This window comes from Mus caroli, unplaced genomic scaffold, assembly GCF_978045245.1.
Source record: "Mus caroli unplaced genomic scaffold, Mus_caroli_1 scaffold_7, whole genome shotgun sequence".
Lineage (NCBI taxonomy): Eukaryota > Metazoa > Chordata > Mammalia > Rodentia > Muridae > Mus > Mus caroli.
Genome location: NW_028227262.1, coordinates 90,914,668 through 91,034,611, shown reverse-complemented (window position 1 = coordinate 91,034,611; position 119,944 = coordinate 90,914,668). Strand labels below are relative to the sequence as shown.

The 119,944-nt window shown below is 40.3% G+C and overlaps 2 protein-coding genes and 1 non-coding gene across 6 annotated transcripts; all 3 read right to left on the bottom strand.

Annotated features, from left to right (window-relative positions):
• Positions 1 to 11,520: 11,520 nt before the first annotated feature.
• Vopp1 (VOPP1 WW domain binding protein) lies at positions 11,521 to 79,380 on the bottom strand. Of its 4 annotated transcripts, XM_085840580.1 has the most exons (6): positions 78,791 to 79,291; positions 62,216 to 62,372; positions 44,259 to 44,317; positions 28,778 to 28,855; positions 16,325 to 16,461; positions 11,521 to 13,916 (listed from the first exon to the last, which is right to left on the bottom strand). In XM_085840580.1, exons 5-6 carry the CDS (start codon positions 16,449 to 16,451, stop codon positions 13,726 to 13,728), a joined length of 318 nt encoding a protein of 105 aa, XP_085696706.1. In that variant the 5' UTR covers positions 16,452 to 16,461; positions 28,778 to 28,855; positions 44,259 to 44,317; positions 62,216 to 62,372; positions 78,791 to 79,291; the 3' UTR covers positions 11,521 to 13,725. The 4 variants fall into 4 exon arrangements, with proteins under 4 accessions (XP_085696706.1, XP_021020319.1, XP_085696705.1 ...); XM_021164660.3 differs by lacking the exon at positions 62,216 to 62,372 and having other exon boundaries at positions 78,791 to 79,380; XM_085840579.1 differs by lacking the exon at positions 44,259 to 44,317 and having other exon boundaries at positions 78,791 to 79,295.
• Positions 79,381 to 97,533: 18,153 nt separating this feature from the next.
• LOC110296829 (vomeronasal type-1 receptor 90-like) lies at positions 97,534 to 100,586 on the bottom strand. Its single transcript, XM_021165616.2, has 2 exons — positions 100,410 to 100,586; positions 97,534 to 98,909 (listed from the first exon to the last, which is right to left on the bottom strand). The coding sequence occupies exon 2, from the start codon at positions 98,880 to 98,882 to the stop codon at positions 98,004 to 98,006; it is 879 nt and encodes a 292-aa protein (XP_021021275.1). The 5' UTR covers positions 98,883 to 98,909; positions 100,410 to 100,586; the 3' UTR covers positions 97,534 to 98,003.
• Positions 100,587 to 108,263: 7,677 nt separating this feature from the next.
• Positions 108,264 to 108,392, bottom strand: LOC115031406 (small nucleolar RNA SNORA17). The gene has a single exon (XR_003837046.1). It is a non-coding gene; the product is annotated as a small nucleolar RNA SNORA17 (small nucleolar RNA).
• Positions 108,393 to 119,944: the final 11,552 nt, after the last annotated feature.

Below are 119,944 nucleotides of genomic sequence, written 5' to 3'. Positions count from 1 at the left end.
TTACTTTTTTATTGCTGTGGCAAATCAGCCAAGGATACAAGAAAACATGAAATTTGGGACTCATGGTTCCCTGGGGTTAGAGCCCATGACTATAGTGGCAGGGACAGCAGGTAGACATGCATGGTGCCTCCTGAGCCATAGGAAGAGAGACCTAAGTGGGTATGGTATGGGCTATTGGAACATCAAAGCCTACTGCCAATGACATTCCTCCTTTAACAAGGCCACACCTCCTAATCCTCCCCAAACGATTTTACCAACTGGGTACCTAATATTCTAATATATGAGCTTATAGGGGCCATTCTTATTGAAACCACAATGAGAAAGACTTGAAGAAATACCATGAGGATTATGTTACTGCTTGGGTCTGGGGTTGAGTCAAACACTGAAAGATCTTGTGGCATCTGCCTGTCTTCAAAAGCAAGGAGTAAGTGCTGTGGGGCCCTGGATGCTTCCACCTGAAATCAGCCAAGGATAAAAGAAAACATGAAATTGGGGATTCATGGTTCCAAGGGGTCCATGACCATAGTGGCAGGGACCATGGCAGCAGGCAGGCAGGCATGGTGCTCACCTGAAATGAAGTGACAGCAATTCAAGAGGAGCATTGCCTGGAGCTATGTTTGGAAGTGGGAAATCTAGAGAACTCTTTCCTCACAATGCATGTAACTTAATGCTATATGTCATCCATGTATGTATTTCATACATGTTAATGCTATATTTCATGTTCTCTAACACTTAGATGTTAGTCAGTTTCCCATCACTATGCAAAATACTCAAAAGAGACAATGTAAGAGAAAGAAAGTTTATTAACTCACAAGTTTCAGTGTGTGCTTGGATGATTCCACTGCCTATGATGAGGTGCCACAGACCCTCTGACTCCCTTTGTCTGTGTGGAACGAGTCTCTGGGGCAGGTGGGCAAGGTGTCAGTGGGTGATAGACAGACCAACTTGCGCGAGATTGTGTAGAATCTGAATGTATTTTCACAAAGTGAACACCAGTCTTGTATAGAAAATACAAGGGGTTAGAAGTCACAGCAGGCAAAGTACATTGAAGTTGCCTGACACAAAACAAAGGAATGACTTCAAAAGGATTTACAGGAACCAGGTAGATGTTTACAGTAAAGATAAAGCAGTCCTACCTAGGGTCAGCTTAGTGACAGGTAAGGATTTCACACTCTAGTGCTATACCTTTGATCCTTGTGAAGGCTAGCACCAGGGTGTTCTGCTCTTAGTAGGCCTCATGAATAATGCAACATCACAGCCCCCCCCCCCATTTCCTTTTAAGTATCTAGAAAATCTCCACTTGTCAGGAGAATCCACCAACTTGCTTCTAATATGCAATGTAGCCTGTACTGAAGATTTCTATCTCAGTGGGATTCCTTGGCTCTATTAAGGTATTCCCTAGTTTGGGTGAGATTTGCTACTGTCCTTAGTAAATATTTTGCAGACCAGCTCTGAGCTACTGGCTCCGTCTTTTGTAATGCTTAATTAGTTATTGAATAGGTAACTTCTTTACTGCATTCCTGCCAGATTCCAAGCTCATAGTTCCATACACCAGACTAATGCGGGAATAGGGTATGAGTATGTGGGTAAATGAGAACGCCAAAGCTCCAGGAGGTGAGTTTCTGTGAAACTCTTTTCCTCATAAGTGCTTACAGACTTTTTAGACTGTCAAGCAGACTTGACCAGACTGCGTAGCAATGAGGAGCATCATCATGGCACCAGGAGCATGTTACAGAGCAAAGTTGGAAGCCAGTAAGTGGAGGGGGCAAAGACAAGACACATCCTCCCACTAGATGCTACCACCTATTGTTTAAACCACTACCCAGCGGTCATTATTCATGAAATAATTAGGAAATGCATTGATGAGGTTGGAGCCCCCAGGATCTAATGAGTCCCTCAAAGTCCATAACATAAGGCCTCTGGAAATCATATTAGATTCAAAACATGACACCTCTTCTGTGACAGCTTCATCTTGCCAATCTGGGTTTGCTAAGCATTTGCAAGAAGATGGTGCCCTTAAGTACTGAGAGATCCACATAACAAAGGAACAAGAAAAAGGGGGGGGGCATAAGGGGGTTTCTTTACCTTTCTCTTTGGCAGTCATACATGGACTAAATCATTATACCGCATTATAAGTATGGTGATCCTATAATTCATTCAAAATTCCTATTCCTTACAATGCTACTTTATTATGGCTACAATGGTTCCCACATGTAAGCGGGCAGAACTTAAGAGTTGCAGGAACAGGAAGCAAAAATTTCCTAGTGAGTCACTAGGTTATAGTGAGTGGTTGATTTCCTGGACCTATAGATTGGAGAAACTGTACCACATATTGGAGGCTGATTGAAAGCATATACTGCCTTCTGAAGAACCCCGCCCCAGCCATATATGCTGCTGTCACCTAGTTGGTGCTATAACTGTGTCTTCAAAAGGCTATTCCATCTTTTTAATAGACCAGCTGCTTCAGAATGGTGGGGAACATAGCAAAACCAGTGGATGCCTTGGTTGTGGGCCCACTCTCTCACTTCTCTGTCTGTGAAATAAATTCCTTGGTTTGAAGAAATACTGTGTGGAATACCATGATGGTTACAGATTTGCCTTTCCTACATGTAACGCTTCCGCCAAAACCACCATATCTGTACATATGTAACCAGAGTAAGTTGACACATAAAACCAGGCAGTAAATTGTTGTCCTGTGTTGTGGAGATCCTTCAGCTTTGGAACAGCAGGACTGGCTCTTTTCAGAATCCCAACCATTGGCAGATGATATAGATGTTGAGGCAGGCTAATTCAGAGCCCTGGATCTGGGCTTGGGTGGTAGCTGAGCTTGTCAGCCCGTGGCTCTTCCTTATCTGCACCACCAGGGTGAGCTCTTCACCATTGCTTTGGCTAGGCCACTCAAGGCTACCATTGGAAGAATCCAGTGTTTGGTTGGTTGGTTTTTTGTTGTTGTTTGTTTGTTTGTTTTTGGTTTTTCGAGACAGGGTTTCTCTTTATAGCCCTGGCTGTCCTGGAACTCACTTTGTACACCAGGCTGGCCTTGAACTCAGAAATCCACCTGCCTCTGCCTCCTGAGTGCTGGGATTAAAGGCATGAGCCACCACGCCTAGGAGGAATCCAGTGTTAGCACTCCTGATCTTATGCACTTGGGGCGGCTCACTCACACCCAGCTTCCCAGAGTCAGCTTTACTATGTTGCCCAGTCAAGGTTCAGGGCCCACACTCCCAAGTACTGCAGCCTGTGAGTGGCTGGGCCAGTTTTCCTACTCTTGAACCCTCAGAGATGGCTCACCTGTGCCTTCACCATCAGGGTCAGCTTCACTGTATTTCCCAGGCAAGGCAAAGGGCCCACTCTCCCAAGACCTACAGCCAGAGAGGGAGCTGGGCTCGCTCCCCAACTCTCATGACTCCAGGGGTAGCTCTTCCTACTACTACAGGTGGTGAGTCGGGGAGGAAGAGGGCATCAGCGCTGCACTCACACCACCTCAGGCAGGTGAGTGGTGGGGCCAACTCTCCCATGCTCTTTCCTCCAGGACTGGATCAGCTATGCCCCTACAACCAAGGTGAGCTGTACTGTGCTGCCCAGGTAAGGAGCAGGATCAGTTCACCTGACTGCTGCAGCCAGTGAAGGGCAGAATCATCTGTCTTGTTCTCATGACTCCAGGGTCAGCTCTTCCCAACTGTTGTAAGTGGTGAGGGTCAAGTGGGGGCAAGGCATCACCCCTGTACCGATACATCATGGAAGACAAGTGACAGGGCCAGCTATCCTAATATACGCTACATACTCAAATATTGTGGTGGCTTCCAATGTAGGCTGGATGACATTCTCCACCCATGCTGCTTGGCATAGCAGTAAGAGGGTACCTATGGTTTGTCTGTGCCATGTGCTATGCAGCAGGCCTGTAGATTCCATAGAGATCTGAAGGTCTCTGTCTTCCCTCTCTTACACTGTGCTTCCTGGATTTGATTTTTATGAGTCCTAGGCATAAGACAGATTTGACTATTGAAGTGGTATGAATAGGGAGCTGCATTCAAGTTCCCACAGACTTCCCTACTCCCACCTCCTCCAAATTGTGATGCTGCTGCATTCGGGCTCCCACAGTCTTCCTAACTCCCACCTCCTCCACATTGTGATACTGCTGCATTCCAGCCTCTCTATGTCCATGCACCTCCCTAGTCCACTTCTTTTGGAGGATGTAGAGGTATCAGGAGGTCCAGTGTCCTAAGCCTCCCACATTACCAAATAGTCCTGATTGTTCAGTACCTCAACAGCAAACAATCCTGCGGATCCACCACCACCACCACCACCACCACCACCACCACCACCACCATACACACAAACACAGCGTGGCATTTTAGGACAGCTCTCTGGACTTTTAGACTCATACTCTAGTAGCCACCATCAGCATCTCTCATCCCTAGTACTTATACTCATTTGGCTCCTCTGTCCACATGGTTGCCATTCCTTGGAGAGCCACTTGTATTCACAGTAACACTATAATTGTTCACACTCTCCAGTTTCTATTACTGGCACAATGGGTTGGATCTCCACTGGCACCTTAATTTCAGCTTTTTCTTCTTTCCTTCCTTCTTTTTTCTTTTTTTCTTTTTTTAAGCTTCTAAAACACTGAGGGAAATTTTCTGTTGTTTATAAGCTGAATGTACTAGGAATTCAAGATAGGAGCAGTTTTGCAAAGAAATGCCTCTGCAATTAGATAGGAGGGCTGTTTAGACAGGACAACACCTTAGAGTAAAAACAGAGGGGTCTTGCCGCTAAGTGACAGAGAGGGCAGAATAAAGACTCCTGCCTTACTTATCTGGATCTCTATGAGTTCAAGACTAACCTGGTCTACAAAATTAGTTCCAGGAGAGCCAGTGCTGTTACTCAGTGAAACCCTGTCTTGAACCAAGAAAAAAAATTCAGAGCTACAGTAATGTGGACAGAGGGAGGAGGCAGGCTACCTAGCTATATCTTCTCTGGTGCTAGGAAAAACATCTGCAGGATGGTGATAAGGAAAGAGGCATGGGCTGGAAAGATGACTCAGCTATTAAAGGCTAGGCTCACAACAAAAAATATGAGGAACTGGGGTAACTCTCTCCAGGTCCATCAGGTTCTATTTTGAACATCATTTCCCCATTCATTCAGATGGCAATTATACTAGGCAGCTTTGCATTGCTGTAACAAATAGCATAGGAAACCAACGTTTGGCTCAGTATTCCAGGTTTCATCTCATGATGATGGGTTGATTTTATTGCTTGGGCCTGTGATGAGGAGCTAAATTATCCAAAGGTTCATAGTGGAACAGAGCTGTTCATCTCATGGCCAAGGATAAAAATAAGGTTCTTTGGGAGCTTAACTGGGAGGTTCCAATATCCACTTCAAAGATGTGCCCCGAACAGTCAGCTCTCCCATTAGGTTCTCCCTCTTCAAGTTTCTATCATCCTATATTTTAAACCAGGTGTGGCCCCAGCCTTTAACACATGGGCCTTGGGGGCCATGCACTTTAAATTCAAAGTATAGCAGAGAACTAGAGATTGTGCGAAAGCCATAAGAACCCTAAGCCACAAAGATTTTTAATAGAAGCATTGAGTACCTTAAAGTCACTTCTTAAAATCAGGTAACAGTTCCATAAGCCCGCCTCCCAGAACCATGCCTTATCACTCAATGTGCACTTGGTAAGAAGCCAGCTTCTGGTCCACCCGAGTACCTGGAGCATCTCCAGGTGGAGCCTGTTAATGCTCCCTCAGGTTTCTTCTTTCCTTCAGCATTCTGCCCCCTTCCTGTCCTACCTGTGTTCTCATCAGTCTCGTTTTATTTCAGAGATTATTCCACATTTTTGTTTTTGCCATCTTTTGTTTTGACAGCTGTGATAGATATTTTGAAGCTTATTGGAATTTGGAAAGCACAGATGAAAGTGAGCATTAGATTTCCCATCTTTGATTTGGAAACAACCATTTTCCTGGTAGAAGTTGGCCAGAAGGGGTCTTTCCTGCCTAACATAGATGTAATGCAAGCCAGTGAGCCTTTTCTGTCTTGTTTCCTGTCTACCTAAAGGGATTTGCGTGATGTCAGAATTTGCCAAATGTATCCTTGTAATACCCCTAATCAAATAAAACTAGGTAGTCATCAAAACAACTTGTCTTAGTCAGTGTTCTATTGCTGTGAAGAGACACAATGACCATGGCAACTCATAAAGAAAAATATTGTATTGATGGTTGCTTACAGTTTCAGAGGCTTAGTCCATTACTGTCATGATGGAAAACATGCTGCAGGTAGGCAGGTAGACATGGTGGTGGAGAGTGAGCTGAGACTTCTACATCCAGATTATCAGGCAGCAGGAAGAGAGTGAATCTTTAGTCCTGGTTTGAGCTTCTAAAACCATAAAGCCCACTCCCCCCCAGTGACACAGTTTCTCCAGCATAGCCATACATCCTAATCCATATCAAGTACCACTCCCTAATGACCAGGCATTTAAATATATGAGCCTGCAGGAGGCATTCTTATACAAACCACAAATTAAGGAGCCTGCAAGATGGGTAGCCAGGTAAGACATCTGCTGAAAATCTAAGTTCCTCTCCAAATTCCATGTCAAGATGCAAGGAATGAATCACAAAGTTGTCAGCTGACCTTCACATGTATGGGAGGCACACACAAACACATGCGAACAGACACTCAAATTTGAAAATTTAATACATCAAAAAACATGGCCAGTTACTCACTGCAGACTAAAAGACTTAAATAAAAAGGTTCTAAAGGTGAGTAGGACCTAGAACTCTTTTCAAGTAACTAACAGCACAGCACTAGCTATAATGTAAGGAAATAGGGCCACAAGCAGAATGCCAAGGAATAAGTTCTTGTTAAGGATAGAGGCAGATCCTTTCCAGATGAAGTGATATATTTTAGAAATTCCATATTGAATGATAGATCTGGGTGGTACTGAAAACCTTCAAAGTGCTTTTAATTACTATTATCTGTATACATGGCCAGACCTGACCTATGGGTTGAAGAATGGGCCTAGACAAATTATCTGGTAAAGCACTGCTACCAAGTCTGAACAGCCATGTCCCCAGATAGGTAGGTGCCATACATGCACTGGAGCAGCTGCAAGGAAACAGCGCCGCAAGAAGATGTAGCTGCAAGATGATAGCTAATTCAAGGGCAAGCTAAGGGCCAAGGCCCCAGGCACCTGGGGGATCTCAGGCCTGAAAGGAAGTATACAGTTTTATTTTTATATGGGTGGCTGGAAATCAGGTAGTATTATACTTAGAATTATGAATGTCTCTGTAAGACCACGTTGAGAAGCTTGTTAAGAGCCCCAAGTACTACTGGAAGGTAGTGGAGGCTGATTGAAGGGGAGCAACTTAGGTAACCGAGAACATATCCCTAAAAGAAATATTTGCAAAGAGCCTTTTTTATCATTGATGTAAATAAGGCCTCTTCTACCTGTGCTTCCTATATGACGCGCTTGCTGTTGGGCAACATATCCAAATGGCCATGGATTGAAATCTCTCAGTCTGTGAATTCAAATAAGTGCTTCTTCCTTCCCAGGCATTTTATCACAAAATACTTTACCAGTTATGGTGTTATGAATATAAATGGCTCTAATAGACCCATAGGGAGTGGCACTATATAAGGGTACTGGAGTAGGTGTGGCCTTTTGGAGAAGGTGTGTCACTAGGGGGTGGGCTTTGAAGTCTCAGCTTAAATCTGACCACTTTCACTTCTGTTACCTGCAGATCCAGATACAGAACTTTCAGCTCCCTCTCCAGCACCATGTTTGGCTGCAGGCTGTCATGCTTCCCATCATGACAATAGTGGACTGAACCTCTGGAACTGTAAGCCAGTTTCAGAAATGTTTTCTTTTATAAGAGTTGCCTTGGTCATGTTGTCTCTTCACAGCAATAGAAACCCTAAGTAAGACAGAAGTTGGTACCAGAAGTGGAGTATTAATATGATAGGCCTGACCATGCTTTTGTTTGGAGGAATGTGGACTTTAGGACTTTGGATTAGAAAAGCAGTTGAATGGTTTAAGTGCTGCTTAATGGGGCATACTAGTAGGAGCATGGAAGACAGCAGTGCTAAGGGTGATTTGAACTGTGGAGGCCAACTCAAGAGGATTTTACTATGTAGCCTAGAGATTTTTCTTGTGATACTTTGGTGAAGAATGAGAATGTTTTTTGTTTTTTTTTGTTGTTGTTGTTGTTTTTTTGCCCTTGTCCTAAAAGTCTTCCTGGGACTAACATGAAAGTTTTAGATTAAATCCATTGGCAGAGTTAATCTCAAAACAGCCTAGTATTGACTCTGTCTTGTGGTTATTAGTGTTTACTCTTATGAAGATCTATAATGAGAATGAGCAAGCTGAGTAATGAAAATATTAAATGCACAGGTCAAGGAGAAAAGGAGCACCAGGAGTGGAATGGAACTAAATTCCACATTCAAGGAAATAAACAGATTAAAGTAAAACCTGATGCTAAATGGAATAAAGGTAGTGGTGACCTAAGGGCAAGACCCCACTCAGATAAGCTTCCCACTTATGAAAAGGAATTAAAGCACAGATTAGGTCCAGGCTTGATGGTATGCACTTTTAATTCCAGCACTCAGGGGATAGAGACAAGTGTATCTCTGGGTTCAGTTGTCTACACAGCAAGTTCCAATACAACAAAGCTTAGGCAGCAAAAAAACCCATCAAAACCAGAAAGCTGGTAAAGCTGTATCTGAGTAAGAGGAACATGTTCTAGCTCCAGAAAGCAGAACTTGGCAGCTTTGGCCACATGGTTCTTCTATTCGTTAGAATCAAGAATAGAAGAAAGGGGTTATAGAATCCCCCTCTATGACTAATGAAAGCTGCTAAGTCAAGGTTTGTGTCAGGGGTGTACCTGCATGGAACACTAATGAGGCCACTGCATGAAGCTATGAAGGTGAAGCCTGGATTGCTTTGGAGACACCAAAATGTTGGAGATGCCAGAGCTGTGAGATACCTGCCAAGGGAGTTGCTAACAGTGACAGGAACCAGCTGAGAGATGGGGGGAAGGAGGGAGGGAGGGAGGGAGGGAGGGAGAGAGAGAGAGAGAGAGAGAGAGAGAGAGAGAGAGAGAGAGAGAGAGAGAGAGAGAGAGAGAGAATATGTTGTAGTCAACAGAGCTGAAAGGAGTTGGAGATCTTAAGAGTGTTTTGCCACCAGACATGGAGATGCAGGGTTAGAAGTTTACCCAGCTAGATTTCAGTCTTCCTTTGGTCCTGTATCTCCTCACTAGGCTTCCTTTTAGAATGGTATTGTATGTTGGAAGTATGTGATTTGTTTGTTTGGGTTTTTTGTTTTGTTTTGTTTTGTTTTCATTTTGATTGTACAGTGGTTACAGTTGAGAGATTGCAATGTTTCTCAGAATTAACTTTGGACTTTTAAATAAGGTTGAGATCATGATAGACTATGGGGACTTTTGAATTGAGCTAAATGCATTTTGCATTATGATATGGTTATAAGCCTATGGGAGCCAGGGAATGGAATGTGGTGGTTTGAATAAAAATGACCCCATTAGGCCCATGGAGAGTAGCACTATTAGGGAGCATGTCCTTGTTTCAGGAGGTACAGCTTTGTTGGAGGAGGTGTGTCACTAGGGGGTGGGCATGGAGGTCTCAGCTTAAGCCTGGCCAACGTCACTTTCACTTCTCCTGCCTGCAGATCCAGGTGTAGAATTTTCAGCTCCCTCCCCAGCATCATGTCTATCTGCAGGCTGCTATCATGAAGATAATGATTTAAACCTTGGAAATTGTGAGTCAGTTTCAGAAAAGAAATCTATTCCTTTGTAAGAGTTAATCATGGTGATGGTGTCTCTTCATAGCAATAGAAATCCTAGGTAGTGTCCTGAAGAAATAAGACTAGAACTGAGCCTAGAAGTAGTAAAAAGGGTAGAAGAGAAAACATAAATACATTAAAACTTACATACAGATTATTTCCTTAGTCTGTCAGCAATTGTCAGTGTTGTAAATTGTACCACAGAAACTGTCATAGAATGTAAACTGCTATTAAAAAATCATTTTAACATTCCCAAGAGTTACAGAATTCAAGTGGTGAATTTATGGTGTTCACACTACTTTTTTTCTCAAAATTTTTTTGTGTGTTTTAAATTATTCATGATACAATATCTCAATGGCATTTTGCTATGGTCCAGGTTTGAGGAACCCTACTTAACTGAAGTATCTAGAAGCTGGAATTTTGTTTTATTTTTCATAGATACACATCTACGGTGTCTGTCTGTCTATCTGCAACAGAATCCTAGTGTATTACTCAAATAAATCCTGTGCTCCTGGGTTCCAGTGATCCTCCGAGCCTTAGCCTCCTGAGGAATGAGATAGCAACTGTGTACAACCACACACAGATTTTTATTACCACATGCAGCTTCACTTATACAGAGTTTAAGACTATTTCACATTCGTGCATTGTTTTGAGGCTGTGCTTTTAACCTGAGTAAGTTTTTAACATGAAAGGGGCCATTGTGTGTTGTACCTTATTGATAACTATATATAAATACTGTAAATAGACCTTTGAAAAATCCATGTAACGCCATGTATTGAGCAGATATACTTGTCAGATGGGCTATTTTGTAATAAGAACTAAATAAAGTTCTTTAATAAAAGGCCCAGCCCCAGAGTTCAAGAGTAAAGAGATGGGAAGACCACATAGTTTTTGTTGTTGTTGTTTGTTTGTTTTGTTTTGTTTCTGTTTTTGTTGTTCTCCTGGAATCACCAATCTTTAGATGTGTCCTTGGGCAGAAGGGCTGTGATAACCCTCAAGTTTCTCTTCCCCATTCCCCCAATAGGACAAAGTAATTTGTAAACTTGTCTAGTATTAGCTTGTGCCTCTCAGATTGTTCAATGAAAATAACATGGTCTGGCTATAGCCCTGAAATAAATACTCCAAATGTGGGTCTACAAACAGAGAAGGGGCCAGGCTTCTAAGACAAGTATTTTAAGAAGTGAGAATATAAAACTTTGTTATTTAGTAATTCACCAAAATGCAGCTTACCCACAAAGCAAAATTGCACACTAGAGCAGGATACTTGCTGTCCTGGGATGAGAGAGCTGTTCTCTAATCTAGCCTGTCTTGAACTTCTGCATTCATAGAGTCTTTTGGGTTAGGTCCCTAACCAGTTGATATCACTTGTGAATACCACCACATTAAGTTCTAGAATGGGACTTTACAGTGAGGGCCAATAACTGTAGAACAGAGCCATATTTCCTGCCCCAATATGAGCATCCCCTGTGAGGTAAGTAACTCTGCTTCTCTACTTGCTTTGGACAACTTTTTTCTATCTGGTTTTTAGAAACATGTCATTTGATCAAGAGGAACATATGTTCCTCAGGAACATTTAACTTCCAGCTCTGTAGGAGGGGAGCATCATCTACTCTACCATGCCTCCCATGTGAATTCGTGATAAATTGTGCATAATTTCTCATTAGCAACTTAATCTCCACTCCTTTCCCACTCCCCAGTCCCACTCCCACAAAAAAAATCACAGCATATGACTAAATTCACTTTTATTTTTTTTAAATACATAGGAAACAGGACTCTATCAAAAGAGAACAAGAAATATGAGCCAAGTGTTGCCAAGAAAGAGCATGCACAAATCTGCTTCAGGTCTGTGCCCAAGCCCTGGCTCTACAGGACCTCAGCACACAGAAGTAGAGCTGCTGGAAGGGGTGAGCCTTACTCACCAAACACAAGAAAACAAGGATGCTGGGAAATATCCCCAGAAGTGCAATTTCCATAGGCATTTTCAGTGTTTACGTCAGAAGGAATTCCAATGTGGGCTCAATGGCAAACAAAATTTACCTTACACAGACATTGGAGTATAAAATTGCTGAGCCCTAGCAATTGTTCAGTTTCTTAAAAGGATTTGCTATCAAAAAGATAAGATTTAGTTATGGACACTGAATGCCTTGATCAGCCGTTCCCTGATGCAATCCCAGGGGCAGCTCTGACTGTGCTTCTTGATTTTAAAAAGGAACAGAGGAAATTGAAGTTAAAGCCACAAGTGATAGAAGAGAGAAGAAATGTTTGGACCATGTAGTCGTCTTGATTGTAAACAGCAGACATTGTGCTTTGTTGTCTTATGTAAAACAAGGACCCAAGCATGGAGGGGTACTGGATCCAGTGACAGGAATCCAGAGACATAAGGGTGCTCAATGATGGGTGGCAGCATCTGCATCCACAAACTGTCTTTAAAGGTATCCATTCCTTCCCTGCGGTTTCCTATGAAACTGTCTACCAGTCGCTATGCTTTCAGTCCTTAAACTAAGCCCACACAGCTACTGTCGATTCCTGAACCTCTACCTCATATAAATACCCCAATGGAGAATGACACCATGCCTCCTGGTCTTGTAGGTGGTAAAGAATACTCAATGTCCACTCAAGAAACACTTTTGGATGCCTGATCCAACAAGTAACAGTTTATCAAATGGCTCTGATTTTCTCATTTACAATGTCAGCCCCCTTCCTTGCAGCCCCACTCCCCACCATACTACATATAAATAATCTAGACATCTTAGCTATACTTCCTTCCTCTTAGTACACAAGGTCTCAACCTGGGTTTAAATACACATCAACGTGACTAACTATGCAAGGGAAAAGAACTCCATACTGTTAACTCCAGCCACTACTTGTAAATCTATGGATGAGCTCTGATTCTCACCTGGGAAACGGCATCTCTAACTACACTTCTTTCTCTACTTTTGATTATGTCATCTGTGCAACTAAGTAGTTTTCACAGTTCTATCCACAAACGTCCCCTCTTCTGAGGCCAGCACATTTCTGCTGGGATCACATACAACCCTAGCTCTAACTCAGCAATGCTGGTCTTGCTTTGCTGAGTTTCTTTGGCTGTCCTCTTTCTCTCCAAGGGTCAATGTAACTACCTGGCCTAAAGTGCCCCTCAGCTCTATAGTGCCCATAAAACCCATCACCAGAACTACCTAAGAAAAGGGTGTTGGAGCCCACCCCCCCGCAGAGTTCACTCTCCCCATCTGATCTCAAAGGACACACCCTCACTTCAATACATGCACTAAAAGAAAAGCCAGACCATGATTCATAAAATGCAATGTCTCCATTTAGAGAATTTACCATAACTTAAAGATTTCCCCTCTCTAATGGCCTTTATTTAACTATAGGTGTCCAACCGAGGTCTGGTTCTGACCCTCATTTTTAAGTGGAAGCAAATATGTACTTGGGTCTTTCCTATTCCTGCAGAGGAAAGCCTATTTTCAAAATGTGTGTGGAGGCCAAAGAGCATCAACAACACAGCCCCACAGCTTCTTTTAGGAGAATGGGCTGGGACGGTGGATAGTGTCTCTTCGAACTTCACTGCCAACTACTGCATCATGTGAGTCTTATCTCAGCCTGACCACTTTATCTGCCCCCTAACACACAGGTTATCTCTTCCTTTCCCCTTAGCCTCTCTCCCGAGGATCTACCCTGGTCACCCTAGGAATATCAACCCTCAGGGACTGTTGCCACACTCTCTCAGAGAGCACAGACTACATCAGAAACAGAAGCAACAGAGGAGACAGTGTGGATTCAAATGTCCTCCACAAAAGACTTGAAAGAGAGCTGGGCTTGCTTTGAGAATATCCAAGTTTTCCCTTGGACCACCCTATCAGCAAGTATCAGTGAGGATGGGGAGGAAAACAAAAGGGCCTGTCCATCCTCTTTGCCTTTGATGTAGCATCTTGCTACTTGTCCTTCACCACCTGTTCATAGGGGGGTGGAGGCGTGTTGCAGTAGGAAGGAGGGGGTGGGTAAGTTGTGCCTCCGTGGGGTGAATTGGGCTGAACCTGGAAAGCCATAGCCATGGTATTGCCAACAGGATTCATCCCAGGTCCTCCAGGGTCGGTGTAATATGGCGGTCCCATTTGCTGTGCTCCTGAAAGACAGATATCCAAGCGCTGAGTGCAAAAGAGAGACACCCATCATCTGGCACATCTCAATACAACCAGGCCCTCCTGCCCCATCATTCACTGCATTGTGTCTATTAGAAACAGAACATTTCCTGAGACAGTAAACACCTAAATTTGGCAACGAGCAAGAGAAACATACATGGCTGTGCCCTCAGGAGGTACAATTCCTCTGGAGAGAGATATTGCTAAAATGTCGTATCAGTCTTCAGAGTACAATAAAGTACAGGAGAAGGAGAGAATGGTGGGTTATTCTACGGAGACACAGGTACCCATCACAGATTCCGAGAGAGGAAAAAAACAAGGTAGCTAAATTTGGTAGAGCTGACTCTTGGGCCAGATTCATCATAGTCCCATTACACTTTGAACACAATTTGCCGGAAATTCACTATATCTTAAGTTAAGGTCTCCATTCCTGCATCATTTTATGAAGGCGGAGTATTTGTCATCCAGGGTGGCCAAAGGTCTCAGGCAGGTAGGTAACTTCCACGAGCCCAAGTGGGTAAACTTGGTAGTTTCCTGAGATATGTTTGCTTCTTCTGTGGCAGAAGGAAGTGGCTATTATATACTCTTAGCTTTCTGCTCTTGAGGACCACAGGAGGAGGAAAAGGGACCCCACTGCCTATGACAGGTGAGCATATGGAAGGGTGTTGTCTTTGTACTGGAGATATAGCTTGGACTGTGTTTGTAATGTCCCACAGTATGGCTACTCAAGTTAACAGTGAGTACCAGTTCATGGATTTTGTAGGAACTGGCAAGCTGGAGATATCTTAAAATTTTACAAACTGTTTGAACATGGAGATGCATTTAGAATACTTAAAAAGCAGAACAGATGACATATGGGCAAGTTATATCTACCAAGAACGTTCTTCTTTAGTAGAGAAACTTGACAGCTACCAGACTTCAACATGCTAGTGGTTAGCAGCTGAAGGCTCCCACCAGACAGACAACAAGGTAGGGATAGGGACAGCGGTTCTCAGGAGGTGCACAGTCCAGACCTCTCCCCAGTTCTGTTGATTTAGCTGGGAGTTCTGGTGCTAAGGCTCTGACCGAGTCAGCTGCTCAGGCTCCCAGGAAGGACAACTGAAAGCAGACGAATCCAGTTCTGATTGAGGCAGAGACGCAAACTCAGGGAAGTAAAAACAGAAGATGTCACTGCAGGTATGAAACTCTCGGAGACAAGGCTGGCAAGTTAGGCAGACGCATACATGGCTCCCTGGAAATCAAAAGCACCTCAGAGCTACAGCCAACTGCATCACAAATAATATGGTTAAGAACAAAAGCTCCTAAGGAAACCTCTGTGCAGGACAAATCTGCAGAGCAGGATGACAAGCACAGATTGAAGCTGGGAAAATAAAGGTCCAGGGAGGTAAAACACAGAGGGAAACTGAACAGTGACTTCCAGGTACATGGAAGTGTTGATGCAAAAACCACAGCTCTCATCTCAAAGGGAGTGAAGCCTAATCTGAGGGACCATAGCCAGGGAAGATGTGTGAAAAGGACAGTGATTCATCCTAAATCTCACAGACTTCAGGCATCCCAGTCAGTATCTTTTTTTTTTTTTTTTTTATTCTCAGAACTTTTACCAAACTCTCCTTACTTGTTATTTGGTATCTATTCCCAATAAACCCCAGGCTTTCAATTGAAAACATGTGGTGGGACAGCTTCACAAGGAGCTTTACCCATGAGCCTCAGCCTCCATGGCGTCTTTACCTGTGCCTTCCCATTAGCACAAAGCCCTGCTCAGCCCATGGGATGGTCCCAGGACTATGATGCTAGATCATTCTCCTCAGCGCCAATCAGCAGCATCTTTTCAGTGTGGCCACACCAGTGATAGCACACATGGATGCTGGTTCAAACAGCACTGAAAGCTCCTTCTCACGCCAGACTATAAATTGCTATCATCTCTTGCCCAAGGGAATGAAAATTCATTCTCTAAAATCTTCTGCCTTTCCTTCTTTGTTAGTAAGTATGGCTTGCAAGATGGGTTGGTGCATCCCTTAAATCCAAGCACTGGGCAGGCTGGGGTAGGAAGGTCTGAAGTCTCAAGAAAGCCTGGACCACACACTGAGTTTAAAGGTCAGCCTGGGCTATACTGTAAAATCCTTTCTCTAAAAGTTGAGGGAACCAAGAAGAAAGAAGAACAGCTAGGGCAGGGCCCCAGCAAGTACATCAGTAACAAAATAAGAACACCAGATGATACACACACAATATATTGCATTGCGACCAGCAGGAACAAACAATCAAGTTACACATCAGAACTTAAATGATCAAATAGCCTGATTTATCTCTTCTAGCACACTCTGGGGCATAAGTGATGTCTGAAGAGGTCACACAGAGGTCACAAGGAGGACAGACAACGATGAGACTGACTGACCTGGAGCAGGATTTGGTGGTTGCCTGGTATAGGACACATTGAATGTGGGCTCCTCAATGAGTGGTGGTGGATACATGCGCCGGCGAATGAAGAAACCAGCACCACAGCAGAACAGCACACCCATCATCAGCAGGAACCTGCAAAGAACACAGACATGTGTCAGAGTTCAAGACATAGGCTGAAGGCAGGCTAGAGAACTGTGACAAAAATGCCTGAGGATTCTCCAGGGGCCCGGAACACCACTCCCCAATGGCAAAGCACAGAGATCCAGAAATCTGTGAGAAGCCTCCAGTCATGAGGACATGCAACTAACTTTGGGTGTCTCTTGATTGTTTCACCTTGGGACCCTTTTCTTGTGGACAACAGCAGTGAGATACTCATCCTGCAAAACTCTGAGGTATTTCCAGAATAGAAGCTATTAAAACTGAGAGGCTTGAAAAAATAAAAAAAATCTGTATCACAGCGGCTATAGGTGATTGGTTTCAAACACAACATTTTAGTCTAAACAGAAGACATTGCCAAATCTAGTCTCTGTTACTGTTTCAACATTTCCAATGCTTCACTTCAAAGCCACATAAATCTACATTTATCCTTCCTAACACATTTCTACATTATGAAGTGAACATTTAATAATTAAAAAAAGCATCTAGAGCACTTGCTTAATCACTAGGGAAATATAGGGAGATAGAGGAACACAGTCATCAAAATAGAAGAATACTAAGGAAACTCCAGGCTGTAACATTGTAGTTTACTCTCCATATTTTGACCATAATGCCTATCAGGCAAAGGAAGTGTGTGCTTTACAGATAAGACATTGGTCTAAACCATCTAAGATTCTCTAGTAGATAATCACTAAAGGCCACTTCCAGGCAATACTGATAAATTCTTCTTCAGCTCTGGCCCATGTAACTTTCTAGAACTCCACACAACATGCCCATACTCTGGGTCTTGACACAGCAGGGTTGGTCATAGCTAATGACATCAGACAATATATTAAAAAAAGTTGAAGACAAGAATATAAGATGGACCTTTGAGAATAGTAATATGACTATGGAGAAGGCCAATAGTCAGTCAATAAGCACTTACCAGATAATCTTGGAATACTGAGCAGGAATTTAAAACAGACACAGGCAGAGATGACTCAGGAAAGGGCTGAAATTATAGTCTTTGTGTTCTTTCAGTTTATTATTTATTTGACAAGTAACTGTTCGGCACCTTTGATGTCCACAACCCCACCGGGAGTAAAGTAGGTATGTTGTTTGGTTTTTACCAATTTGACACGAATCCATTTTTTGGGAAGAGGAAATATTAATTGAGAAAACGTGTCCATCAGATTCTCTATAGGTAAATCTACAGGGTCTTTTCTTGATTGCTTGATGTGGGAGGGACAAGTGAAGGATGGGCAGTGCCGCCCCTGGGCAGTTGGACCTGGGCTATATAAAGAAGCAGGCAGAGAAAGCCATGAGGATCCAGCCAGTAGTAAACAGTGTCCCTTCATGGCATCTACTTCAGCTCCAGCCCTGACCTCCTTCAGTGATGGAGTATGGCCTGAGAGTTGTAAGATGAAATAAATCCCTTCCTTTCTCCCCAGGCTGCTTTAAGTCACAGTGTTTTATCCCAGAAGTAGAAATCCTAAGACAGTAGGTAAGGCCCTTCCCCATACCTCAGTGAACTGCAGTTTTAATAGAAGAGGTGAAAACTGAATGGCAAATGTATACAACTCTTTATTCATAACAAATGATAAGAAAAATGAAGACTGGAAGAATAGACCTGTGTGATATATTACGTGTACCAAAATTCATCATTTTACTTTAAGTGTATAAGTCACTGCACTGGGAGATTTACACTAAGATATCAATTGTAGATAAGAATGAACAAATAAGTCTAGTGGTGGTAGCAATCTCAGCACTTAGGAGGCAAAGGCAGGTGGATCTCTGAGTTCGAGATCTGTTCCACAGAGTGAGTACCAGGACAGTATTATAGAGAAACCCTGTCTCAAAAAGCTCCCCCCTCAAATAAAGAACAAGTATTCTCTTTCAGCTATATTTGAGCTAGGTTCTAAAAGACAGGAAGAGGAAGAATAGGAAGTCTTGTGAGAAGAATGACACAGGTGAAGAGACCTAGAGAACAGCAAGCTCAGTGAAGACATGCCAGAGTTAGCTCTGGCCAGACTCAGGAAATGGGTTCAGAGGTCTGGAGAAGTCAAGAAACTCATCAGGAAGAATGTAGGAATCACAAAGGGTTCTCTCTCTCTCTCTCTCTCTCTCTCTCTCTCTCTCTCTTCCCCTCCCTCCCCGTCCTCTCTCTGTGTCTATCTGTCTCTCTGTGTGTGTCTGTCTATCTGTCTGTGTGTCTGTCTGTCTCTGTCTTCCCCCCACTCTCCCTTTCCACTCTTTCCCCATCTTTACAAGTACAGTCCTATATCCTCGGCCCATTTTACCTTTTTTTACTTTCAGGTAGAGTCTAATTACCTTACTCAAGCTGACATGAATGCATTCTGTATTCCAAGCAGGTTTTGAACATAGAACTCAACTGCCTTAGCCTCCTAGGGAGCTGAGACTACAGGTCAGTGCCACCAGGCCCAGCTGGACTTGCCTCTTAAAGCTGATTATCTTGCCTTCAGTGTTAAGTCCCACAATACATATCTGTGTACTTTGGGAAACGTGTAGAGAGGTGGGATAATGCATTGATTTACTTTCTCAGTTGATGCTGCTGGTCACCCTAACAGGCCTGGCTCTCTGGTCTTCACCATGAGAAAAGGCTAAGATGCTGGTTACCCTGCCAGATGGACCTTTTATCTCCTAGATGAAAATCGACACTGTACCTTACACTTCAGAAGCAAGCATAGGACAGAGTCACTTGGCAGGAGGTCAACTTGTGGCTTTGGTATCGCACAGTAACAGATCTGTTCCTTATTGAAAAATTAGCCTCAGGACTTACTCCTAAAAGGGGAGCCGACAAAAGGCCAGGAAAATGAATTGCATGTTGCCTGGGCAAGAGTTGTGGCAATTAATGAGAAAGTCATTTTTAAAGGATTCTGACCCATATGCAGGTCACACACTGCAGTCTCTTCTGTTGTGCAGCATAGATGGCAAGGTTTCCAAGGACTGACTGGGAGAAGTTGTTTTCATTTTGTAAATGAAGTCAGAAGTAATCCAGTTTCTTTACATTAGTTTGCCTTTTCAATTCCTCTTTTAATGGGGGAAGTTCTCCATTCTGCAATGTCCTGGTGACTGGCAGCAATGACACAAGACCCTGTGGCCTGGATCCATTCCAGGAGAGGTATGGGAACCTCTTCCTTTCCATTTGGCAACGTGTGCTTCACAATGTTAATGAAGGGTACAAACAGCCACAGTTCCAAAATGTGACAACTTATTTCAAGCCTTCCCCAACAGAGCTGCTCTGTCTGGCCCCAGTGGGAGAGGATCCTCCTAACCTTGTAGAGACTTGATGCCCCAGGCTGGGGAGATACCTGGCAGGGGGACACCCTCTCAAAAGATAGGGGGAGGGAGAAGGGGGAAAATATGTGAGGGGGACCGGGAGGGGAGGCAGCGTTTGGACTGTAAATAAAAACAAGTCAAACAAACAAACTCTCAGCTTAAGATATTACAGGTGGCAGGGCCTCGTAAATGCATTCTCTTCCAAACCACAATACTGGAGCCTAGCACAATCAGAAACTTCATCCAGCAACTGATAGGAACAGATACAGAGACTCACTGCCAAAGATCAGACAGTGCCAGAGGAACCCCAGAGAAGAGGGAGAGAAAGGTTTATAGGAGCCAGAGGGGTCAAGGACACCATAAGAACAAGGCCCACTCAATCAACTAAGCAGAGCTCATAGGGACTCACAGAGACTGAACCAAGAAACAAGGTGGACCTTTTCTTTGTGGGGCTCCCAACAGTGGGAGCAGAACCTGTCTCTGACTCTTCTGCCTGCTTTTGGGACCCTTTTCCTCCTACTGGGTTGCCTTGTCCAGCCTTAATACAAGGGGTAGTGCCAAGTCTTACTGTAACTTGTTATGCCATGTTTGGTTGATGTCCCTGGGTGGCCTGTTCTTATCTGAAGGGAAACGGAGGAGGTGTAGGCCTGAGAGAGAAGGGCAAGGACTAGGTGGGGAGGAGGGAGGGGAAACTGCAGTTGGGATGTGATATATGAGAAAAGAATTAAGAAATTAATTGATTAGAAGAAGAGGAGGAAGAGGAAGAAAAAGAAGGAGAAGAGGAGGAGGTGGAGGAAGGGAGGAAGAGGAAGAGGAAGAAGAGGGTGATAAGGAGGAGGAGGAGGAGGAAGGGGAGGAGTAAACATACCATTGACTTTTGTCTCACTCAGCCCCAGACCTCTTCCGCATGAAATGCTTATTACTTCATATTCTGGGGACACCTCACTTCAAAGACCAACTCAAAAACTTTGAAGCATTTTCTGAAATTAAGGGTATCAGAAGCTTTGTGCAGGGCTGGAGAGAGAGCTCAGCAGGTAAGAGCATTGACTGCTCTCCGAGAGGACACCAGGTTCAATTTCTAGCACCCACATGGCAGTTCACAATTGTCTATAACTCCAGGATCTGTAACTTCTCACACAGACATACATACAGGAAAAACACCAATGCATATAAAACAAGAATAAATAACTAAAAAATGTTTTGTGCAGTCTTGTTACTGAAGGGTTAATGGCCTAAAAGCCTCAGATGGACTGAGAAACTCCAGACAGTTAAAGTTAACTTTTCTGATAACACCTGTGGCCTGTTGGGATCCAGGAAGCTCCTGATAAGGAGATCAGCATAGAAGCACCCGCTGGTATCCGCCACTCTGAGGCTGCAGGGCAACTGACCTGATCAAGTAATCTATATCCCCAAAGTTCCTCTTTCTTGCCCTATACACCCATAGCTCCCTGTGCCGTGTGCACAGTCTCCACCCTTCAGTTGTTCTGATTAAAAGGTCAGTTTTGCTTCCAGAGATGCCTGTCTGCTCTTTCTGCATCCACGCCGTGTCCACCAATCTCAATCTAATAGTTCCTGTCTACTGAAAGCTGTCCCTTTCAGGAATGTGGTTGCCACTGAAGCCTTTCTACAGAAGCCCAGGAATCTTAACCACTGAATGTTTACAGAGAGAAGAAATGTATGGGTCAGCCAAGAGCGCTTGCTTATATTTTGACTAGGGCACTTCAGAGTCCATTTCTAGGCATTCTGGCTATATCTTCAGTTGTAACTTGTGCCATAATTGAAGCTCTGATAACCTAATCAACTCTTTGGCAGTTGGCGCTCTGGCCTTGTAAGAGCAAAGTTGTGGGACTCACAAATGCTTCAGTCTGTGTGAGATACTGCCAAACACCATGCATAGCCTCACAGTTACCCCACCACTAGCAGGTGCCCTAGCCCAGAAATCAAAAGCACATAGATCCCTGTAAGATCTCTCTCTTAGCAGGGCGTGGTGGAGCACGCCTTTAATCCCAGCACTCGGGAGGCAGAGGCAGGTAGAGTTCTGTGTTCGAGGCCAGCCTGGTCTACAGAGTGAGTTCCAGGACAGCCAGGGCTATACAGAGAAATCCTGTCTCAAAAAACCAAAAAAAAAAAAAAAAAAAAAGAAAGAAAAAACCTCTCTCTCTCTCATTTCTCAACACCCATTCTGTCAAGTTTAACCATTTTTAGAGACATTCCCAATAACCCTAATATACTGCATCTAATGCTGCAGACCAACCCAGCATACCCATGACTCCTCCCAGGATTAGGGTTCTTTGCACTGTAGTCCTGCCTCTTCCATTGAGCCTCAGAAAGAAGATTCCTAAATGAGGGCATGCCTTGAATCCAGGCCATAGGCTGAAGTGTCCTTTGCTGTGTTTCCCTTTTTGTTTTGAGATAAACAAATTCTTACATTTGGAAGTTTGGACAGAAAAGTTCATCTTCTCTTCCAGAGTTGTACTCAACTTCATTTTAAGTTGGTGTTTTCCCAGTACACAGTGCTGGGCCCCATAAAGACAATCTCTTTCAGTTATATCCTGTGTGTGGAACACCTTCATACCCCACTGCTTGCTGTCCTGCCCTCCCCTCCCTATCCCACTTATCTCTTTCCTGTAGTCTTCTTTCACACTGTGTACGGAAATGGTTTTATGTGTCTATAAGTAAATCTAGGAAACAACTGAAAGAACACATGTAATGCTTGTCACAGCCTGGCTTGTTTTGCTGAACGTCTTGATCTTGTGAATGAGAATTCCAATGAAGAAGCTGTGTCTGTGAGATCAACTAGAACTGCAATGATGTGGAGAGGCCGGAATGTTGCAGGTACAGAAGCTAATGACTTGGACTAGCTTTAGTGTCTAAATAGGTGTTGGAAACCCTTTTGGAATGTATTAAATTTATTGGATTCCTACCTTCTACCAACCCAAAAGCTAAGAATGTCATCAGACAGCATCTGCAACCCACAGAAACGCTTCTCCTCTCTCTCTGATGTACCCACCAATGCATTTTAAAATTGTTAGGATTCATGACTTTCTTCTGTAAAACAACAAAACTGCATGAAACTGTTTCCCTTCTCCCTTGTGGATCAGGAGAGAACCTGTAAAGTACATCCAGAGGGTTCACCCGAGACCACTGGAGAGCCTCCCTCAAGCCCCCTTTTAAAATGATCTCATTGAAAGTGGAGCACAGATCTTCTGAGGCTCTCTGTCTAAACCCGTGTTCTCAGTTCTTGGAAACTGTGCATGCACTCCAAGGATAGCACTTCCTGATGTTGGCTGAGCCCTCTGGCGTGTACACTTGGGTCTCTCACGTTCCGTTGTGCTAAGTTTCCTTTTTTCCTTAAATTAGTATTGATGTGTCATCATCCACTTTACAGTATGGTTGCTCTTCCTTAGTTCAGTATACGTTCTACCAATTTTAGCAGCCTATGCATGGGTATTGTGAAATAGGTTAAGACAGGTCAGGTTGTCTCTTGAGAGCCACGTTTGTCTGTAAACAAATGTCCTCTCATTTCTCTTGATAAAGTTCCTCACAACGTCACAATGGCCCCCCTTCCCTGGTAAGAAAGGGTTGTGGTACATAAAAACAGTTTAGTTCCTCTAAAGCAGTAGTTCTTAACCTTTGGATCATGACATCTTTGGTTGAGCAACCCTTTCACAGGGGTCAGATATCAGATATCCTGCTTATCTGATATTTATACTATGACTCATAACAGTAGAAAAATTACAGTTATGAAATAGCCACAAAAATAATTTTATGGTTGGAGGTAACTACAACATAAGGAACTTATTGAAGGGTCGCAGCATTTGGAAGGTTGAGAATCACTGCTCTTGAGGAATGGCCTTGTGTGATGTTTTACAAGATCAATGGTTACACCATAAAGACCCTCTAGCCTACACTAGGTGTGATATGACTGAAGCCTTTTTTCCTTTTGACTTAAAATACAAACAAACAAGCTCTAATCTCCTTTGTCTCTGCACGAAAAATCTCAGGTTTAAGTCTACTATTGGTCAGCTGGCTAGAGGACTCACTATGTTCTCAACTTAATAAAGCATGATGATATGTAACGTTTTCACATGAAATATTTCATTGGAGGCTCCAGTGAGATCTCCCAGACCAACAGAGGACTCTGCCTTCCTGGCTAAGAAGAAGTTTCAGGTGAGGAGCCTCCTGCAAACAATACAGGACTACTGAAACCAAAAAAGTCTAAAATGACTTCAGCGTTGCCAGACAAAATGGATGAATCCTTCTAAAACCCCTAGGAGGTAAGTCTGTGTACTGAACTCAGGTCTCTTTAGAAAGTTTGGGCCTCACATAGGGCTCTTAGAGAAGCTCTCTCAGGGAGGAGAAGGACTTTGAGGATCCTGTTTGGGAACGATGGGTAGGCCTCTTGGGAGCACTCTTAGAGTTGAGGAAGACATGATGCTTTGAGAAGGCTTAAGGCTTGTGAAGAAAACTCATGATGAGGCTCCTTCTCTTGTCCTCCTGTGCCAAGTTGGGATAACAACGGGAGAGGGCTCATTTTTCTGATTCTGCCTCTCAATTCATAACAGTAGAAAATTATTGTTATGAAGTAGCAACAAAAATAATTTTATGGCTGGGCGGGTGAGTAACCACAACATGAAGAACATGAGGAAAGATCCAGTTTTGGTTTGGGTTTTAGTCTGGATGAAGGACCAGCTGACTGTATTAATTTTGTGACAATGTGCACTCAAAGTGACCACAGGTACAAGATCCTTTTTTTAGTGTGGGAATGCCCAGCCCTTAGCTATGTGGCTCAGGAGAGAGGCTGGAGGTAGGATCTACACTAGGTCCCAATGCCTGCATTTCTACTTTGTCTTTAAACCTGCTTCCCCTATCTGAGAGGGGACATTTTTCCTGTTTTGAGAACTCCTTTGCCTTGTGCCTGTGGTCTGCCTTTGCTTTTGTCCCACAAAGCCTCAATACTTTTGCTTTTACTTCTCAGTTTTATAAACATAGACACCTGGGGTTGGAGGACACAACATGATGCCAACATTTTTTGAGTACTGTTGTCTGGTTTTCATAGTTTTCTGTTTAATGATCTCTAGTTTACCATGCTAACATCATTCTGCAGCTTTATAAAAAAAAAAAAAACCAAAACACCTTATTAAGCTTTTTATACTGTTAGCCTTCTTCTTCAGGCATACACAAATTGGTTAAGGATTTGGGTTAATCCATGATTATCCCAGAAAGCAGACATGCATGCCAAGTAGATGAGAGGTTTATATCCTGATCCAAAGACAGAGAGAAATACTTGGCCTGGCCTGGGCTTTTGAAATCTCATAGTCAACCCCTACTTCTTCCAACAAGGCCACACCTCCTAATCCTGCCCAAACAGTTTCTACCAATTGGGACTCAATCATTTAAATATATAAGCCTATGGGGGCCATTCTCATTCAAAGTATCACAAAAACTTTTCTTAAAATTTCTCAATAATACTGTGCCTGCTTAACCAACGATGGGCTTGTTAAATATTAGTATTCCTTTATGAAAGGAGGAGATAGGCAAGGTCATTAGATTCTCATCTGCGTATTTGGTCACTCTTCCTAGCTGATTGTATGTAATCAGGACATAACTGCATGAGACCTCAAAGATTTTGGGAGAAAAAACTAAGAATAGGAAAGATGCCCACCTATGTAACAGTGAAAATGCTGCTCTCTCTCTCTCTCTCTCTCTCTCTCTCTCTCTCTCTCTCTCTCTCCATCTTATAAAGATCTCAATAAAAACAGACATTGCCTAACACTCCCTCATAGAGAAAATTTCCTACAGCAAGTGTTAAATTTATTTGTTACTGTTGTATCTCATAGTATTTAATTTTTTTAATCAGAAAGCTTTATATATATCAAGGATAAGTTGTCTAAATGTGATTTCATATGTTTAGTTTTTTAAATGCTTGCTCCTTTCTTAATTTTTGTTTTCAATTTTTTTCTCCCATTCAAAGTCAGGTGTATCTTTAAAGCTCTTGCTGAAATGTAAATTTTCTTCCTCTCAGGAACTGTAAGACCATTGGAGGGAAGGGGGGAACAATTAAAAAAACTGTAAAATTTTAATTGGAAATATTTCTCAAAACTTACAACAAAAAATGATAGTTAACAGTCTGCAAAGTTAAGCAAATCTTAATTTGCTACAGTATGTCATGTGTATACCTTGAATTCAACTCTTGTTTAGAGAAATAAAATTAAAAAAAAAAGGAATGAAATGTCTTATAAAATATGAGGCTATGTTTTTGGTTTAAAAAAGTTTAAAATAAACTTTGGATCAAGAATTGATTTTTGTGATAAAATAAAAGAATGATAGGACTTAAGGATAATGTATGTTTGATGATTAAGATTCCTGTGTTTTTAATAGTCTATTCGTGTTAACAAAAAATTAAAGATGTATGTCTAACCATTGAATACCTCTGTTAAGCTTTAGCTATTTGGAGAAATTGAGCATATAGGATGCCGGGCATGGGAGTGAAGGAGGAAGATGATGATCCATCATGCCATGAAGACAGGAAAGATGCTGTGCCTGAGAAGGCGGGGAACAGAGAGGTAACCGCCACGTAGGACCTGGGGAAGAGTGGTCCCAGTGTAGCTAAGATAGAATATAGATTTTACTAAGTAGTAACTTGGGAATATCAGAGGGAGGCAGATCAGCCATGTGCAGGTTAGGAAGTGGCCCAGCCATCGAGCTGTTTAAGGCATATAAAAATACAAAGGCTCTGTGTGTGTGTGTGTGTGTGTGTGTGTGTGTATTTATTTCATTAGGGAACCAAGAACATTGAGGTAGGCAGTGAAGAAAGTGCTGCCACTGCCACTGGGATCAATTTGATTAGATTTAATGAGGTACTGCTACACAGAGGTACTCAATATCTCCAGAGCTGACATACCTTGGTTTTCAGTTCTCCTATTAGCTAAAATCTTCAGGGCTAAGAAGTAATTACCCAACTGTGTAGGAAGTCCCCAAGAAAGTGTTAGATAATAGAAGATAGAGCCTGTGCCACAGAGTTGGTCAGCAAGGCAGTTGAGCTATGGTCACTCATCCAAACACTAAGTTGCAGATGCCTTGGGTGGGTGAGAAGACCTGGACTGTGAAAGTCCCTCCAGACAGCCTCTCTGGGTCACCTCCTAGAGGTGACAGTTACAGCTTCTTCAGTACTGTTACCACTGGAAGCCAGTAAGTCTCCACATGGCAGAGGCTTGAAAACTTCAACAAAGGTCACTATGGCCTCTTTGCACTTTAGACTCATGGAACGATTAATCATAATACTTCCTACAGGACTAGCTACAATGGCTCCCTAGGACCGGAGTCTGACACACAATTTTACTGCTATATGTTGTCTAATAGTCAGACTCTGTTTAAATTAGTTGCTAAGCTTTGTCAAACAATACATACTTTGAGTTAAATTAATGTTTTTAAGGGTTGAGAGGTGGAGAATGAAACAGCTTAAGAAAAGTCAGGTTGTCCTGATCCCTCCCCACCCCCTACTCCTTCCACACACCCCCAACACCTCCTTCCCTTGGGAGCCACATTTGTCTTCTCTCTCCTCTTGGTAAAGTGCTCTACAGCACCAGAAGGACCCTCCTTCCCTGTTGAGGAAGGTTTCTGATATGTAAAACAACAACAACAAACCCAAAAAAAAACAACCAACCAACCAACCTGGAGGAAAGGCCTTGTGTAATGTTCCACAAGATCAAAAGTCACACTGTAAAGACCCTCTGCTCTATACCAGGAAGGATGTGATTGCAGCCTTTTGACTTTGAAAACCCTGAGCTTATGCTTGGTCAGCTGGTTACAGCACTCACTAAGCTCTCAACTGGATTAATAAAGTATGGTGCTGTGTAACTTTCTCACATGGATTATTTCAGGTTCTATGCCATCTTCTGCTAGGCAGAGGCTTTTTCTCTAGCAGCTATGAGAAAAGGAGAAAGGCAGAACACCAACACTCTTTACTTGGGGGAAGTATTCCCAGGCATGGCTACCTGTGCCCAAGGGAGGCCTAGTTATGGCCCAAGTGAGCAGATGATGCCCAGATGCTAAATGCCCAAGCCTGATCAAGGAGCTGCTGGTGGTACAGGATCTATGCTATAAAGAAAAAAATCTGTTGGAAACACTTGCCATCCCTGTTGACTTCCTTATTCACAGTTGTCAAGAGAAAGAGGCAAACCCTTAGAACAACTCACATGGCTGCTTGTTAATTTCCAGAAACATTATAAGTATCAGTATCAGTACAGTCAGAATTTTAAAGTCATGAAGAGTGTGATGATGATGTAATCCTTAGCTGCATGTACTGGAGGACATGATCACTACAAGCAAGCCAAGGAGATGAGCTTAAGAAATGCTCAGTGAATTTTACAGAAATCCCCTCTCCAGCACCATGCTATGCCTGGCATGTGAAATGCCTCTTAGCTACAAGAGTACAACTTATTCCCAGAGACTTTCTGGAGTCTCTCTGTGAACCAAGACTTGCACAAGGCTACTCTCTAAGTGACAGTTTGCCTCCCACCCTTCTCTCCAGGTGTGATCTGATAGATGTATGTTCTCTAGAGTTCTGTGAGGAGCCTGGGGAGGTGTGAGGATGCCCCTGGTGTGATCTGATAGATGTTGTATGTTCTCTAGGGTTCTGTGAGGAGCCTGGGGAGGTGTGAGGATGTTCCTGGTGTGATCTGATAGATGTTATATGGTCTCTCCAGTTCTGTAAGAAGCCTGGGGAGGTGTGAGGATGCCCCTGGTATGATCTGATAGATGTTGTATGTTCTCTCGAGCTCTGTGAGGAGCCTGGGGAGGTGCGAGCATGCAGGGTGACTGTCTTGAAAGCTAAGGCACAGTAGACACAGATGTGGGAAGATTTTTAGGTAGCAGAAACTGTCATAAATCTCAGTCCGCTGACTCTGATTCCTCAAGACAATCAGCTCCAACATCATCTTAAAAACTGGCTAAAAAGCTGCTCAAGGCCGATGCTGGAACTTTCCAAGATCAAGCAAAAATTGTAACCTACCAAAAATACCACAGTCTCTGTATGGAGAGGGCCCGCACACAGCACCTGGAGCCACAGCAGTCTTCATAGGAACGGCATCTGCAGGAGAGAAGACACAATTTTGGGATAAAGCGGGTAGATTTTCTCATCACGGTGTTCCATCCAGAATCATTATAAGCATAAACATTCTTAGAAAAATCAAAATGGATTCCTTTTGGAGAGGCTCCAGGACCTGGAAAAGCATCAAATCTACCAGATCTGTGCTCCAAGGAAGCTCTTCAACAGACGGGTAATAGCTGACTTTAACCCAGGAACATGGGAAAGGTGGGCCTGCCTCGATATGCCTCACAAGTTATGCACAAGTCACAGGTTACAGAGTGGAGTTAACTGAGTAGGTCTGGGCACTTACTAGCTATGTGATTTCTGTTATTAAACCCTATCAGCCTCAGCTTCTTTAATAGCAAAATAGAACGATGGGAACCCTTCAAGTGAATTTAGAGTCTCATCTTTACATAAAGACTATGTCTGCTCAGGCTCCCTCATCCCACAGATCTCTATATACTCAAGGCCTCTGGTAGGACCCAGACTCAGGAGACATGCTCAGGGGCTGTCCTAACTCAGAAGAACCACTTAAGAAAGTCCCTGACTGGAGGTGAGACCAATTGTAAGCCGGCAATGACTCATTAAGCTTCGTCAGGATTTCATCTCCTCCTCGACCAAGTCAGCACTCCGGGGTAACTAATGTTTCAAAGAATATCTTCTTTTATAAGCTTATATGTATGGGAGGAGAGAGGAATGCTTAAGGGAGATATTGTACTCCTACTGTTAGGGTGGGTAGAAATTAGACAATTATAAACTAAAGAGAAAGGTCTGGTTCCTACAATGGTTTGCAAAAATGAACATTCTTAGCAACTATGTTAGATTCATAATATGAATGTCTACATGCCTCTCCCACCAGTGCAGAGGGTCCTATGAACAAAATGAGATGTCTACTTCACAAGACTATACAATTAAGATTGTATGTGATATAAGACCTTGCCAGAGCAGACTGGATATTCTCCTACTGAGTTTGAAGAAGAGTCACAAATATGGGAAAGCCATGTGGGGTGAAGGTAAGCTCTAGACTCTGTAAGAAAATCTCAGATAGATTGCAGCCCAAAACCATAAGGACCTGAAATCTGCTCATGCCCAAATAGAACCAGAAGGACTCCATGTGCTAAATGAGAGTTCAACTGAACCAGTCTCTTGACTTCAGCCTTGTGAGACCATGAGCAGAGAAACTACTTTTGCTGGGCTCACACTTAGCATATATAGAGACTGAGGCAATGCAAGCATGGTGTTTTAACTAGAAAAAGCTTGTAGCAGTTTGTTACAAAACAGCAAAATAAATAAGTGCAAGATTTATAGGAGATAAGCATTTCTTATAGACATCTATTTAAGTGGTTTGCCAATGTCTAGTATCCATATGTCAGGTGCAAACAACAAAAGAATAAGACTTAAGGGCTACTGTAGCAGCTCTTTGCTCTGGTTACTGTCTGCTGGTAGCAAGAGTGAACTTGGCTAGCGTGATGCCTGATCTTCATTGCTAACCTGATGGGACTTGAAGGCAAACATTGGAGTTTGCCTGTTTTTTGAGGACATTTCCAGAAAGGTTTAACGGAAGCAGGGTGACCCACCCTCATCACTTCATGTGATGGTTTGTATATGCTTGGCCCTGGGAGTGGCACTATTTGGAGGTGGGCCTTGTTGGAGTAGGTTTGTCACTGTGGGCGTCGGCTTTAAGAGCCTATTCCTCGATGCCTGGAAGCTAATATTCTACTAGCAGCTTTCAGATAAAGATGCAGAACTTTGAGCTTCTCCTGCATCATGCCTGCTGGGATGCCACCGTGGTCCCACCTTGATGAGAATGGACTGAACCTCTGAACCTGTAAGCCAGCCCCAATTAAATGTTGTCTTTTATAAGACTTGCATTGGTCATGGTGTCTGTTCACAGCAGTAAAACCCTAACTAAGACACTTCATGGGCTTGAACCCAGAAAGCCAAAGTGAGTGTAGCACCCATACCCACTGCCCTCTGCTTCCTGATGCAGGTGAAATGTGACCAGCTGCCTGTTGTTCCTACTGACTCAGCTCCACCCACGCTCACTGCTATGACTTCACACTATGATGGACTACAGTAAGGCAAAATAAACCCTTCCTTGTTTTGTTTTATTTGTTTGTTTGTTTGTTTGTTTTTTCACAACAAGAAAAGTAAGCCAGAAGGTCAGTAGGTTTCTGGAACATTACCACTTGAACCAAACATTAATGATGGGACACATTCTTTGTTCTAAATATCTCTCTTTGTTCTCAACACTTCTGCTAGGAAACTGAAAGGATACCAGGAAGGTAGCATTGTAAACTGTATGCAAATGGCAGGAGGCCCCTGAGCTGAGTCCATAAACAGGAGTCTGCAATTCCATGGATACCAGCTACAGGGGTTCTCAGTTCAACTTGGAATTTTGCATTGGCAAGAAAGAGTCCCAGAAAGGACTGCAGTATTTGCATTAAGAGCTTGCTATACTTAGCAAGTACCCATCATTAAAGGACTGAAGTAATATGATGACTGACAGGTTATACAAGATATAGCATGGTGTTGGTTTGGCAATGCACTCACAGTATTTTCCAGCTGCTGCTGTATATAGAGGTGATTATAACTGATACTATCAAGGTGAACATGGATTTGAAAATGTCAGATGGCGTCTTTTATGAAATGTTTTCTGGGACATATTCTTGCCATATATACATATGTGTACAATAGGCTATATCATAAAGCATATTCTTCAGAGCTACTGTTGGGAAAGTCCCAAACAAACAAACAAAACCTGGGTGTCTTAGTCAGGGTTTTTATTCCTGCACAAACATCATGACCAAGAAGCAAGTTGGGGAGGAAAGGGTTTATTCGGCTTACACTTCCATGCTGCTGTTAATCACCAAAGGATGTCAGGACTGGAACTCAAGCAGGTCAGAAAGCAGGAGCTGATGCAGAAGCCATGGAGGGATGTTCTTTACTGGCTTGCTTTCCCTGGCTTGCTCAGTCTGCTTTCTTATAGAACCAAGACTACCAGCCCAGAGATGGCACCACCCACAAGGGGACCTCCCAGCCTTGATCACTAATTGAGAAAATGCCTTACAGCTGGATCTTGTGGAGGCATTTCCCCAACTGAAGCTCCTTTCTCTGTGGTAATTCCAGCTGTGTCAAGTTGACACAAAACTAGCCAGTACACTGGGTATGCTAAAAGTTCTATTGTATCCAAAATTGTTATACCCCTGGGTAGTTCTGGGAGGCCCCAAGTCTAATTCCTCTTGGATTCCTCTTGGTTCTGGGGTTACTTTCTACTGTTAGCAGTCCGAAGTGGGACCAACCTTCTGGCCCCCCCACATCTGGGGTAAAACAAGGTTTGGCCAAATGGCCACTATCATTTTTGCTTCCAATTCTACCATTTGATGTTTGGCAACGATCAACTTTACAAGGCATAATTCCCATAAAGATACTGATACATGGGAGCACTCTGTTCACCTGCTACAGATGAGCACTGTCTTCTGACAGCACAGGGGCTGTGGAGGAGCCAGGTGGAGCTCTTCTGAGCAGTATACTGCTCTCCTGCGCTTATGCCACATTTGCAAAATGGATTCCTCTGTCTCCCTCTCTGGGCTTAACCTCAGCTATAACAAGAACAATTCTTCTCTCTCATCAATCAGAAAATCTGTTATGTGGCAAACGATAAACGAGAAGGAAAAGCTCAGTCAGTTGTCACCGTGCTGATGGCTGTCCATTCCATCTGTAACTTTACATAATGGATGTGAGGGGCTACCATGGTGCATTTAATGATCAGATTGTCTTCCCGGTTCCATATTTGCTAAAATGTTTCACCTTTACTGTTTCCCTTATAAGAAACAGCCTAAGTCCTGACATCCTACAGAGGAAGCAAGAAGACAGTCTATCTTATATACAGATTGAGAACTCCTGGCCTAGACTTTTGAGTGTGTATGTATTTAATATTTAAGTATATGGGAAATTATTACCTGTGTTTGTTAATATATCACATGTAACACATAATATATCCCAGAATATCATGAGCATGGTGGGTTATGAGTTCTTAGCTCAGATTCTTCCTTTTAGAAAGATGCAACATCCAAGCCCAAGTCCAGTTTTCAGGAACCAGTTTGGAAATATCTGCTGCAAATATACATTGTCAAACCACTGTCTACATTCTTCTTTTAAAACTTTTACAAAGCATTCATTATGGCCCGTTTAGCTAGACATCCATTCACTATTCAGCATCCCTAAGGCTCCTCTGCCCTCTGGTCTGACTCTCAGCATCAGATGCTGGCAGACGCTAGCCACTCAAAAGAACAGAGTCACCAGGGGGTTAAAACTCTTGTCCTTTTGCCTTCACCACTTTCTGCCAATAAAGCTGATGGTGTACTGCAGATCACCCCACTGCCATTTCTAATAGAGGCAATTATAATCAAAATGTTAATTACAACTTTGTGCTCAACTAAAAGTAGAAAACATAACGAGGTGATATATAGTATACTAAATAAGCCCATTATCTAACACACTCAAAGTGTACAATGCCCGGAAAAAGCATTTATGTTTCAAAGGAAGTCATTAGTACTAAACTGGGTATAAAAAAGATGGTGACGACAGAATGGATTTTCTGTCTCGTTCTACTGTGCACCAAATATATAAATTCTCAGGCTGAAAGGAGAAAAGAACATCGTTCTTATCCAAACTCACCTGTCAGTTCTTATAATTATATGGGCCTGGAACTTCTTTCTGCTTGGCAGAAATGGACAACTGAAATTGTTTTCTGTTAGCCAAGTGCTTCTCACTGCACTCTGGGATCCAAATGTAGACTTGATCCAAATGTAGACTTGTACTAAGATCATAGAATCGGACACATCACCCTGAGCAGGTATTAATTTGAAATTCGGTATATTACAAAGATGACATCAGAGTGTCTATCTCACTCTCTTTGTATGCATGATAAGTGATATAGTCCTTAAGGTGCCAGCTGTGAAAGGAAGGGGAAGGTCGGGTGCTTTGGGGCCATGAGTTTGCAATGTGTGCAAGCAGCAGTTTAATAATGCAAAGAATGAGATGGTCTCTCTACCGAGGTTTAAAGTTGAGAACTAAGCATGTGTCATTATTAGCACTGTCCAGGAATGAAGAGGGTCTGGCCTTTAGTCACATTTATTGTACAAATATCAAGAAAAGACTATGAAGGGCATATTAGGTCAGGGAATGTTCAATGTCAATAAAAATAAAAATAAAAATATTTCTATTTTGAAAATAGCTAAATATTGACAAATAAAGATTCCCTTTTAGGCTTGGTGTGACAGCTCAGCCTTTATTGCCAGCACTCAGGAGGTAGAAGCAGGATGATATCTGTGGTTTTTTTTTTTTTTTTTAACAAAGCCTGATCTGCATAGTGAGTTCTAGACTATAGAGGGAGACCATCTCAGAAAAAAAACAAAACTCCCTTTCCTTTCAGTTACTATGATGAACTGGATATTCTTGTTCCCTCCCCTGCCTGTTCCACAAAAATCCATATTAAAAAATGCTAATCTTGAATGGGATGTTATTTGAAGGCAAGCCTTGACAAGTTATCATGTCATAAAGGTGAAGCCCTGGGGGTGGAGGTTGGAGTGTGCGATTAGTGTCTTTATAAGGCGAGGCAGGACACAGTCTGTTTTTTTTTTCCCCTGTGTTCTCTACAGGGAAAGGAGGGTGGCTGTCTACAAACCACACTGGGTCACCTGGCACCATCATGGTCTTCTAGCCTCAGGAATAATAGAGATATAAATGTTTGCTGTTTTAAGCAAACTCTTGAAGTTGTCATAGTAACCCAATATCATGCAGATGTTAAGTAGGTATCAGTTAAAATGGTAAGCAAGAAATTAACTCGTGGTAAAGCAACTGTAATATGAGTTCAGCGTGCGAGGTATAGAGATAAGAGATCTTGATAGCTATAAACTGCTACCATCATAGGGTGGTGTAAGATGACAGGGTATGGCTAATAATTATTTTATAATTTTATCCTTTAAGTGCTATTTGACTTAATATCTAATTCTCAGCTAAGGACAGGGGCTTGTCTATAGTGCCAACTACTTAGGAGCCCAAGGCAGAAGAATGATTTGGGCCCAGGAGTTCCAGTTCAGTCTTGGCAACACAGTGAGACGCTAACTTACTGAAAAAGAAAATGCAATCTTTTCCCTGCTTACAGCACTAAGATTCCGGAAATTATTCTCTTCATTTCTATGTTTGCCAAAATCGGAGGGTTGGGGTTTTTTGTTATTTCTCTTCGTTTGGCTTTTGTTTTCTTTTCTTTTTGTTTATCTGTTTTACTTGTTTCTATCCAATACCAAATATTTTAATTTGATGTCTGGACCTGTTTGGACAATGCTACCAACTATAATTTTTCCTCTTCCTGGGAGACTATGCACAAGTTGGGCACTATCTTGACTTTCCATTACCCAAAGAATCCCAATTCTTGCCCATTTCCACACTTCTTGCTATTATTTTTTACCAACTGCAACACAAGGAAATGGTGAAAAACCTCCATCAACTTCTCAATGCAAACACCACAACTCTCATCTTAAAGGGAATATGAGATAGTTTATTCTGGAGCCATTCTGACTGACCATGGCCTGGGAACAGAGATTTTAAACTACCCTAAATACAATATACCAACATGGAAGCAATTTCATGAAGTTGTATAGTTTTACAGAATAAAGTTATAAATCCTGACAATAATTTAAAAATAATTTAAATAATACATTGGTGAGCACATCAGAGAAGTGATTGTGACAAGACTGGGGGAAGCTTTCTGTGGGCCTGAGATGCTTGCTATTTTATAACATTCTTAGCTTCGAGGCTGGTGGAAACTCGTAGTCTGTTAATAGATTGGAAAAGGTGCTCATCCATTAGTCACAGGATACAGTATTAGTTCTGATACAGAGGTGGGAAAGAAGGTCACTAGGCTCTGGGCCTGTCACATTCCAATCTCTCCACAGCCACAGCGTTATCGTTTTAATCAGTCAACACCACAGACACAGCTTCTCTTCAGGAAAGCTCATTCACAAACGTAGACATTCAGGTTCATCTCAGTAAGGTCTGCCTTCCCATCCTGTACTGGCCCAGTGAAGCCTGAGGATGTAAATACTTTACATGGACCTCAGACAATGTCAACTTACAAAATCTAGCCTTTATTTTACCCTATTTTTGGATCCGCATTCTGTAACTCAAGGAGTTTATTTCTTCAGATTTTGATGTTTAATTGATGACTGTGAGATATGTTCACTGGGACCCCAAAATTCAAATTACTGCATAACTGGTTTTCTTCCTCCTTCCTACTGTGACTCAATGGCAGCTTCTTTAGCACCATGGCAATGTCCAGTGATTCCACAGTCAGACCTGGTTCTGAAAACACAGCAAATCTTCCTGAGATCTCAAGCTGGAATCCAAAAACTGAACCTTCTAGTCTAGGAGAGTGTCTGGCAAAGCAAAGGAAACTACTAGAGGGTACAGAGTGACTCTGGTGCTAGGTTAGCTGATAATGCATCTCAAAGGGGAAGAGACAGGAGCTCTGACTGCAGAAGACATGGTAAGCAGACAGGAAGAAAGGCTCACAACTAGATGTAGATCAGGTTTCACACTTTGATAAAATAAACAGGAAGACAAACTTCATTAGCATATGAACTGCATTTTAAAATCTGGAAATCAGGAAAGGGAGGAAGAGAAAACAGTGAGTTCCTCTACCTACAATTTGTAAATGATTTTCACAGTATGACTTACATATTGTCACTCAAATCAATAATAAAATCATCATTTATTGACTGATGCAGTCAAAGGTGGATTCTACTATAGACTGAGATTTTACTAACCACAATATTTCAGGTGGGGTTACTAGCACACCAATTACAAACCCACCTAACTAGCCTAACAGCGATATCAACTTTGACACTACCAAATATCATCATGTCATGTCACGGACATCCTGGTCTCAGTCCCACTGAAGAAAACAAGATAGCAGGGCATTAGAGGAAGGGTTCCAAATATCACAAGCATTTGTCTAATAATCTATTGAAGGATCACAGAGGTTCCTGGCATTCTAGTGACTGTGACAATCTTTTGCATATCCCCTCCACAATTCTCAGTTGTGTAAGCTGCTTGCCTCCTGAGCATACAGGTGTCTAGGGTATTAATGCTTCTTCCCTCCAGAGCAAAGCCATCTGTGACCAATGTGGCATTTCTCCCTCACATCTTTTAAACACTGTTACTTTGGAGAGGCACACCAATGTATTAGACACCCACACCCTTTCCAAAGTCTACCATTCATCTCCAAATTGGTCTTCCTATAGCAACCTCTTTCATGTATGATGCAATGTATATACAGTCTCCTTGTAGCACAGTCTGAAGGACGGCATCTCAAGCCTTTCTTTTAGGGTGCTTTCATACCCTAGAAAAGTTGTTTTTGCATAACCCTTTATTTGTAGGTATAACTCACACAGGGAAGAGGTGGTCTGATGGGTTTCCTACTACTTCCAGTGGTATAGTTTTATGGGAGGAGTGAAGATAACAGTGGTTCTCAGCACAAGCACCTTTTGTTTAGGAGTTATTCCTCAGGCAACCCTAGCATGTCAGAACTGAGAATGGATGACCTAAACTGAGAGCTTTTTTAGCTGTTTTTATTTTCTACACCTTGCTGGTATGTATATGTGTGTGGGGGGGGGGTGGGGGAGAGGAAGTCAAGGAAGATGGGAAAAGCTGTTTTTCTTTCCTAATCATTTTAGAAAAATTATTAAGGTATAATTGACATACAAAGAGCTGCATATTTGGTTTATATAATTTGATGAGCTCGGAGATGAGTAGGGATGCATGACATTCTGGTCATCTTCATACTGTACATCTATACTTAACATCATATATTTTAAATATAGTTTTCATCTCCTCAGACACAAGGCATCAGAGCGTTTTATCTAACTTGTTATCAAGTCAAAAGTGTCACAGGTTGAGGGTAAATTTCTCATTGTTTTTCTATCAGCATTACTCGATTGAAGGTCAGAACCTTCCTTCCTGGTCTGTTGTGGTTACCCTAAATGGAGTGTGCTTATCTGTTGAGACATAGAGTCATACCATGATGGTCATTTAACTTCCATCTAGTCAACATATTGAAGGTCAAAGCCAAACAGGGTGGCTCCAAGGAAGAAGGACTACTGGCCAGTCCTTTCTTTAGAGATCTCTTCATCATCAGAAGACAACTTCTCAAACTTGCACAAACCAACACTGCTTGCATTTTACGTGGTTTGTGGCATTTACTTGAAGAAATTATACTTTTATTTACACCCAAGGGGAAAGTATCATAAATATTATAAATCCTATAATTAGCTATGCTGATGGATTGATTAGAAAGTATTCATTTTCTCATAATTGGTAACTCTTGAATAACTCAGCGGCAGTAAGGTAGAGGTGATCTGACTTCATGTGTCTTCACACTCCTGCTGAGTTTCCTTAGCTCTAAAGAGCTTGTGAAAGTCTACACTATGTTCCCAGGCGCCAGCTTTTTCTTCTTTTCTCATTTTAGTAAATTGCTGCTCATTTAAAATCAGTTTGATTCAGGTCTGTCTTGGGAAACAGTCTTTCCAGTTTCTGATTCAATAAGATTCAGATTAAGATATAGTAAGATTAAGAAACACATACCCTGCCAGAACATCAGGGTAATATGGGAAATGAAAAAACAGAAATCCTCCCAGAACCTTGCAATATTTTTAATTTGACAGAAAATTCATACCCATTTAAATCACACAGCACAAAAAACTACAAATGGAGTAACATGAATTTGGCAATGAGGTATGTAAGGGCAGCCAAGTCTATCACCCTGATCTGGGAGTCAGAGTTCAGGCTGATGACTAGGCTATTTCCTCAGCTTAGTCCTTCCCTGCACTGCTGTCTCTATGCAAGCTGTTTAAGAAAACAGCACAGGTTGGGTAATTTATAAGTGTTATTTCTCCACAGCAGACTCCCTAAGCCTCTCCTGACAGGCAATCAAATGCTACACTAAGCTACCTGATCAACCACAGAGAACAGGGTTTTAGAAAACAAGGGGTAGAGGGAGGGGGGACCACACTGGAACAAGAGCTTTGCTCCACATCCTTCACCTCCTTGCACACCTCCAGGGTGGGAGAGACCCTGTTTTAGTTACTCTCATGGGACTGTGATAAAATACCATGACCAAAGGCAACTTAAAGAAGAAAGGGTTTATGTGGCTTAGTGTTCATCATGGTGGGGAAGGTATGGCAGCAGGCAGGGAAAGCATGGAGAAAGAGGCAGAAGCTGGGTGATCATACTTCCATACACTTATAGGAAGCAGAAAGAAAAGGGAGTAGGGCAAGGCCATAAACCCCCAAGCTCAGTTCCAATGACAGACTTCCTCCACTAAATTTACACCTCCTAAGGTTCCATAACCTGCACATACAGGCCGCCACCTAGGACCAAGAGTTAAATATATGAGCCGATATGTCTTGTTCAGATGACCACAGACCCATATGTATCAGGGCCAGAGTCACAATGGAGCCATGACGGGTACTCTGTCTGGCTCTCACACTGGTACCTTCTACTCGAGAGGGCAAGTAAAGTGACTCTATTGGGTACTGGCTCAAAGAAGCTTGTTTCTGGGCTCTCTGTTAGCTGTGTTGTAGCGTTTTAACTGAAACATTCCCTGTTATAGGGATAACAGAGGGTCAAAAGACTCAAGAAGTAAACAAAACTTTCAAGTCTCTGATATCTGAAGCCTACAATATTCTCAAGGTATCAGTAAGCAATTGCTAAGGAAAAAGCGCTTCTACTGGCAAAGTGGGCATGAAGCCACTTAGGGAGCCCCAGAGATACAATGAGTCATCCCCCATGCTGGGGTGAGCTTTTCAAGGACACCAATCCCTTAAAGTGACTTGTACTCCTGTACATAGCCCAAAGATTTATGGGCTCACTAAGCTACATTTGAATAAAACAGTTTCTATGGCTGGCTATTAGCTAGCATCCTATCTGGGATGAGTTCATGTTTATCTAGGGAAAGCTATTCAATGCAATGTGACACTCGGGGGTGATAATTTACGCATTTCAGCATTGTTCATAATTCTCACAAATTCACAATTGTGAAATTCACAATTTCAGCATTATTCATAACACAGGACAACTAATTTCTTGAAAAGCAGCTTCACTGTTTCACTGTTTAACGGTGGGACCTGGGATTTGGAGCTCATTAATGGCCTGGATAAAACTGACAGACAAGAGCAGTACTGGGAAGAATGGGTTTTGTAGGGTGCTAGACAAGCCAGAGACAAGACTATCTGTCCAGCCTATATTCCTTTGCATGCTTTTCCTCCTGGGTATGGCTTCCCTTCTATTATTAAGTTTTCAAAGAGGCATCATCATGTTCTTTCGTTTAAATACATTTACATCTGAATCCTTCTGTTTCTGCCCCATCAGTATGGCAACCAAAGATGTGACTGAAACATTAAAAAACCCTCTGAAATGCTTCAGGTCCAAGGTAATGGCTGAGCATTCAGTGGTCTGTTACTGCACTGATCTTAAAGTTTACTCAGCATTCCAAGAGAAGAGAGGAAAGCCAAGCACCAAGACCAGTCTGGGTTAAAACCTTTTCCACTTACAGGACAATGGGGTACTTACTATTTTAAATCATTTGTGTTCAGTCAAAAAGACTCAATCACTAGCTAGGCAGGGGACAATCTTGTAAGAGAACACCTAAAAGGCTTCTTCAGTGAGCAGTACATGAACTTGATCATTCCCTGGACCAGGGAGACTGGCATAAATCATGTGAGTAATCCATTAATTTAGCTCAAGAGACCCCAGAGAATTCATCAATTTCAATAGTAATTACATCAGCCTTTCTATACTTTCTTCCATGGCCATAAAGACTTCCTTAGACAATGGAATACTTTGAAAGCGCTCTCATCCTCAGAAATTTCTCTCACTCTTTTTAAATTATCACTTTTCCCCAGTTGCAGAGATGTGACATTATACAGATATCTCTTACATTCTAAGAGACTAGAACTTTTTCTGGAGCTCATAGAGAAATTAATAATACATCTCGGAGTCACAATTTAAGACCAATCTAATATGTACTCAAACTAATTTGCCTTTAGGAACAATGTAAGGACCAATCTTACTTGCTTTGGAGTGCCCATGACATCAGCTTTTACAACCTAAGCCTAAGGCATAACTACAACCTTAATTATGTATTCCTCCATGACCTTAACTCATTAGAACATATTTATATCACTTGCTGAAAGCAGCCAATACAGAAGTTGAATGTTACGTCCTCAAATCAACCATAAAAGCGGAAAGCATTCATTTAAGGTTATTTGTTGATAAAACAATCACTTTTGTTATTTGGATGAGTTGGGATCCATTGGAGTCAGTGGTTTAATCCCTTTTAAAACCTTTATTAAAGATTTCTGTAAAGTAACTCATTCCTTCTCACTGTGATACTTTCTGCGCTGTTTAATAAACACAGACTGAAGCCCTTTGCTAGGGACAAACATATACAGACAAAAGGCACATAGGCAAGCACAGATTTATATTCATACAACAGACAAAGGATGGAAAACACAAGGAACATGTAGATAACTCAAATAAGAACTTGCTCTTGTTAAGTGACTCTAAGCCAAGTGTTTTGATTTCATTCCTTAATGTAACACTGATACATAATTGGTAACACAGTTAAACATTAACAGATATAATTCAAGAACTCAGCTTCTCATTTTGAAATAATTCTTTTCTAAAAATTTTAAGTTTTATTTATGTGTACTGTAGTTATATCATTTCCTCACTCCTCCCTTCAACTCCTTCCATGCTGTATCATATTCCCTCCTAAATTCATGTCCTCTTTTAACAACTGTTGTTGCGTGTGTGTGTGTGTGTGTGTGTGTGTGAACAACTATATAAATACAACCAGCTGAGTTCATTTAGTACTGCTTCTCTGTATGCATTTTTAGAGATAACGACTTGGCTTTAGATAACAAATTGGAGGGCCAAGACTATTGGCATTATCAGCAAAGGCTAACTCTCCCTCTCTTGGTAGTCATTAATTGCCTGTAGGTTTTCATCTAGAATGGAGTCTTGGGAGGTTTTCTCTATCCACATCAGTATGTCAACTAGTGCTGTCATTATGAAGGTCTTCTTTAGACAACCATGTCGTTGAGATTGTTTTCTATACAGCCAGCCTGTGTCATACATAAAAGACAATTTTCCAAGAGATGCTCTAGTACTCTGGCACTATTTTTCTGCTCCTTCTTCCTCCTCATTCCTTGAACCTTAAGAGTAGGGGCTGTGTCAAAGATGTAACAATTGAGGTTGAGCATGCCAACCAACTTATTTCTGCATTTTGACTAATTGCAGATTTTTTTTAATGATCCCTATCCATCTGGGGGAAAAAGCTTCTTTGATGAGGGGTGAGATCTATACTATTTTTAGGTCTAAGGATAAGTATTTAGACAGTAGATAGAATTTATACTAGTTAGGCAGAGGCAGTAGTGGGTTTTCCTCTACGTTCCATGGCCCCACCAGCCATAGGTACTTGGCTAGCTTAACAGTAGCAAGGCATGAGCTCCTCATAGAGTAGACATTAAGTCTAACCACTGGTTACCACCAGTATATGCATGCCACTATGTACCTTTAGGGATGTGATACCATGATGGTCACTGATGTGGTTCTGGGCTTCACAGTGGGGTAGGACTATTACTTTCCTCCCTTGGGAGGCTGCATCCAGTATTATGAAGAGTAGTGTTCAGGCAGGAGACTCCCAAATACCATTCAGCTTGAAACCTCCAAGTCTTGTGTCTGAATTTCTCCAGTAACACAGTCTTACCTCCAAATCTGGGAGGCCATCAAAGTCAATATCCTATATAGCTTTCAGAGTCTCTTGGACTCCCTTGGTCATCAAGCGGAATGGGGGTCTCTCATGTATCTTACTGGAGATTTTGTTAAATTATTCTATAGCTCTTGGTGGTAAACATTATCACCCTTTGTGGCATAATTTATTTAAATAATAAATGTATGTATACAAATATACTTTTATGCAAACATGAAATGTTATGAATCTTGAATTTAAAAAATGCTCAGTTGCTCTGTGTCTCAGTCTGTCTGTCTGTCTGTCTGTCTGTCTCATTATTGTCTTTCCTCAATCCCCAGTGAAAGACCTTCCCCAGTCTTCCAATCCCTCACTCAATGGTATCTATGTCCTACTATTTGCTTCCCTAAAGCTCCCACAAATAGCTCCTTGTTACTTCCCTAATTTCTACAGCTACTAGGATTATATACTCTCATCAGAAAATTGTGACCTAGAAATCACAAATAATAGAGAACATTTGTCTTTCTGGGACTGAGTTATTACACTCGGTATATAGGTCTATCAATTTCATGATTTCATATTTCTCTGAAACAGAATAATATTCCATTGTGTGTATGTGCCATATTTTTGTTAGCCATTCATCACTGAAGGACATATAGGTTGTTTCCATTTCCTAGCTATTGTGGACAGAGCAGCATGAACATGGCTGAGTGAGAATCTCTGGAATAAGATGCTAAGTCCTTTGGGAATATGCTAAGTAGTGGTATAGCTGGGTCACAAGTAATAATATTTTTAGAACTTTTTATTTTTCTGTTTCTTTGTGTTTTGTTGTTGCTGCTGTTGTTGTTTTATTTTGTTTGTTCAGGTCTGCTCTGGCTGCCCAGGGACTTTTGTACTTCCATGTGAATTTTAGGATGATTTGTCTGTCTCCGTGAAATATTTGTTGTGTTTTACTTGGTTGTAACATTAGAGTAATATTGGATTGTAAAAGGAGCATGAAGTATCCCTTTTACTTCTATTTGTTTGAATGATTTAAGAAGTATTGGCTGGAGATTTAGGAAAGTCTGATAGAATTCTGCTATGAATTTGTTTAGACTTGGGCTTTTTTCTTTAAGTTGGAGCTCTATCACTATTTCTGTAAAAGTAACTTCTTTGCCTTATGTAATTGTTATCTCAGAGGCTTACTGCTGAATAAGTTTGCCCTCTCTAGCTCTTTCTGAACTCTGGCTGGCTTGTTCAGCTCAGCTGTTCTGGCACAAACGCCTCTCCAAGCTGACTAATTCTATCTGACTTCTCTCAGCTTCTCACTGAGCTGCTCTGCTTGGTCTCAGAGTAACTCTGGCAATCTGTTCTAATCTGGCTCCTTCTCATTCTCTGGTTCATTCTGTCTTCACCTGTGTCTAGGCTGTTCCCTCTGCAACACGTCTCTGTAAAATATCCCTGGTAAACTGCCTCTGGACTTCACAAACTTAACTGCTGAAACCTCCACTCTACTGCACTTTCTATCCAATAATCCAATCCTATAAAAGAAACCACTCCTGGAGAAAAAAACTGACCATAGTCAAAGCAGCAGGAAGGCACTATACTTACATATAGTATGTGGGATAGAGTCCTTCAAAATACCAGCAATGTTTTTTGGCCTCAGTGCACTAGAAATACAAGCAAAACAAAACAAAAAAACTTTGTCAGTGGTTTGTACACTACTGAAAAGGTCTCAGGAAGTTAACAAAGAAAGAACGGCAATGGAGGAAATCACAAAAGGCTAGCAGAGAAGCAGGCGGTGAATGAGTAACAGGAAATCCCATCTCCTCCCTTTCTCGTAGATGCTTTATTTCTTCAAAACCTTTTTAAAGGGAGGGAAACAGAAGCAGCTATTTTCCTATGCCTCTAATTATTATGCACAAATATTTCCTTAAAAGGGTAAACGAAAGACAATCCTTGGGCAGGGGTGGGGGGAGTTGTTAAGAATCAAATATGGGGCCCTGTGTACACTAGGCAAGTGGTCTAACCACTCAGCTACATTCAATCTCCATTTAAAATCATATGACACTTCAAAATAGTAAACAATGAATAATTCAAAGCACGGGGAGTTCTATTTCCCCAATACTTTTCGTTTTGACAGGCATCTCCCACATACTGTCACATTTCTAGATCTCTGTGTTTTGCAATATCATGAAAGTCACACTCAAACTATTCACTCCACAGCAGTGGACCCTGTCTGTCGGACAGTGCAAGTGAGGTTTCCTCAGCAGCACATAAGAGCTCCAGATCGCGTGTTCTCTTAGATGTAAGAAAGGAGAGGACTGCCACCATTGTCGGCCGCAGTTTCTCTTCTTAACCAACTCCACCCTCTTGGGGCTAGGCCACCAAGTAGCACTGACACAGGGTTCCCTGAGTTCTTCCCTGTTGCTGTCCTCAGCCATTTCTCTCAGGTCATCTGCATCCCTTTGTGACTCCCCAGCAACCTTACAGGGACACCACATTTGGCTGGAACCCAGGTAAGCTGTCTTCCTCCATCTCCAGGGTACCTTTCCAGGGTACACATAATCTGATCACTCCTGCACCCCTCAGCACATCCCTCCTGCCAGGTAGGCTGCCCATGCCTTCTTCCACCTCCCCATCTCCATTAGGGGTACACCTAATCTGATCACTTCTGCAAACCTCAGTGCATCCCCTTGCCTATCTCCATTTCTTTGAGACTCACCACCAACTGTGGCCAGACCCAGGGTGCCTTCAGTTCTCCCTCTGATGCCCTCCACAGAGCAAGACCCTGCGTCCTACTCAAGAAATCTTCATAGTCAGCGCCCTTTCTCCTGTCTTTAAGAGAGTGCTAAATCATTATTTGCCAGAATTTTATGACTTGCTAATTGCATTTTTTTCTTTAAGACTGTGAAGGATTCTAAGTATCATGCTCTTTTGCTTTATATTAAAAGATACTGTGTGATAATCACAGCCAACCACTGGATTGAGCCGGGGGACCCCAATGGAAGAGCTAGGGGAAGGACTGAAGGAGATGAAGGGGATTGCAAGTCCATAGGAAGAACAATATCAACTAACTGGGTCACCCAGAGTTCCAGGGACTAAACCACTAACCAAAGAGTATACATGGAGGGACCCATGGAGGGATACATATGAAGCAGAGGATAGCCTTATCTGGCATCAATGGGAGGGGAGGCCCTTGGTCCTGTGGAGGCTTGATGCCCCAGTGCAGGGAATGCTAGAGGGGTGAGGTGGGAGTGGGTGAGTGGGTGGAGGAGTACCATCATAGAGGCAAAGAGGAGGGAGGATGGGATGGGTGTTTGTGGGGGTGAAACTGGGAAGGAGGATATCATTTGTAATATAAACCAATAAAATAATTAATAAAAATAAGTAAAAAATACTGATTATAAGAAGCTTTATTCTCTGTTAAAAATCCTGAAGAAGTGCTGCTGAAAAAGAGAATGCCCTTAAAACCAAGACTTCGTAGTAATAGTCACTTAGGGACTTGATGGAAGCTATATTCTATCCCTAATTGTACTGCGGAGACCTTGATGACTTCCAACAAGCAATATTCCTAAAGTCAGCCACTCTCTTAAAGACTTTGGGAAGATGCATACCGTAAGACACAAGTTAGTCCTAACTACATATCCCTCCGGGGGGAAAAATCTGTGAGCACCCATAGTGTTATGGATACAGTTTCTCTGCCTGGTTTTAACTAAAGGGATGCATAGCAACAGATGTTGTAAAGGTACTGAACTCAATTACATAAACAGCCTTATCTCCTGCAGATAAAATTATTCCATAATCAAAATTAAAAGTCAAACAATAGTAAGCATCTACATAATGTGGAAATTAAATATCATTGAACAGCTGAAAGGTTGGCAGAAGAAAAAAATACAAGGAAACAAGCAACTTCTGCAATGGCAGGTTCATATAAAACCACGGGAAGGAAGGGTTCCAGATCTGGAAATGAGAGCAAACACCGTCCTCTTGCAGACTACAAATAGTTGTTGGAAGAAGGGAGAAGGGTTACAAACCAAAAGTTTTCCTTTTCTGGCCCCCAAATAGCCACTGCCAGGAATAACCAAAGAATGGTGTCCAGATGAGAAGTAACCCCCACATGTCCTTATAGCCAGTCATTACCAGGGGTCTGCAGAAGCACTGAAGAAATCCAGGGAAACAAATGATTATAGTCTTGCAGTGCTGATTACTATAGTTTGGGGAAGGTATCAACATAAAGGAAATGTTCAAAACGACTTGGCCATAATTAACAATAATAAAGAGCTTATATAATTCCTTACGAAAATATAAGCTTTTTAATTAGAAAGATAGAAAAGGAAGTTCTGATATCCTCTGACGATAAGAATATAAAGGAAAAGACAAGATGCACAATTCTGCTGGGAGAATAATGTGTCTGAGGACTGTACTTTTCCCACACATCATGTTTATTTTCCACACATTTTTATTTTCTAAAGTATATGTCTTTATTTGTTTTGTAGTAGGCTTGAACCTTGAGCTAGGCATTTCTGTAGTAGGACTGAACCTGTGCTAGGCATGAGCTCCAGTTGCATACCTCCACCCCAGCACCCCTCCCCCCATGTTTTATTTTGTTCTCATTCTAGGACAGGAGATCTTAAGTTGCTCACACAGGCCCTGAACACACTTTGTGCCCGAGTCGGGTATTGAAATTGCTATCCTCCTGCTTCATTCTCTCAAGTATTTGGGATTAAAAGTCTAACACATATAAAAAATGAGTTTAAATGGAATTACCCTATAATGGGGTAACAATGTCTTTACCCCATTATAGGTAATGTAAAGAGTCTTTACATTACTCACAGACTATCAAGTATAAAGCCCACTAAAGTAACCCCCACATGTCCCTTATAGCCAGTCATTATCAGGGTTACCATTGTTGGATTTGTTGGCCATTGAGGTCCCATATAATCCTAAACATTACAAGCTATTGCCACTACTCTTAGTGAGTGTGATGGTATGACCTGATTGTTGAAAACACCATATACTTGAGTCATAGAAGATGGAGAAATCAAGGTATAGACCTGGAAGCTTCATTTCTACTGGCTAGCATTCATAGTACTGGAAGGTGCTATCCATGATACCATCAATAAAGGCCCAATAATAATCAGGATGGGAAGACATGCCCACTGATACAATAGTAGTATGTCATGGGAGTAACTGACCGCTTTGTGATTGGATTTAAAGCCCATTCCCAATGTTAAAATCTTGATCTGGCACCATTATCAAGTCAGAGAACCTGTGGCTAGACTGGACATCGCTGGTAAGGGAGAACCTATTATCATTACTCTGCTAAATAGGCATAGTAGTAAATGACTCCTAATGATTTACTGTCATGCTACAGTGTCTCTCTCAGCCCTCATCTGAGAAATTTCATTTTGGTGACTAACATAGAGACCCACAAGGGGCCAATGTGCAGATAATAAGAAACTAAAGAGTTCTCAGTGCTAAATGAGACATCTTTATTCAGCCCCTCCTTTGAAAGCTGAGAGATCACTGCAGAATGGGGAGGTAGAAAGATTATAAGAGACAGAGGCAGGATGATAGATAGATAGGTAGGTAGGTAGGTAGGGAGATAGATAGATAGATAGATAGATAGATAGATAGATAGATAGAAGCAGGTAGATCTCTGAGTTCAAGGGTAGCCTGGTCTACAGAATAAGTTTGAGGACAGCTAAGGCTACAGGGAGAAACACTGTCTCAAAAAAAAAAAAAAAAAAAGATTCAGAGGCAATGACTATAACTCGTACAAATGAACCCACAATAGAGAAGGCACAAATTATCACCTGTAGTTAAGGATCTACTGGCAACTAATAGCTTCTGAGAGAGGGAGAATTATTTGTCTTAAAGGTGAACACCTGGTAGATCGACCTGCTCCAATGGAAGGCCACACATCCAATAGTATATGGGCAACACAGTATTTGATGGGCTTAAAAACTGGGTTCTTAAACTTAGGAAAGGATGGGATGAATCTGGAGGATTTGGGGAAGGGGTAAATATGCTAAAACCCCATTGGATACAAATCATCAAAGAACTATTAACCATTTGAAAAAAACAACCATGCCAGGCAGTGGTGGCACATGCCTTTAATCCCAGCACTGGGGAAGCAGAGGCAGGCAGAACTCTGATTCAAGGCCAGCCTGGTCAACAGAGTGAGTTCCAGGACAGCCAGGGCTACACAGAGAAACTCTGTCTCAAAAAATCCAAAAAACAATCTTAATTTCTAAAATAAAATTCAGAAATGTATAATTTAACACAAAAATTCATATTATACTTTCAATATAAATTTAGCTAACAAAATTATCACATACTCAAAGGAAACAGTAATAGGCATTATCTTTCTTCATTTACACAATGGAGTACTACTCAGCTATTAAAAAGAATGAATTTATGAAATTCCTAGCCAAATGGATGGACCTGGAGGGCATCATCTTCATAACATTGAGAAACAGAATAACACAGGAATATTCTGCTAAGAAAGCCAACAAAATAGTATGCCTAGAATTACATACTTTTCTTATACATTACAAAAGAAAATAATATGGAAACTGTCAAGAAGGAAACTCGACTCTCACCTCAAATGGGATAAGGAATGGTTTATTCAGGAGTCAAATATGAGTAACCGTGATCTAGGAACACAGATTCAGATTATCACAAATTCCGAGTTTCAATGTAGTAAAAGGTTTGTTCATGAAGTTTTCATAAACACAAAGAAAGTCATAAATCAAGACATCTTTTTTAAAATGCTTGTAGAAATGTTAGATAAAGCAAAGTAGGAAATCTGAACTCCTGAACTCCTCAGGGGAGGGTTAAGTGAACCAAGTTCCAGCTCTATTTACTGAGGTTTAATTTATATACCTTCTATACCATCCATTTCCAAAGCATTCTTCCCATTGTACTCAAGTTTCACACACAACACAGCTTTCTGTCCCCCGAGTTCTACAATCAACTCCATCTCTTATCCCATTTCTAAGGGATACTTTCTGGGTTTCTACTCTATAGTCTTGCCTTTTCTACAAGATTTGATAAAGTACAATTTTAAAAATTTTTTTTTTAAAGACAGAGACTCTCTACATAGGCCTGCCTGTTCTGTACATAGCCTTGCCTGTCCTAGAACTTACTATGTACACCAGGCTGGTCTCTAACTCACAGACATCTGCCTGCCCCAGAACCCCTCCCTCTCGCCCCTCCCCTGGACTTTTTAAAGTTACATTATCTGTGTGGATACTGTCTGTGTTATTGCACTCTGTTTTTAGAGCTTGGGCCTAACTGAGTGGAAACACCATTCACTAGTTGTTAGACATTTGTGTTGTCCTATATTTAGGCTAATATGTATGCTTTTGCTACTGATGACAGGCAGTTGTGGGACATTGATTCTTGTCCTTGGACAGAAACAGGAAGTGTTACTTTGACGCTGGCTGGAGGCCAGAAATGTCAAAAGTGCTTGGGGGCTTTCCTCCATGCTCTGATTTCTAAAGGGTTTTAGGGTTACTTCTCCAGAAGGGAGAACGTTACAGTAGCTTGGTCCCTAAATGTCATTTCTCTGGAAGCACTACAGAAATAAACACCAGATTGCTAATCCTTGGGATTTAAATTACCATGAAAAAAGGTGGCCTTTTCAGTTAGGCAAAGTCAAAAGAACAGAATCTAAATGCAGCCTCCTGCCCTGGCTGTAGAACAAAACTCGCTTACTGCTGTCTAAGAATCAATCCAGCCAGAGAGATGGTTCAGTGGTTAAGGGCACCAGCTGCTTTTTCAGAGGAGAGGGTTCAGTTCTCAGCACCCACATGGTGGCTCACAAATGCTAAATCTAGTTCTGGCCTCCTTGGGCACTACTCACACATGGTGCAGACATACAATGCAGCCACATGCATGAGTGTGGTGGTGGCACATGCCTTTAATTGAAGGGGCAGGCAGATCTCTGTGAGTTCAAGATCTACATAGTGAATTCCAGGACAGGAAGGAATATGTAGAGAGTCCCCATCTCAAAGTGGGGGAAAAGTCAGTCCAACTTGGCCTGTCAATCACCTGGCCAAGAATGTACACACCCAGCACTGTATTCAGTGAGACTTCCGAGTCACCTTCAGACATGCTCAGGAGAGGAGAGGATCAACTCCCCTCACATGTGAGAGTGTACCTGTCCTTCCCAGAAGAGCCTTCCTGCCTTAGCTGTCTGCAGTACCCACCCTGTAACACTGTGGAACCTCTGCCGTGTAGCCACCCACTTGCCTGAATCCTAACTTTAAAAAGTGCAAATTTTTCTTTTCCTTTCTTGTTGGCTCTTTTTGGTTACTGACCAAAGGCTGACTATATTTTCTGTGACATTTCCTGGGCCACTCACTCACTCTCCAAAGCTCCATGGTTCACCTACCTCCACTGCAGAAGTCATAGCCTTCGCTCTCTCCCTCTGCTCCATCTGCCTATTCTAAGGAGCCACCAAGGCTTGCAGCTTGCCTTCCCTGCTGTTTGCTCTCAGATTCAAATGAAATTATCCTTGAGCTTCCTTTTGAGTCCATTTTAAAATTATTTTCTTATTAAGACTAGGAACCCAAAAAGGAAACCTCAGTTTCCCTGGTAACTTGAAAAACATTTGCATACATGTCCTTATATCTTGGGGTAGATGCCTAGGAATAGGGTTCCTAGGCAACAAAACACACCATATATAACTTTTCAATCTGTTTTTTTTTTTTTTTTTAAAGAGACAAGGTCTTGAACTTTCTGGGCTGAAACGACCCTACCTCACAGCCTCCTGAATATCTGACAAAACAGGTATTCATCACTGCACATAGCTTCCTTGTATAACTTTCTGAGAAACTGTCAGTGTTTCACCGAGCAGTTACATCTATTTATATGCATACTAAAAAATGCAACAAAGCTCAGGTTTCCCCATGTTCAATTAGTATCATCTGTCCTTTTGTTATTAACCACCTCACACTATAGTAATATCACACAGTGGCTTACCTGCCATTCTCATATGCATAACAATGTATGCTTCTTATTCCAGCTAAATTAAATGGGGAGAAATAGTCACTGATATTACGTGTGTGTGTGTGTGTGTGTGTGTGTGTGTGTGTGTGTGTGTATGTGTGTGTGTGTACTACTCAGATAATTTTCATACAAAATATCACTTAAAAACCTGGCCATCCTGAAATTGGGTAGGATATCCATTTATAAATAAGCAAAGGCCACAGCCAGGTAAATTGGAAATGTAATACAGGAAGCAAATACAAAATGGGAACAAGTTATGTTAGTTGCAAATGTCTGTGTGTTCTCCCTAAACACTGTATAGATGTTATAGTTTCTTGTGCCACCAACAGTCAATCATCCTACCTTTTAGAATATGTGCCATATCCTACATAAGAACTAGCATGAGATTTATTGTAGACAACATTTCACTAACAGAAAATGGAACAGATATCTGAATCCAAATGAAAGTGCCTCAACTCCAAGGATCTTTGTGACTTGATAGGGATGATCTTTCAATACTCCTGTGATGGTCTGAATGAGAATGGACCCCATAGGCTCATATATTTGAATGCTTGGCTCAAAGTTGGTAGAACTGTTTGGGAAGGAATAGGGGGTGTAGCTTTGTTGGAGGAGGTGTGTCACTGGAGGGCAGTCTGTGTGGCTAGTTTTCTCTGCTTAATCCTCACACTTGTGGATTAAGATATAAGATCTTAGCTATTGTTCCAGCACATTTGCCTGACTGCTGCCATCCTCACTGTCCAGACTGTCATAGATAATAATCCTCTAGAACTGTGAACCTTAAACTCTTTCTTTTATAAATTGCCTTGGTCATGGGGTTTTATGACAACAACTGAAAGTAACTAGACAGAAATTTGTACCAGGAGGTGGGTGATGCTGTGACAAGCCTGATCATGCTGATTTGGGGACAAATGTGGACAACTCTGGATTAGGAAAGTAGTTGAATGCTGTACACAGGACTTAACAGGCATCCTAGTAGGAGCTTAGAAAACAATAGTTCTGAGAATAATGTGGACTGTGGAGATCCAGCTCAAGAGGTTTCCGAAGGAAACAATAGTTGTAGCTGGGCTAGAGACGATTCTGATGGTATTCTGGCAAAGAACATGGCTGCTTTCTGCCCTGGTTAGAAATTTTTGAGTGAGGCAAAACTGAAAAACTTTGAACTAATTTCATTGGCAGAGGAGATTTCAAGAAAGCACATTATTGTCTCTGTGGTACAGTTATTAGTAATCATTCTTATGTAGGTCTATAACAGAAAAACAGGCAATCTAGGAAAAAAAATACAAAACTGTACAAATTAAGAAAAAAAAAAGAGCACCAAGCAATTTAACATTTGAACCAAGATTTATGCTGGAAAAGATAAGGAAGGCCTCATTCTAAATGGAATAAAGGGTGTGATGCCCTCAGGGCAAGGCCACACCCTGAAAACCTTCCAATTTGTTAAAAGGAAATACATAAGAAATTTTCTACTCCTACAGTAAAGGAAAGCTTATGCAACAGAAGGAAAGTTTATGCAAATGTAATTCAAGAGAGCAGGCTCCATCCCAAGCAGGCAACTGAGTCTGGCGACATCAGCCATATGTAAGGGGTTGTAGAATCTTCCTGTCATGAAGTGAATCTGCTGAAATCAGGTGTATGCATGGAGGCCCTGAGAGGCCACTGCATAAAGCTGTGAAAGTCAAACCTGGAATGAAGTAGAAATACCAGGATGTTGGAGGCAGCAGAGCCGTAGGATGTCTGCCAAAGAAAACTGCTTGCTTACAAGGAGTGGAAGCAGGCCCAGAGAGGGAAGTGTGCTATAGTCAACAAAGCAAAAAGGGTGGAGCCATCTAACCTCTTTGACATCAGACATGGAGCTCCAGGACTGAGTTTATCCTGCTGGACTTCAGTCTTGCTTTGGTTCAGTATTTCCGTCCTATGCCCCCTTCCTCCCAATTGGGATAATAGTGTATACTTTGTACCACTGTTTGTCCAAAATATGAGGTTTCCTTCTTGCTTTTGCTTTTTCAGGGAGTTACAACTAAGATACTGCCTTGAGTTTCAAAAAAGACTGTATTTTTTAAACCATGTTGAAACTGTGAAAGATTCTGGAACGTTTTAAGTTAGTAAAAATACATTTTTCATTGCAATATGGCCTCAAGCCAATGGGAATGAGAAAGTGGAATATTTTAGATTGACTAAGAATGGACCACATAGGCTTCTATGCTGGAATTATGGTACAAAGTAGAACAGTTTGGGAAGGACTGGGAGGTGTGACATTGATAAAGGAGATGTGTTACCTCATGCTTGTGAATCAATATCTAAGCTCTCAGCTACTGCTCCAATGCTGTGTCTGCCTGCCTGCTCCCATACTAATTGTCATGATGGTCATATGTTCTAACATCGTGGAACCAGCCCCATATTAAATTCTTTCTAAGTTGAATAATCATGAAATTTGGTCACAGCAATTGAAAAGTAACTATGACATTCTTTACCACATCTTCAGAAACAAAACCAAAGCACCAGATAAATACATAACAACTTCACTAAGAAAACCACCTTCCTGTGCTGAGAAAGGCCAACAACACTCCACAAACATCAGCAGAAAAAAGGAGCCCAAAGCCTAGGCAGAGGGCAACTCATGAAAAAATGTCCTCTTTACTTTGTCCATCATCTGACTTCTATTTTAAAAAGAAAAGTATGTCACAGCTTCTCATGACACACATAATACTGAAAGCCCAGGAATCTCACAGGAAGAATTACAAAAGCCAAACAAAACAAGCAAAACCAAAAGCTTTAGAATTGAGATTAAAGATGCCCTGAGATGAGTAGATGATGACATCACTCATATCTAAAACCTGCATGACCTACTGAGACAAACATTGCACAATACACAGCACAACACCTGCTTCTGTGTGTCAACAGCCCGGAAAGATTTGGGCCTGGTAGCCAATTGGTTTTGAGTTTTGACTTTTCATCTACAAAGTAGTAAGAAGTAAAATAGCTCAGTGGTATATCAGGTGGTATTAAACTTGTCTGTCACCAAGCCTGACAACTTGAGTTCAATTACCAGGATCAATTTAGTGGAAGGAGAGAACTGATTCCTACAATTGGAAGAATAATAAAAAAAGCCTTCCAGGTAAGAAAAAGTTCTGGGCCAGATGGATTCACAGCAGAATTCTATCTGGCTGTCAAAGATCTACAACCAAATACTTTTAAGTTATTCAAGAAAAACAGAAAGAACACCCCAAACTCCTTTTTCAAAGCCAGTATTACTCTAAAACCAAAACCAGATGAAAACACAACAAAGATTAAAAAAAAAAACCTACAGATCAATATCATTGATCAATAGTTGCAAAAATCCTCAATAAAATACTTGCAAGTCAAACTCAGACATAAAACAAAAGGTCATGTACAGTGATCAAGTTGGCTTTGTCCCAAAAATTCTGGGGTGATTCGATACACACACACACACACACACACACACACACACACACACACACGCCTAAAGAAAACAATCACATGATCAGTTCAATAGATTCATGAAAAGTCTTCAAAAAAAAAAAAAAAAAAGAAAGAAAGAAACAAAAAACCCAACATGCTTTCACTATAAAAGTCCTAAAGAGAACAGGGCTGGAGGGAACACACCTCAACATAATAAAGGGTATAAATGGTAAACATTCAGCTAACATTACTGTAAATGGAATGATATTCCAAGCAATCTGCTAGAATCAGGAATAAGACAGGGCTGCCCACTATCACCAGTTGTTTCCAATGTAGTACTGGAAGCACTAAGGCACAATAAGCTGGAACAATAAGGCAAGAGAAGGAAATTGAAAGATAAAAATAGGAAAAGAAGTCAAATTATCACTATTTGGAAATAATAGGATATAATACACAAGAGATATCAAAGACTCAACCAGAAAACATGTATAAGTGATCAATAATTTCACCAAAGAGGCAAGATACAAAATTAACTACAAAAACCAATAACATTCCTATTCATTAATAGTTTTCATATACACTACCAAAATACACATTCCCATTTACAAAGCTTCAAAGGGAAAACAACCATTTAGGAAGAAATCTAAATTAGGAGGTGAAAGACTTTACAATGCAAACATTAAATCTCTGACAAAAAGACAATGAAGAAGGCACTAGAGTGAGGAAAGACTCCTATACTCATGGATTTGCAGAATCAGTGCTACAAAATGACCACTGTACCCAAAGCAGTTTTCAGATTCAATTACAATCCCAATCAAAATTCTTCACACCATTCTAAAATTCATATGGAACTACAACAGACCCCAGATGGAAAAAACAAAAAGAGCAATGCTGAAGTGATTACCAGACCTACAGAACTATGTAATAATAAAACAGAACTGGCACAGAAGCACATGTATTTATCAATATAGCAAAAACAGAAGATCCAAACATGAGCACGCATAACTACAACCATCTGAGATTTGACAAATGCCAAAAACATGTTGAGGAAAGGGAAGAAATCATCTTGCTCAAGGCATTCCATGGGCAGGCAGAAGTAGGAAGTCTACTACAGGCAGGCTACAAACATAAACACTGTATACAGAGTAGGACAGTACAGGAAATTCTATTATAGGTAGGCTACTAAAATAAACTGGAGAAAGATGGTATTGTCAACAAATGAGGCTGGGAAAACGGGGTGCCCACGCATAGAAGAGTGAAATTAGATCTGTACCCAGCACCCTTAACAAAAATTAACTTCAAATGGATCAACGATGTCAATTTGAAACCCATAATATTGAAACCTCTAGAAAAAAACAAAAACAAAAACAAACAAACAACAACAAAAAAAACCATAGGCAGAACCATACCAAGTAAGTATTGAAATGGAATGCTATCTGCCTAGGAGTTATGGATATCAACTGACAAGTGGGTCCTCATAAAAACAAAGGAAACTATCTCAAGAATCTAAAGAGAAAGATGGGAACAAATCCCTGACATCTATATATCTGACAGAGGACTAATATACAAAAGATATAAACAACTCAAAAATGGTCAAAAAAAAAAAAAAAAAAAAAAAGATCAGGTTTTAAAATGGGCCATGACCCTGAAGAGAGGGTTCTGAAGAGAAAAAAGAAAGACGACTTGAAAATATTTCAAAATGCGATTAGCATCCTTGATACTTAGGAAAATGAAAATTAAACCTGGAAATTTCATCTCCCCCTCGTCAGAATGGATAGGAACAAGATTCTAAGAGCCAGAGTTTGGGAAGCATTGAAGCTGAACAGTGTCTTCTGTACATGACAGGGTACACTCATGACATCACAGCAGCTGTGGCATCTACAGGACACTTGCGTAACGTTAAGCTAATCGGCACTCTAAACAGGGAGTAGGAAGTGATTCATGAACCCCACCTCTAAGTCCTCCAAGTTAGGGGCTATGGACAATGGCTTCTGGGCCAGGGAGAGAAGGTTTTCTTTAAAGGTGGATCCTGGTAGGACACCAACATTATCCAGTTTCAGTGGATGATAGCACACCTAGGAGTAAATAGGCAACACAAATTGGGCTTGGTAGGTCCTTGCATTTTTTTTTTTTTTTTTTTTTGGCGTGTGTGTGTTGGGGGAGTGGAGGGAGAGATAGAGAGAGGAGAACAATGACTGTGGGAGAGAAGGTAGAAAGGAGGATGTGGATCTTGAATCAGGGAGGATTGAAAAATGAATAAAACCAAAACACACTGTATGAAATTCCCAAAGATTAAAAGTATTTTAAGTGGTCCAAGTGTGGTGGTACATGCCTTTCATTCTAGTACTCAGGAGGTAGGAGGTAGAGGCAGTCAGATCTACATCAGTTGGAGGCCAGCCTGATCTACAGAGAGAATTCCAGGATGGCTGGGGCACATAGAAACTTCCAAAAAAAACCCAAATAAATAAAGAAAGAAAGAATTAAATGAAATTCTGGCATTCTACATAGCTCAAGGGTCAACAAAATTTAAATATACATAATTAGGATTAATATGGACTTTTACTAAACATTGATATGTAAAATATTCATACATAGTATTCTAATGTAGACATAAAATGTAACACATATTAGAGTGTATTCAGTATTTTATTGTATTTGTACTGACTGACATAAAAAATATACTGAGGATACACAAAGACAGACAAAATAATGCAAACACTGTTGAATCAAGATTTGTAAGTCCATGTACACTATTTTAAAGCATAGATGTTAAGTATTACCAGAATCAAATACTTGAAAATATGTTCTTCTAAAAAGTAGCAAGGCACAAAAATTCCTAGCTCCCACCGATGGCTCACAGCCGTCTGTAACCATGGCTCCAGGATACCCAGTGCCCTTTTCTGGGGTACATATGGCTAACAGATCTACTTGCAAGCAAAACACCTGAGCTACTCAGTGCTGCTGAATCCATGGTTTCTGGAGGAGAATCTACAACCAGCATAATTTACTAATTTACTAAATTACTAATTTACTAATTATTAATTACTAATTATATTCCTTATAATCTGTAGTATTTGCCCTTATACCCACAGATAAGTTTATCACCCCTCATCAAAGAAAACTTCTTTTTGCCACAGATGAAGACCAATACAGGGAACTACAACCAATCAAAATGTGGAGTCCCAGTCAGTGGATACATCTACAAAACATTCCCATTCTAAGGCTCAGCAAGCACTGCAGAAGTGTGGGTGAACAGATTCTAAGAGCCAGAGGATCGGGGAATTTACCTTGGGATTGTGTCTCCTAGTTCAATCAGAAGCTACCTCAACCAACATGACTGTCCAAACATGATCTGAACAACGAGGGGACACATGGACAGGGCATGCCCACAAGGTACCAATCCTACGAACTAAGGTAACTGAGCAGAGCTGGGAGCCAGAGACACAGTCTTCCCCAGGGAAGAGTATGGCAGTGGTTGCTCAGTGCCAAACGGTCTGCACTGAAACTTGCCATACAAGTATTATATGGACTGAACAGTTTATATTCTGCATATACCCCTACGTAGGAATATGTATAAATATATATTTGCATACATATTTGCTTGCAATAATGGTGGAAAATGAAGCCATGAATTTGAAGGAGAGCAGGGAGGGTTTGGACTCATGACTGAGTTTTATTGTTGTTCAGGCAAACATACTATAGCAGTGCCAAATATTCCTAGACAGAAAATTAGATAATAGCTACACAGGAACTCTGCAAAAGTTTTAACAACTTTTCTAAATCTAAAATTTACTCTAAAATTAAAAGTTAATGTGAAAACATACAAATACGTTGTGTATCTCTCTGTATAGCCAAAACCCAAACTCTAAGAAAAACCTGAATTAAGGTCTCTAGTTTGGAAATGGAATGGCAGGGCTAAGAGTGAAGAGGCCTAAGTAGGAGGGCTGAGATCACTCAGAGCCCACACTGTGTATAGCTGAGCCTTGATTTTTACTGCTACAGTCAGCTCTTCCAGGAATATAGAATTCCATACTCTACCTTGAGTGCCTCAGGGAAACAGGAGAAGGGTAGTCTTTGACTTGTAAATGAGTGAAGCAGAATCACATTTGACCCACATTGAATTGTCCTACCTGGCAGAAAGCCAGATATATCATAATCCCACTGATCTGGATTTTAGTAGCCCTAGCTCAGAATAGTCAAAAGCTCTTGGAAGTGGTAGAGAATTGATTCTTGGAAGTGGTAGATAGAGGTTTGATTCACTGTCCTAACCTACCAACCTGCTCACTTCCAGTCTTAACCCTGCCTTACCTCCCCGACCCCGAGGAATTAAGACAGAAATGCCAGGGATACCATACACAGGATCTTGACAAGACTAAGGCTGCCTCTCCCCACAAAACTGGATAGCTGTAAAAAGCAGCAGTGAGCTGCCTCCAGTGACTTCGGAGACTTTCTAACAACTGATAACAAGGCTAGGAAGTACCTGGACATCTTAGGTTCACTTTATCACATATTATATAAAACCTCACACTTCTCTAACATTAAAGTATAGCAATCTTTAAATCTAACCTTCTGTGAACCAATACATCTTCCCAACTTCCTGCAAATTACAGAATCTCAAATGTCTTAGTTAGGGTTTCTATTGCTGCTACAAAACACAATATCCAAGAATCAAGTTGAGGAGAGGTTTTATTTGACTTATACTTCCACATTGCTGTTTATTATTGAAGGAAATCAGGACAGGAATTCAAATAGGGTAGGATCCTGAAGGCAGGAACTGATTCAGAAGCCATGGAGGGATGCTGCTTACTGACTTGTTCCTTGTAGTTTACTCAGTCTGCTTTCTTATAGAACTGCTAGTCCAGGGATGGTACTACCCCCAGTGGGCTGGGCCCTCTCCCATCAGTCAATCACTAATTAAGAAAATGCCTTACAACAGGATCGCATGGAGGAAGTTTCTCAACTGAGGCTCCTTCCTCTCTGATGACACAAAACCTGCCAGTACATCAGATAAACTTAAGAAACAGCAGGAAAACACCTTTACAGAGACCTCTGCACACAGAGAACTAAGCACATGCATTATTCAATCCATACTGAACTCACAGATTTATTGACAGTTGAGTTGGAATGATGATCTCCAACTATCCATCCTGTGTGAGTGTTTTATTTCCCCATAGTAGTTTTAAGATACAGAAACTTAACATAAAAGTTTAGATATTAAATTCCTTCTGAAAAACCAAAAGACTTATTGAAGAGCTTCTAAACCAGAGTGCGGTGAGTACCCTGTATCCCCTATCATCAGACGACAAAATGAGCTTGACCTTATCCACAAAGAATCCATGCTTAGGTCCTTACAGTACAGAAGGCCTCTGTCATGTGCTCTCTACCTAAGACTCTGCGGTCCTTATTTTCACCAGCCTGTTCTTAGGTTTACAGCATTCTTCTTGGCCCAAGATTTCATCTAGAAACTTGAGAAACACAGTCCATAATTACCAGCATCTTTGCCACAGCACACTAGAAGTAAGATAAAGGCAAGCCAGCATATACGTATGTTGTAAGTGTAAGTTCAGTAACTGGACATCAAGATAATGAAACCCTAGCATTTCCTATAGCGGAAAAAGCCTATATAGTCCAGGTGGTGGTGATGTTTCCTCACCATCGAGAAAGAACCTGGGGTAGCTACAGTGGGATAAGGTGCATGGAGGCATAAGTTTCAAGGAACTGGTCCGCCATGGGGCATTGAAGTTGAAAAGTTTTGACTCTGGGTGAGGTATAGATACTTTCCTAGACCTTCTAGCAAGGATGATTATTTGAGGGGGTCTTGTCACCAAAGAAGGAATAGTCCTGGCACACAGAGGTCAGATACTCCAAGTCAACCCCAAATAATTTGGAAGTCTGATGAGTCAAAGATCAACTTACTATACCCAGACATGGGATAAAAAAGGTAGCAATGCTTCCAGTCATTCACCCCTCTCTCAGGGCAGGTGATGGTGATGGACAGGAGCAGGGGTACACCAGCTAACAGTAAACAGCAGGGCGATCATGGACCTGGTGTACTGAACATCGACCACAAACACAAAAGCAAAAGGGGAAGTAGCTGGAAGTGAGATTTATATTTTAATCTACAGTCTCCACCCTCAGCAGGCCATTCTAAATAGATACACACATGCACATTATGAATTAAACTGCTCCTTTTTTATAGTCAGTATGGAATGGGAATATTCAATAAGAAATCTCCATTTTAAGAAAAGTCCCACATACTAGCCTGCAGTTCCAGCACTTCCCAATCTGGTCATGTTCACTGCAGAGATGGATGGCATGACCAGGAAAACAATCTGTATACCATTTACATCCAGAGCATAGTCACTTTCTGATGACAGGACAGGGTTACCATAAGACCCAGGTCAGGGGGTCTGGGAAGTCACACCCAAGGCCCTACTTCCCAGAAAGAGAAAGGACACAAAATAACTATTCTTGTGGAAGAATGCAGACATTCTTTTACTACATAATAAGTACAAGAACTTCTGGAAGAAATCACTTCCTGACATAACACAACTCAGTCAGAGAAGTGAAAATAGGAGACCAGCTCAAGAGAACCTGTCTCCTAATCTGCAGTTTCTAAATATGGGCAAATCACTGAATATGGAATGAAAATTTCACTGTTGTGAAATTTTTCAGAATGTGCAATGACCAAAAACCAGTTTAAAATTTGTTACATGAACTATCCAAGGTGTTTCTAGGAGCATCCCTTCACTTCATATCATGTGACTTCATAGTAACCTTAGCTCTGAACATTCAACACACCCAGTTTATACAGTGCATACCCTCAATCTGTCAAGAAATGAAACCTTAAATACCTTACTCAGATTCAAACATATGTTATAAATGGCAACAGATATACTATATATTCAAACATTTCTGTTGTTATGGAAACAACTATATAAAAAGATATTTGATTATTTTCCTATTGTCATTCCTTAGTATAAAAATATAGCTTTGCATTATAGTGTGTTATTTAGCATGCTCAATTTTTACTATTACTGTTTCAGTTGCTATCTTAGTTATGTTTCTATTGCTAAGATACCATGACCAAGGCAACTTAGAGAAGATAGAGTTTATTTGGGGCTTACAGCTGGAGAGGTTTAGAGTCCATGACCATCATGGCAGGGAGCAGGCAGCAGGCAGGCAGGCATGGTGCTGAGCAGTCTTTCATAGTCTCAACACAGTTTAAAAGTCCAAAGCTGAAGTCTTTCCTGAGACTCAAGGCAATCTCTTAGTTGTAACCCCCTGTAAAATCAGAATCAAAAGCAAATTACATACTTCCAACATATGTAGAACATGGCACAGAACATTACCATTCCAAAATGAAGAATGGGACATCCTGAGAAAATACTGGACCAAAGCAAGACTGAAACTCAGCAAGGCAAACTCTAAATCCTATAGATCCATATCCCATACAAAAGGGCTAAGACGGCTCAGTCCTTCCAGCTTTGCTGACTGCATCATAATTCTCTCTCTAGGGCTGGTTTCACTCCAAGTATGTAGCTCTCCTTAGCAGATGCCTCAAAGCTCTAGGGTTTCCAATGCCATCCAGGCTTTATTTTACACAATGGCATTTCAGGGCCTCCATACAGACACTCCCCTGCCAAATTCTTCAATGGCTCTCCTTAATCACTGAGAAAGATTCCACAACTCACTTACTCATACATCTTTCATGGCTGTAAAGACAGAATCAGTTGGCCAATGTTGCCAAGTTCATTTGCCTGCTTGGGTGGAGTCAGACCCCCTCTTTGGATTATATGTGTGTAAGCTTTCTTTTATTTTATAAATTTTCCTTTGTTTTAGTGAAGAAAATACCTCAGGCCTTTCCTCTTTTATCAATTGCTGGATGGTGTCTGGCCCTGAGGGCACCCTTCCCTTTGTTCCATTTCACATCAGGGTTGTCATCTCTTTCAGCATATGCTTTAGCTCAAATGTTAAATTTTCTAGTCCCATTTTTTTTTCAATTCAAACTGTATATTTTACATTTTGTTTTGCCCTGCTTGTTCTCTGTCATTGCAGAGCAGCATATGAGTGACTGCTAGCAACTACACAACAGAGTCAAAATTAGGTTCTCTTGAAATCTCTTCTGCCAATTAAATTAGTCCAAACTTTTTCAATTCAATCCAGGCAGATGTGTAGGACAAGGGTAAAAAGCGGTCACATTATTTGCCACAATATCACAAGTATGATCTCCAGCCTAGTTGCTAATATTGTTCTCCTTTAAGCCTCTTGCACTATGCCTCCAATGTCTACATTGCTCTCAGCAGCACTGTCTTCCAAGCGCCAATTAAGATGGCCTGTTAAGTATCCCACATTCTAAACAAAAACAAAAGCAAAGCAAAACAAAACAAAACAAAAAATACGAGAATGGTCAAGGCCATCACAATACTGCCCAACTCCTGGTACCAACTAATATCTTACTTTTCTATTTCTTTAATAAGATACCATAACCAAGGTAACTTATAAAGAAAAGCACTTATTTGGGGCCATATTTACAGTGTGAGTCCATGATTGTCACAGCAGGGGGCATTGAAGTAGGCACACAGGGATGGCACAGAAGCTGAGATGTTATATCTTGACCCACAAGCATAAGGTAGAGAGTTAACTGAGAATAGTTCAAAGATATTTTCAATAAGACATAATCCTTTTCAAACAGTTCTATCTATTGAAGTACTCAAACATATGTACCTTTGTGAGTCGTTCTCATTCAAACTACTACAGAAGGCAGGTAGAAAGTTTATTATATAGAGAGTAGAGTGCAGAATGGTTATATTTAAACTTGTGAGGTTGCATAAATTCATTACATGTAGCTTTTCACATACCAAAAAAGTATGTTAAATTTACAAAATAAAACAAGAAAACTCTTCCATTTTTTAAAATGCTTACTTTACATGTTAGCCAATGTCCCGATTGGTTAGAATTATCTGGAACCTCAGTTGAAAAAATGCCTCCACAGATTGCTTGTGGATATATATGTGGGACATTTTATTAATTAATGATTGATGTGGGGGCAATGCCACCCATAGGCAGGTGGTTTATGTATAGGTATGATGGTTTGAATGAGACTGACCTCTAAAGGCTTACATGTTTGAATGCTTAGTCACTAGAGAGTAGAACTACTTGAGAAGAACTAGAAGGATTAAGAGGTGTGGCCTTGTTGAAGTAGGTGTGCCTTTATTGGAGGAAGTATGTTTCAAAACCCCATGCCAGGTACAAGGGCTCTCTGCCTGATGCTTGCAGATCAGGATATAGCTCTCAAATAGTGCTCTATTACCATCCTTGCCTGCTACCACTATCCCCACCATGATAGTCATGGACAAATCCTCTAATGTAAGCAAGCCTCCAATAAAACAGCTTTCTTCAAAGAGTTGCCTTGGTCATAGCCTCTTTTCAAAACAAAAGAATAATAAGTAAGACAATAAGAAAGCAAACGAGTCTGGCCATGGGATATAAGATAGAATACTGCATCTGTCCATGGCTTCTGCCTCTAGAATTCTGCCTTGAGTACCTGTCTTGACTAGGTGACTAGATGACTAGGTATGTAGGTGAAGGAAGTACAATGAAATAAATTCTTCTCTTTCCAAGTTGCTTTTGATTGTGTTCTTTATCACAGCAATAGAAACCCTAACTAAGACATCCACAGAGCTAAATGAATGCTCATAAAAATAATGTGTAAGTTTAGTTGTTAATACTAAGCTGTTCAAGCATAAATAAATATTTGTTACAATAAGATTGCTTAGGAGAGGAATTTCAAGGATTAAGGGGATACGATTACATTTCCAACTGGTATAAAAGATATTTATGTATTTTCAAAGGAATAATAATCAGTATCAAATTACTAAGACTAGTTAGACACCATTGAATACCTTAGAAGATTAATGCTATAATTTTACTTTGTATTTTTACAATACATGAGAAACCAAATCCACTATAATTCTTCAAAACCAACAATAAAAGGTTACATATTTACTCTAAAATGATGTTAAAATAGAACACATTTTGGAGAATCCTTAAGTGAATATAGAAAATGTAGATAACCTCCATATCAAAGAGAAGGAACAGGGGACAGAAAGATAAGAAGAGAATACAAAGGAAATTAGGGCTGCTTGCATCAGCATGGATATGGAATTATGTTTTGGAGCAGGGAACAACTTACTAGAAGCACAACTTTTAAATAAGGAATTAACTGAAGCTCTCTCTTGTAGGTAGACAAGAGATCTTGCTGATCTTGGCAGGGACCTGGGCATTGCAATCTTGCTTGTGAAAAAAATGAAATATTAATTTTCTCATCTTTTACATTTTATTTTTATTTTTAATATGTGTCTATAAGGGAATTACATGAAAACAGTAGATCCCATGGAGCTGGAGTAAAAAGCAATCATAATCCACCTAACTGGGTGCTGTGAACCAAATTCTGGCACTCTAGAACTGATCTATCTCTATGAGGCCTGTTAAGAATCTCTTAATCCAACCTGTGGAACCAGTTAAACTCCAGGTGGGGATTTGCAAAGAGCTCTGTCAATGCCAGGCATTTCTCTCTCTCTTTTTTTTTTTTTACAATTGAATCAGCTGAGTCAGTGAGAGAGTGAGAGCTCACACCCATAACTTATTAAGAAATTCCCAGCTATTCCATGAAATGCCAAGAGGTTATATAATAGTCACAATGCCATCCAGACATGAGACTTAACTACCACCCTGATACTTCCTGTGCACCAAGAAAGTAATCTCACTTATAAAATAACAGATCACTTCCCACTAACACGTAGCTCTATAACCAAACTAACCACAGGGTCCTAGAAGAGCATAAAAGAAATGAACAGGAAAGTAACCTTACAGATCTCATAAGATGCAATACTACATTGTGGTTAACAAAGAGACAAAAAAGAACTTGGCAGATAAATTCTGCAATTGTCTAAGAGGTAAATAGGAGAATGATATGTAAATAAAGATTGAAGAAGTTGAAAGGGGGGATGGGATTGATGATTAACAAATAAATAGGATGAGGATGGGGACTCTCACTATGAACTGACATATCTTATAAGTTCAACAAATGCTTCAGGAATTTCATGCACACTGCACAGGCACTCCCTCTTCCAAGCCTGATCACTCACCTTCCTCCTACCACAGCCCTGGCCAGCTCCTATCATATGATTACCTACCCGTTTATCTACTTCCTCATTCAAATATCTACTAAGTCTCTATTATGTGTCAAGCACTGTATGTATTTCTGATGGCGCTGAGAGTAGATCTCCTCCAGGTGATGCATATCCAAGGCTAACACTCTACCACTGAGCTACATCCCTAGTCTTCCAGGATGTTTCAGACAATTAAAGATATTAAAATATTTGTCTCTAAACTGCTTATATGGTAGAAGATAAATTCCATGATATTTTGAAGCTGATATGTACCAGAAAGGAACGGGATTAACTGGAATGACAAAGGTAGGGAGGGCAACTGGGATGGAAGTTATTTGGGTGGAAAAGATGGCCACACTGAGGAGACATTTGAGAGACTTCCCAGGGAGACTACAAAACATAAGTGCCTAGAAATTACACATGGGCCGCAGACCTAACTAAGTGGCCAGCCATGACTGTGACCCTATCCTTACTGTGTATGTCATCCTTGTCCCCACCCTCAGCTAGCCTTCATCATCTGTACAAGCTAAAGGACAGCAAAGGCTCTGGACAATGTTCACGACTCCCTGGACATCTGGTCACAGTCATTCACTATTTCCGAGCAATTCCTTTGCTACATGTGTCAGTGGCTCATCTATCTTTGCCATTTTTCTTTCTTTTTACTTACCTGTAGCCACCCAGCCTTCTTTGGAGTTTCCAGGGACAAACCCAGTGCCTTTTCCATTGGAATTGAACGATTGCTCGGATTTTAAATATTTGTTAAAGTAGGACACGGGAAAAACTGATCTTAGAAAACTCACAGGTTGGAATTCCAGGGTATGAAACATTTGAGAAACAATACATATGCCTCACCCTGCAACAACTAACTTCTAATTTTGACATTTCTGAGCAACAAAATATATAGAACTATAGAAAAACACACACTAATCCTCTTATGTCCCTAACTTCAAAAGGTAATATTCACTTCCTCACCCTTTCTCTCCCACGGATGACCTTTCTTCCTGGCCAAAACCAACTGTACTTTGGAAGAGCGTTACATACTCAGCCTTTGGTCCCAAGAAAGGATCAAAAAGATACTGAGGCTAGTCCTACCTATAAAATGAGCCCACAACCCTGTGAACAAACATAGGAGAATTTACAGACTTGCATGGGTGACTCATATTCAACAATATTCTACAGGAGTGGGAGTATATAGCTCAGAGCTACAGCATTTGCCTGACATGTACATACAATCAAAATAAATATACACATAGATAAATTAGATTTTTTTTTTGTTTATTTGGTTGGTTGGTTGGTTTAGTTTTTTGTTTGTTTCGTTTTGGTTTTTCAAGACAAGTTTTCTCTGTGTAGCCTTGGCTGTTCTGAAACTTCCTGTATAGACCAGGCTGGCTTCAAACTCCTCTTGCCTCTGCCTCCTGAATGCTGGGGTTAAAGGTGTTCACCACCACCACCTAGCCTCACATAAAAAGAAAGCTTTAAAGCATACACTTCAGGAAGGATGTAGCCTTTCTAAGGACGACTAAATTCATTTCAAAAGTGTCACCAATTGTGTGAAACAATGTACTATGAGGAAAAATTTCAGGGATACCCCAGCACTTGGGGTCTGGTTAATCCTGTTTCAAGCGAAGTATGATCAGCATTTTACTGTGGCCCAGTGAAGGTCACTGGGAATTATCCCATCAGCCCTAATAGGAGCTAAAGTTCTGTTCTCTTCTTCTACAAGGAGCTCTTGGGAGCCAGCCAGCAAAACTAAAGCATCTAACCTTAGAACCTGGGGACTACTCAAAGGGGGCTTTCAGCTTCTCCCACTTATGGAAATCAGTCTGTGGTGATCCTATAGAGTATGCTACATATCTGGAATGCATTTAAGCTTGTATTTAACCAGGTGGTAGACAGTGATTGTGGGGTATGCAGAGTATAACACAAGGACTCCTGTTAGTAGATCATATAATTCACAGGAAACTAAGCTGGGGAGAAGGGTGGTTCTAGGAAATGACCTGCAGGATGCATCCGTGGAGTAGAATACTGTTGTCAGCTGCCTCTTCCTGCTCTAAGTCCTCATCTAGGAGTCCAACTGAACAAGCAGGTTTCCTGGGATGTTCTTGCTCATGTTTGCTATCCAGTACACATCCAACTCCCTTCTCTGAAATGTCACATTTAAATTAGATTATCCCTCTAAGGAGAACTGAGAAGTTTCTGGAGGAGTTTTGGCAGTTTGCCTGCATGTTGGAATGCACACCTCTACAAATCTCTCTGGGCTAATGTAAGGTGTTCCCATGTAAGCAGACTTTGGGGAAGAAGTGGAGCATTATGGTAGGGAAACAAAAGAACCAAGCACCTCAACCCCCTAATTTAACAACAGTAAGACCTGGGACAAATCATACAATATCTCCCAATTGAAATAACCATGGGCTATGATGAATCATGAATTAGTATTTATAAAGTGCTCAGAACAGGGCTTGGTAATAGAATAAATCATCCCATGAATGTTCACTCAATAAAAATACAAATTTCTACATCCAAGCAACCTTCTATAAAAGGATACAGAGTGGGACAGGAAAGCCCTCTTAAAAATGCTAATATTCTCACTATTTTCAAGGTTATAAAACTCCTAAGCCTGATTTTCAACAGCATTCGTTGATGAGCAGCTGCCAGAGGGCAGAAACAGGATATCCACTACCACAAAACCTCATGCAGATGTTCAAAGTCAGCTATAAAAAAATTTATACATTGAAACCATCTCAAGCAACACACACACATACACACACACACACACACCAAAAACCCCACAAAAAACAAAAATCACAACAAACAAACAAACAAACAAACAAAAAAACCAAAACCAAATGTCCTGAGTATCAGTCAACAGAAGCTGGAGCCACGAAGGGGCTTCCCCAACTGTTTTAATGTCCTCAGACAGGACCCTTTGCCTCCTCATGTATTCTGTAACTGCACATGTAATCATGTGATATGGGCCATCAAAAGTACGAAGATAAAATATTCAAAGCAGACAGTTTAAAATGAAAAAAGCACCCAAGGTCTCCAGAGGAATCTCCACACTGCAGGCGTCCTAGCACACCCAGGATCTTGGGATCACTGGTGAGTAGAACAGAACATTTGCTCCAAAACAACCCAGAGGGGCTTGGGCCAACAGGAACAGAAAACCTGCCTGGCCAGCGGCTGGGGTTCGTTCAGGTCAGCGCCAGCCCCGAGCCATCTTGGGCGTGAACTCAGCAGATGGTCCCAAGGTCCCCAGAGGACTCTTCATGCTGCAGGTGTCCTAGCACATTCAGGATCTTAGGATAACTGAGAAGAGTTGGCCTACAGAGAGGGCTCTGACACTGGGACTCAGTTGAGAAAACCATCTTGTATCCCAGGTCTCTCAGAGACCAGTCCACACAGGGCAGCACACGGTCTCAGAAGCAACAGAGCTTCTTGGACAGGGTCCCTTTCAGCCTTCATCCTCAGCCAGGAGGCAGAGCTGAGACCCAGATCTCTGTGCACCTTCCCTCCAGAAGAGAACTTACCTGCAGAGAGTGCTCTGAATACTGGGACTCAGGAGAGAGTTGGACTCTCAGGAGTGCTGACAGAGTCTAACAAAATCAAAGGATGAATAAGCTCCATCCAGAGACAGCTAGAACATCTAACACCATAGATTACTGGATGGCTAAAGGCAAACATAAGAATATTACTAACAGGGGCTGGTGAGATGGCTCAGTGGGTAAGAGCACCCGACTGCTCTTCCGAAGGTCCAGAGTTCAAATCCCAGCAACCACATGGTGGCTCACAACCATCCGTAACGAGATCTGGCGCCCTCTTCTGGAGTGTCTGAAGACAGCTACAGTGTACTTACATATAATAAATAAATAAATCTTTAAAAAAAAAAAAAAGAATATTACTAACAGAAACCAAGACCATTCAGCATCATCAGAACCCAGTACACCCACCACAGCTAGTATTGGATACCCCAACACACAACACACCCGAAAAGCAAGATTTGGATTTAAAATCATATATCATGATGTTGCTAGAAGATTTTAAGAACAACATTAATAACTCACTTAAAGAAATGTAGGAGGACAATGCTAAACACAGTTAGAAGCCCTTAAAAAGTAAGCACAAAAATCCATCAAAGAATTACAGGAAAATACTGCTAAACAGGTAGAAGACATTAAAGAGGAAACAAACAAACAAACAAACAAACAAAATCCCTGGAAGAACTACAGGAAAACACACCCAAAGAGGTGATGGCATTGAACAAAACTATCCAAGATCTAAAAATGGAAGTAGAAACAAAAAAGAAATCACAAAGGGAGACAACTATGGAAATAGAAACCCTAGGAAAGAAACTTGAACCAATAATTCAGCATCAGCAACAGGATACAAGAGATGGAAGAGAGAATCTCATGTGCAGAAGATTCCATAGAAAACATGGACACAACAATCAAAGAAAATGCAAAATGCAAAAAGATCCTAACTCAAAACATCCAGGAAATCGAGGACACAATGAGAAGACTAAACATAAGGATAATAGGTATAAATGAGAATGAAGATTTTCAACTTTAAGGACCAGCAAATATCTTCAACAACATTATAGAAGAAAACTTCCCTAACCTAAAGAAAGAGATGCCCATGAACATACAAGAAGCCTACAGAAATCTAAATAGACTGGACCAGAAAAGAAATTCCTCCGGACACATAATAATCAGAACAACAAATGCACTAAATAAAGATAGAATATTAAAAGCAGTAAGGGAAAAGGGTCAAGAAACATATAAAGGCAGACCTATCAGAATTACACCAGACTTCTCACCAGAGATTATGAAAGCCAGAAGATCCTGGACAGATGTTATACAGAAACTAAAAAAACCACAAATGACAGCCCAAGATATTATACCCAGCCAAACTCTCAATTACCATAGATGGAGAAACCAAAGTATTCCATGACAAAACCAAATTCACACAATATTTTTCCACGGATTCAGCCCTTCAAAGGATGATAAAGGGAAAACTCTAACACAAGGAGGAGAATTATGCCCTACAAAAAGCAAGAAAGTAATCTTTCAACAAATCTAAAAGAAGATAGCCTCAAGAACAGAATCCCAACTCTAACAACAAAAATAACATGAAGCAACAACTACTTTTCCTTAATATCTCTTAATATCAGTGGACTCAATTCCCCAATAAAAAGGCATAGAGTAACAGACTGGCTACATAAACAGGACCCAACCTGTTGCTGCATAAAGGAAACCAACCTCAAGGACAAAGACAGACGCTACCTCAGAGTAAAGCCTGGAAAACAAACTTCCAAGCAAATGGTCTGAAGAAACAAGCTGGAGCAGCCATTCTAATATCGAATACAATTGACTTCCAACCTAAAATTATCAAAAAGGACGAGGAGGGGCACTTCATACTCATCAAAGGTAAAATATTCCAAGATGAACTCTCAATTCTGAATATCTATGCTCCAAATGCAAGGGCAGTCACATTCTTTAAAGAAACTTTAGTAAAGCTCAAAGCACACATTGCATCTCACACAATAATAGTGGGAGACCTCAACACCCCACTCTCACCAATGGACAGATCCTAGAAACAGAAACTAAACAGAGACACATATACACTAACAGAAGTTATGAAACAAATGGATTTAACAGATAAGTACAGAACATTTTATCCTAAAATGAAAGGATATACCTTCTTCTCAGCACCTCATGGCACCTTCTCCAAAATCGACCATATAATTGGTCAAAAAACAGGTGTTAACAGATACAAAAATATTGAAATTATCACATGCATCCTATCAGATCACCATGGACTAAGACTGATCTTCAATAACAGCATAAATAATAGAAAGCCAACATTCATATGGAATCTGATCAACACTCTATTCAATTTTAACTTGGTCAAGGAAGATATAAAGAATGAGATTAAAGACTTTTTAGACTTTAATGAAAATGAAGCCACAACATACCCAAACATATGGGACACAATGAAAGCAGTCCTAAGAGGAAAACTCATAGCTCTGAGTGCCTCCAAAAGAAACTAGAGAGAGCATACACTAGCAGCTTGACAACACATCTAAATGCTCTAGAACTGAAGGAAGCAAATTCACCCAAGAGGAGTATACAGCAGGAAATAATCCAACTTAGGGCTGAAATCAACCAAGTGGAAACAAAAAGAACTATACAAAGAATCAACCAAACCAGGAGCTTGTTCTTTGAGAAAATCAACAACATAGATAAACCCTTAGCCAGACTAACTAGAGGTAACAAGGACAGTATCCTAATTAACAAAATCAAAATTGAAAAAGGAGACATAACAACAAAACCTGAGGAAATCCAAAACATCTTCAGATCCTTCTACAAAAGTCTATACTCAACATAACTGGAAAACCTGGATGAAATGAACAAATTTCTAGACAGATACTAGGTACCAAAGTTAAATCAGGATCAGATTAATGACCTAAACAGTCCTATATCCCCTAAAGAAATAAAAGCAGTCATTAATAGTCTCCCAAACAAAAAAAGCCCAGGACCAGATGGGTTTAGTGCAGAGTTTTGTCAGACCTTCAAAGAAGATCTAATTCCAGTTCTTCTCAAACTATTCCACAAAATAGAAACAGAAGGTACTCTACCCAATTCATTCTATGAAGCCACAATTACTCTGATACCTAAACCACAGAAAGACCCAACAAAGAGAACTTCAGACCAATTTCCCTTATGAATATAGATGCAAAAATACTCAAAATTCTCGCTAACCGAATCCAAGAACACATCAAAACAATCATCCATCCTGACCAAGTAGGTTTCATTCCAGGGATGCAGGGATGATTTAATATAAGGAAATCCATCAACATAATCCACTATATAAACAAACGCAAAGACAAAAACCACATGATCATCTCATTAGATGCTGAGAAAGCATATGACAAAATCCAACTCCCATTCATAATAAAAGTCTTGGAAAGATCAGGAATTCAAGGTCCATACCTAAACATGATAAAAGCAATCTACAGTAAAACCAATAGCCACATCAAAGTAAATGGTGAGAAGCAGGAAGCAATCCCACTAAAATCAGGGACTAGAGAAGGCTGCCCACTTTCTCCCTACCTATTCAATATAGTACTTGGAGTCCTAGCCAGACCAAGTAGACAACAACAGGACATCAAGTGGATACAAATTGGAAAGGAAGAAGTCAAAATATCACTATTTGCAGACGATATGATAGTATATATGAGTGACCCTAAAAATTCCACCAGAGAACTCCTAAACCTGATAAAAAGCTTCAGTGAAGTAGCTGGATATAAAATTAACTCAAAAGTACTAAGTGGCCTTTCTCTACACAAAGGATAAACAGGCTGAAAAAGAAATTAGGGAAACAACACCCTTCTCAATAGTCACAAATAATATAAAATACCTTGGTGTGACTCTAAAGAAGTGAAAGATCTGTATGATAAGAACTTCAAGTCTCTGAAGAAAGAAATCGAAGATCTCAGAAGATGAAAAGATCTCCCATGCTCATGGATTGGCAGGATTAATATAGTAAAAATGGCTATCCTGCCCAAAGCAATCTACAGATTCAATGCAATCCCCATCAAAATTCCAACTCAATTCTTTACCCAGTTATAAAGGCAATCTGCAAATTCATCTGGAATAACAAATAACCTAGGATAGCAAAAGCTACTCTCAACGATAAAAGAACCTCTGGTGGAATCACCATGCCTGATCTAAAGCTGTACTACAGAGCACTTGTAATAAAAACTGCATGGTACTGGTACATTAACAGACAGGTTGATCAATGGAATAGAATTGAAGACCCAGAAATGAACCCATACACCTATGGTCACTTGATTTTTGACAAGGGATCAAAAATCATCCAGTGGAAAAAGACACCATTTCAACAAATGGGGCTGGCACAACTGGAAGTTAATGTGTAGAAGAATGTGAATTGATCCATTCGTATCTCCTTGTACAAAGCTGAAGTCTAAGTGGATCATGGAATGCCACAAAAAAACAGAGACACTGAAACTTATAGAGGAGAAAGTGGGGGAAAGCCTCGACGATGTGGGAACAGGGGAAAAATTCCTAAATAGAACAGCAGTGGCTAGTGCTGTGAGATTGAGAATCGACAAATGGGACCTCATAAAATTGCAAAGCTTCTGTAAGGCAAAAGATACCGTTAATAAGACTAAAAGGCCACCAATTGATTGGGAAAGGATCTTTACCAATCCTAAATCTGATAGGAGACTAATATCCAATGTATACAAAGAACTCAAGAAGCTGGACTCCAGAAAATCAAATAACCCTATTAAAATTGGGGTACAGACCTAAACAAAGAATTCCCAACTGAGGAATACTGAATGACTGAGAATCGCCTGAAAAAATGTTCAACATCCTTAATCATCAGGGAAATGCAAATCAAAACAACCCTAAGATTCTACCTTATACCAGTCAGAATGGCTAAGATCAAAAATTCAGGTGACAGCAGATGCTGGAGAGGATGTGGTGAAAGAGGAATACTTCTCCATTGCTGGTGGGGTTGCAAGCTGATACAACCATTCTGGAAATCAGTCTGGCGGTTCCTCACAAAATTGGACATAGTACTTTGGAGGATCCAGCAATACCTCTCTTGGGGATATACCCAGAAGATGTTCTAACTGGTAAGAAGGACACATGCTCCACTATGTTCATAGTATTCTTATTTATAATAGCCAGAAGCTGTAAAGAACCCAGATGTCCCGCAACAGAGAAATGGATACAGAAAATGTGGTACATTTACACATTGGTGTACTACTCAGCTATTAAAAACAATGAATTTATGAAATTCTTAGGCAAATGGATGGATCTGGAGGTAGCACAATCACAAAAGAACTCCTATGATATATGCACTAACTGATAAGTGGATATTAGTCCAGAAACTTAGAATACCCAAGATACAATTTCCAAAACACATGAAACTCAAGAAGCAGGAAGACCAACGTGTGGATACTTCATTCCTACTTAAAATGGGGATTAAAATGCCCATGGAGGGGATTACAGAAACAAAGTTTGGAGCTGAGATAGAAGGAAAGATCATCCAGAGACTGCCCTACCCGGGGATCCATCCCATAAACAGCTACCAAACCCAGACACTATTGCATATGCCAGCAAGTTTTTGCTGAGAGGACCCTGATATAGCTGTCTCTTGTGAGGCTATGCAAGTGCGTGGCAAATACAGAAGTAGATGCTTACAGTCATCTATTAGATGGAACATAGGGTTCCTAATGTAGGAGCTAGAGAAAGTACCCAAGGAGCTAAAAGGGTTTGTAACCGTATAGGAGGAACAACAATATGATCTAACCAGTACCCCCAGTGCTTGTGTGTGTCTAGCTGCATCTGTAGCAGAAGATGGCCTAGTCGGTCATCATTAGCAGGAGAGGCCCTTGGTCTTGCAAAGATTATATGCCCCAGTACAGGGGAATGCCAGGGCTAGGAAGCTGAAGTGGGTGGGTTGGGGAGCAGGGCTGGGGGTAGGGTATAGGGGACTTTCAGGACCGCATTTGAAATGTAAATCAAGAAAATATATAATAAACTAAAACTAAAACTAAAATAAAATAAAATAAATGAGAAAGCTCAGACTAAAACCTTACATTAAATTTGCATGTGACAAATCATTAAATGTTTTTGTTGTTGTTGCTGTTTTGAGTCATAGCTTCTCCTTTTAGCCCTGGCTGTCCTGCCACTCAATGGAGCACAGCTCTCTACAGGAAATCAGGCACTGAAGATAATCATCATGCGTACGTGAGCTATCTAGAAAACACATGTTACCAGCATCCAGGTAGTGAAGTTCAAGAGCACACCAGAGCTCAGCCTTTGGGAGGATGTCAGTCCTTCAAAGAAGCTTTAAATTCCCCATTAAGATAAAACAATTCAATCAGACATGGTGACCCATCCCTGTAATCACAGCATGTGGGAGACTGAGGCCTAGGCTACACAGGAAGCTCCTGTCTTAAGAGGGACTGTAGCTGAATAGAGTACTGGCCCAGCATGTGTAAGGTTCAGTCTCCCTCTGGTAGCTAAGAAAACAATAAAATTAAATTAAATTAAATGAACAAATCCAAGAATGCAGCTCGCAGTAGAGGGCCTAGTTTGACTACTTTGTTCAAGGCCCTGAGGTCCATTCCTGGCACTTGAAAAAAAGTTCCTATGCAATGAAACAGGTTACAGGATAGAACAAAACCTTCTGCACTAAAGGATTAGGCTTTAGACTGATGATGTCAGCAGGCTGACAAGGAAAGCAGGTTGGAGGGGCATTAATATACTTTTCACTTGAACACAGGAGACAACCAATTTCCTGCTCCTCTTCCCTCACCAAGACCAGTGGGCTTTCTCCCTGACTGAAAGTATTCAGTAGTCTTTCAAATCTCCCGCAAGAAGTGGGGGAGGGTCCTATAGTAGCAACCAATCAGCTTGCCTTTCTTTGTCTGGATTACCCAATCCCCTGTAGTAGCCTGAATCAGCCAACTAAGAGGGAAAGGAAGAACTCGCCCCATCCCCAAATGTAAAACTTTAGCACTGCCAGACACAACTCTGATTTCCAGGTCTTCTGCATCCTCCCTCCCTCCCTCCCTCTCTCCCTTTCTCCCTCCCTCCCTCCCTCCCTCCCTCCCTCCCTTCCTCCCTCCCTCCCTCCAGGTGCTGAGACCTTGTTTTTACTGCCTTATTTTTAAAATCAGCACAGAAAAAGAGTCCATTCCAAAAAACTCTCAACAACCAACGTCATTATGATGGCATCAAACCAACAAAGCAGTAGATTTAAAAAAACTGATGACAAGCAACAATCTTGGCGCATCATATTTGAGGTTATTTTTGGTTTTCCTTCTCCCCCAGAATAGCTAATTCAATTGACTTGACTCATTTTGATGGCTTTTCCACTGCTGGCCCTTGAATGTAAAGCCTTAGAGTGTTGGCAGGTCTGCCACTTCTCTCCTGTTCATTTCCTCAATAAACATCGTTGGAATACAAAAATATAGAAAAGAAAATGGAAAAAATAAACACAACCGGAAAGAACACCCACCCTAATAAAAATAAAAACAGCGGTTTTGAAGCAGACTTTTAGGATACACACAAAGCTAAGTTGGAGACAGGAGTGGTACAAATATAGAAACAAGAGAACCCCAGATAATCTTTCGTTACACACACACACACACACGCACGCACACACACACACACACACACACACACACACACACACACACGCGCGCGCGCGCGCGCGCGCACAAATGAGATTGCCAGATTACAAAATTTACCTCAATAGAGATATGCTGAGGTAAACACACGTTTATTTTTGTAAACAGTGCTCTCTGGTTTGCTTTTCTACAGCAACCAATGTTGAATCATTACCCAGAGGGTTTGGTTTCTAAGCTTTTAAAAATCTGAACAACAAGAAGAAAGCCAGAAGTGGCACTTCTCAAAAACGTTAAAAAGAAGAAGAAGGAGTAGGAGTAGGAGAAGGAGAAGAAGAAGAAGAAGAAGAAGAAGAAGAAGAAGAAGAAGAAGAAGAAGAAGAAGAAGAAGAAGAAGAAGAAGAAGAAGAAGAAAAGAAGGAAGGAAGGAAGGAAAAGAAAAAACAAAGAAAGAAAGAAAGAAAGAGAGAGAGAAAGGAAAAACAAAGAAAGAGAGAAAAGAAGAGAAAAGAAAAAAGAAAAGAAAAGAAAAGAAAAGAGAAGAAAAGAAAAGGAAAGAAGAGGTATTTCAAAGAAAAACGAGGAATCTTTGCTCCGATCCGAACTTAGAGCTTGGAGAAACTGTTCCCTTAACTCTTCTGGAAAGAAAGACTTTTCCTCCAGCATAAATGAGAATCTTTCCAAGCACAACCAAGGAAGTTTATAGGTCTTTGAGGCAGGACAGTGATAGTTAGAGGGGCATCCTTACCCACTTAAACTGATTTTATTAATACAAAAATCTTTCAAAATACTGAAGCTGTGGAGGTATGAACAAACCTCCAAAACCCAATCCATATTTTACACACCAGATTTTACACATCCACTCTTTTGCCTTTGAATGAACCCGCTGGAGCAGGAAGGGTGGCTCGCGTCACAGGATGTCGCAGTTCAGTCGACCGCAGCCCGGCTCTAACCCTGTCTGTACCTCGGCGGCGCTTCCACCCACCATTAAGTTTCCGCGGCTTCACCTCAGTACACCCACCACCCAAGCTCCCCGTGGGATTTTTCTCCTCGCCTCTAAAAGCCTGCACTTCATCTCCAAAGACAGAAATGTCCCTGTCCCTCCTACCAGCTGCGGGAGGCGCCGCCCCAGGCCCCGAGAGACAGGGAGCGCGTGTGGACACGCACAAAGGTCCCTCCCGGGGCCGCAAGCCCGAGCAAGCAGCGAGGGGGAAACGGGGCGCAGACAGGAGGAGGAGGCGCGCAGGGAGGACAGGGCGTCCGGGCATCAGACCCCTCCGCCGCCCCACATCGCAGACTCGCGAGCTCCGCAATGCCCTTCCCGCGTCCCTTCTCCCGGAGGCGCGGGGAACCGGCGGCCCTACCTCCACTAGCAGCCCGAGCAGCAGCGCCGCCACCCTGCCGAGCCGGCGGCCCATGGCTCCAGCGAGGACCCGTCCGAAGCCGGGCTGTACGGCCAGCTCAGGGCCAGTCCGCACCCCGGGACGGGCGGGTGGACTCCGGGGATACGAGCCGACGCCGGCAGAAGGGCGCGCGGCAAGCCGGCGGAGCTCGAGGACGTGCCAGGCCGCCCTCGCCGCGCGCCCCCGATCCACCTCACGGGCGCGCGCTCGTGGGCTCGGAGCCTGCAAAGTCTGTGGAGCGCGCTGCGGGACGCGGAGACAGCGGGGCTGGGTGAAAAGACTGCCTGGTGTCTCCTCTCCCGGAAGAGACCATCTTGTCTCACCTTGATAGTTCTGGGAAGGTTTTTAAAGGACACCGCGTTTGGGAGCTGGGGGATGGATATGGATGGACCCATCACCGGGTCTTCCTGAAGTTTCTAGTCACAGAGACATTCTCACTGAGGTTCCTGTAGGCGAGGTGGGAGGTCCACTCTGCCCCAGGACAGTTAAACCACAAGGAAAGGACAGCTGGTTGCAAAAGGTTGGTGTAGGTTTAGGCCAACATCTTTCTGCCTGACTCTGCTAGGACTCCACAGTGCACCTCACCTTTGAGGTAGGCTCTTTGACCATAGAGAATTGCTGCTAACTACTCTTACTTTCTCTCAGACATTCCCCTCTGCCCCCTCTCCACACACACACAACAATAAGGCTCAGATGACATCTGAATTTACTGAACTTACTGAAGCATTGGTTGAACTTGTATCAGACCCGAGCTGGAGGCCGCATATATAGAGGTGAACAAGAAAACGGCTAGTTTAAACTATGATATGTAATGCTGAGTGCAGAGATCAGGAAATAGAATCAATCCTTTAGATTCAGAGAGATCCCTAAACAAGTAGCAACACTTGTCAGGAAAGCCTGAAGATTTGAGCTTCTCCCTGGAAATGTAAGATGGAAATAAAATCGTCTCGTTGTATCACGTGGCCACATGGCATACATGCATACCTTTAGACAAACACATCACGCACACAAATGAATTAATATTTTTTTTAGTAACTAGAGTTAGTTAAATTACAGAACCACCTCCAACAGGATATGGAGGAAAGACAGAAAAACGGATCTCTCACAAGGCGAGTCTTAAATACTTTGCCAACTTTCAGTACACATACTTGGTTAAGATAGAGCATACACCATGAAACTATACCTGCTACAACTGGCAAGCAAAGCAGGAAAAAAACTGGCCTCATGATTACCCCCAAATTCCATGTTCCAACACAATAATAGCTTCATGAAGTTTTATAGTAAGAGAATAAAAATAAAAAAATCAAGCCCTTTAGTGGAAGCACTAAGTAGATAGGTTATAGTGGAGCAGGGAAATCTCTGATTTGGCCCTGATGATATTCTTAGTATTGGTCACTAGAAGCAGTTTCTTTTGGGAGTCGTTTCTGTGCACACAGAACTGACTCAAAGCCTGTAAAGGATCTTTGGGCTATGGTAACTTTGCCTTCCTTACAAATCTTTTTTGTAATAATTTTTAAAATTGTTTTAAAGAATTTCATGCATGAGTATTATGTATACATTTCCTTTTTTCCATCTACCCCTCTCCAATTCCACCTGTGCCCCTTCCTACCCCCTCTCAAATATATGACCTCTTCTTCAATTGTTATTGTCACATTTATACACAACACCTATGTCTAGTGCATTATATTATAGAACGTACTGAATGCATTTAATGTTGCTCATATTTAGGGCTGACCACTTGGGACTAGATAACCTAAAAGGGGTTAATTCCTGGAGAAAACTGAACTTATATATGTAAGTTCATATATATACATATACTTACTCTCTTGATTTTGACTAGTTGTGGATCTCTATAGTGGCTTCCATCTACTGCATAATAAGGAACTTCTTTTGGCAAGCAGCGTGAATAACGTTCATCTGTGGGTATGGGCATAAGTTTTCAAGAATACAGTTAAAAACCTATATTGATTTAGAAAAATGGCAGTGGTAGGTTCTTCTTTAAGGTTTATGACCTCTGCAGTTCCAGGTAATTGGTTAGGTTTACAGTACAAATAATTCTCACCTATTGATTGAGCAGCCCCCAAGTTCTCTTAGACAGCTGATGGTTACCCCAAAGACTTAAGTACAGCCATTAGACATTGGGTATATCTTGCTGGGCCAGTCATTTTTGTGCTTTGCTGGATTTATCCCTGGGTAAAAGTTTTGATTGTTTTTCTCCCTTGCAAATTTACATAACACCTTCTGATGCTATAGCAGCTATCCTCAGGGAAGAAGCTTTGAGGTCAGTTACAGTTAAATTCTTCTAAATTCTGTGTCTACAGCAATAAGGTTTTATCTCCAAGTTCTGGAAGGCAACCAAGGGCAATGGAAGTAGCCATTTATTTATTTATTATTTTGGGAGTCCTTTGGACAATCCTGACCAACAACTCAAAGGGAGGCTTCCCACTTCTGGTTGTCTTCATTAGGGTTTCTATTGCTGTGAAGAGGCACCATGACCACAGTAACTCTTATAGAGAACAACATTTAACTGAGGTTTAGTCCATTGTCATTGTGGCAGGAAGCATGGTGGTGTCCAGTAAGACATGGTGCTGGAGAAGGAGCCAAGAGTTCTATATCTGGATTAGCAGGCAGTAAGAAGAGAGACACTGAGGCCTGACTTGGCCTTCCTCCAACAAGACCATATCTACAACAAAACCATACCTCCTGATAGAACCACTCCTTGGTGACCACTCCTATGAGCTCATGGAGGCCATTCCTATCCAAACCACCACACTGGGACTGAAGTTTTCATTGGATAGTCTATGGTTATTGGGGGAGCATTGTCACACCATGAGGCAAAACATTGTTTTAAAAATTGGATACACATATTGTGTATATTTTATATAAGTTTATAAAATATTTCCCTATAACTTTTTCAAGCATTACTAGTGTTATTTTTCTTTTCCTCCTCCCTCTGAATTATCCTCCTTCCCTCTCCCCACTTAACTCTCAATCCCTCACCACCCCATTTCCCCTTTCACCTTCATAACGCCTGTGTCTTACTATCCCCCTGCCTTGAGCTCCTTCTACCCCATTACCCTTAGTTTCTTCCTACTTTTCTATCTTCTGCAGTCACTCCCAATTATACACCCAAAAAACATTTTAAAAAAAATGTGAGCAAAGGTCTGCAAATAAGAAAGACTGTAGCATTTGTCTCTCTGGGTCTGAGATACCAAAAGCAATATAATACAATCTAACTCCATCCATTTACCTAAATTTTTCATGATTTAATTTTTCTTTACAGTAGAATGGCATTTCATTGTGTATATGCACCACATTTTCATTTTCCATTCTTACTTTGAAGGACATTTAGGTTGGCCCCACTTCCTGGCTGTTGTGAATAGAACAGCAACAGACATGGCTAATCAAGTAGCAGAATGTTGTGTCCTTTCAGTATATGGCAAGGGATTGTAGAGCAGGGTGCATGTACTTTTAGGTTTTTTCAAACTTTCCACACTGATTTTCAGAGTGGTTGCACCAGGTTGTCAAACCACGGGCAGTGATGAGGTGTCCCTTTCTCCGCATCCTCACCAGCATTTTTTGTCATTTGTTTTCTTGGTCTTAGCCATCCTGAATGGGGTGAAATGATATCTCAAACTGGCCTTTAAAGGCAGAGTCAGAAAGAGGAGTATAACTCAGAAGTACAGCACGGTGTAACATGAAGGTACATGGCTTTGATTATTGAGTAACACATGACTTTTTAAAATGTATATTAACCTTTATAAAATTAAGCAAAAATGATGTTATGTAACAGAGACCCAAATGATCTTTCTGTGGCTTTGTAAATACTCATATTCTGTAATATGTCAAATGACCTATGCTATAGTTACAACCTTAGTCTGAATTTGCCAATCTCATTTCTACATATATATGTATACTCACACATGCCCTTCATTGGTCATACATGGGTCAGTTGCCTCTAAGGCACTCTGATGAAACTTGGTCATCTGTTTTAGTTTCTTTTCTTGTTGGTGTGATAAGATACCCTAAGAAAAGCAACTTCAGGGAAGAAATATTTATTTTAGCTCACAGTTCAAGGTACAATCCAACATGAAGGAGAAGTCAAGGCAGTAGGACCCTGAAGCAGCTGTTAACATTACTTTCTCAGAAGAATAGAGCAATAAATCCTCCGTCTCAGCTGGCTTTCTTCATTTTAGCTTTCTTCTTAGGAACCCTGCCCAGGGAATGTTCCCACACACAGATAATATGGGTCTCTCCGCCCACAGATAATGTGAGACTTCCTGCATCAATTAACTTAATCCAGATAATCCCTCAGAGGCCCACCTCTCAGATGATTCTGTCTAGATTCTGTCAACTAGATAGTTAACATTAACCATCAGACCATCCCAATTGTGTTAATGAATTATAGTATTTTTAATGAATGATAATATTTTAAAAATGGAATATAATGAGACTATTTTGAGCTGAGGGAACATGAGTTGACTTCAGGTTTAGAAAAATAATGTCACAAACCTGTCAGCTCATAGGAGGCGAAGCTAAGCCAATCTTCGCTTCAAAGTCTGTACATACATATGCCTTTCACTAATGGGAAAGTTTCTCTTAAAGCATTTCCCTCATCATGAAGTCTTTCTTTTACTTTAAATTTACTATTTCTCTTTGATTTTTGAGATTATAATAAAATTATATTATTTCCCTCTTCTCATTCCTCCCTACAAATATTCCTATATACCCCTCTGGGATCTTTTTTCAAATCCAATTTTTTCATTCATTGTTGTTAAATACACGTATGTATATAACTGATATAATCTGCTCAGCCTGTATAATGTTATTTGAGTTTATGTGTTTTCAGGGATGGCCATTTGGAACTGGATAACCAATTAGTGTGCTCTTCCCTAGGGATGAATTTTTTCAGCTCTCAGCATTCCTTAGTTGCCTATAGCTCTTTGTGTAGGGTTGAGGTCTCATGATATTCCTCCATCCACTATTGTTATATCCTTGTTCAGCTCTTGTTTAGGTAGTCAGGTTGGTGAGACATTATGGGTGTAGCTTCTGACATTACTAGAAAACACAATCTCACAGAAAACTCTCTGATCCTCTGGCTCTTGCAATCTTTCTGTCCCTCTTCCTGAGACTTAGGTGTAGGGGTTGTTTTCTAGATGTATCCATTGGAACCTGGATTCACTGACTCTGAATTTTAATTAGTTGTGATTCTTTAAGGTTGTCCTCACCTCTTGCAAAGGAACATTTTTTTGTGGGGAAGAGTGGGGACTAAACTTACCTGTGATTATAAGAACAAATGTATAATATGTACTTAGGGATTATGCTGTTTTAGTAAAATGGTGAGTGTTCGTTGTCCTCTAAGATCCATGAGTTTTCTAGCCCTGGGAAGTTGGCTAGGTTTCCACCACAAGACATGATTTTCCTCTTGTAGATTAAGTCTCAAATTCCAACTAGAGAAGTATTGGTTACTACAAAGGTATGTGTGCCACAATTTCACCCTTAGGTTTATTGTAAAATGCTGGTCACTGTTGTAACTCATAGGTGTCATATCTGGAAAAGACTGTTGGTTGATTCCCTCCTTTGGAGGCTTCCAAAATACCTTCTGGTGCCATGAAAGCTTATCCTCATGGAGGAAACCTTTAAATCAGTTCCAGCTCAGAGGCCTCTGGTTCCTGCATCTAAAATACATAGTGACTTCAACAATAGGGATTACCTTCCACCTCTGGGGCACAACCAAGGTCAATACCAATAAAATGTAATGTTATGGAAGTCTCTTGGACAAGCCTAACCAGCTTCTGAATCAGCCCAGTGTTGGGAATTTTCTTAAGCAGTCTTTAGCTATCGGAGGGAACATTGTCAGCTTAGATGAGAAAAATTCATTTAAATTAAATGTATATTTATATACAGATTGGCATGCAGTGTTGGTGGTATTTTTAGTGACTAGTTTGATTTCTTACAACTTTTTCAGATATCCTAACTATTGTTTTATCCTTCTCTCATGCTCTGTATTAATCTTTCTCCCTGTTCCTAATTAGCCCCACCCCCTGATTAATTTCTATTGTACCACTGAGATCTCTTATCTCCTGCTGTTCCCCTCGCTATTGCTCCCCCACCCTCCTATCCATCTGGGCAATAGTTTATTTTCTACTTTGCTGGTTTCTGCAGTTACTCCAGGTTATATACTCACATCTGAAGAATTGGAGATTGGAGACAGAGAATTTTTCATGATTTTACTTCTGGGTCTAGGTTACCTTACTCAATGTTATCTTTTCTAGTTCTATTTTCTTTCTTTCTTTTTTGTTCCTTTCCTTTCTTTTCTTTTCTTTTCCTGCAAAGTTCATGATTTCATTTTCTTTCAGCTGGATAGTATCCCATACTGTACATGCAACACCTTTTCATTATCCATTCATCAGCTGAAGGACATTTAGGTTGCTTCCATTTCCTAGCCATTGGGAATAGGGCACCAATGAACGTGCTTGAGCAAGCGTCGGTGCAGTTGGATGTCAAGTCCTCATGGCAGATGCAAAGAAAATCTGGGTTATGTAGCATATTTAATCTTAGCTTTTGGAGAACTCAGTGATTTCTGTTGTAGCTGCCTAATCTGCAATGCCACCAACAGCGAGTGAGGCTTCCATTCCCCCCACACCTTCTCCAGCACTTTTTGTCAGTTGTTTCGTTGATCTTTGCCATAACTTAGGTAAGGTCATGACTTATGGGACTTAAAACCATGCCAGGAAGTTTGGTAAGGTAGAGCAGATTGAGACTCGGAGACTTGGTGGGCACACACCTGAGGCTTAGGTGACTCCCAGCTCCCTGCTAGACTCCTGATTTGGAACACAACACGTGCCATGCTTCTCACATAAAAGAGACATGACCACAGGTCACATAGGCTCAAGACAGAGGTCTCCAAGCTAATGCTGTAGTTGGAGATTCAGAGGGCATAGACAATAAGATCTCCTTCCCAGACATTCCTCCCTGCAAAAGGTATTTATCTCAGGCCCACCTTGAGAAGTGGGGTATGTTTTATGCATCTACTTTCCACCATGAGAATAAATTATTTAGAACCATGGGCTGTCTCTTTTCCTCAGGATCTACCATGGGGAGCCACAGAGAAGGCCTTTGCCTAAAGAGCCACTGTCTAATCTCCCATAGAAGGCCTCTCTGCAGCACCGGCCACAACTGCCATCAAGCCTGCTGCCCAACAAACCAAGAATCATCACCATGGAACTAGCTGGAGTTCCCCTTTTACCCCCAAATCCAGCCCACGGCCCTCGACTGTATTCTCAGCTCTTCCTTGACACCCAGTGGCTCCTGGACATCCAAGGGTCTGAGAACCCCATGGCTCTGGCCTCGTCGCTGCAGGTCCAGGGACCCCCGGACCAGTTCCAGATTTCCCACATCTCACACTGTACTTCCCCACCAGGGAGTGGTATCCCAGTGCTTCTCTATAGCCCACACCCACCCCAGTTCTGAGTGGGGTAAGTGCAGTCAAAGTCTCCCTTCCCCAAGTGGCCATGCCTTGTGGCAGAGTAGACATGGAAACCATAACCCTACAATGACTTGGGTCTGAAGAAATCTTACAGTTTATTTGGTTTTCATTTCTGTAGTTGCTAGGGACGATTTATTTATTTATTTATTTAGACATCTTAAGCCACTTTTTTTTTGTCTTCTTTTAAGAACTCCCAGCTTGTTTTTGGAATAGATTGTTTTTGTTTATGGATTTGTTGTTGCATGAGGTTGCTTTTTTGTTTTCTGTTTTCTTTTGCATTTTTGTTCTGATTCGTTTTGTTTTTTGCTTCTTTGCTTTTCAGTTCTTTATATATTCTAGATCTTAATCCTCAGACACATGCATATCTGGCAAAGACTCTCTCTGGTTCTGTGGGCTTCCTCATTATGAGGTTGATGGTCTTCTTAGTGTTACAGATGCTTTTCAGTTCTATAAAGTCACAGTTGTCATTTCATGGATAACTGGAGCCCAATTCAGAAAGTCTATTCTTATGCCTATATCACATTGGCTACTACCTGTTTTCTTCTAGCACTTTCAGAGTTTCAGGTTTCATGTTTAGGTCTTTAATCTTTTTGTATTTCATTTTGGTGCAGGGTGATAGATATAGATTCATTCTTTTGTGTGTGATCATCAAGTTTTCCCAGGGCCATTTGTTGATGATGCTTTCTTTTCTCCAGCATATGTTTTTGACATCACAGTCAAATATTAACTGGTCGAATATCTGTACTAAAGTATGGAATTTTGATTTTGTTCCATTGGTCTACATGTCTGCTGTTTTTGTGCCAGTACCACATTGTTTTTATTACTATGGTTCAGAAATGTTAACCAACCAGCACTGTTCTTGCTCAGGGTTGTTTTGGCTATGTCAGGTCTTTTGTGGTTCTATATGAATTTTGGAATAGTGTTCTCTACTTCTGTAAAATATGAGATTTGACTAGGATTGCATTGAATCCATAAAAAGCTCTTAGAAAGATGTATATTTTCACAAGATTAAATCTACCAATCCATGAGCATGGGATGCTATAGTGGTTTGAATATGCTTAACCCAAGGAGTAGCACTATTAGGAGTATGGCCTTTCAAGGAGGTGTGGCCTAGTTGGAGGAAGGATGTCATAGTGAGGTTGGGCTTTAAGACTCTCTTCTTGTTTGCATGGAAGACAGTATTCTCTTAAATGCCTTTATGGGCACAGGGGAAAATTTTCCTGAACAGAACCGCAATGGCTTGTGCTGTAGGATAATCGACAAATAGGGCCTCATAAAATTGCAAAGCTTCTGTAAGGCAAAAGACACTGTCAATAAGACAAAAAGGCCACCAACATATTGGGAAAGGATCTTTACCTATCCTAAATCTGATAGGGGATTAATATCCAATATATACAAAGAACTCAAGAAGCTGGACTCCAGAAATTCAAATAATCCCATTAAAAAATGGGGCACAGAACTAAACAAAGAATTCTCAACTGAGGAATACTGAATGGCTGAGAAGCACCTGAAAAAATGTTCAACATCCTTAATCATCAGGGAAATGCAAATCAAAACAACCCTGAGATTCCACCTCACACTAGTCAGAATGGCTAAGATAAAAAATTCAGGTGACAGCAGATGCTGGCTGGAGAAAGAGGAACACTCCTCCATTGCTGGTGGGATTGCAAGCTTGTACAACCATTCTGGAAATCAGACTGGCAGTTCCTCAGAAAATTGGACATAGTACTTCAGAGGATCCAGCAATACCTCTCCTGGGCATATACCCAGCTTGTCCAATAGGTAATAAGAACACATGCTCCACTATGTTCATAGCAGTCTTATTTATAATAGCCAGAAGCTGGAAAGAACCCAGATGTCCCTCATCAGAGGAGTGGATACAGAAAATGTGGTACATTTACATAATGGAGTACTACTCAGCTATTAAAAACAATGAATTTATGAAACTATTAGGCAAATAGATGGATCTGGCGCATAGCATCCTGAGTGAGGTAACCCAATCACAAAAGAACTCACATGATATATACTCATTGATAAATGGATATTAGCCCAGAAACTTACATTACCCAAGATACAATTTGCAAAACACATGAAACTCAAGAAGCAGGAAGACCAAAGTGTGGATACTTCCTCCCTCCTTAGAATGGGGAACAAAATATCCATGGAAGGAGTTATAGAGACAAAGTTTGGAGATGAGATGGAAGGAAGGACCATCTAGAGACTGCCCCACCCGGGGATCCATACCATATTTAGCCACCAAACACAGACACTATTGCATATGCCAGCAAGATTTTGCTGACATGACCCTGGTATAGCTGTCTCTTATGAGGCTATGCCAGTGTCTGGCAAATACAGAAGTGGATGCTCACAGTCACCTATTGGATGGAACACAGGGCCTATACTGGAGGAGCTAGAGAAAGTACCCAAGGGACTGAAGCAGCCTGTAACCCTATAGGAGGAACAGCAATATGAACTAACCAGTAACCCCTGAGCTCTTGTCTTTAGCTGCATATGTAGCAGAAGATGGCCTACTTGGCCATCATTGGAAGTAGAGTCCCTTGGTCTTGCAAAGATTATATGCCCCAGTACAGGGGAATGCCAGGGCCAGGAAGACGGGAGTGTGTGGGTTGGGTAGCTGGGTGGGGGGAGGGTAAAGGGGACTCTCGGCATAGCATTTGAAATGTAAATGAAGAAAATATCTAATAAAAAATTGTTTAAAAAAAGATGTAGAACTCTTAGTTCTTTGCCAACACCATGTCTGTCTAGAAGTTGCCATGCTTCTTGTCATGATGATAATTCATTGAACGGCTGAACCTGTAAATCAGCCCCAATTCATGCTGTTTCTTCACAGCAATGGAAACCCTAACTAAGACAGATGCCTTTCCATTTTCTAGTGTTTTTCTGTGTCTTCAGAGCTTTTGGGGTTTAATGATAGAGGTTACTCACTTCTCCTCAGATTTATTTCTAGATTTTTTTTTTTGGAGGCTATTGTAAATGGACTTGTTTCCGTAATCTTCTTTTCTGTTGTTGGTATAAAGAAGAGCTACTGATTTGTGAAAATTGATTATGTATGCTGACGAATAAATGAATTTGTTTATTATCTCTAGAAATCTTTGAGAATTGGGGGATTTTTAATTTATAATATTATATCATCTGCAAATAAGAATAGTTTTGTTGCTTTTCTTATTTATATCCCTTTAATTTCTTTCCCTTTTCTTATTGCTCCAGCTAATTCTTTGAGGATTATACTGAAAAACAGTGAGTACAGTGGCCGTTCTTCTCTTATTCCTGACTTCAGTTAAGACTGCCTTGATCTTTTTTTCCATTTAGAATGATGTTGGCTATGGGTTTCTTGTATACAGCTATCTTAGTTACTGTTCTCTTGCTGCTAAGAGACACCATGGTCAAGGTAACTCTTACAAAGGAAGGCTTGCTTATCATTTTAGAGGGTTAATCCATGATCACCATGGCAGGAAGCAAATAGAAGAGGTGCTGGAGCAGCAGCTTTGTATCGTTATCCACAGGAAGCAAGGAGAGAGAGAGAGAGAGAGAGAGAGAGAGAGAGAGAGAGAGAGAGAGAGAGAGAGAGAGAGAGAGAGAGAGAGAGAGGAGGGGCTGGAGTGGAGGAGACAGGATGGAAGAAGAGAGCAGACTACTTGACTTGGGATTTTGAAACCTCAAAGCCCACCCCAGTGACATGTATCCTCCTACAAGGCCACACCTGCTAATCCTTCGTAAATTGTTCTATTCACTGAGGACCAAACCTTTAAATACAGGAATCTTTGGTGGCATTCTCATTCAAACCACCACAACAATTCTTGTTATGTTGAGGTATATTCCTTCTAGCCCTACATTATCTTGCATTATCTTGGACTTTTATCATGAACACATGTTGAATTTTGTCGAAGGCTTTTTCTGCATCCATTGAGATAATCATTTGAGTTTTTTTTTTTGTCTTTACGTCTATTTCTGTGATTTATTATATCTATTGAGTTATGGTTGTTTAATCATCTCTCCATTTCAGGTATAACACCAAGTTGGTCATGTTGCATAATTTTCAAGTATGTCTTTATCTTGTTTGCAAGAATTTTATTGAGCAGTTTTGAGTCTTTGTTTATATAGGGAGGATTTCAATCTTTTTGAATTTGTAAAAATTTGTTTTGCATTTCCACATAAGGTCTATATGAGAAAACTATGTGCTGCTGACTAGACTGTATATTTTTGGAGTTTGGATTGAATATTCTGTAGGTATCTGTTAAGTTTTTTTTGATGTATGATGTTAGTTAATTCTGATGTTTTTGTTCATTTTATTGTCCAGATGACCTATCGGAGAAAGTTGGTTATTGAAATCACGTATTAGTGGATTGATGTCAATCTGTGTCTTTTAATCCAGTAATAGTTTTTTTTTAATGAAAATGGGTGTCACTGAGTTTGATGAATAAATTATTAGAATAGTAATATCTTCTTGGTTAAATGCTCCCTTAATTAAAATTTAGTGTCTGCCTCTATCTCCTCTGATTGGTTTTAGTTTGAAATCTGTTTTGTCAAATATTAGGATAGTGGCATCTGCTTGCTTCCTGGTCCCATTTTATTGGACTACTTCTGTTCATCCTTTTACTCTAAGGTGGTGCCTATCTTTAAAGACAAGATATAGGACTTTTTATAAAATACAGATTAGTGGATTTTGTTTCTTGATCCATTTACTTGGCCTGTGACTTTTGAATGGAGAATTGAGGCCCTTGCTGTTTAAAGTTAGTATTTAAATGTGTGTGTTAATTGTGGTCCATTATGTTGGAGAGCTTTGATGGTATTGTTTATATTACTAGTAGTCCTTTGTGTTTTAATAATTGTGGCTTTGTATTCCTTTCCACAACCTTTTGGCTATTCTCATTCTTCAGACTGAAGAATCCCTCACTATATTTTCTTCAGGTTTGGCTTGTTGATTACATTTTTTTTTTAGGTTTTTATATTACAGTAAGTTTTCCTTTCCCCTTCAAAGATATAGCAGATAGCTTTTTCTGGGCATATTAGTCTAGTCTGGCCTTCATAGTCTTTTACAGCTTGGAATGCATTATCCAGATTTTTCTGGCATTGTAATTTACCACTGTGAAATCGCTGTTACTTTATGGGTTTTCCTTTATATATTACTTACAGTTTTTCTCTTGAAGCTTTCAAATACATTTTCTTTGTCACGTACAATTAATATTTTTATTATGTGGGAGTTTTCTTTTCTGGTCTTGTCTATTTGGTGTTCTCTGTACTTTTTATATTTGTATGGCTGTGCCCCTTTTTTTTTATTTTGGGTAAGTTTTCTCTTATGATCTTTTTGAAGAGCTGTTCTATGCCATTAACTTTGAATTTTTCTCCCTCATCTATGTCTAGAATTCAAAGGGTTTTTTTTTTCATGATGTCCCACATTTTCTGTGTGTTCCTTTTCTGTCTCTGTCACACTCTTTTTCACTCTCTCTTCTGTGTGTAATTCTCTGTCCCTATCTCTTTCTGTCTCTGTTTCTGTCTCTCTCTCAGGGTATTTCCACTATAACCAAGAACAAGACAAGGATATCCACTCACCTTCTACCTATTCAATACAGTACTTATGGAGTCTTAACTAGAACAATAAGATAACTGAAAGACATCAAGGAGATACAAATAGAAAAGAAATCAAAATATTTTTTATTTATAGATGCTGTCATAGTTTATATAGGTGATCCTAAAACTCCCACTAGGAAATTCCTAACATTAATAAAATCTTTCAACTCTAGATAGAAAATTAGCACACAAAAATTAGTAGCTTCCTTATATACAAATGATGAATGGACAGAAAAAGATATCAGGGAAACAACAACATTCATAAGAGCGTCAAAATATAAAATATCTTTAGCTAACTTTAATTGAGCAAATGAAAAACTTATATGATAAACAATTTAAGACACTGAAGAGATTGAAAAAGTATCAAAAGGTGGAAAGATCTCTCATTCTCATAAATCAGTAACATACTGTAGTAAAAATGGCCATCTTACTAAAAGCAATCTACAGATTCAATATAACCCCCTCAAAATTCCAACGATTTCCATAGAACTTGATAATTTTCAACTTCATATGGAAAAACCAACCAACCAACTAACCAACCAACCAACCAACCAACCAACAAACAAACCATACTCAGTATAGCTAAAAGAATCCGAAATAATAATAAGAAAAAAATCCTGCTGGATGTGTCACTATCCCTGATCTACAATTGTACCACAGAGCTATAGTAATAAAAACAACATAACCAATGGAATTAAATTGAAGACCCAGGCATAAATCTACATACCTAAGTGTTAGAGGCACAGAGGGTTTGGGCTCATAGACAAGCAGCAGAGGAACCAGAAATGTTAAACATATGGGTAATTTCTTCAAAGTGAGAGGTGTATAACCTGTTTTCTTCCCAGAAACCTTGGATTAGACATGGTTACTAGCCTGGTGACCATTGTGATACCTCTGTGACAGAGACCACAGCAGATCCCTCGCTAATACCCCTGTCTTGAGCTTTGTTTTGGTCAATTCGTAGACCCTATCTTTGTGGAAGCTGTTACTTGTAATTTACAAAGGGTTTTGATGTAGTTACATCCTTAGCTTTGTTGTGCACATGGAATTGAGTTAATTATTAAACAGGAAAAAAATCACCAAATTGTGTTGTGCTTAAATATACCTAAACTAAACTACTTGGGTCAGACAAAGTTGGGATCAACATGGGTTACTGAATTTTGCTGAACAAAATTACCTTCTTGCCTCACATGGGGATAAAACCAGAAAAAAAAAATCACCCATAGTTGGGTAACCCAGTCCCAGAAAGACAATTTGTCTTTGTCTGGATTTTAGTTTTTATGTCATTGATTTAAACAACAACAACAACAACAACAACAACAACAAGCACCACCACCCTACAATTACCACAAACTTAAGTAAAGAGTAAGGGACTGTGGCAAGGAGTAGGGATGGATCTCCTTGGAAGAGGATAGACAGAGGTGGGGGAATGGGTGTATTAAAGAGGGAGAGGGTAAGAAAGGGGCAAGGAAGGGAATGCATAGAGGGACAGCTAAAACTGAGGAACAGCTTGGGGGGGTGTTGTATGGAAACCTAATTTAGTAGAAGCTTCCTAAAATATATACATATATAAAAGCAATCTAAATGAAATAGAGAAGTAACAGGGGAGATGCAATTCCAGCTTGACATCACTTATCACCAAACGAAGCTTCCACTTGGAGACATTCTTAAATCTAATTGAGTTGTTGCCCAAAGGAGCCCTATGGGAACCTGCCAAGGACCAGCCTGGCTATGGGCAGGTCCCAGAGAAGAGACAAGGAGTCAGTGAGAAAGGAATGAGTCGTGTATGGGGGTCTGGGGAATTGTGCACCCTGACTGGTAGTTGAGGTGCTTCGCTATTTATACAGAATCCGTAGGCAGGTATAGATTCATGTTGTTCCAAAACATAGATCTTATCATTTTGGTCCCTGAACATGTGTTTTGACTTCCTCTTGGTCATAAGTTTAGTCATCATTGATAAACAATGACCAGAGTTATCTTTTACAATAATTTTCCATCATCAACCCCATAAGCCAATATTTAAAAATCTTGAAGCATATTTTGCCAAAGCCTGACAGCTGTTCTCAGTCTGGTAACTTTTGCAGTTTAAAAGGCACTAGACAGAAAGAAAATCTCCAAGCCAGCCTGGGAAGATTGCCATGCCCCAGGCAGTGAATTATCAACTTCAAATTGTAAGAATGAAAATTGTCGTTAGGCCCAAGAAAAATCTTCAAGCCAAGTTGCTGTGGATATTATTCAATTCTTGTCATAATACAATGTTTATATCTTTGTAGATTTTATATGTCTAATCTTGTTCCTGCACAAGATATTTTTTTGTAAGAAAAGGAGTTTTCAATACTTTTATCATTTATCCACACCATTCTTTGTCCATCAGTATAAGCCCCTGTTTAGGGCCTCTGCCAATCTAACTTTGTTGCTGTATCTTTTCCAGGAGAGGCATATCATATGTAGCCCCCAATTTTATATTGCATTATGTAATCACCTGAGTGAATAGGAAGAAAAGACCTTTAATCTGATATGCTGCCAATTTCTCTAGCCCATTGCATCTTGTTTACCTTATTAAGCTTACTTTGTTTGGATTATCTTGTTCCTGAGTAAGTACAGGGTCAGATGTTCTGAGAGTATCTTGGAGCCAGACTTTATAAGGAGATCTCTGGCATTTTCATGTGAGTCACAACCTCCACCCACGGTACAAGGAAGACATTCACGTAAGGCCAGATATGGATATTTCCCTAAAAGTGGAAGGGTAGTATGCTCAGGACTTCCCTGGAGAAGCTTAAAAGCAGTAGTTTTGGGAGAAGGTATATGACTCATAAGAAACTTCCCATCAATCCAATATCCCCAAATTGTACAAATATAAAAAGCCCCCCAAGCATGCAACACACAGGAGATCAAAACCAAAAGTGAAAGATGGGATAGTAGTAGCTTAGCTTTGTGGGATTTTTGTCAAGCATATGTGCTGGCTTTATGACTTTCACCATTCCCACTAGATGTGGCTGTGCCAGGAACCCCCAGACAGCTTAGGCTATTGGTTGTCCATCACAAACTAACACTAAGGCATTGAAGACAAAACCTATGGAGTTCAGTAAACATGGATAATTTATGCTGGTGTCAATATAGAGACTTCACCACTATGGACTAGTGTTCATAGTACTAGAAAGTACTCTTCATACTACCAAAGGAGAGAAAGGTAAGCATCATCTTAACTACCTAAAAATCTACAATGATAACCTGTCTCCAAGGTATGCTGACACGCTGGGCAGTGGTGGTGCATGCCTTTAATCCCAGCACTTGGGATGCAGAGGAAGATGGGTTTCTGAGTTCGAGATCAGCCAGGTCTACAGAGTGAGTTCCAGGATAGCCAGGGCTACACAGAAAAACTTTGTCTCAAAAAACAAAAACAAAAACAAAGTATGCTGACACAATAGTAGCACAAAGCTTGTGGGACAAGCCAGCCAATAACTGACCTGACTTAATGCATGTTCTCTATGATATGGAACCTATCCCCAATACTGATTGGATAGCCAAGAACCTGAGACTACATATGCCAGGAACCGAGGGAAAAACCAATACACCATTCTCCTAAGGGGACTTAGCACTAAAATGTCTCCCAATGATATTCTGCTATTCTCTTTGATCTGTGTCTTATTTAGTTGTCATTAGAGAAGCCTCGTCAGCACCAGAGACCCACACTCAGAAAATATGTAAATAACACGAAACCTTGAAACACTTTGCCTTATATGGAATGTTTCAGTCAAATCTTTCCATTCATGATTCAGGGAACTCTGTGGGAGAGGAGATGGAAAGACTGTAAGAGTCGGAGGGGATGGAGGGCTACCAGGAAACAAGGCCTTCTATATAAAAAAACTGTGAACATGCATATAGACTCAGAGACTGGGGCAGCATGTAAAGGACCTATGGGGGTCTGCACAAGATATGGTTCCAGAGCAAAAAGGAGAAATGGACACATGCCCAATCCCTAACCCAGAAGCTATCTCTAATTGATAGGCACTTGTAAATGAAAAAATAGTTTGCTCCAAGAAGTCTTACTAGGTAAACAAACCTTATAAGGGTTGTCCCGTGCCCTGTAGAAGACAGCCAACAGAAAACAAACTCAATGGCATCTTTGGAAGCTCTTTGCTTCATAATATGGCCTTATGGCAATATTTTTTCCCTGTTGCAAGTACTTTCTATATGTATGATGGTGGCATCTGGCTTGGTGATTTTCTGAGATTCCTGTGTGTGTGTGAACTTAGGTCTGTATTGTTTCTTCTCTCTCTCTCTCTCTCTCTCTCTCTCTCTCTCTCTCTCTCTCTCTCTGTGTGTGTGTGTGTGTGTGATTTTAATCCCTTTCTGCTTGATTTTTTTTGTCCTATTCAGATTTGTTTGATTTTGTTTTCTTATTCTTGTTTATTTTATTATTATTAGTTAGATGCCTATTTGTTCTCTAAGAAGAGACAAAGAGAGTCTAGATCCAGATAAGAGGGGAGGTGGGGAGGAACTGGCATGGATTGGGGAGAGAAAACACTAATCAGAATATATTGTATGAAAAAAGTTATTTTCAATAAAAATTAATTAGGGCATAGAGATGCAAATTGTAATTTCAGAGCGGGACAGGCAAAGACAGGAGAATCCCTGGGACTTCTATCCTCGCCTTGTTGGCAAGTCTCAGGTCACAATGAGAGATGCTCTCTCAAAATACAAGGTAAATACCATATGAAGATAAGACAGGGTTGTCTCCAAGCCTCCATGTTCACATACACAAAAACCACATTGTATAACACATATGTATAGATAAACAGTTTTTATTTACCAATAATGTTTTAATAATTGTAGATGAAGTGAAAACAGGATATATAACTCATAAGCAACACATTAAGTAAAAAGCTGGATAATCTAAATTCACATCATTTTATGATCCAGCAAAATTATAAGTAGGAAACAGAATTAAAGCTATAATGGGATATTTAAACTGTTCTTAAAGATTTAGAGTAAATAAAAAAATATATTGCAAAGAAGCTTAAAAAGTCACTATCTTGACTTCATCTTTTCCAATTTGCATCCCCTTGATCTCCTTTTGTTGTCGAATTGCTCTGGCTAGGACTTCAAGTACAATGTTGAATAGGTATGGAGAGAGTGGACAGCCTTGTCTAGTCCCTGATTTTAGTGGGATTGCTTCCAGCTTCTCACCATTTACTTTGATGTTGGCTACTGGTTTGCTGTAGATTGCTTTTATCATGTTTAGGTATGGGCCTTGAATTCCTGATCTTTCCAAGACTTTTATCATGAATGGGTGTTGGATCTTGTCCAATGCTTTTTCCGCATCTAACGAGATGATCCTGTGGTTTTTGTCTTTGAGTTTGTTTATATAATGGATTACGTTGATGGATTTCAGTAATCTAGCTGCATATGTATCAAAAGATGGCCTAGTAGGCCATCACTGGAAAGAGAGGCCCATTGGACAGGCAAACTTTATATACCCCAGTACAGGGCAACGCCAGGGCCAAAAAAAAAAAAAAAAAAAAAATGGGAATGGGTGGGTAGGGAAGTGGGGGGGAGTTTATGGGGGACTTTTGGGATAGCATTGGAAATATAATTGAGTTTCCTCATACATAATAAAAAAAGAAGTCACTATCACCAAGAACCTTCTTTGAGTAACTTCAACATCAAGACAATATTTATGATATAAAGTAAAAAATGGAAGTGTAAAAGATTTCATGTGGAAATTCCAACTTATGGTGTACAATAAACTTAAAGAACTCTATACTTCTTGGCAGCAGAAATGTCAAAGAATATTTATGTGTGGCACTGCAAATTTAATTTAAATCATATGAAGAATCTTGCTTTGATACTTGAACCATTAAAGTTTAAAAAGAATATCTTTTAGGAAAAAAAATGTTGGGGGTTGTACCAGCATGGAGCCTTAAAAACTCTGTAACTCTAGTTCCAGAGGATCCCACGAGCTCTTTTGACTTCTCTGGGCACCAGGAATACAAACATGCATACATGATGTCACAACATTTATAGTTATAAATAAAAGAAATAAGTTTATTTTTTTTAAAGAAGAGAAAAATACCTCATTTAAAACATACGGTGTCATTCTGACCTAAAGTTTTTCAGCACATTGATTATTCTCTTATCAGAACTGATTTGTACCACAGGAGTAATTATAGGATAGATATTCATCACAAACATTTGAACAGTTAGGACAACTGGGTCATATACCCATAACAGGATTGAAGTGAATGAAATGATGAAGTCCACCCAGTACATGACTACAAAGAAAACTACCAGAATCAAGATCATCTGGGTGGCCCTTTTCTCAGGGGAGGCTCTCAGGTGCCTGATGCTATGAAGATGCTTGCATTGCTTCTGATGTCTGAACAAGATAATCACCATGTATGTACTTGTGGTCATCATGACACCTACAAGAAACACATCTCTAGACATTGCCACTGTTAACATCAATCCCCTGATGATGTGGTTCACGGGGTAGAGGAAGCAGGATTTAGAGACCTTCATCTGGTGAGTCTCACTTATATTGGTAAAACCAGCAACGTAGAAGAACCACCTACTACTGAATAATACATTGAAGGACCAAAGATAGAAAAAAGCATACATCATGTATGTTTTTAGTTTTTGTTTAAATTTTGCAAACAAGGAGGTATTGGGACTGATTGTGACAGCCTGGAACACACTCAGGAGGCAGGTGATGCAGATAGAGAGGCCTCTCATCACCCTGTTTATGTAAAATACTGTCTTACATTTGACGTCATTCCCAAATTTTAGTGACTCTAATATGTCCCCACCAGTGAGGATCATCATTATATGAATGAAGGTTAGTTGACAGGAGATCAGGTCCATGGGCTTAGGTCTGTGGCATAGTATTATGAAAGTATAGAAAAAAAGAAGAAACATATTGACTAGGACTCCAAATCCAGCTTGGAAGTAAAGGACAGTATTTGATGAGGACATAAGAGAAAAGACTACTCACCATAAAAGCTGAGAGAGAAAAAAGCAGAGAGGAAACATATTTCACATATCTAGAAAATATAATAGTGTATACATATAACTTTTGATTAATAGTCTCTCTATATGCATATGTATATGTATATGTATATGTATATGTATATGTATATGTATATGTATATGTATATGTATATGTATATGTATATGTATATGTATATGTATATGTATATGTATATGTATATGTATATGTATATGTATACATATGTATATTCTGTTTTACTTACTTATTATTGATATCCTGTGTCTATTACTTTTAATGTTCTAGACTGTACATCATAGCCTAAATTTCTATCTGCTTTACATGTATCTCCTAGATAAAGCTCATATTATAGAAAGTACATGCATCCACAGTGACATCTATACAGAATGTACACTTTGTGTGCCTGTATTGCATTTGAGCCTCATGCCTTAGAAAAACATTCCTATTGATTTAAATTGTCTCATTTTGTAATTATCACCTGAACCAGTAATGATGAGCACAGAATATTGATCACATTTGCACAACTCAACAAAAATCATAGCAGTCTGGGAAAAACATCACAAAAGGAATCCAAAAAACTAAGATGTCAGTCTCATACTACATGATTTTACTGTGCTCTATTTAGCAACTATCCATGTTTTTACTTGTATTTCTAATGGAATCACAGTTTTAATTCATGGTAATCTCACTATTTTAATCATCAAAATGTCTTTTGCAATTCATCTGTTTTTATGTTTCTTTTTCCAAAACATCTTACACCACCAGAATTTGGAATTAAAGACATAGATATAGTTGGAGATCATTAACGTACTTTCCACACTCTATTAATTGCATAACAATTAACTATGGTCTTAAATGGTGTTCTGGTTCAGTTCCCATCCAATTTCAACCCTTTGTAAGACAGACAATATTTTTCTTTTCTTTTTAAGGGGGAAGGAAGTAAATCATTAACAGTATGATCCCTTATGGCTTTTTCAGGCACCCCTGTTGCTAATTTACCTACCTTCTCCACCTTCTGTATTTATCTCCCTCACCCTTATCTAAAAATGCACCCATTTCCCCATTTTCCTTATCAAATCAACTCTATTCTGCTATTCTCCTTTAGTTTCCTCCCAGCTTCTTCTGGATTTACCTCTCTTCCCCTTCCTAAAGAGTCCCCCTTTTCCATTTTCCTAATGAGAACACTTGTATCACACCATTTCCCTTTTTCTTTTTCTCTTTCTTCTCCCTCAACCTCCCTAAGCACCCCCTCACCTCCTACTTTCCCATTTCCCTTATGAGATCACTTGTATTCTGCTATTCTTCTTTCTATTGCTTCCACCACCACCCCCAGCCCTATTCTGGCAATGCTCTTATTTTACATTCCTGTTTTCTGTAGTTTCTACAGGCTACAGAATTACATTTGAAGATCTGAATCTCTCCAATGAAAGAGAACATGCGACTCTAAGACAAACATGTGAATTTTCAACACGTTATTACAAACATGAACTCACCAAAGATGACCATAGAGTGATTCTGTTTTGAAATTTCTGTTTTAAAGAGATTTCTTCCTATGCAGTGAAAATCAAGGTCTCCAGTGTTAGCACACATCATCAATATCTTTGGTGTTCATGTAAACTATTTGTCCTGGTTACCAAGGTCAATTTAATATGAAATTAATTTAATTTAGTACTTTATGATACAGAAATAAAAATGACTATATTGACTTGTGTTAAAAGAGTGCCAAATTATATAGTTCAGTTACATATTTCACATATATAGTACATGTATGTATGTATGTATGTATGTATGTATGTATGGAAACTATGAAGAAATTGATGGGTGAGACTACCCTATAACATTTCCATTTATATGATACCATGAGTCACATATTTTATGCTTACATAATTTTTGCTACTAAAAAGCTTAATCTAGCAAAGTAATGGATTCTTCCCAATTGACAGAATCAAACATTTGATTCTCTCAACAATATATATATATTTTAGTAACTGTATAGTGATGCTCTGTCTTTTAAAATTCCAGGCTAAGAGCTAGGGAGATGGTTGAGTGGTTAAGATGATTTTTACTCTTGCAAAGGACAGGAGTTAGATTCCCAGCAATGACATGGTGGCTCATAACCATCTATAAATCTAGTTCCAGGGGATACATTAGCCTATCTAACCCAGGTATGCAGGTGGCACACAGACACAGTGAGGCAAAACACTCATCTTTATAAATAAAACAAGTATTAAACAAACAAACAAATAAATAAATGCTCTAGTATAATACTTAATTCAAGCCTTGGTCTCTGATCTGAAAGAACTATAGCTATAGCACAATTCTAATTTTAAATTCGCAAATATATGTAGAATCATTAATTATTTCTTATATGTCTTCAACTTATTAATATAGCACATGTGTTATGAGTCATGCAAAAAGATGATAATTTAAGGTAAAAGATAATAATCTAAAATATTTTTTCTTTTCTGAAGGACATGCAACTCCCCACTCTATTTCATATTCATTGCTAAGTAGATGTTTATCACATACAGAAAATAATAGAATCTTCCTCTGGGGTTCATTGAATCTGAGACTGGACCAGAAATGACCAGAGCTACCATGGCTATAAACTGAGTTGTTAACATATGCATGTCCTGAGAAAAGTCATTTGTTTTATTTGAAAAAAAATTGCAATGTTGGGGTTAATCTGAATATTTTGTATGTTCTAGGAGAGCACTCTAAAACTGACATGCATGATCTCAAGCTCTGGCTTTTTGTTGCTTGTTTGCTTTTTCTTTCCGGTTGTAAGACAAGACCTCACTATACAGCTGATGCAGGCTTGACCTTGCTATGTAGCCCAAGATATTCTCAAATTTATGTTCTTTATGCTTCTGCCTCCTGAGTGACGGAGTTACTGGTTTGAATATCAATCTAAACCATTCATTTTAATTTAAAATTTAAGTATTTATCAGAGATTTGTATTTGATAACCCTGTCACTTCCATAGCAAAAGAATAAAAAGGCCTATACTAATGTAATGCTAACCAAAATGCCATAAAATAGAAGAGAACATCACAGATAAAGTCTACAAAGTTGTATAGTGCCAGGGAGAATTGCATTTTCTATGACACTCTGACTATTCACTGTATACACACCTCACAGTCTATAGGAGTATACAGGATAAGGCTGTTCAGGCTGATATGAAAACACAGGAATACATTCAGAGCAGACATTGTAGATGACAGTTATTGCTGTAATTCTGGATTTCACATTACTTTAAGTTGTAAACTTTAGTTGTAGGTACTAAAACTCAAAGTGTATCCATAAACATTCATAATAGTGGAGAAGTTATAACTATTAAATTTACCCAGAGCAAAACACTAAGCAGTCTGTAGGCAGATGTCTGAAGAGACCTGCAACAAAATAAACCAAGAGCTGCTTCATCCACGTATCTACATTCTTCAGAGAAAAATCAGTTTACTTTTTCATTGCCATAATATTTGATTTTGAAAATTTTGTTTTATGATTGTCTCTGTATTCTGCTTTGTGCAGATTTAATACTACAATGATTATGCATGGATATACACATATATTACACCAGAGGTATCATTTTTTGAACTGTTCTTTGGAAATTGAGTATAGCACAAGTGTAACTGGAAGCACACAGACACTGACCAGAATATTACAGTCTCACACTTATGAGCCAGTTCCCTGAGATGAAGCAGCAGCAGCAAAAGTGTCACTGCAGAGAGAGTGGGGAAGCAATCATACCCGGAGCTTCATCACAAATTGCCAGAGCTTCATCACAAATTGCATGGCATAAGTTTGGGAAAGATATGAAAATGTTAACTGAAAATGTGTGTGTGTGAGTGTGTGTGTGTGTGTGTGTGTGTGTGTGTGTGTGTGTGTGTGTGAAATTATTGGGCTACTGGGCCTAAGAATAGATCAATATCATAGTGTATGCTAAGACTGTGATCACAAATAACTATAGCGCCTAAGTGAAAAGCTGAGGATTATATCATTATATGTTCATGAAAATAAACTAAAGTTTACGGAAAATGGAGATTGTGGAGAATGTGTCCTATGTTTCTTGGTTGACTGAATGAGATCTGTTGGCTTTGCCTAGTGTACCAGTGAGTTACATAAACTGAAAATTCTGTGACAGTTACAAACATAAACTAGTGATTATATCATATGGTTTTTGTAGTGTGGCCACTGTGTGGCCAGTGCCTTAATGACATTAACTGGCAGAATTTTGTTGCATTTTTAAACAATATTTTCATAATTCTATACTATTAATTTCCACTTCAATTTATTTTTTCTGTATTATATGAGTCTCTCTCTCTCTCTCTCTCTCTCTCTCTCTTTCTCTCTCTCTCTCTCGGTGTGTGTGTGTGTGTGTGTGTGTGTGTGTGTGTGTGTTAGATAGGGTTTCACCCTGTAGTTCAGACTGACTTTAATCAAGCACACACTGCTCGTGCCTTAGACTTGAAAGTGCTTCATTGTTGCTTCATTGTTGATTTGATTTTTTTATGTACATTAGTAAATGATATTCTAGCAAAATAAAAATGGATTTGTGATACATTTCAGCAGCTAAAACTTAAATTTGCTTGGTGTTCTTGGGAAGGGTATATTTTAGCAAGTACTTGTAACTATTAGAGGACACTGGGGATGTTTGTTTTAAATAATTTTATCCTTCTGGAGAAATTAAAATGTTTTTTCGATGCTAATGGAAAACTTACTCATTATAGCATCATATCAATGTTACAAGGTTCAATTTAGAAAACAAGAAATATTAAAGCTGAATTTATTTTACTTAAAACATCCAAAATACTGAAAACTTCTAGTTTACATTTTTGTAAGGATACATTTACAAAGACGTCATAAGTGAGGTAAAGTATTCAGATACTTCTGAGGTATCCAGAAAAGATTATTTTTAAAAATCAATGCAATGGAAGAAACAAATCTATGTAAACATTTAAATGTATTATATAATGTTAAAAATATCTTTTGTTTGCAAAGGTCATGAGTTGAAACTTTCCTAAGAATTCCTAAGTATATGTAAATTTAGCAGACTAGAAAATTATTGATAAACACTAAATAAGTTATATTTGTTGGATATTCCTAGGTGAAGTTTCATATAAATAAGTGAATATAATCTGTTAACTTGAGAAAGTAGTAAAATGAGAAAATACAAAATACAATTTAAATGTGCCTTATTATAAATGCAGTCCTGCAAAGCAATAAATGTGTGTTTTCTGTTTTTCATCCTCTAAGTTATTTCAAGTGTTTTGTGTCAGGAATGGAAAACTAACACAATTACTATTACTTAGGTAGAAATACATCCTTAGAATTATTAGAGTACACCCTCAGGATTATCTATAGTCAGATGTACTGGTTAAAATAGTTTACTTGGGGTTACTTTTTACATAAATGTTAGTGTACACCCATTGTTAAAAAGTGATGAGTTTCATGACATTTTTATTTGATATATAATACCCATTGATCATCTCCATCCTATGAGCATTTCATGACTGTATTCAACCATCTGCAGGTCTCTGTCCTCTTCTCAATAGCCCCACTCTACTGTCATATATATATATATATATATATATATATATATATATACACACATATATATATATACACACACATATATATACATACATACATATATGTATATATATATGTATATACATATATATGTATATATATTCTGATATTTCCATGTCTACAGCATCTGTTGTATCGGCTTAAGATACTGTATGGCTCAAATGTAAAATTCTAAGCAGAGAATTCTCTAATCACTTATTACAGAAAACCATGCTTCATTCTAACACCTCCTCACTATAATGAAGAATAAAAGAAACACTCACCTAGCTGGGTCTTTGATAAATATTCATGTAGAATGAGGCCCTGAGAAGCAGTTATAAGGAAGAAATTGGAATCAGCTCATCTCTCTCTAGACAGATAATTATCATGTCATCTGTAAAAGTCAGTTCTGACCTTGAGGCTGTTACAAAGTGGCACCATCAAATGGAAAATTCAACTTCTCTAATTTCAGGAGAACAGTAGAGTTGGAACAGCTGAGCTCTGGGTTTCCCCTGTGTGAGATATTCTCTCCAGGCCATGAGTGGATTAAGTGATCCCAGTCCTCATGAACAGAACAAAAGTAACAATAATAATATCCCACTTTAAAAAAGTAATAAAACATTTTAGCTCCCCCAAAGTATTTTTCCTTCTTCCAAAACATTCATGGAGGTCTCCATGTTTAATTGACAGTGGCTTTGGGGTCTCACCTAGAAATAACAGCTCTTTTGATACAGTTAAGAAAATGTTAACTCCTCCAAACACACCCAGGAAAAGTAATCTTTCTTAGAGAGCACAAATAAGTGAGGGAATGTATTATCAGCAGAAATTCAATTCAGTGACTGGGATGTAGCTCAGCTGGTAGAGTGCATGCCTTGACAGTATTGTGCATGTGGGACACTGTAAAAAACAAAAACAAAAAACTCTTCAAATTATAGGTACAAGTAAGGGAGAAGAATCCTATGTCCAATGGCATGGACCAGATCTTCAAAAAGATACAGAAGAAAATTTTCCCTAATTAAGAAAGACAAACCCAGAGAAATATAGGAAGTAAATAGGAGAGAGAGAGAGAGAGAGAGAGAGAGAGAGAGAGAGAGAGAGAGAGAGAGAGAGAAGGAGAAGGAGAAGGAGAAGGAGAAGGAGAAGGAGAAGGAGAAGGAGAAGGAGAAGGAGAAGGAGAAGGAGAAGGAGAAGGAGAAGGAGAAGGAGAAGGAGAAGGAGAAGGAGAAGGAGAAGGAGAAGGAGAAGGAGAAGGAGAAGGAGAAGGAGAAGAAGAAGAAGAAGAAGAAGAAGAAGAAGAAGAAGAAGAAGAAGAAGAAGAAGAAGAAGAAGAAGAAGAAGAAGAAGAAGAAAAGAAAATTTCCATGGTACCACATAGTTAAACTAAATACACAGAACAAAAAAAGTGTATTAAAAGCTGTAAGAGAATAACAGAGCATCACAAATGGAGGAAAAACCCACCAAAAGAACAGCTGATTTGTCAAGAGAAAACTTTAAAGCTAGAAGAGCCTGAAGCAATATATCCCAAGTCCTAAATAACATTCCTTCTAAAGTGATACACCCAGAAAAATGGTTGCCATGATTGAGAGAGAAAGAAAATTTTCCACATTAACAGTCTAAAAATATTCAATAAGCCATACTGTAGGAAAATACATGGAACATTATTTTGGCCTGAAAAGAGGAATATTGAATGCAGAGAGACAGTGGAAAAAAATAAAACTACAATTATTAAAACAACAAGTACCATGAAGAACACAACTCCAAAAATCAACATGATAACCAGAAGAAACACACAGATTTCAATAATGATGTAAGCATGAATCGCCTCAGCAATCCACTCAAAAATTACTGAGTGACTGAAAGGATCAAGAAACCAAACTCTGCTTGCTGCCTACAAGAAACACATCATAGTTTTAAACACTACATCGGGGTAAAAGAATGGGCAAAAGTACTACAATCAAATTGAACCAGAAACAGAGAAGGAGTCACTATCCAAACATCTGGCAAAATAGACTTTGCCCTAAAACTAATTAGATGAGATGAAGAGGGACACTTCATTCTAATCAAGGGAACAGTGAACCAAGAAAAAACTACTACTCTAAACATATATATGTCAAACTCAGGGATAACTAATTTCTTTTCTTTTTGTTTCTAAGGTTTTAAAAAACTGTTAATTGTGAACTTCACATCATGTACCAGAATCCCTCTCCCCTTGTACTGGCCCTCCACCCTTGCAACCTACCTCCCAACAAATAAAAATAATCTCATCATGGAATCTGTAGTGTGTCACAGTTGTCCCACCTTATTCACTTCTGTCCACACTTCTTTCTTACAAATTTCATTGCATTGACTAACAAGTCATGGTATGAGGCCTCTGGCTTCTACTACTCTATCAATACTGGAATCTCACTGAGACTCCTCTCCGGTATCCTGTTGTTGCCCTGTGTCATGGAGATCCTATAGTTTTGGCTCTGTAGAAATGGTACTTCGTGCACAGTGGCAGTTTATTGATAGGGTAGATGCTGAGGCAGGCCAATTCAAAGGCCTGCATCTAGGCCTGAGAGGTAGCTGACCTTGTCAGCCTGCAGACTCACACTCTCATTCCCCTATGGCCAGACCATCCACAACGCTTGCCACCAGGGCCAGCTATATCCTGCTGCACAGCTGAAGTACAAGCCTTGCTTTCTGAAATGTTGCAGCATGTGAAGGGTAGGGATATCTCTCCTGGTCTCATGATCCTGTCAGGGTCAACTTTCCCACCCACCTCTGGTGGTAAGGGCAAAAGAGAGAGGAGGAAATCTCTTCTTTGTGAAAGCCACTGCACAGTAGTCAAGAGACAGGACCAGCTCTCCCACACTCAAGTCCTTAAGGCCAACTTTATCTTAACTCCCACATCCCAAGTTAGCTCTACTGTGCTGCACAGATGAGGGGCAGAGCCAGATTGAAGGACAAGTCCAGATCTCCTGCTTTCATGATGAGTGGTAGGGTCAGCTGTCCCACACCGGCTCAATTGCAACTCCCAAAATGTGCAGGGAACTCTCCAGAGTACAGCTGGCTAGGGGCAAGGCAAGCTCTCTTGCTCTCATGCCTCCAGGGCCAGCTCTCCCAGGATGCCCAGGTAAGGGGTGGAGCCAGTTCTTCACAGTCCTCAGACATCAATATGTTCCTAGTAGCAGTTCAGACCAAGGATGTCCTCCTGTACTTTGGTGGTAACAGACCACTGCTGCAGGGCAACTGACCCAGATACCACCCCTACCCAACACCCTCCAGTGTCAGTACAGGTCAAGACCGCATCATGATCCCAGGTAGCGTCACTGACTACTCATATCAGTTTTTTTTTTTTTTAACTAACATTGAATTCTACCTTTCCTAGTTGTGTTTACATCCTTCTGTTTCTTTCTCTATCACTTACTTGCTCTTCTTAGTGGCATCCAGGGTCTGAATATCTGAGTCCTTTCAGGAGTGATTTAGGAGTCTTATGCCCTGTTAGCCCTCTAACATTATGCATTATGCAGTATGGTGTGTGTGTTGGGGGGGGAGGGGGGAGGGTAATCTTGACTATGGTCTCCACTCCTCCCCCAGGTCTGGGCAGTGCCAGACTGGTGTTCATCTCAGGCTAGCTCCTTTTTTGGGCACCATAGACCAGACTGGGTTCTTCTAGCAGGTGTCTGACTAGTCCCAGCCCACCTTGTGCCAGAGTGGTTGTTGTCTTAGGGTAGCTCCCTGTGCAGGTCCCCGGTACCAGAATGGTGATGGTCTCAGGCTCCGTTTTTTTCAGCGAATGTTAGGCTACTAAGCATTCAAATGTCCATATGTGAGAACACTTAGCACAGACAAAGCATCTTGTCTGCCACCTACTGACACACATGTGACACAGCAGCCACAACTGCAATACTTCTATTGGGCAGGGGGATTGAAAGACACAGATTAACATCAATCCATTAATTATAGATGATTTTAATACCCAACTTTCTCCAATAGGCAGGTTATCTGGACAAAAATGAACAGAAACATCAAATAAATAGACGACATTACTCACCAAATGTACTTAACAGATACATACAGAATTTTCTAATCAAATGTCAAAGAACACAAATTTTACTCTGCAGCAAAAACCACTTTTCTAAATTAGACCACATCCCAAAATGAAAAACAAATCACTAAAAATTAAAATTTGAAATCACTCATTGTATCCAATTTGTCCACACTGCAATAAAATGTAATATTTATAGCAAACAAATTTCTAGTAAGTACAATCACTCTAGAGATTAAACAACACATTATAGAATGATGACAGTGTCCAAAAAGAAACCAATAGAGAAATAAAAACTTCCTGTAACTAAGTGAAAATGAAATAATAAGATAAAACCTCTGGGAGACATTGAAACAATCCTATGAGGAAAATTTATAGCTCTAAGTGTGGACATTAAAAATAGAAGCAAACAGCACAAATAAATGACATGATAACACAACTCAAAACATTGGTAAAAACCAAATACAACTAAGTTGATAATAACAATATAACATAAATCAGAAATCAATAAAACATAAACAAAGAAAACAACACAAAGAATCAACAAATGTAATGGAAGGTTGAACTAACCAAGATAGATAGATAGATAGATAGATAGATAGATAGATAGATAGATAGATAGATAGAACCAAACTTAACATAGAAGCAAATGAATAGGAAAATGTTATAAGCAACACAAAAGCAATTTAGGCTGTTGTAAGAGGATATTTTAAAAACATGTACTCTATTAAACAGGAAATCTAAAGGTCCTGTATGGACCAATTCTGTCAAATCACAAAATCAAACAAAGACATTAACAATCTAAACAGACCAGTAACAAATGAGGAGACTTAAATAATAATAAAAGCCTTCCAGCCAAGGAAATTCTAGGACCAATAAATTCACAGCAGAATGTCTACTGGACATAAGAGAAAGTCTAGAGCCCATCCTTCTCACACACTTTTTTTTTAAAATATTTTTTTATTACGTGTTTTCCTCAATTACATTTCCAATGCTATCCCAAAAGTCCCCCATACCCTCCCCCCAACTTCCCTACCCACCCATTCCCATTTTTGGCCCTGGTGTTCCCCTGTACTGGGGCATATAAAGTTTGCAAGTCCAATGGGCCTCTCATTCCAGTGATGGCCTACTAGGCCATCTTTTGATACATATGCAGCTAGAGTCAAGAGCTCTGGGGTACTGGTTAGTTCATAATGTTCTTGCACCTACAGGGTTGCAGATCTCTTTAGCTCCTTGGATACTTTCTCTATCTCCTCCATTGGGGTCCCTGTGATCCATCCAATAGCTGACTGTGAGCATCCACTTATGTGTTTGCTAGGCCCCACCATAGTCTCACAAGAGACAGCTATATCAGCGTCCTTTCAGTAAACACTTTCTAGTGTATGCAATGGTGTCAGCGTTTGGAGGCTAATTATGGGATGGATCCCTGGATATGGCAGTCTCTAGATGGTCCATCCTTTTGTCTCAGCTCTAAACTTTGTCTCTGTAACTCCTTCCATGGGTGATTGTTTCCAATTCTAAGACGGGGCAAAGTGTCCATACTTTGGTCTTCGTTCTTCTACAGTTTCATGTGTTTTGCAAATTGTATCTTATATCTCAGGTATACTAAGTTTCTGGGTTAATATCCACTTATCAGTGAGTACATATCATTTGAGTTCTTTTGTGATTGTGTTACCTCAATCAGGATGATGCCCTCCAGGTCCATCCATTTCCCTAGGAATTTCATAAATTCATTCTTTTTAATAGCTGAGTAGTACTCCATTGTGTAAATGTACCACATTTTCTGTATCCATTCCTCTGTTGAGGGGCATCTGGGTTCTTTCCAGCTTCTGGCTATTATAAATAAGGCTGCTATGAACATAGTGGAGCATGTGTCCTTCTTACCAGTTGGGACATCTTCTGGATATATGCCCAGGAGAGGTATTGCTGGATCCTCCGGTAGTACTATGTCCAATTTTCTGAGGAACCGCCAGACTGATTTCCAGAGTGGTTGTACAAGCTTGTAATCCCACCAACAATGGAGGAGTGTTCCTCTTTCTCCACATCCTCGCCAGCATCTGCTGTCACCTGAATTTTTGATCTTAGCCATTCTGACTGGTGTGAGATGGAATCTCGGGGTTGTTTTGATTTGCATTTCTCTGATGATTGAGCATGTTGAACATTTTTTCAGGTGCTTCTCAGCCATTCGGTATTCCTCAGGTGAGAATTCTTTGTTTAGCTCTGAGCCCCATTTTTAATGGGGTTATTTGATTTTCTGGAGTCCACCTTCTTGAGTTCTTTATATATATTGGATATGAGTCCCCTATCTGATTTAGGATAGGTAAAGATCCTTTCCCAATCTGTTGGTGGCCTTTTTGTCTTATTGATGGTGTCTTTTGCCTTGTAGAAGCTTTGCAGTTTCATGAGGTCCCATTTGTCAACTGTTGATCTTACAGCACAAGCCATTGCTGTTCTATTCAGGAATTTTTCCTTTGTGCCCATATCTTCGAGGTTTTTCCCCACTTTCTCATCTATAAGTTTCAGTGTCTCTGGTTTTATGTGAAGTTCCTTGATCCACTTAGATCTGACCTGAGTACAAGGAGATAGGAATGGATTGATTTGCATTCTTCTACATGATAACAACCAGTTGTGCCAGCACCATTTGTTGAAAATGCTGTCTTTCTTCCACTGGATGGTTTTAGCTCCCTTGTCGAAGATCAAGTGACCATAGGTATGTGGGTTCATTTCTGGGTCTTCAATTCTATTCCATTGGTCTACTTGTCTGTCACTATACCAGTACCATGCAGTTTTTATCACAATTGTTCTGTAGTAAAGCTTTATGTCAGGCATGGTGATTCCACCAGAGGTTCTTTATCCTTGAGAAGAGTTTTTGCTATCCTAGGTTTTTTGTTATTCCAGATGAGTTTGCAGATTTCCCTTTCTAATTCGTTGAAGAATTGAGTTGGAGTTTTGATGGGGATTGCATTGAATCTGTAGATTGCTTTTGGAAGATAGCCATTTTCACAGTGTTGATCCTGCCAATCCATGAGCATGGGAGATCTTTCCATATTCTGAGATCTTCCTTAATTTCTTTCTTCAGAGACTTGAAGTTCTTATCATACAGATCTTTCACTTCCTTAGTTAGAGTCAAGCCAAGATATTTTATATTATTTGTGACTATTGAGAATGGTGCTGTTTCCCTAATTTCTTTTTCAGCCTGTTTATTCTTTGTGTAGAGAAAGGCCATTGACTTGCTTGAGTTAATTTTATATCCAGCTACTTCACCGAAGCTGTTTATCAGGTTTAGGCATTCTCTGGTGGAATTTTTAGGGTCACTCATATATACTATCATATCATCTGCAAAAAGTGATATTTTCACTTCATCTTTTCCAATTTGTATCCCCTTGATGTCCTTTTGTTGTCGAATTGCTCTGGCTAGGACTTCAAGTTCTATGTTGAATAGGTAGGGAGAAAGTGGGCAGCCTTGTCTAGTTCCTGATTTTAGTGGGATTGCTTCAAGCTTCTCACTGTTTACTTTGATGTTGGCTACTGGTTTCACACACTTTTTTTTTTAAACACAAAGAAACATAAGGAAGACTCTCAAACTACTTCTGCAAAGCCAGTGTAACTTTAATACCAAAACTAAGTAAGACCCAACAAAAAAAGAAAACTACAAGCTGATATCCCTTAGGAGAATGGACTAAATAAATAAATAAAATATTTCAAACAGAACACAGGCATACATAAAAAAGAAAAGAAAGGTGTACCCATGATCATTCTGTCTTTCTCCCTTAAAAGCATGGATGCCTCAACACATACAACTTAATAAGTCTAGTAAACCACATAAATGGACTTAAAGACAAAAGCCACATGATCAACTCAATAAATTCAGAAAAAGCTTTTGAAAAATATAAAATGATACAGCTAGCTAGTCAGCTCCTCTGAAGACACCATATTCTGAGCCATCCCAGAAGATCCGCTGTACTCAGAGCAATTGGTAAGAACCCTCCCAAAGTCCCATGGCTGCTGCTGGGATCCCAGTGGACTTGGGACTCATCATCCCCCCAAACACCTGCTCTCTGAATATCACTCCCCTCTGTGTTGTCCTTTCTTCTGAGACAGACTGCTCCCCTGAAGATACCATATCCTGAGCCATCCCAGGAGATTTGCTGCACTCAGGGCATTGGAGAGAGCAGCATGAGACATCCCAGGACATCCACTGCACTCAGGGACTACTGGCATCCCTGGAGATCCGCTACACACAGAGCAACTGATACCACAGCCTGAAGACATCCCAGAAGATCCACTGCACAAAGGGAAACTGAGCAACTGATCACCAGCTTGTGTGCTCCCTTGAAGACACCACAGCTGAAAGGCATCTCAGGAGTTCCTTTGTACACAGGGACAACAGACATCACAGTCTGAAGACCTCCCGGGGGATCTGTGGCATGCAGGGCAACTAAGCCAACAGAATGAAAGCCTCCCTGGAGTTCTACTGTACATAGGGAAACAGAAATCACTGTCCAGAGGGCCTCTGGGGAACAGCTTCACACTGGACAACAGCTTGATTCTCTGAAGACCCAACCATCTTAAGGCCTCCCAGAAGATCTACTGCAGCCATGGCAACAGATCAGCAGCTTCTCTGCTCCTCTGAAGAGCGCCCAGTTGGAAGGTCCTACAGATGGTCTGCTACAGCCAGGGCTGCAGGCCTACCAGGAAACCTGAAGCAACCCAAGGACAAAAAAGGCAGACTCCAGACAGAAGCACCCAGACCACCAAACACCAGGGATAACCAGATTGTGAGAGGCAAGCACAAAACCATAAGCATCAGAAGCCAATATACATGGGTATTATCGGTACCCAGCTCTTTCACCAGAGCAAGCCCTGAATACACAAACATATGTGAAAATCAGGAAGCTGACCTAAAATCCTATTTCATGAAGATAATAGAGTCCTTTAAGATGTATATAAATAACTCACTGAAAGAAATACAGGAAAATACAGTTAAACAGGTAGAAGACCTTAGAGAGGAAACAAATAAATCCCTTAAAGAAATACAAGAAAACACAACCAAACAGATGAAGGAATTGAATAAAGCACTCCAAGACCTAAAAGTGGAAGTAGAAATGATAAACAAAACAGAAGTGGAGGCAAACCTGGAAATGGAAAACCTAGGAAAGAGTTCATGAATTACAGATGTAAGTATCACCAACACAATACAAGAGTTAGAAGAAAGAATTTCAGGTGTAGAAGATATTGTATAAGAGATGGAAACAACTGTCAACAAAAATTCAAAATATAAAAATCTCCTAACCCAAAATATTCAGGGAATTCAGGACATAATGAAAATTGGCATAGAGGAGAACAAAGATTCCCAGCTCAAAGGACCTGAAAATGTCTTCAACAAAATCATAGAAGAAAACTTCCCCAACCTAAAGAACGACATGGCCATAAAGGTACAAGAAACCTATAGACAACCAAAAGCAAACACACCCAAGAGGAGTAGAGGGCAGACTTCTCAACAGAGACACTAAAAGCCAGAAGAGCCTGGTCAGAGGTCATGCAGATTGTAAGAGAACACAAATGCCAGCCCAGGCTACTATACCCCACAAAATTCTCAATCAACAAAGATGGGGAAACCAAAATATTCCAGGACAAAACCAAATTCAAACAATATCTATCCACCAATCCAGCCCTACAGAGGATCCTAGAAGGAAAACTCCAACACAAGGAAGGCACTTACACCAAAGAAAGGACAAGATATTAAGCATCTTTCAACAAAGCGAAAAGGAGAGATCCACAACCACATAAAGTCACCTACAAAAACAAAAATAACAGGAACCAACAGTCATCTGTCTTTAGTATCTCTCCATATTAATGGACTCAACTCACCTATAAAAAGACATAAGCAATAGACTGGATACCCAAACAAGATCCAGAATTTTGTGGCATACAAAAAAACCCCACCACAATAACAAAGACAGACACTATCTCAGAGTAAAAGGATGGAAAAAGATCTTCCAAGGAAATGGTTCCAAGAAATAAGCTGGAGTTGCCATCCTAATATGCAATAAAATAGACTTTCAACCACAAGTTATCAAGTGTGATGAGGAAGGACACTTCATATTCATCAAAGAGAAAATCCACCAGAGAAAGTCTCAATTCTGAGCATCTATGCCCCAAATGCAAGGGCACCCACATTAAAAAAACCCAACTTTACTAAAGCTCAAAATGCACATTGAACCCCACATAATAGTAGTGTGAGACTTCAACACCCACCTCTCACCAATGGACAGGTCATTGAAACAGAAACTAAACAGCAACACAGTGAAGCTAATAGAGGTTATGAACCAAATGGATTTAACAGATATCTGCAGAACATTTCTCCCTAAAACAAAAGAATACACTTTCTTCTCAGCACCTCATGGTACCTTCTCCAAAATTGACCATATAATTGGTCACAAAACAATACTCAACTGATACAAGAAGACTGAAATAATTCCACGCATCCTATCAGATCACCATGGCATAAGGCTGGTCTTCAGTAACAGCAAAATCAACAGAAAGCTCACACACATGTGGAAACTGAACAACTCACTATTCAATGATAACTTGGTCAGGGAAGAAATAAGAAAGAAATTAAAGACTTCCTGAAATTTAGTGAAAATGTTGACACATCATACCCAAAATTATGGGACACAATGAAAGCAGTGCTAAGAGGAAAATTCATAGCACGTAGTGCCTTCATAAGGAAACTGGAGAGATCTTACACTAGCAACTTAACAGCACATCTGAGAGCTCTAGACCAAAAAAAGCAAACACACCCAAGAGGAGTAGAAGGCAGAAAATAGTCAAACTCAGGACCAAAATCAACCAAATAGAAACAAAGAACAATACAAAGAATCAACACAATCAAAAGATGGTTCTTTGAGAGAGTCAACAAGATACATAAACCCCTAGTCAAGCTAACTAAAGGGCCCGGAAGTGGTATCCAAATTAACAAAATCAGAAATGAAAAGGGAGACATAACAGAAATGGAGGAAATTCAAAAAATCATCAGATCCTTCTTCAAAAGCCTATACTCAACAAAACTGGAAAATCTAGATGAAATGGATGGTTTTGTAGACAGATACCACATACCAAAGTTAAATCAAGAGCAGGTAAACTTATCTAAACAGGACCATATCCCACAGGGAAATAGAAGTCATTAAAAACCTCCCAACCAAAAAAAGCCCAGGGTTAAATGGATTTAGTGCAGAATTCGACTAGACCTTCAAAGAAGACGTAATACCAATAGTTTTCAAACTATTCCATAAAATATAAACAGAAAGAACACCACCTAATTCCTTTTATGAATCCATAATTACTCTGATACCTAAACCACACAAGTATCCAACCAAAAAAGAGAACTTCAGACCAATCTGACTTGTAACTATCAATGCAAAAATACTCAATAAAATTCTTGCAAACCAAATCCAAGAATACATCAAAATCATCCTTCACTACTATCAAGTAGGCTTCATCTCAGGGATGCAAGGTTGGTTCAATATATGAAAATCCATCAATATAATCCACTATATAAACAAACTCAATGAAAAAAAATCACAGGATTATCTCCTTTGATGAAAAAAAATTTTTTTTGACAAAATACAACACCTCTTCATGTTAAAAGTTTTGGAGAGATCAGGAATTCAAGGCCCATATTTAAACATAATAAAAGCAAGTTACTGAAAACCAACAGCCAATAACAAATTAAATGGAGACAAACTAGAAGCAATCCCACTGAAATCGGGACAAGGATGCCCACTCTTCCCCTATCTATTCAATATAGTACTTGAAGTTTTAGCTAGAACAATAAGACAACAAAAAGTGATCAAGGTGATACAATTTGGCAAAGAAGAAATAAAGGTATCACTATTTGCAGATGATATTATAGTATACATAAGTGACCCCAAGAATTCTACCAGAGAACTTCTCCAACTGATAAACAACTTGAGCAAAGTGGCCAGATATAAAATTAACTCAAATAAATCAGTTGCCTTCCTTTATATAAATGATAAGCAGGCTGAGACAGAAATTAGGAAAACAACTCCCTGTATGATAGCCATAAATACTATAAAATATCTTGGGATAACTCTAATGAAACAAGTTAAATACCTGTATGAAATAACTTCAGGTCCCTCAAGAAGGAGATCTCTGAAAATGGAGTGATCTCCTATGCTCATGGATTGGTAGAAGCATAGTAAAAATGGCCATCTTACAAAAGGCAATCTATAGATTCAATACAATCCCCATCAAAATCCCAAAACAATTCTTCAAAGACACGGAAAACACAATTCTCAAGTTCATCTGGAAAGGCAAAAAACCCCAGAATAGCAAAATCAATTCTTTTTTTTTAATTGGGTATTTATTTCATTTACATTTCCAATGCTATTGCAAAAGTCCCCCACACGCTCCCCACCCACTCCCCCAACCACCCACTCCCCCAACCACCCACTCCCACCTCTTGGCCCTGGCATTCCCCTGTACTGGGGCATATAAAGTTTGCACGACCAATGGGCCTCTCTTTCCACTGGTGGCCAACTAGGCCATCTTCTGATTCATATGCAGCTAGAGACACGAGCTGGGGGAGGGGTAAGGGGGAAGGTATTGGTTAGTTCATATTGTTGTTCCACCTATAGGATCACAGATCCCTTCAGCTCCTTGGGTACTTTCTCTAGCTTCTCCATTGGGGGCCCTGTAATCCACCCAATTGCTGACTGTGAGTATCCACTTCTGTGTTTGCCAGGCCCCAGCATAGTCTCACAAGAGACAGCCATATCTGGGTCCTTTCAGCAAAATCTTGCTAGTGTATGCAATGGTGTCAGCGTTTGGAAGCTGATTATGGGATGGATCCCTGGATATGGCAGTCTCTAGATGGTCCATCCTTTTGTCTCAGCTCTAAACTTTGTCTCTGTAACTCCTTCCATGGGTGTTTTGTTTCCAATTCTAAGAAGGGGCAAAGTGTCCACACTTTGGTCTTCGTTCTTCTTGAGTTTCATGCGTTTAGCAAATTGTATCTTATATCTTGGGTATTCTAAGTTTCTGGGCTAATATCCACTTATCAGTGAGTACATATTGTGTGAGCTCTTTTGTGATTGGGTTACCTCACTCAGGATGATGCCCTCCAGGTCCATCCATTTGAGCAAAGCCAATTCTTAACAATAAAAGAATGGCTTGGAAAATCACCATCCCTGACCTCAAGCTTTACTACAGAGCAATAGTGATAAAAACTTCATGATATTGGTACAGGAACAGACACATTGATCAATGGAATAGAATTGAAGACCCAGAAACAAATTGAGGACCTGCACATGTATGTACATTTGATTTCTGACAAAAAAATTTGCTCAAAATATCCAATGGAAAAAAAAGAAAGCATTTTCAATAAATGGTGCTGGTTGATGTGAATGTCTGTAGGTAGAACAGTAAAAATTGCACAAAGCTCAAGTTCAAGTGGATCAGGGACCTCAACATAAAACCCAATACACTGAATGTAGTAGAAAAGAAAGTGGGAAAGAGCCTTGAACTCATTGGCACAGGGGGAAATTTCCTAAACAGAACTCCAATGGTTCATGCTCTAAGACCAAGAATTGATAAATGGGACCTCATGAAAATAGAAAGCTTCTGTAAGACAAAGGACATAGTCAATAAGACATATTAGCAACCTACAGATTGGGAAAAAGTCTTCACTAACCCCGATCTGTTAGAGGGCTAATATCCAAAATATATAAAAATCTCAAGAAGGTAACCACCAAAAAAAAAAAAAAAAACCAAAAACCAAAAAACAAAAATCAAAAACCAAACGATGCAATCAAAAAATGGATAATATAGAACTAAAGTGATAATCCACAATAGAGGACTCTCAAATGGCTCATAAGCATCTAAAGAAATGTTCAAAGTTCTTAGTGTTCAGAGAAATGCAAATCAAAACAACACTGGGATTCCACCTTACATCAATCAGAATGGCTAAACTCAAAACCTCAGGTGACAACACATGTTGTCAAGGATGTGGAGAAAGAGAAACATTCCTCCATTGCCTGTTGAATTGCAAACTGGTACAACTACCCCGGAAATCAATCTGGAGTTTCCTCAGAAAATTGGATATAGATCTAACGGAAGACCCAGCAATATCTCTCTTGCAAATATACCCAAATATGCCCCACCATGCCACAGGGGCATATGTTCCACTATGTTCATAGCAGCTTTTTCATGATAGCCAGAAGCTAGAAGCAACCCAGATGTCCTACAACAGAAGAATGGATACAGAAAATGTGATTCATATACACAATGGAATACTACTGAGCTATTAAGAATGAGGACATCCTGAGTTTTGCACACAAATTGATGGAACTAGAAAATATCATCCTGAGTGAGGTAACTCAGACCCAAAAGGACATGCATGGTATGTACTCACTAATAAGTGTATATTAGCCAAAAAAAAGTACAGAATACCCAAGATACAGACCACAGAAATCAAGAAGGTTAATAAGATGAAGGACTCAAGTGTGGACCCCTCAGTCTCACTTGGAAGGGAAAAGAAAGCAATCACAAGGGGGTGGGAGTGGGAGGAAGGATTTTTGGAGGAAAAGGGGAAATGAGGTGTGTGGAAGAGGGTATTATAATCTGGTACTGGGTGGAGGAAAGGACTGAAGGTCCCTGTGGGTGAACAGAAATAATGAAAACAGGTAACCTCGGAAGGTAGAAAATTGGGGGGACCCTCCTGAATGTACCAGAAACCTGGGAGGTAAGTGACTTGCAGGACTCAAAGGGAGAGACCCTATATGAAATGCCCTACAGTGGAGAGAGGGAACTTATAGATTCCACCTCCAGCAGAAATACAGAGCATTAGTGAGTGAGGAATGGGATTGCTATCCCACAGTCAAAACTCTGACCCATAGATGTTCCTGCCTGAAAGAACTGCAGGGATTAAAATGTAGAAGAGCCTGAGGAAAAGAAGGTCTAGTGGCAGGCCTAAAGTGAGATCTAGCTCAAGGAGAAATCCCAAGGCCTGACACTATTACTGTGGCTATAAAGCAGTCACAAAAAGGGACCTATCATGATTGCCCTTCAAAAGACCCAAGAAGCAGCTAAAAGAGTCAGATGCAGATATTTACACGCAATCACTGGATATAAGCTTCTGACCACTATGGATGAATAAGGAAAAAGCTGGAAGAAGCTGAGGAGAAGGGCAACACTGTAAGAGGACCAGATGTCTCAATTAATCTGGACTAATGTCTAATGGTAGAGAAACACTTAAATATATGTTCAGCATCCTTACCCATCAGAGAAATACAAATCAAAACAACCCTGAGATTCCATTTTTTTACCCTTCAGAGTGGCTAAGTTCAAAATTGCTAAAGACATCACATGTTGGTGAGTATGTGGATCAAGGCAAGCATTCTTCCAT

Bases quoted from the DNA above. Each gene is read 5' to 3' on its own strand.
- Vopp1 (XM_021164660.3), bottom strand. From the start codon at position 78,844: ATGGGCCGCCGGCTCGGCAGGGTGGCGGCGCTGCTGCTCGGGCTGCTA. The intron at 44,318-78,790 runs GTAGGGCCGCCG...TTGTATTTCTAG, and splicing joins TGCTCGGGCTGCTAGTGGAG to TGCACTGAGGCCAAAAAACA. The intron at 13,917-16,324 runs GTCAGTCAGTCT...TCTGTCTTTCAG, and splicing joins ACCACCAAATCCTGCTCCAG to GAGCACAGCAAATGGGACCG.
- LOC110296829 (XM_021165616.2), bottom strand. From the start codon at position 98,882: ATGTCCTCATCAAATACTGTCCTTTACTTCCAAGCTGGATTTGGAGTC.